At 33.3% G+C, this 121,896-nt stretch overlaps 4 protein-coding genes and 1 long non-coding RNA gene across 6 annotated transcripts; 3 read left to right on the top strand and 2 right to left on the bottom strand.

Moving 5' to 3' along the window:
- Nucleotides 1-11,947: 11,947 nt before the first annotated feature.
- LOC126886729 (cyclin-dependent kinase 9) lies at nucleotides 11,948-40,016 on the top strand. Its single transcript, XM_050653738.1, has 5 exons — nucleotides 11,948-12,275; nucleotides 12,866-12,950; nucleotides 14,604-14,980; nucleotides 15,339-15,609; nucleotides 34,040-40,016. The coding sequence occupies exons 1-5, from the start codon at nucleotides 12,100-12,102 to the stop codon at nucleotides 34,331-34,333; spliced, it is 1,203 nt and encodes a 400-aa protein (XP_050509695.1). The 5' UTR covers nucleotides 11,948-12,099; the 3' UTR covers nucleotides 34,334-40,016.
- Nucleotides 40,017-45,852: 5,836 nt separating this feature from the next.
- Nucleotides 45,853-52,735, top strand: LOC126886727 (DNA excision repair protein ERCC-1). The gene is made up of 4 exons (XM_050653737.1): nucleotides 45,853-46,012; nucleotides 46,073-46,347; nucleotides 48,414-48,599; nucleotides 52,485-52,735. Exons 1-4 carry the CDS (start codon nucleotides 45,943-45,945, stop codon nucleotides 52,668-52,670), a joined length of 717 nt encoding a protein of 238 aa, XP_050509694.1. The 5' UTR covers nucleotides 45,853-45,942; the 3' UTR covers nucleotides 52,671-52,735.
- A 2,888-nt stretch (nucleotides 52,736-55,623) lies between these two features.
- LOC126886724 (major facilitator superfamily domain-containing protein 9-like) lies at nucleotides 55,624-71,287 on the bottom strand. Its single transcript, XM_050653734.1, has 5 exons — nucleotides 70,859-71,287; nucleotides 70,667-70,798; nucleotides 63,875-64,004; nucleotides 57,969-58,178; nucleotides 55,624-56,337 (listed from the first exon to the last, which is right to left on the bottom strand). Exons 1-5 carry the CDS (start codon nucleotides 70,904-70,906, stop codon nucleotides 55,634-55,636), a joined length of 1,224 nt encoding a protein of 407 aa, XP_050509691.1. The 5' UTR covers nucleotides 70,907-71,287; the 3' UTR covers nucleotides 55,624-55,633.
- Nucleotides 71,288-80,450: 9,163 nt separating this feature from the next.
- Nucleotides 80,451-89,170, top strand: LOC126886725 (major facilitator superfamily domain-containing protein 9-like). Of its 2 annotated transcripts, none has more exons than XM_050653735.1 (5): nucleotides 80,451-80,891; nucleotides 81,669-81,800; nucleotides 86,640-86,769; nucleotides 87,340-87,543; nucleotides 88,397-89,170. In XM_050653735.1, the coding sequence occupies exons 1-5, from the start codon at nucleotides 80,844-80,846 to the stop codon at nucleotides 89,071-89,073; spliced, it is 1,191 nt and encodes a 396-aa protein (XP_050509692.1). In that variant the 5' UTR covers nucleotides 80,451-80,843; the 3' UTR covers nucleotides 89,074-89,170. The 2 variants fall into 2 exon arrangements, with proteins under 2 accessions (XP_050509692.1, XP_050509693.1); XM_050653736.1 differs by lacking the exon at nucleotides 80,451-80,891 and adding an exon at nucleotides 81,249-81,535.
- A 56-nt stretch (nucleotides 89,171-89,226) lies between these two features.
- Nucleotides 89,227-100,043, bottom strand: LOC126886726 (uncharacterized). The gene is made up of 3 exons (XR_007698757.1): nucleotides 99,928-100,043; nucleotides 99,712-99,868; nucleotides 89,227-89,354 (listed from the first exon to the last, which is right to left on the bottom strand). It is a non-coding gene; the product is annotated as an uncharacterized LOC126886726 (long non-coding RNA).
- Nucleotides 100,044-121,896: the final 21,853 nt, after the last annotated feature.

The raw sequence follows: 121,896 nt of genomic DNA, 5'->3' as shown, positions 1-121,896 counted from the left end.
TGGTAATATGTAGTTAACATCTACACTTGAACCTTTTTACCAGTAACATTTATCAACACCATGTACCTACCGATTCAAGTACATTTTTTTAATACAGTACAACCTCGTTAATCCGGACCTCGTTCATCCGGATGTCCGGATTATCCGGATCAATCCGGAATGAAAAAATAACGAAAATAATTTTGATAATTGTATGTATGTATGTAATGCGATCACGTTTACGTGATCGTGCCGCATTGAAACGTCACACAAAATTAAAACAAAGAAAGATCAATGACTTTTTTGTAAATAAAAACTAATGCTCGCGTAAATCATATAGGGTGTAAATATAGTAAGTTATCACTTCACATGTAATTTTATTAACCTTATTATATTTCCGGATTATCCGGATTTTCGATTTACCGGATCGCTTCCGGTCCCAGTTAGTCCGGTTAAACGAGGTTGTACTGTAATTGAAAAAAAGGAATGATATTTAGTAAGAGTAATAATATAATATACCCTTACATTTTTATCATTTTATAGTACTTTGTACACTAGACATGTTTTAGTTTAATGACTCCTAGAATTTATAAAACACAAACAACTTTGAAGCTGATTATCTCAGAACTATCAAAACTGCACTTAAACCCTTTTACGTCTGGTCCCCTCAATTATAATATATAGACCGTGACTCTAGGCAGAATATAGGTTGTTAAGTTTGGAAAGTCTTACGAGATATTTTTTGCTGAATTCCCTTATGGTTCGAAAATAATACAGAATATAAATTTCAATTGCACAAAAATTACTTTCTTATTAAAACACAATTGCCTTAAAAAGTTTTATTTCATTCTATGGAGGTGCCACAAACTCATTCTTTCTCCCCTTCCTTTTACCTTATCAGGGTGTCGGATTTGGGCTAGCTATTTTAACTTCCATTCACCCATATCTTTCATACTTTTCTATTTCCTGTCATTATTTTCAATTCCTTCAATGATTTTTGTTTAACGTTTCCCGTCTCTGCTACTTGCTGTGCATCCATTTTTTTCTTGGTCTGCCTCTTTTTCTTTTCACGATGTTCTTTGCTTCGTGGACTTTTCTTGTAATTTGTAATTCTGTTGGGTTGCATCCTCATCAAATGCCCATACCAGTTCATTTGTCTTTTTGCTATTTTATTCATTATTGGTTCTTGGTTGGCCATTCTCCTAATAGTGTCGTTGCTTAATCTATTCCATTTTGTCTTTCCAACTATCCTTCTTAGGCGTCTCGTCTCCATTGCATTTATCCTGCTCTTATGTTTTTCCACAATTGTCGAGTTTTCACTTACATAGAACACAGTCGATATGAATCTACAATAAAATAAGTAATCCCACTATTAAAAATTGAAAGATGGTTGAAATTTTGAAAGTTAGAAAAGTGTGGTTTTGATTACTTACTTGAATACTTGCTAAATAGCCCCAGAACCAAACAATGGTTGAATTTATAATTCGATTTACATTGGACACATTTTATTCAATCCATTGGGATTATTTAAATTTTAATAAATATACCATTTACACAGAAGTGGTTTTTACTTCATGTAAGAGTTTTTTAACTATATGGTCTACAGCTAGTGTTGCCCAAATGCAAGACCAAGACGAGACTTGGACAGTCTTGGTCTTGGTCTTGCACCAGTACACCTGGTCTTGGTTTTGGTATTGCACTCCCAGTCTTGGTCTTGGTCTTGGTCTTGCAGAAAGAGTCTTGCAAGTCTCGCAGTTACCCACTAGCATATTGCTATTTATTAACAAACAACTCACATTAGGTGGGTTTGAACCCACGATCTAAACTATCCCTGCCTATACTCTAACTAACTGGGCTATCTACCATGTCCCACGGGAGTCAGTATGTTTCTTAATAAACGTTTGCATTTAATAACTTGACATGTGCTAAAACATGGTGAAAACACAAAAAAACAAATAAATGACATAAACTTGACTGTATTTTAAAGAATATTATCTGTCTAGAAAGGGATTGATGGACTCTCACATTAGGTATATGAAATGAAATAGAATAAGAGAGTTCTACAATTTGCCATTTATTCAAATGAAAAATTAAAAAATACAAATTAAATTACAGCACCGTATGCAATAGCTTTGACACTATTATTAGTTGATAATTTTTGTTTGCTATTAGTTGAAAATTTTAAGACTGACTTTTTTTAACAAGAATTAATACAAAGTAATACACGCAGTTTAATTAAATAACATTTATACAGAGTGAGTTTTATGTATGGAACGCCTCAAATATCTCGGAAACGACTTGAACGCTTTTTATAGAATTTGGTGGGTAAAGGTCATCTAATGCGGCCGATATTATAGTGGTAATTACACATTGTTGTCAGATCTTGCGTTTTTTTGAAAATATAATGAACTTTCGTATTTCGAATAGAACACCCTGTATATTTTTGCATTTTGAACCATAATAACTACTGATTAATTTTCATGTAATATTTCCTATACAAATTATAAAAATCAATTGTTTCAGTCCTGACAGACTTATTTTAGGTTCTTTGAATCATATGGAACAAAAAAGGTCTGTTGTAGTTTTTGTCTAAAGTTATTCGTTTCCGAGTTATACACAATTTAAAACTGAAAAAAATCGAAAAATGACGATTTCAAGGCTCAAAAACACAAGTAAAAAATATTATTTTCGAAATCTCGAAGTACCTAAACTGAAGTTTAAACTTTATTTATCAGTTATCGATAAGTAAGTTGTTTATTTCATTTTAAAAAATATTGTTTTTTAGTTTTTAATACAGCCCGATCGCCCATCCTCTCATAAGTTCTTCATTAACAAAAAAAAAAACAATGCCAAAATCACACATCCGCCAATATCTCTTTTTATATAATAATATCTCCTTTTTTCGAAATTTGAAAGTTTTGTAACATTTTACCGTGCGTGAATGGACTATACAGGGTAGCCAGACATTATGTTATCTAGTGCTTTTTCAGCAAAAAATTTTGTTTGGCCGATTGATCTAATATCTAATTGCACACCCTGCAAACAGTCTATAAGTAGGACGTTTAGTCTTTACAATATGGATAAGGAAAAACAATTGAGTGGTTGTCCGTAACAGTGGATATGGTATTCGTATTATATTTTATCACCTTAGGCGACACACTTCTTTAAAAGTTTCAATGCGATTATTATACTGTCGTGTCGGCGTCACACAACACAAGAAGATTATTTTATGAAAGGATAGCTATTCTCTCAAAATCTAGACAATTGCTCAATTGTAATTAATTTCGGAGCGAAGGCGTTGTCTGATATTAGGAAAGAATGAAATATTTTATTTTTAGATTGTATAATAATTTATTATGACCTCTGAGTACGTATCCAATAAATAAGTGTTCATATTTTTAATTCGGTATGTATGTTTATCGTATTGTTCATAATGCGGATAAATCCAATTTTCCAAATTTTTGTTACATATTTTTTTGTATCTCATAGTCTCTAAGCATATACCCGAACTAATATACAGGGTGTAACAAAAATACAGGTCATAAATTAAATCACTTATTCTGGGACCAAAAATAGTTCGAATGAACCTAACTTACCTTAGTACAAATATGCACATAAAAAAAGTTACAGCCCTTTGAAGTTACAAAACGAAAATCGATTTTTTCCAATATATCGAAAACTATTAGGGATTTTTTATTGATAATGGACATGTGGCATTTTTATGGCAGGAATATCTTAAAGAAAAATTATAGTGAAATTTATGCACCCCATAAAAATGTTAAAAATGTTATGGGGGTTTTGTTCCCTTAAACCCACCCAAACTTTTGTGTACGTTCCAATTAAATTATTATTGTGATACTATTAGTTGTATTCAATATTTTTAAAACTTTTTTGGTTCTTAGTATTTTTTCTACAAGGCAGTTTTTATCGAGTTGCGGCTTCTTTTCTAATATGTTTACATAGAGATTTTATGGGGGTTTTGTTCCTTTAAACCTCCCAAATGGTTGTGTACGTTCTAATTAAACTATTACTGCGATACAATTAGTTAAACACAGTGTTTCTAAAACTTTTTTGCTTCTTTGTATTTTTTCGATAAGGCACATTTTATCGAGATGTGACTTCTTTTTTAATATGGTTCAAAATATACCTAAAAATGTAAATCATAAATAAATTTTCCTATTATTATTAAGTCTCCATAATCGTACTTAGCCATATACAAATATGTTGTGGATTTGACAAATAATATGCAAAATATCTCGACAAATACTGACTTTTCGAAAAAGTACTAAGAGGTAAAGAAGTTTTTAAAGCATTTTGTTTAACTAATGGTACTACAATAATAATCAAATTGGATCGTACACAAAAGTTTGGAGGGGTTTAAAGGAACAAAACCCTCATAAAATTTTTATGGGGTGTCTAAATTTCACTATAATTTTTTCTTAAGATACTACTGCCATAAGAATGCTACATGTTCATTTTTAATAAAAAATCTCCAATAGTTTTCGATATATTGGAAAAAATCGATTTTCATTTTGTAACTTCAAAGGGCTGTAACTTTTTTTATGTGCACATTTGTACTAAGGTAAGTTAGGTTCAATCGAACTATTTTTGGTCCCAGAATATATGATTAAATTTATGACCTGTATTTTTGTTACTCCCTGTATTATTACATAAAACGACACTCAAACTGCAAGACGCAAGAGTCTCGCAGGCTTAGTCTTGTTCTTGCTCAAGTCTTGCACGGTCAGTCTTGGTCTTGGTCTTGCTAAAATAAGGCGCTCTTGGTCTTGGTCTTGCTAAAACGCAAGAACAAGACCAAGACTGCAAGACCAAGACCGATTTTGGGCAACACTATCTACAGCCAACCTAGGGAACTTCCCTTACAGTCGATATGACTTTTGTGTTAGGTAGGTATATATTTTTATCCTTGTCTCTTGTCTCTTTTATAAGTTCTCTTTTCCCCAGTATTTGGGGCTAACGCGTAGTATAAATGGTTTGATTTCTTTGTTCTCTTTGAGATTTCTCAGTCTATTTTTCAGTCGTTAGTAATTATACTTCCCTGGTCTTCGTAACTTGTAACTATTTCCAGTTCTGAATTTTTACATTTTATCGTCATTTCTCTATCTTCCATTTATCTTAAGTGCTATGAATGATCCATATTGTTATACGTGGAGATGTGGACTTTGAAAATATCTTCCATTAATAAGTTGAATAAGAATAAGAATATTCCGCATACCATGGACATAGTGAGAAACAAGAAAGTCTTAAGAAGAGCAAATACTGAGAGGAAATTGCTTAACTTGATAAAAGTAGGAAAAATTGGGCCATATCCTGAGAGGTGAAAAATGGGCCATAAACTGAGAGGTGAAAAATATACAATCCGTCAACTAATCATCCAAGGAAAGTGTTGAATACCCAGTAAAAATAAGCAACGGCAAATCTAGGGGATTTTTGTTATTGTATGATGTAGTTGGAAACAATGTTATATAAGTGTCAGATGTCAACTGTAAGCAAAAATAAGTGAAAAAGAAAAAATAAATGTTGATTTTGATGTTTAAGTTATTTGTAGAATTATTGAGTTTTCTTTTAAAATAAAACTGACTAGAAGTACTTCGGTGTTTAATTAACATCCACGCAATTCTGCAAAACATCAGGTTATGGCCCAGATCACTTGTTTCGTGAGTATTTCGCCAGTAAAAAAGTCAGTGTTGAAGAGCCTGTGTCGGTAGTTTGCCGCGGCCAACGAAAATAAAAAAAAGAAAAGCTGAAAAAAAGGTGAAAAAGAAGCTCGAGTATATATACATAAAAAAAGAAAAACATAAATCCGAAAAATGGAAAATTCATCGGCTGCGTTGAAACTTAGTGGTGGTGACAACTGGGTAGCCTGGAAATTTCAAACAAGGGTAGTGCTAAAAAGCCGTGGTTATTATGACATAGTAATAGGAAAGTCTGTGAGACCGAGCACTACTGGAGATGACCAAAAGAAATGGGATGCTAGTGATTCAAAAGCACAAGAATTTATAGTAACCAGAATAGAGCAAGGCCCTATGACACACATTTTATCCTGTGAGACCTCGAAAGATATGTGGACAAAGTTGAAGTCTGTCTACGACAAAGAGTCAGAGGTGAGCATTCATTTAATGCAACAAAAGTTTTTTCTCTTGGAGTTTTCATCAGGTAAAAATGTTGCCTCATTCATATCACAGCTTGAAGAGATAAAAAATAAGCTAAAGCAAGCTGGTGAAGAGCTGTCCGATAAAATGATCATGACAAAAATACTTATGGCATTGCCAGAGGAATATAAGCATTTTCGATCCGCATGGGAATCCGTACCATCTGATAAACAAACCCTAGATGAACTTACATCAAGACTACTTATCGAAGAAGAAAGAAGTAAGTCAGCACAGGGCAGCACAGCATTGGCGATGAAAAGTGATACAAGCAGAGAATTTAAAGGGCAAAAGAAAACCAGATTAAAGTGCCATTTTTGTGGCAGAGGTGGCCATATTGCGAAAAATTGTTTTTTCAAGAAGAAAGAGAGAGATAATAATAGCCAGAAAGACATAAAAGTATGCAGTCAATGTAAAAGACGAGGACACAACTTACAAGAGTGTTGGTTTAATAAAAATAAAAATGAAAAACAACAGACAAGCAGAGAAGAAAATAAAATTGACAGTAATGCATTCATGGTATATACTGGGAGTAAGAAAAATAAAAATGAATGGTGCTTGGACACAGGAGCTAGCGAACATATGTGCTGGAATCAAGATCTGTTTGAAGAATTGATAGAGATAAGCTATAAAAAACAAGTAAAAGTCGGAAATGGAGAAAAATTACCAGTTAAAGGTATTGGAAAAATAACTCTATGGGCATTTAATGGTAAGAAATTTATAAAGTCAACCCTGTCAGATGTATTATTTGTGCCAGATTTACAATTTAATTTATTCTCAGCTGGATGTGCCTTAGATAAAGGTTATAAGATGTTTTCAAACAATGAAAAATGTGAATTTTATAATGACAAAGGAGAAATAAGAGCATTGGCAACACGGGATAACAAATTATACAAAATGTTATTCTCACAAGAACAAAACACTGAAACCTTTGCAAATATTTTAATTTCGGAACGCACCCCTAACGAAAACTTGTCTGACGGTCAAGTTCAAGAAAACAGCTGTTTAGTAGATGTATTTTTATCAGAGTGTAATTCTGCAAAAACAACAGAAAGTTTGAGAGTTTGGCACTGCAGACTAGCACATCAAAATACTACATATGTGAGAAACTTTTTAAGGCAAAATAACATTGATTTTATAGACGAAAAATTCGTGTGTGAACAGTGTTTAACAGGTAAACAACACAGAATACCATTCAAGTTAAGTGAATCAAGAGCAAGTGAGCCATTACAATTAGTGCATACAGACGTATGTGGCCCTATGGAAGAAGAGTCTTTAGGGGGAAATAGGTATTTCCTGTTGTTAAAGGATGACTATACAAATTATAGGTACGCGTATTTCATGAAAAATAAATCAGAAGTTAAGAAATACCTTAAAAATTTTATATCATTAGCCGAGAGAGAGACAGGCTGCAAGATGAAAAATTTACGATCAGATAACGGTTTAGAGTTTATGAACCAAGAAATAAAGGAGATGCTTGACTATCAAGGCATAAAACATCAGAGATCAGTAGTGTATACGCCTCAGCAGAACGGTAGGGCTGAGAGGGAAAATAGAACCCTAGTTGAATCAGCCCGAACTATGATACAAGGGCAAAAGTTGAATAAAAACTTGTGGGCAGAGGCCATACATACAGCAGTGTATGTTTTAAACCGAACAGGCCCTAGTAGCATAAAAAATGTGACACCTTATGAATTATGGTACAAAAAGAAAGTCAATAATATTTCTACACTCAAGAGTTTTGGTTCTAGAGTATCAGTGCATGTCCCAAAAGAGAAGAGATTAAAATGGGATGCAAAAAATATGTTTGGTTTCTTTATTGGCTACAGTGAGGATGTAAAAGGTTACAAAATATTTGTCCCAGACAAAAATAAAGTTGAAATTCATCGAGATGTCATATTTTTGCCCGAGAAAACCATAGAAATAAAAAATGGGGAGACAGACATGAATAAAAACATACAGATGATATGTGAGGAGATAAAGTCAGAAGAAGATGACAGTGAAGCAGAAGAACTTCAAAATAATAGAGAAGAAAGCAGTGAGAGTGACCTCGAAACTGATAGCAGTGTTGAAGATGTGAATGAAATAGAGCAGGAGCATGGATATGACCTGAGAAGACATATAAAAAGACCCTCAAGATATGATGATTATGTTCTGGATGATGACGAAATGAGTTTGTTGACTTTTAGTGATGATGAAGAACCCCAGACGTATGATGATGCAGTGGCCAGTAGTGAGTGTAAAAATTGGAAGAAAGCTATGCAATCAGAAATAAATGCGTTGCTAGAAAATGAAACATGGGAGTTTGTGCAAAGTAGTGATGGTCAAAAAGTCATTGAGTGCAAGTGGGTGTTCAAGAAAAAGAAAAATGAAAATGGTAAAGTAGTGAAATATAAAGCTCGTGTGGTAGCTAGAGGTTTTCAACAAATTGGTATGTTTTTTAATGATATTTATAGTCCAGTAGCAAAATTACCATCAATAAGGATTTTCTTAGCCATGTGTAATACTTTTGATATGAAAATTCATCAAGTAGATGTTTGTAGTGCATTTCTAAATGGGGATATTAAAGAAAATGTTTTTATTTCACTCCCAAAGGGATTTAAAGAAAAAGAGGGCACTATTTGCAAATTAAGAAAATCCTTATATGGTTTGAAAAGTTCACCTAAAAATTGGAATGACAAATTTCATAATTTGATGCAAAATTTGAGTTTTTCAAGATCTGAATATGAATATTGTCGTTATATTAAAGTAAATGAAAAAGGTAGGATATACATTTTGCTGTATGTTGATGATTTGCTGTTGGCAGGTACAAATGATCAAGAAGTTGAGAAAATAAAATACATTTTAAACAAAAACTTCAAAATGAACGACTTAGGTCAAATAAAACATTTTTTGGGTATGTGCATAACTCAAAATTTGTCTGAAGGCAAAATAAAAATTAATCAAACTGTTTACTTAAAAAATGTTTTGAAGAAATTTGACATGTCAAGCTGCAAACCATCAACAACACCAATGGATAATAATTTTCACCACGATTTTCTCAAACGAAAAAAATCTGAGAGCATAGAGATAGAAAAGAAATGTAGAGTTGCTATAGGATGTTTGATGTATGCAATGTTATGCTCAAGACCAGATTTGTGTATAGCTATAGGTATATTAAGCAGGTATCAAACATGTGCAAGTAACGATTTGTGGGTAGCAATAAAAAGAGTATTGAGATATATTCAAAGCACAGTTACTATGAGTTTGATATACTATAAACATAAATATAAACAGGAAAATTTGATAGTAGGGTACTCAGATTCAGATTGGGCAGGTGACCGTACTGATAGAAAATCTACATCAGGATATGTATTCAAAGTTTTTAATTGCACGGTGTCATGGGCATCACGGAAACAGTCTACAGTCAGTTGGTCCTCTACTGAAGCTGAATATGTTGCACTAAGTGTATGTGTCAGTGAAGCATGTTGGCTAAGATACTTAATGTATGATTTAAAAATAAAACCTGATTATGTAGCGGTTCTAATTCATGCAGACAATCAAAGCGCTATAAGGGTTAGTAGAAATCCGGAATTTCATAAGAGACTAAAACATGTTGATATTAGATTTCATTTTGTACGAGATAAAATTAAGGAAAATATTGTTGTATTAAAATATCTTAATACAAGTGACCAACAGGCTGACATATGTACAAAACCATTAGGTTTAACTCTGTTTAAAAAATTTAGAGAGTTGCTAGGTTTAGAATAAAAAATTAATTTAGATCTAGGAGATTTACCGTTGAGGGGGGGTGTTGAATACCCAGTAAAAATAAGCAACGGCAAATCTAGGGGATTTTTGTTATTGTATGATGTAGTTGGAAACAATGTTATATAAGTGTCAGATGTCAACTGTAAGCAAAAATAAGTGAAAAAGAAAAAATAAATGTTGATTTTGATGTTTAAGTTATTTGTAGAATTATTGAGTTTTCTTTTAAAATAAAACTGACTAGAAGTACTTCGGTGTTTAATTAACATCCACGCAATTCTGCAAAACATCAGAAAGATTGAGGACAAGAGGGGAGTAGGTCACAAACGAATGTAGTGGCTACGAAATATAAAGAACTGGCATAAATAACACTGGCGAGCTTTTACATGCCGCAAAAGACAGACGTTAAGGTAATTCGCAAAGGGTACCATAAGAAGAAGAACTATTTTCAGTTCTGACTTTTACATTTTATCTTTGTTTGTCCTTACTTCTTTGCCGCTGATTATCGTTTTCTTACTTTTTTCCTGGTTTATTTCCATTTTTAGTTCTTCTTTTTGTTATACCCATATATCCATTAGTTTCTGCATTTTATTCTCGGAATCTGCTATTATAAGTACTATGTTGTCCGCATACATTAAGGACTCCATTTTGGTACCCGTTGTAATCTATGGTATCCTATTATTGTCTGTAGTTGGTTGGTTCTTACTTTAGTATTTCTTATTAATTAGTTCATTACTATTATCGTTGATTGATAAATATACAGAGTGTATTTATCAATCAACGCTATTATGACTAGCAAAGGGCTGAGACTATCTCCTTGTTTAAATGCTACTGTCACAAACTCAATTGTGTTAAAAATATAGTCTTCAATCAATGTATACTCCCTGTCCTCATATTTGGCTCTCGGATATGGAGGTTTACAAAGGAAGATATGGAAAAAATAGTAAGGACAGAAAGATCCATGGAGACACAAATGCTGAACATTAAACTATCAGACAGGAATAGAAACGAATGGATCCGCAACAAAACTAAAGTGAAAGATGTCTTAACCCAAATAGCAAATCTTAAATGGAAGTCCGCTGGACCCACCCTAAGTCAGAAGGATGAAAGATGGACTAACGCCCGGTTTCATACTCAACTTAAAGTGAACATTAACTAGAGTTCACTTTAAAGTTGACATTTACCCATATGAATTGCATTGATAAAGTTACCAACTTAAAATTTAAGCTCCACTTTAACTGGTTATGAAACCGTTTATACACTGGAGACCGTGGAACCACAAACGAAAAAGGGGAAGGCCACAAACAATGCGATGGTTAGATGACCCGGAGAAACATGCCGGGTCAAAATGGATGCAAATTGCCCAAGATAGAGAGCCATGGAAGAAGGAAGAGGAGGCCTACATCAAGGATGGATGTTTAGGGCTGATTAGATCGATAGATATGGGCCGGATTACGTACACTCGATACGCATCGTATCCGCCATGTTTTACTGTAGCGCCTTATGGGAAAACATGGCGGATACGATGCGTATCGAGTGTACGTAATCCGGGCCATGCTGTTGAAGGCCTCATGGAAGTCGATGAACAATTGAGTGTAGTTCTCTGTCATGTTCCTAACTTTTTCGATAGTTTGCGTTAGTACTTGTATTGCGTCTATTATTGATCTCCCTTCTCTAAATCCCTGTTGATAGTATCATGTACAAAAACATTAAAAAATATTAATCAAAATCAAATCAAATATGCATAAAAGTAGAAACTAACATGTTCAATATATGCAACCACCAATACAAAAAATATGGTCAGCTCTAAAACAAACTATTCCACTTTTTAAACTTTCGAGAAATATATGTTTTAAATTTAAATAAAGGGAAAATCGGCTGAATTATTCTGTATTTATTTATATTAAAACAAAAATAATATGGTAAATAAAATAAAAATCAGCTTGAGAGATGTATAATCCATGGACTTATGTAAAAAAATTAATTTTGACATCGACTTTTGTCCATGTCTATGCGTCTGTGACCTTTGCCAAATGTCAAAGGATATGACATTTGACATTGGCATTTAGAATATTGGTTATGTTAAATGTTGTGAAAAAGTGAAATTTTTTTAGTTTTTCCAGGAACATGAGTATCTATAAACAATTCCATAGTTTTCAGTTATAGCAGCAATCTTAATTTGTAATAGTTAAAATATACAACCATGCAGAACAACAACAGAGACCGTGAGAGCAATCATTCTAGCTCTAGTAGTCACCCCCATTCTACGGTGATGAATATGCGTGATAAAGAAAGATATATCGAGGATTTTAACTTTCCCTATTGTGATTTGACGGGGAAATACGAAAAAGTTGCCAAAATAGGTCAGGGAACTTTTGGGTAAGTAGGTCTAGTTTCATAAGGAAACTTCCATGTTGTGCAATAACTGTTCTTTCTTTCTCCCCTTCCTTATACCCTTTCAGGTGTCGGATTTGGGTTTAGTTATGCTACATATTCACCCATCACTTACATTCTTCATTCTTCTCTGTCTTGTGGTAGTATTTTCATTTCTCCAAGTATTTTCTGTTTAATCTCTCCTGCATCCACTATTTGATGTAGGTATCCATTTTCCCTGGGTCAGCCTTTTTTCTTTTTTGTGATATTTCGTGTTTCGTGAATTTTTCTCATTAGTCTTGGGTTTCATTCTCATCAGGTCTCCATACCAGTTTAAATGTCTATTATTTTGTTCATTATTGGTTTCTGTTTGTTTATCTCTCTTATTGTCTCATTTCTTATTCTATCCCATTTGGTCTTTCCAACTAGATCTTGTAAATGTCTCTACCATCTCCATTGCATTTGTCATACTATTATGCTTTTTCTGTAAATTAAAAGCATAAGCAAACCATAGGCATAGTATGGGATTTTTTCATCTACAGTAGTTGATGTACTAAAGTAAAGTACAATACTAATATATATTTATTAAATTCTAGGGAAGTATTTAAAGCACGGGACAAGAGCAATCCTAAAAAGTTTGTAGCTATGAAAAAAGTTCTTATGGACAATGAAAAGGAAGGGGTGAGTAGAGTATTTATATATTTATTTATTTATTTACAGTTATACCATTTTTACAAATGTATACAGTCAAACTGTATAAAGCAGGGGTTTCCAACCTTCTAGCAACTGCGTACCACCTGAAATATTGTGAAGATTTTTGCATACCACCAAACATTGGTGGAGGGGGGGCATGAAACTTAAAGGAAGCCCCCCACTCCGATCCTAATTTTTTAGAAATATATCTACTAATTATTTCTAATTCTAGTAATTATTCTTCTCGATGTATGACACAATGTCTACTTAGGCATTCAGGAGCAATTTTCTTTATTTTTGCTGCTAACCCTGTCAATTTACCTGACATATGAGTTCCTATGTAGTGATTGATTCAAGTGGTTTGCAGAACTCAGAACAAAAACTCTTCTATAACTTCTTCATAAAAATCAAATCATACAAATACGAGTAGCTGTACTATATTTGTTATATCGGTGCTTTCAGCTACTTGAAGTGCAAAATATGTGCATTTTTGAAGTTTTAAACAAAGTTGTTCTTCAATATTGGAAGACATATCAGTAGTTAGCCTTTTCACTGTGTTGTTTGACAATGTTTTTTTTTAATTTCTTTGATTGTCTTTACTCCTAACACGGTTTGGGCCACTTCGACAGTGGCTGGTAGTAAAAGGGTCTCACCTACATATTGTCTGAGGCTTTCCATCCTTTGCAATTATACATCTAGCAAGGTAGGATGCCTTTATTAAGTTAGTATCATATTTACAAAACTAGTCATGCATTTACTTTCTTTCGTAAAAAGAATAGATTCTCTTCTAAAAAAATTTGATCAGCTTACCAACCACATCAGAGCGCTTTGTGTGTTGGTGACGTATTAGCATAGAAAACTTCATGCTTTGATTCGAAAGCATTTCGAAACAAGCAACATGTTAAAGAATAGGATTGTTACTATTTTCTGTGCCAGAATTCACTATAAAACCACACTGTAAGTAACACTATCCTTTGAAGTCCCAGAGGTCATCAAAACTGCTTTATAGTTTAATATGAAAGCACAACAACTGCACTGGCACTTTCACAGACAGGGGCCCATCGTAATCGCTTGTTTCGCCCACATGACGCATACTACTTGAAATCTTCCCACGTACCACCAGTGGTATGAGTACCGCCGGTTGGGAACCCCTGGTATAAAGTATAAGTTGCATTAAAAAGACAAAACAAAATTAGAATTAAGCTAAATTAGAAACTTTACTTATAAGGTAATCATACTCAAAACCTTAACTGCTGATGATAATAATAGCTGCTTAAATGATAATATCGTATGTCAATTTTGTCGAGGATATGCTTTTGGACAAGTTCTGGCACCATTTTCATTTTAAACCCTTTTTCAAGTAGGGACTTTCATCTTAAACCCTTTTTTGTCGATGCACACTAGTCCAAGGGGACCAACAGCTTAATGTGACCCTCGAAACACAGCTTGTATCATTTTTAGAAATGAAAATGTCATTATTGTTGGCAAGAACCAAACTTGTGTGTTGTGGCTAAGAATGCCAGAATCTTGCCAATGTGAGCTAAGGCAAGGATTTAATCATGAGGATAAGCAACAAGGTGCTCATATTTGACATTCTGCAGATCTTTTTATTCTAAAACTTTCAATTTATATTTGTTTCAGTTTCCAATTACTGCCCTTCGTGAAATAAGGATACTTCAACTTCTGAAACATGAAAACGTAGTGAATCTTATAGAAATATGTAGGACTCAAGCCTCACAACACAACAGATACCGGTCGACTTTTTATTTAGTTTTTGACTTTTGTGAACACGATTTGGCGGGTTTGCTATCGAACTCTAATGTTAAGTTTAGTTTGGGTGAAATTAAAAAAGTAGTGCAACAACTTCTGAACGGACTGTATTATATTCATAGCAACAAAATACTTCATAGGGATATGAAAGCAGCTAATGTGCTGATAACGAAGAATGGAGTATTGAAATTAGCTGATTTTGGATTGGCGAGAGCATTTAGTAGTACGAAAAACGGACTACCCAATAGGTAAGACAATCATTAATTTATAATACTCCAGGAAACGAAGTATTTAAAAATCAAAAATTACAGACCTTTAATTTTCAACGAATATATGACCAAAGTCAATAGAAAAACCATATCATCTCATGTTCTCCCCCATTGTCTTCTCCAGGCTTTGGTGATCCTGAAATGTTCCTGAACCAAGGAGGTGGCCTAACAATGGAGGATATCTATTGCTGCGATTTCTGGGCGAGATCAAGAAGTTATCAGATTGCATTACTAAATTACTATTCAGTGTCATTTTAAACATATTTGTCCTTACAATATTTACTTGGATATCATCTGAACGGTATCCATCACATACCTAACCATTTTGTATTTTTAGGTTCACAAATCGAGTGGTAACGCTCTGGTACCGACCACCAGAGTTATTACTGGGCGAGAGAAATTATGGCCCACCAGTAGATCTCTGGGGGGCAGGTTGTATAATGGCTGAGATGTGGACGAGGTCTCCCATTATGCAGGGCAATAGCGAGCAACAGCAACTTACGCTAATATCACAACTCTGCGGATCGATAACTCCTCAAGTGTGGCCTGGCGTTGAACACTTAGAACTTTTTAAGAAGATGGAACTGCCCCATAAACAAAAAAGGAAGGTATGTACAAGTATTTTATTAGAAATTTGTATAAAACGCTGGCGCTCATATAATTAAACAGTATGCAATATCTATAATTTTTGTAAAATAATATGGTCACCAAGTAAGATGGTCATTATTATTCAAGATGGCGCCGAACGATGCGCACGTGAAATTACTCCTCTCTGTAAATGATGAGAATTTTAAGGAAAAAGCATTCAAATGTTGCCAGAAAACTACTAACGTTATAGTGTGCATAAAATGTGGAAGTATTTTTCATTTATCTTGTTCATCAAGAAAAAAGCAGAAATGTATAAAGTTATGTGATACTAGAATTGTATGTGAGACATGTGAACAATCTGAAAATCCCAAAGGAAACTCAGTAAGTCATACTCAAGAGGTAAATGCACATATCCTACAGTTGGAAATTGATTTTCTAAAAACAATTTTAAGTGAAAAAGAGGAAAAATATAAAATTTTATTTGATAATAATCAATTGTTAAAAAGAACTAACGAGCTCCTTGAAGAAAAAGTAAAACAAAAAACTAAAGAACCTGAATTCAAGGTAATTAACGTTGACAAAAGAAAAAACTGGACTTCCCCTGGTAAAGATGATAAACAACTACAAAATGTTAATGACCTTACTAATAGTAAACAAACTGAATTAGTAGTGACTAAAATTCCTGCAGACGGAACGCTAGCGCGATCCTCAACATCGACAAACTTTGGAAATGAAGTGCCAAATGAAAAAAAATACATTACATCAAGACAAATGAGTGCCGCAATGCAAGAAGCCAAAACTCAAACTGTTTTACATAATCTGTTGAACACTGAAAATAATGCTCCGGTTCTTTCAGAGTCTTCAAGCAACGGTGCGTGGACACAGGTAGCTCATAGAAAAAAGAGGAAGTTCTTAGTTGGAAGTACCGAGTCACCTTGCAACATTGAGGCTGTTCCACAAATGATCAACCTACATGTGACTCGCCTAAAGCCTGACACAAAACCGGAGCAATTAGAAAAGTTCCTGGAAAATCATTTAGATGGCGTAAAATGCGAAATCCATCAGTCCAAAAAACCTGACATATATGCATCCATGAAAGTGACCATTAGACGAGACTTAATTAAGAATGCATGGAAGCGAGAAATCTGGCCCAGCGGAGCATTAGTCTCGTTTTTCAAGATGAGGAGGACGCTGTCGCATTAGGTGGGTCCTCAAGCAATACAACTATTTCACGTATAGTAAATGACTTTAAATTGAAGTTAATCTCGGTTAATGTACAATGTTTAACAAACAAACTTTTAAATCTTGAGCTTTTTTCTAATGCTGAAAAACCTGACATTCTATGTATTCAGGAGCACTGGTGTAATGAGGATAATATTAATCTTATTTATATCCCAGGGTACACTTTAGTAACCCATTTTACTAGAAAAAATAAAATACATGGTGGAACTCTTATTTTATCTAAATCTGGGACAGACAAGTATGCAGTCTCAGTCGTTGATTGCCGTAAATTCTCTGAGGAAGAAAGCTTTGAATGTTGTGCTGTGACTATTTTAATCAGTAACTGTAAATTTCTAGTCATTAATGTGTACAGAACGCCTAACAGCAATCTAGATTCTTTTATAAATAATTGTTTTAATATTTTAGGTCATTTTCACAACCGTGTTGATAAAATTTATCTCTGTGGAGACTTTAATATCAACTACTTAATTCAGAGCAATGAAAAACTTCGATTAGATGATCTTTTTCAATCGTTTGGTTTGTCTCTAAATATCCCAAATGTACCAACACGTATTTTCATGAATAACAATAAAGTAACAAAAACAAAAATTGACTACATTGCTACTAATAATATCACTATGAATCATACTTGTCAAGTCAATCAACCCAATATGGGTGACCATCTTGCCATTATTTTTGACATTGTTGTAGGTCGTAATCAGGATAGGATGGAATCTAATATAAAACAGCAGTGTTTTAGGTGTTTAAATGATAATAATTTAGACATCCTAAAACAAGACTTAATGAGGATTGGTTTTTGCGAGGTATACAATGAAAGTAATATTAATAACGCTTTTATCGAATTTATGGATACTTTAAACTTTGCTATTACTTCAAACTGTCCCCTTAAAAGTAAAATAGGTAAGGACGTGCATAAAAGTAAAGGTTGGGTTGATCATGACATATATGCTAGGAGTAAACAATTAAAAAACCTATTTAATGAAGCTAAAAACTCTAATAATAGTAACATCTGGAATGAGTATAAAGCTACCAAGAAGGAATACAATAATCTTATTGCTGAAAAGAAAAGGGAATTCAATTATCTTCAAATTATAAGTAGTAATAATAAACAAAAAACTATGTGGAGTATAGTAAATAAAACTATAGGGAGAAAGCAAAGTACTAATAAAATTAAACTCAAAATTGAAGACAAACTAATATCAGATGATAAAAATTTAGCTCAATATTTTGCATGCCATTTCAATGACAGAAATAATGCACTAAAAAATAGGCTTGACAATAACCCTCAAAACTGTACTTTATCACATAGGTGGACTATAGACAGTTTTGTTTATTTTCCAGTAACATCTGATGAAGTTCTTGATATTATTTGTGGTCTTAAAAATAAACATTCTTTTGGAAATGATGAATTAAACACAAGAATGATCAAACACATCAAGGATGTTATATCAGAACCGCTGGCATATTTAATTAACCTAGTATACAACACAGGTGAATTTCCTGAAAACCTAAAATTAAGTAAAATTGTTCCAGTATATAAAAAATCCGATCACACTTGTATTGATAATTATAGACCTATTTCTTTGTTAAATGTAATTTCAAAAATTTTTGAACGAGCTTACTACACTAGGATCATACAGTTTTTGGACAAAAATAATGCACTGTGTTCAGAACAGCATGGCTTTCGATCTGGAAGATCAACAGAGGGGGCTACTGAAGTATTTATGGAATCTGTCTATAGGCATCTTGATGATGGTCTTCTTGTAGTGGGTATCTTCTTTGATCTTTCCAGAGCATTCGACAGTCTTAAATTTGAATTTGTCCTTAACAAATTGTATGTCCACGGAATAAGAGGTAACATGTTAAATTTATTGAACTCATATCTTCTGGAGAGGAAATTCTATGTTGAATTAAACAAGGAAAGGTCAGACATCTTCAGTGTAGATGTAGGAGTGCCGCAGGGATCTGTGTTGGGACCACTGCTATTTCTTATTTTTGTCAATGACATACCCGATCATATTACTCATGACCACATTGTAATGTACGCAGATGACTCATCTGTGATTGTATCAGCACATACATACGTAGAGCTTCAAAATAGAGTGTCAAGGGTTATCAGATTATTCCAAACATGGTGTACACAAAACTTGCTACAACTGAATATTGATAAAACATCGTATATACATTTTAGATGCAAACGAAATATGCCAGTTGTGTCTATTCCTGAAATTGTAAATATTCCAAACATAAAATTTTTAGGTGTATTCTTGGACCAGTTTATGAGTTGGGATGTTCACGTTGAATATGTTAATAAGAAACTAAATTGTTCATTCTATGCTTTAGTACAGTTGAAGAGAACACTCAGTATTAAAACTCTCATTAATGTATATTATTCTTTGGTTTATTGTCACCTTACTTATAATGTTACGTTATGGGGTAATTCCACAAAATCAGACACAGTGTTTATTAAACAGAAGAGAATTATTAGACTTATCTTCAATATTCCTTTTGGGCATACTTGTAAGCAAGTTTTCATTAATAACAATATCTTACCGTTGCCTTCCATATATATCTTGAAATCCATATTGTATATTAAGCATAATTTACATTCATTCAAGAGAAATTCTGATTTACATGCATACTCAACTAGGAATGCCAATCAGTTTGTTACTGTTGGTCACAAACTATCCAAATTTGAGAAGTCCACAGATTATATGGGGGTCAGGCTATATAATCATCTTCCAAATGAAGTTAGATCTTTGCATCCGGTGAAATTCAAAAGAGTTGTGAAAAGTATACTATGTAAACATGCATTCTACAGTGTAGAAGAATACTTAGCAACTAGATTGCTGTTATGAGTTCTGTCTAATATTAATAATTTTCATATTTATCAATGTACATTATGTTAAATCTAAAATTTAAGTGTATGTATAGGTATTTGATTATGTGTCTGTGACTATATTGTGTTGTATATCTGACGTGTATATCCATCTTTATGATGGCAGCTGTAAAGCTATACCAATAAAGTATTCTATTCTATTCTATTCTATATACAGGGTGTCCCGAAAAGATTGGTCATAAATTATACCACACATTCTGGGGTCAAAAATAGTTCGATTGAACCTAACTTACCTTAGTACAAATGTGCTCATAAAAAAAGTTACAGCCCTTTGAAGATACAAAATGAAAATCGATTTTTTTCAATATATCGAAAACTATTGGAGATTTTTTATTGAAAATGGATATGTACGATTCTTATGGCAGGAACATCTTAAAACAAAATTATAGTGAAATTTGTCCACCCCATAAAACTTTTATGGAGGGTTTGTGCCCTGAAACCCCCCCAAACTTTTGTGTATGTTCCAATTAATTCATTATTGTGGTACCATTAGTTAAACACAACGTTTTTAAAGCTTTTTTGCCTCTTAGTATTTTTTCGATAAGCCATTTTTTATCGAAATGCAGCTTCTTTTTTAATATGTCTACATAAAAATTTTATTGGGGTTTTGTTCCTTTAAACCCCCCAAATGTTCGTGTCCATTCCAATTAAACTAGTATTGTGGTACCATTAGTTAAACACAGTGTTTTTAAAACTTTTTTGCCTCCTAGTCTTTTTTTGATAAGTCACCTTTAATCGAGATGTGGCTTCTTTTTCAAAATACATATACCTAAAAAAGTAAATTATAAATAAATTTTCAGATTATTAACAGGTCTCTATAATCGTACTTAACCATATACAAATATGTGGTGGATTCGACAAATACCGTAATTTCGGGTGACTTTGACTCACTTTCGAAGTTTAAATGTAGATTTCAGTTTTTTTAATACTTAACCCTTAAGTACTAACATCTTAAATCAATGGCGCAAACACTAACTAACCGCCTGACAGACGGGTTTCACATTTTACTGGTTATTTTTCTTTTGTTAAATATTATAATGCAAAAAAATATTTCGATGACTTACTGAAAGTATTACTTATCTAAAAAACACAGTAATTGATCTAGTTTTTCTGTATTTATTAAAATACAAAACATTATAACAAGAATGGAAGGATTGTCTGTGCGACTTTTTATTCCTGAAAAAAAGTGTGATAAAAATGAAACAAATTAAAGAATCTTGATAAAAATTTATAATCGAGTTAAACAAAGAGTAATAAACATGAAAATAAAAAAAACTGACAGGCACTAAAATTTGTACAGTGTAGCAATGGTAGTCAGTGGCAACATTTTCATCACAAATTGATCCCACTTCGCTTACGTCGTCTTCTACCTCATCAAGTCATTTCAAAAGAGTTTCCTCATAGTCTTTATCCCCTTATTTGAACTTTTTGACGAACTGGGGCACATTATGTTTAATGACGAACTGGGCACAAACACTAACACCCCGTCTATTAGACGGAAATCACACTTTGAGTCTAAATATCTTTCGAATAACAACCTGCAGCAAATTGCCGAATTCAATACTAGTAAATAACAACATAACTTGAAAAGTCATAAACGGATGACCTTCAAATTTTTCTAGGAATGGAAATATCCCACTTTCAACAAACGATGCCGTCTGAGAGACGGTGTGTTAGTACTTAAGGGTTAAAAGTATGTTTCTTTATTTATGTGTATTTGAGTCTATAGCTACTCTTTTAGAAAAATTACATGAAAACACAAAGAAGCGCTTCCTGTATTATAAAAAAAATAAAAATGTGGTGTGCCAAGTCACCCGCTAGTGTCGGGTGACTTTGTCTCAAGCTACATTTTATATTTATTCTCTGTGATTATTATTGTTTGGGCTAATGTGACCCTACCAGATGAATCAGAAATAAACATTTTGTTAGGTGAAAAAAATTTATTTAAATTTCAAACAAGGAAAAACTAAAACTAACATAAAACTTTACATAGGACCCTAGGTTAACAAAAAAGATCATTTCTTAACAAAAAATGAACAATAAAACGATTTACAAGCTTTTTTTTTAAATCTGGAAAGAAATATCGGTTATCTCCAAGTTCCAATGGCTCAGTAAAATCAACATTAGCCAAGTGGTAGGATTTTCTTACAGGGACTTCGGGCCATTGCCATATACTTCTTTCACCCAGTACCATTACTTGCACCCAACAGTAACAGTTATTACTACCTCTTACAAATCCATCGAATTTTCCTGGAAAGCTGTCAAAGTAGTCAGATACAATTACGAAGTCTCCAACTCCAATGGAAAGCTTATGTAGATCTTCATTATCCCTATAGCTCTCACTAGATGAAGAATTAGACGAAGTATCTGCAAGTTAATAAACCCTGCAGTTGTTACAAGGCTAAAAGCAAATTTAAAATCAGCATTTACTTACTTTAATTTAATATAGAAGCAACCAGTGACCAAAATCCAACAATCAACAAACTGGGACAAAGTCACCCGAAACCCGTTACATTTTGTAGCACCTTGCAAAATAATATCCGACCGTCTTACTGTCTATGTTTAGACTGAAATAACGATGCACGGAGGTTAAGAATTCACAGATTTTCAATATGCCAATATGCAATTAATCTTACTCTTGGAAGTATTATTGGTTTCCAACCAATTTTTCCAGTCAAAAAATCTTATGTGGAATGACCAAATTTTAGAAATTCGTTTTTTTCGTAACATAACAAGTATTAGCATAATTTATTAAAATTTTCAAACAGTTCATATGGTACTGATGGTGCGGTACAATGAAATTTACTTGATAATTTATTGCACAAATGCCCTAGTTACTAAAATATCTTTTTCCCAAAATGAGCCAAAGTCATCCTGGCGGGCCAAAGTCACCCGAAATTACGGTATTCAAAATATCTTGATAACCACTGGCTTATCGAAAAAGTACTAAGAGGATAAAAAGTTTTTAACTAATGGTGCCACAATAATCATTTAATTGGAGCATACACAAAAGTTTGGGGGGTTTAAGGGAACAAAACCCCCATAAAATTTTTAAGGGGTGCACAAATTTCACTTTAATTTTTTTTTAAGATGTTGCTGCCATAGGAATGCCACATATCCATTTTCAATAAAAAATCTCTAAGAGTTTTCGATATATGAAAAAAAAAATCAGTTTTCATTTTGTAACTTCAAAGGGCTGTAACTTTTTTTGTGTGCACTATTGTATATAGGTAAGTAAGGTTCAATCAACCTATTTTTGACCCCAGAATCTGTGATATAATTTATGACCAATCTTTTCGGCACACCCTGTATAATAGTATGACTTTAATCTATGACATAAAAATTAGTTTATTTATTTATTTTATTTATTTATTTATTTACGGGCCTTACCCATTATTACAATATAATTTAAAAGCTAAAATATACATTAAACCTCAAAATAAATTATAAAATATGTAAATATACTTAATTAAAATCACAAAATGGTAACATTACACAGACAATGATAGCATTATCACAGATAATAAATTGACAAATATTTGGGCACTTAATACTAAATCACCTAGCTACCTATAAATGTACTTATAAATTTATAAGCGTAATATCCCCAAGCGTTAAATCCTTAATAAAGCACATAAAGCGTCTTTGACTTAAACTGAAATCAATGTTCAGAGATAAGTTATTGGCTGTCCTTACAGACCTTGAACTAAAACTATTAAACTTTACATTAGTTCTACATAAAGGTTGTTGAAACATGAGGTGAAATCTAGTATTTCTTGATGGCACTGCCAAACCAATACAGTACAGTAGATCTGGGCAATCAGCAATACCATTAAAAATTTTGTAAAGATTTTGTAAGTCCCTACATTGCCTGCGAATCTGAAGAGAAAATCTCGTGTGAAGTGAACCGTAGTTGTAATGGTAGTTGTCAGGGGGATCCACACCAGCCTTAAAGGCCAAATACCGCAAAAATCTTCTTTGCACTTGTTCTAGTTTGTGTACATGGCATGTATAGAGGGGATTCCAGACTGAAGAAGCATACTCCAGTAGGGGTCTGACCAATGAACAATACAATAGGCGGATTGCTGAGAGATTTGTGAAATCTCTTGTACATCTCTTGACAAAGCCAACCATTTTAAGGGCTCTAGAAACAATCTCCGCGATATGAAATCTGAAGGATAGAGCATTGTCAAATAAGACTCCAAGATCCTTAGTAGCTGACATATTTATCAAGATGGTGTTAGAAATTGCATAGGAAAAAGTCAAGGGGATACGCCTCTTAGAGAAATACATAGTCAGGCATTTGTTTGGGTTTAAATCCATGCAATTTCTTTCACACCAGTCCACAAGTATGGACAAATCTGACTGCAAGTTGATACAATCAGTGGTATAAGAGACATCCTTGGAGCATTTTAGGTCATCAGCAAAATATAGAAATTCGGAATATTGAAAGCAACTCTGGATGTCATTTATAAAGATGTTAAATAACAAGGGTCCCAAATGAGACCCTTGAGGCACACCAGAAGGTACTTTTATCTTCTTAGATTTAAAGCCTTTGACCTTTACTATTTGAGATCTATCAGACAAACAGCTGCTGATCCAGCTCAACAAACACCATCCAAACCTGCTGACCTCAGTTTATCCAATAAAATTGTATGATTTACCCTGTCAAATGCCTTAGAAAAGTCAATGTATATACTGTGTACCTCACCACCACCATCCAAGACACCTGACAGAAACTCACTGTAAACTAGTAAATTAAGCTCAGTAGACCTTCCATTTAGAAATCCATACTGCTGGTGTATTATTGTTGATGATAACACTGAGGTAAGATATTTCGTTACTATTTTTTCAAATAGTTTTTGGAATTACATTTAAATTGCAAACTGGCCTATAATTGCACACATCAGCTTTATTCCCAGATTTGTATATGGGGGTCAAGAAGCTAGTTTTCCAAAACTCAGGAAAATAACCAGACTTTAAAGAAGAGTTAAATATTATATAGAGAGGACGAGAAAGTACGAAACTACATGATTTTAGAATAATGGGGGGTATTCCATCTGGCCCTGGACTCTTGTTGGTTTTTAAATTACAAATCTCTTCATAAATTGTGGAAATACTGATTTGAAGATCATTTATACTGATATCAAGAATAGGACGACTAAGATATGCAGGACATCTAGCAAGATCACATAATAACAACCCTCCTAGAAGAATCCTTATGTCACAACCTGTGGGAAGTAGAAATAGGGGTAGGCCAAAACTTAGATGGAAAGATGGTGTAGATGAGGATGGGAGAAAAATAGGCGCAGCAAACTGGCAACGGTTGGCAATGGATAGGACTGACTGGCGTAATAGACTTGCGAAGGTCAAGGCTCTTTCATAGGGCTGTAGCACCATTGATGATGATGATTATACTGATATCATTAAAGGATAAAGATTCAACCGCCTGACAAACTTTTGTTGAGTAAACAGTTTTAAAATAATCTGCAAATAGATTTGGAAGATCAGGCCCCAGTTGGCAACTCACCTCTTTGTAAACCATTGCAGATGGTAAATCATTAGATTTTCGTTGTGAGTTGACATAGGACCAGAATTTTTTCACATTACTCTCATTGACAATAGCATTTTCTGAGCTGGACACAAATTCATTGTAACAAGTTTTAGATAGGACTTTACATTGTGATCGTAATCTTGAAAAAGTAATATAATCATAAATGCTTTGTGTGCTTGCTTTTTTAAAATAATAATATTTTTTAATTCTTATTCCGGAAAGTATCCTTGAGACACTTTCTTTTGAGGTACTACTATGTTTATAACTGTGTAAAGAACATCGTAAAAGATATTAAGCGTATCATTGATAGAATGTTTTAATAATATCATGTCCCAATTAACCTCTCCAAGATAGCTATTTGACAAATTAAAGTCTGCTGACTTGAAGTCATAATAATATTCATCCTTGGTTGCATTAAGTACATTAGTATGACTACCTGATATTCCTGATATTTATAAACACACTAGACAGAATTTAATGCAGATAAACAGGACTACGACAAATTTGACTATTATGACTATAAAAAATACTTTGCACTAACATGACCACTTTGTTCCCCGGTTTACTAGAGGTTCAAAGGTTCTGGTCTTTGTAGTTTTTGTTCTCTTCTTCATTCCCCTATTTTTTAACCGTCCAACAGTTCTCTGCAATATTCCAGATTCCAACACTATTCCAGTTTTTGTTCTAAATTGCAGTTACTATTTCCTACTAATACTACATCATCAGCATACATTAAGGACGAGGGAATGTTACCCTGTAGTTTCGATGTTATCTGATCCAACACTAATGACATAAGGACTAAGCACCGAGCTTTGGTGCAATCCTACTTTCACATGAACTTGAATCAGTCTCTCCCACACCTGTCCTATTGCTAGTTGTTACTCCCTCATATTTGTCTTTCATAACATTTACATATTAACTGGGGATTCCTTTCTTTTTGACTGCCACCACATAATCTTTTGAGGAACTCTTATCTTATGATTCATTAATGTCTATGAATGCCATATTTATGAGAATTCATTTACCTGCTCACGGAGATTATACCTTGGCCTGCTCATGGAGAAGTCACCACTCCCGTCAATTCCTAGCAACTTCCATTCATCCTCTGAGCCTTAGAATCTTAAGGTCTTCTTCCGTATCATCAATCCATCTTCTACATGGTCATCCTTTACTTCGATCTTACTTCTATCGTGTTTTCTTAAGAGTCCATGTTTCAGCTGCATATGTAGTAATGGGAAAAATAAGGGTATTGCCCAACCTGAGATTAGTATTCCTTCTTATTGTTCCATGTTTCCATATTTTAATTAACTAAGCTGTTGCGGTTCGGGCCATATTCTACTCTTGATTTCTGAGGAGCAATCTCCAAGTAAACAAATCTGTCTACCACTTCGAAATTCGCCACTTGGTCTATGTGCCGTTGAATATTATTTATCCTATCTACGATCATTATTTTTGTTTTCCTGGTGTTGATATGAACTCCGAATTCTTTTCTTATCCAGCTTAGTCGTTCGGTGATGGTAATCATTTCGACTTCATTCGCTGCTAGTATAAGTGTGTCATCTGTGTATCATAGGTTACTGATTTTTCTGCCTCCTATAGTGATTATTCTATCCCATTCATCTAGTATTTTTCTCATTAGATATTCAGAATATACAGGGTGTCCAGAAACTCTACCGACAAACGAAGACAGGAGATTCCTCAGATAATTTTAAAACAATTTAATCAAATTCACCTAGTCCAAAAATGCTTCCTAAGGGAGCTAGAGCTCTTTGAAGATGGCATCTTGTAATTACTTTTTCTTAAATACCTCCAGAACACTTCTAGTTAGAAAAACGAAAATTGGTACACATATTTATCTTCCAGAGATAAATCGATTCATCCATTGTGAATTTCTAGTACCAGTCTAGACGTCCCTTTTGGATGGGGCAACGGTTATTTTATCTCTTGCCAAGATACCAAAAGGTACTCTTGCTTTAAGTCGGTAGAACACACCGTTTTCTAGAAAAATCGATTTGAAAATTTTTCGTTTCCTGAATTTGAAAAAAAAAATTGAAAAAATTAAAAAAAAAAAAACGGTGTATTTTACCAACTTAAGGCAAGAGTAACTTTTAGTACTAATACCTCATAATTTAATAATCTAGTGTCAAAAATTCTTAAAAATTAAAGACAAAAAAGTCATGCGATAAAATAACCGTTGTCCTACCCAAAACGGACGCATATGACCGGTAGTAGAAATTCGCAATTAATGAAATCGATTCATCTCCGGAATATAAATAAATGTTCCAGTTTTCGACTGTATCCTATCGACTTACAGTAAGAGTTCCTTTTAGTACTATAATAACTTACATTTTAATAATCCAGACTCAAAAATGCCTAAAAATTAAAAACAAAAAAGTTATGCGATAATATTATAACTGTTGCCCTACCCAAAACGAACGCCTATGACCGGTAGTTAAAATTTGCAATGGATGGAATCGATTTATCTCTGGAAGATAAATATGTGTACCAATTTTCGTTTTTCTAAATAGAAGCGTTCTGGAGATATTTAATAAAAACTAATTACCAGACGCCATCTTCAAATAGCTCTAGCTCCTTTAGGAAGCATTTTCGGACTAGATGAATTGGGTTAAATTGTCTTAAAATTATCTGAGGAATCTCTTGTCCTCATAGAGTTTCTGGACACCCTGTATATATTGTATAATAATGGTGATAATATGCAGCCTTGTCTAGGGGCTTACTTTGTTTTTGAACACATTTGAAGATATTATATTATTCCGTGAATTTTAACTTTGGCTGAGTTTGTATCATACAGATTTATTATTAGGTTAATTATACTAAATTTAACTTCAAGATGCAGTAGAAATAAACAAACCAAGACACGTTAAATGCTACTAGGAGCACTCCCGAATCATAATTTACAATGTATAAACTTTGGAAATCATGATTTGGGAATTACAATGTATATACATTGTAAATTATGATTCGGGAGTGCTCCTAGTAGCATTTAACGTGTCTTGGTTTGTTTATTTCTACTGCATCTTGAATTTAAATTTGATTAAATGGTTAGGTACTCCCATATTTTCCATTATACTCCATAGGGGGTCCCATTTTACTGAATTTTGGTGTTTGGAACCCTGGAATTTGTCTGATGTTCAATATCTGCTCACACTTTCCTTTTCCTGGTATGAATCCACATTGTTCTTCGGCTATCTCAGGGAGTACAAAGTTCTTTAGCGGTTCATTCATTATATGTAGCAGAATTTTGCTTGCGTGAGTAATAAGGGCAATGCTTCTGTAATTTCTGCATACAGCTAGTCATCTTTTTTTATGGATAGGGATAAAGGCTGATTGGCCCCACTTATCAGGTTATTCACCTGTGATCTATAACGTGCATAGAAATCGGCCCACTTAAAAATTTGGTCATTTTTGATGACTCGTATTTCCTAAACCTGTTGGCCGATTTAAGTGATTTCTTGAACATGTTGAAGCCTGATTCTTTAACAATACCACTGTAATAATATTGTTGCTAAACATGTAAATTTTCATTGTATACCGGGTGTACCAATCAAACTGTGTTTTTTTCTCAAAGTTTGCATCACCCTGTGGAATATTCTAGCATATATAAAATACTGAAATTAAAATCCAACTATAGCCTCAGGTTTTTTAACATTCTGTTTTTTGATTCATTCATTTATGTTGGATAACAAAAAAGTTAGGTACTTTAACAACTAGACATGAGACATGTTCTTCATCAATACACGGTGTTTCTAAATAAGCGCGACAAACTTTAAGGGATAATTCTCCATGAAAAAATAATGACAGTTGGCTTGATAGACGTTTGTCCGCAAATGTTTCGTTTACGAGATACGGGATGTTGAATTTTTCTTATAAACTGACGATTTATTTATTGCTTCAAAACTAGTTGAGATATGCAAATGAAATTTGGTAGGTTTTAAGAGATAGTTATTGCGGATTTTTTGACATAATATTAAGAATTTAATATTCACCATTAGCATGCATACGGGTAATATGACCGATCATATTACCCGTATGTACGCCAATGGTGAATATTAAATTCTTAATTTTATGTCAAAAAATCCGCAATAACTATCTCTTAAAAGCTACCAAACTTCATTTGCATATCTCAACTGATTTTGAAGCAATAAATAAATCGTCAGTTTGTAAGAAAAAAATCAACATCCCGTATCTCGGAAACGAATCATTTGCGGACATATGTTTATAAAGCCAACTGTCATTATTTTTTCATGCAGAATTACCCCTTCAAGTTTGTCGCACTTATTTAGAAACACCGTGTATTGATGAAGAACATGTCTAGTTGTTAAAGTACCTAACTTTTTTGTTATCCAACATAAATGAATGAATCAAAAAACAGAATGTTAAAAAACCTGAGGCTATATTTGGATTTTAACTTCAGTATTTTATATATGCTAGAATATTCCACAGGGTGATGCAAATTTTGAGAAAAAAACACAGTTTGATTGGTACACCCGGAGTACAATGAAAATTTACCTGTTTAGCAACAATATTATTACAGTGATATTGTTAAAGAATCAGGCTATAACACGTTCAAAAAATCACTTAAATCGGGCAACAAGAATGAAGTTGATACCACAAATATACTGACAGACAAGCAGGCCATTGCAATGTGCAAATCTAAAGATCCTTTCCGTTCTCATATTAATTTCATTAAGAAGGATACTTTAGAACCATCGATAAATCTGGATCCTTTGACCCCACCAAGAGTTAGATTGACCAATAACTCGAATAGTCGATATCTTTTAGCCAGATTAAGGGAACCGGATATCTTGAAGGCCATTAAAATTCATCTTGCTTTTCTACACGACCAACCTGCATCAGTATTTTATGATGGGTATACCAACACAAGTGTTAAACTCTTTCTGGCTTCCGAAGGACTTCCGACTAAGAATGAAGATCTAAGAAAAATTCTTCTAGAATTCAACGATGCTTATGGAATCGGTGCAGATGAAGTAGACGCTGATCTTGCTGCTTTTAGGTCTTTTCTCACTTCGGAAAGAATTATTCACCTGCAAAAATCAAGGGAATGTCACCGAAATTATTATTCCACTAGCTCTCCAAGACGAAATTTTTAAATAATACGACGTGTTCTGAGGAACTAGAAACCTCGAATAATTTTAGTGATGACAACTTTAGTATGGTTCTGATTAATATTCGTTCTATAAGAAATAAAACTGACGAATTGTTTTTGTTTCTAGAGGAATTAGGATTTCCCCAGATAGTTGCTGTTACAGAACACTGGCTTGCAGTCAACGAGCCTTTTTTTGTAGAGAATTATACCACAATTGCTAGGTATGATCGTCCAAACTCAGCTCATGGAGGCACCCTAATTCTTTCTGCAAACAATGATTTTTCTCTGATAACAAAATATGACTTTTTGTTGAATGAAGCCTTCTTTGAATTTTCCTTAGTTTTTAATAAAAATCTTAATCTTTACATTATTTGCATCTATAGATCACCTGACTCTTCCGTGGAACTATTTTTTCAGAACCTGCTAAATTTGTTAGATGACTTGCCTCACAAAAGCAGAAAAATTATATGCGGAGACTTCAACATAAATTATGCTGCTGCTTGTGCTACCCAAATGTTCTTGGTCAATATATTTGAATCATATGGTCTCTCCATGCACGTTAATTCTCCTACAAGGATTACAAAAACTACATCTACCATAATTGATTATATTGTCTCCGATTTCTCACCCCTTGATGTTTGCTCTACAGTTATTAATGCGGAACTATCGGATCATGAAGCAGTATATACGAAATTTAACATCTTCAGCAAACCCTCCTCGAAAACCCGACGTTTAGGTAGGATTTTTTCCGCTCGGAATTTTCATAAATTTCAAAATTTATGTTTAACTTCTGACTGGCATTTTCCTTCTACGGACGTGGACTATAATTTCAGTAATTTTTTGGAGAAGCTTGTCTGTATCTTCAATAAGGCATTTCCTTTAATTACGATTAAGCCAAAACGTCGCAAACCCTGGACTACCAAAGGTATCCGCATATCAGCAAAAAATATGCGTTCACTACTTTATATCAAGAAATTTACTACCAACGTCTCTGTCACTCAATATATCACCAATTACAGAGTCACATACTTAAAACTCATCAAATCAGCTAAAAAAGCCTACTATCAAAATCGTCTGGGAAGCTCCAAAAGTGTTGCAAAAGAAACTTGGTCCATAATAAACGATCTTCGAAACAAAACCCACGCAGCTCAAACATTTGCCCTTCCAAACCCTGAAAATCTAAACGAATACTTCATTAACGTGAGTAAAAATATAACATCCACTATTCAGTCTCAACAAGATCCCATTTCCTATCTCCCTAATTCAGAAATTGTCTCGAATTCATTCTTTATAAGACCAATCTATAAATCTGAATTGATCCAAACGATCAATAGTATCAAAAGCAAATCATCTTGTAGTACTGATGGACTATCTATAAAAATCTTCTCAAATCTCACAGATAATGTGTTAGAACTCCTCGTGTCACTAATTAATGATTCCTTTGAAAACGGTAAATTTCCAGAGTGCCTAAAGACAGCCATTATTATTCCTCTTCATAAAGGTGGCGAAAAATCTAATGCCTGCAACTATAGACCTATTGCCCTACTACCGGTACTCTCCAAAATTATTGAGAGGCTCATAAAAACCCGACTTATGTCCTTTCTCTTTGATAACAATATTTTATCACAAAATCAGTTCGGCTTCTTAACTAATAAATGTACAACTGATGCCATGTTTTCTGTACTTCACGAGGTTTACCAAGCACTAAACAATAATCTTTATACTGCCACTGTTTTCTGTGACTATTCCAAAGCTTTTGATTGTGTAAATCACAACATTTTGATTAAAAAACTTAATTACTATGGAATTCGAGGTATTTCTTTGAATTGGTTTAAATCTTACTTAGATAATAGGAAACAATTGGTTAGAGCAAATGATACTGACTCTAGTCTCAAAAACATTATATGTGGAGTACCACAAGGTTCAGTATTGGGTCCTCTACTTTTCCTGATCTTTATAAACGACATCACTAATTTAAAAATCGATGGAAAAATTTTTCTTTTTGCTGATGATACCAGTATCACTTGGAGCAACTCAACTATTGCAACTCTTCATGCAACTATAACTTCTGATCTTCTTACGATAAAAACCTGGTCTGACTCTAATTTACTCTCCTTTAACGTGGATAAAACAGTAGCATTATCATATAAAGGTGCTCTTCAACCCCTGCTTGTGAATAGCAGCCAGATCTCTACCGTTGATTCTGTAAAATTTCTTGGTATTCTTTTAGACAGCAACCTCAAATGGTCCCTTCATATCGATTTGTTAAGTAAGAAACTCGCCTCGGCCTGCTATGCCATAAGATCTGTTTCGAAGGAACTCAATTTAGCATCTTCTAAAATAACATATTTTTCTTTATTCGAGTCTCATCTTCGATATGGTCTTCCTTTTTGGGGGTCTAGTACAGCTGCCCAATTTGATGTTATTTTCAAATTACAAAAAAGAGCAATAAGATATCTGTTTGGCCTCAGAAGAACAACCCATTGCAGAAGTTACTTTAAAGATCACGAAATTTTAACCCTTCCATCTTTGTATATTTTAGAAACTGTTTGCTTAATTCGTAAACACATGCATGTCTTTCCAGCAAGGCCTCATCATGACTACTCCACCAGAAATTCAACTTTTGATGTCTATTTACCGATCCCGTCTTCTGAGTTAGTAAAGAAATCTATACTATATTCCGCAAAAAAACTATACAACCATCTCCCTTTACAACTTAAATCTGCAACATCCTTTCTCAAGTTCCGTAAAATGACAAAAGCTCATTTATCTAAAAGACCATATTATTCAGTAGAAGAGTTTCTTAATGACTAACTAAGAAATCACAGTAATGTACAAGTAACTAAAGTGTATTTATCTATATTTGGGTGTCACATACAGCAGCTTAAACTTATTAGTTCCTTTGTTTGTGTTTTATTATATTATGTTGTAGGTTCAATTTTGCAATTTATAGTAATTTTGCAATATATTGGTTTTTGTTTTTTTACTTCACTTTTTTTTAACTTGTTTATATATTTTTTTTATTGACGATTTATCTAATTTTATAAAATTGTATTTGTTATTGTTATTGTTATGTATATCTTTTTCGTGAATCTATGTTAAGCTTTGTCCATAAAATTGTATAATTTTCAGTGACAATAAAGCATATTTCTAACAGGTTTAGGAAATATGAGACATCAAAAATGACCAAATTTTTAAGTGGGCCGATTTCTATGCACGTAAGTTTAATCATGTTACAAATATCCAGTATTACATCTACACCAATCTCGCCCATTCCTTGTAGAGTCTCCGCTGGCATGCCATCGATGTGTGGGGTTTTTTGTTTCTTAGTTCTTTGAGAGCCTTCTCTACTACTCGTAAAATGAGCCTCTCTGGTTGCATATTCTGAGACTGATGCATCTTGTGAAGTGTCTTTGTATAATCCTCAGCAGTAATTTTTACAGGTTTCTGCATTGCTTTATATGTCGATTTTTACTTCTCCATTAGAACCTTGAATGGCTTGAATTCTAAGGCAATATATTCAACTTTTTTAAATAGTACATGATTTCATGACAGTTTGCATGATGCTTCAGTTCTTGACACATTCAATACATATAGTAAATATTTAATTGATGAATTTATTTTTAGGTCAAAGAACGCCTAACACCTTACCTCAAGGACCCCTACGCCTGCGACCTTTTAGACAAACTACTAGTCCTGGATCCATCGAAGAGAGCCGATTCCGACACGGCGCTGAACCACGATTTCTTCTGGACCGACCCGATGCCCTGCGATCTCGGAAAGATGTTGGCCAATCACACGCAGAGCATGTTCGAGTTTCTGGCACCTCCCAGAAGAGCTACGCAGATGCGCCATCACTCGATGCCTAGACCGGCGCCTTCAACCGTACAAGACAGCGGGTACCAAGATAGAGTGTTTTAAGGAGCATAGAAAAGATATACGGAGTTTTTTTATTCAAAATGTTTGATGACGAGTCTTGAAGACACGCTGTTGAAAAGTATATGCCATGAAGGAGAAATGTTTATGTCAAGGCGTTGGTTTCCTATGGTAATGGATGTCGAAATGATCATCCTTTACCAATTTTTGTTTATTAATTTCTTTTTCGTATAATGATTTATTTATTTTTGGACAATCCCCTTACTAACCTTCCTAATACCAAGTGAATTTTAAAACGCCTAGTACCAATTGGACCGAATTATTGCTCCAGTGTTTTTTTTGTATATTTAAACAAAATTATTATTGCAATGATATAAAAGCGGTAATATTTCCAGATGTTATAATTTTAAAGATAGTTTTATCAAAAACTATTCTTCTTCTTCTACGGCACTACAGCCCAAATTGAGCCTTGGCCTCCTTTATTTTTTGCTTCCACCCTTGTTTGTCTGTAACTGCTCTTCTCCATACACGGATTCCTAAAAGAGCTTTGCGTCACTACTTACTGTGTCTTCCCAGCGCTTTCTTGGCTTTCCAACCGGTCTCTTTCCCTGCATTTTAGCGTTCAGTGCCCTTTTTGGTAGCCTATCCTTTCCCATTCTTATCACTTGTCCGGCCCGTTGCACTCTTTGTGTTCTAATGAAGTCTGACAAGGGTGTTTCCTTATAAAGTTGATAAAGCTAGTTGTTGTATCGAATTCTGAAGATTCCGTTTTCCCTCAGTACTTTCCTTTCGAATGTGTAGAGTTTATTTTTGGATGTTTCTTTCAAGACCCATGCTTTACTGCTATAGCATGCTATTGGTCGAATTCGACCAATAACTATTAGTCGAAACAATTTAAACAACCAGAAATATAATTTTATTTAAAAATGTTTAAATTAACAAGTCAACATTTCGTCGGTGACCTGGCAATATCTCCTATGTGACTTCACCTAAACTTTTCAGGAGAGACAAAAAACTTTATAAGTATAACATTTTAATATCTTTCAATTGTTTGTTTGTGTTTTATGATCTGTGTTAAAGCGAGGTGTTTACTTATTATGAAAAAGTTAATATTTAATTGAGTTTAGTTTTGTTAGGCTAGATAGGAGTTATTGCTTTAAGTAGTGTTACTCATAGGACATATTGATTTTCATTTAATGTGAACTTAGGAGTTGTTGTTTATTAAAATTAAGCATAGCTGCCCTTTCATTCAAATAAAATTCAAAAATTCTTTGAAATTAAACATTAATTATATGAAACATTTTATTCATGCTAATATAAAATAGTAAAACACAATATTAAAACTTCGAAAAACAACAAATAAAAATTATTTCATAAGTATGTCAAATCGAACAAAATAAAAAGATTTATCCGTGTAAAAGGCCATCATGAAATAAATGCGTATCTTTCGGTAATGTCGATTTTAGATCTTGTAAATGTTGCCATTTCTCCGTTTTTATTTTAGGAGGCGATAGAAATAAAGGTGGATAGTCCAAAATTGTTGGTATAGTCTTTGGTCTGATAGGGATTTGTAGGTATTCTCCTTTATGATCAGTTTTTATTTCTATGGTCCCAGCTGGATTGTATTTGATACATTTTATATCATTAATGGTTGGGTCATAAGCTTTTCTTCCAGGTCGGATTGAGGAATATCGCATGTGGTTGGAGGATGAATAGTCTTTAAAAAACGTATGTTCTAATCTTTTTACTCTATATGGCTTAGTTCCTTTCCTTGCTTGAAGTGTAATAGTAGCGTAGTCACTGGGCAGATGGATTTCCTTATTTTTAAGACTTCTTTCTATCGTACTATGTACCGAGTCACATTCCATTTGAGAATGGCCCGGTTCAAGATATTTTTGGACACTAACACATTATGCTTGATGGTAAAGTTTAGTAAAGCGTTGGGCAGGACATTATTGCGATTTTGATAACCGCATCCATCAGAATAAATAACGACTGGCGTTTTGGAATCGGTAACACAGTTTTCCTCTAAATAATCTATGATACAAGAAACAAATGTGGATGCTTTGAGCTGGTTATTCTCGTTTTCTGAAAACCAATAGCACATAACATCCCGAGTTTTTAGGTTATAAACTGTGAAGTTATGGCAGGACAATTTCGTTTTAAAGTACATTTTGTTCGCTGGTACATATGGGCACAACTTTACGGCTTGTAGATCCATTGTTAGTGCTATTATTTCATCTCTTTCACTTGTGGCTTTATCCAAAGTTTTAGCTTCTCTGTCGTCTTCTTTTCTTTTTATATGAGCTCCGTATTCTTCTTCAGTCGTATTCTTGTATTTAAATGCAAAACAAATATTGCATTGGTCTCTTTTGGTGTATATAAAGCAAAATTATTCTCCTTAAATCGTTGTGAGAATACGTTTCGACCTAAAGGAGTTATATTCTTTTCTTGACAAAAACTATTCACATAAACACCATACAAATCTGACATACTGGTAAAAGAATATTCTAAATATAATTTTTGTGTTTCGTTACGGCAATAGTGTGAGGGAAGTTTAGGTAAACTCTCAAAAAATTGTTCCAAGTATTTATGACTTTCTGTATACCTATTCTGTACCATTTTCTTGGTAGAAACACATGATGATTCGTCAGTCATACCGCAAGAACTGTTGTCCACCCAATAGTGAATAGTTTTATAACCTATATCTAATGTGTTTGTGAACATGGTACGATATACTTGTAAGTTTTCATTTCCGTCATGTAAATAGAAGTGTACGTACCTTGTCTTCTTGAATTTTCTTTGGTTGATTTAAATGTTGGAGTTTTAAATACATGAGATGCTACAAAGACCTTACGCTGATCCCAAGTCATACCCCAAAATTTCTTAAAGATATGACTTCTGCACTGTTCCGTAAATTCTTTGCAATATCTTAGTTTGGAGTTTAGACATTTTTTTGAAGTACACGCCTCTTTTAAAGATTTTGCTTTTCTTGGCATGTTTTGCTTAATCTTCCCGGATTTTTTACTAAACCCCATGTATACTTCACCTTTCATTCGGAGTTTTTTGTTTTTATATCTCTTCCATTCATTTTTATTTTGACCCAGCTTCCTTTTGCTCTTCATGATAACTTCAACATCACTGTTTGTGTTCACCAGATTTCTTTCAATATTATTGTTCATACCAGTATTAGAACTTTCTTGAACATCACTGGTATTTGTAGCTTCATAAGTTTCGTCTTCGTCACTAGAACATTCATATGGCACAAGAGATACCACCCTTTCATTTTGTTCAATTGGCAACAGTACTTGTTTATTTGTTGAATTATTTAACGCGAGGTTTACAGAGTTATTGTCAGCAGAACTGTTGTTATCTAAAAAATGCATTTCGTTAGATAAACTATCACTTGGCATAATACAAATATCATTATCCGCCAAAGAGTCTATTTCGTTAAAGTCACTTATTTCGTTGATATATTTATTTCGTTGATAAACAACTCGCAGTCTAACAGCGTACAGCACCCTATGATTACACTATACAAACTGACAAGATAGGACATGTTGCATGTAGTTTACCGCGTGAATTTAGGTAAGAGAAATTGCAAGTGGCGTTTTTATATATTTAGAAATTTTTCTCGTTCATAGGACTTCTACAGTCAAATCGTTGAAATAAGAATATTCCGAATCATCAATAACCCATTTTCATAAAAAATGCAGATAGGAGAAATTGCCAGGTCACCGACGATTTACATTTATCACATATTTTAACTTTCTTGCTATGTGATCGACACACAATATTGTAATTAACTAGTTTTGATAGGAAATAATTAAATGCCACAATAAAATAGCTTCAGAACAACACAATATTGTAGCGGTTGTTACTGTAATAACTTATAATTACAAAGAAACTAGCGGTTCGTATTTATATACGATTTTATTTATATAACCGTCCAGACGAATTTATTTTACAGACTATTTTACTCTTAAAAATTGACATCCTTATATTGAATACAAAAATAATAACCATGTTCTTGAACGTTCCAGAAAAACGGAACCGCCCATCACTAGTTAATCCGTGGCCTTGACTGTCGATCATTCACGAAAAATCGTTTCCTCACTTGTACGGTGAGTCATTGTTCCAGATTCCAGATGTCTCCATACGCGAGTGGCTGTCGAGACGGAACCTGTTATTTGCGGTCGGTAATTCGTCACAATATTAATACATTTGCTAATTTTTCTTCCGTGGGGAAATATAGCACCTTTTCTTTCTGGTTGTGTGGTGAATTTAGTTCTTCCACAGGTTTTTGTATGGTGTAATGTAATGTGTAATCTTCAGAAATAAATAATTTAAACAACTTCGTCATACTTATAGATGTTGGTTGACTCTGGTGAACATCGACGGCAGTTCTGTAATAGAAAAACTGGTATTAGGAAGGTTAATTTTTTTAATTTGCATTTTCTTATATTAAGAATAAAATGAAATACAGCAGTGTGTTAAATACACAAACAACATTACATTTCAAATTAAAATAATTTCTATAATATATCACATTAGTGTGACGTCATATTGACAAATTTGCTATGAAGTTAGCTTTAACGTTTGGTTCTAAACAATGGGAATATGCTATGCTATTTTCAAAGCATTTTATTTCAATTTATATAGAATCATTTCAGTTTAGTCATTAGTTTACTATTTTCAAAACAATATACAGGGTGTTCCCGAAAATAGTGCGTTGCTTTAAGGTATGTATATAATACACAATGTAGAACAAAAAAGTCCTATAACATTTTTTCTAAAGTTTACCGTTTCCAAACAAAATTACATTTTTCGCCATATAAGCGAACTTTTTTCATAAAATTAACTAATTTGGCATCACTGTACAAGAACTGTTTGTGATTTAGTTTATTGACACCACAAATTGTAGGCCAGACAGGTACACTTGCAAAATAATTGTACCACCATGTTTGAAAATCCAACAAAACAAGGATTTGTTTGTTTGTTTAGGATGAAGACAGGGTTTAATGTAAATACTAAAGGCCCATGGGGCAACTATTTTTGAATTGTGATTGTCTATATTTAGATTTTTGCATACATAGTTGTCAGATCTCAATTTGCATACCAAAATGTATTTTGGTTTTTTAGCCAAACGGTTGCATTTAGAAAAAGTGTTATGACATTTTTGCTCTACATGGTGTCTTCTACCTATACCTTTAAGGAACGCACTATTTTCGTGGGCACCCTGTATTCTTTTGCTTTTAAAATGTTTCAATTTTCTTTCGTAAATTATTCACCTAAATTGCTCACATAAGCATTGAAGTTAACCGTGACATTTGAAGTTTGACATCTTTCACAATAGAGCTTTTCAACCATTTTTCAACACTTCTCATTTGTTTCGGGAACTTGTCATATAAATATGTTGTATAATCTGTGTATAATATTAATATACGACATATGACAAATGCCCGAAACAAAACAGAAGCGTTGAAAAGCCCTATTGATTCTACTAGACCACTTCATGAAAAATACATTTTTTAATATTTTGTGGAGAGTATCCTGTCTAAACGAATATTTTTTTTTAGAAAAATAGATAGATTTTTGTACATATTTTTTAAATGAGTAATTTAAATAACCATTAATGTATCACAAGACGCTTCAGTAGCTGTACTGATGAAGTTGATGTGATATTTGTTATAAAATTAATTCAGTTCTAATTAAAGTTTAGTTTATATGTTACTGCGTTTTATTATAACCCTTTAAATAGTCATTATAGCGGACCGAATAGCTCAGGCGGTAGGATGTTTGACTTTCACGCAGAAGGCCGGGGATCGAATCCCAGCGCCGCACCGGCGAGAACATCTAGACATTTTTAAAAATGTCTATAGGTTCCAGGTCGACTCAGCCTGAATCAAATGAGTACTTTGGGTAAAACCAGTGGCAAAGAATAGGCGGTTGAAGCGTAGCACTGGACCTGTTACCTTCCTTGTAATACCGTAGGTCCTAGAGATAGCAGACTACCCTGCTATAATCCCAAAACCGCGTCAGCGGTATAAAACCGGAGACTATTATTATTATTAAATAGTCATCATTATCACTATAGTATTTGTACTACAGCCCTATAGTAGAGGCTCGACCTTCCAAAGTTAAATTATTGATTAACTGATAATTACAATTTGCTGCAGCACCTATTTGCTGTAAACAATGAAGGAAAGGACATGGATGTGTATTTCGACATAATAGGGTTGTTTTTGGAGTCAACTGTAGTTTATATCATTTCTTCTGGTTGCTACTATAAGGTTTGTTCCAACTCAATTCTCAATACAAAACCGTTCTTGAATCGTTACGCGCATGCGCAATAACGAATAATTATGCGCAGTAACACATTTTTCGTTACTGCGCGGTTCACGAACCGTTCAAGAACGGTTTTATATCGAGTTGGAACAAACCTTTAGAATTAAATTTAACAAAGGCCCTGAAGAAACATAATGGTAACCCGTACTCTAAAAACAAAATTATCAACTTATGACTGGGTCCTATGTGGATAATTGTGTGAACAATATTGATGAAAATGAATTAAGTTTGTATCAGAAGCAACAGCCCTCATGGAGGAAGCTAAGTTGCACTTGAGAGGGTTGGAGACCCCTGCTAGTACAAAAACAGTTGGTTCTGTTCTTGGTCTTCTCTGAGACTTTGCAAGAGACACTCTTGAAACTTTTCAAGGAGTGGTCGGCAGTCCTTAAGAGAGCAAATGCTACCCGCGAGCTGCTTGATAACATCAAATATAGAAAGATGGCCTATTTTGGACACGTAGTAAGGGGAGACCGGTATAATATTCTTCAACTTATTATGATGGGTAAAATCGAAGGACGCAGAGGAATTGGTAGAAAGCAGGCCTCTTGGTTGAAGAATATCCGGGAGTGGACAGGAATAAAGAAAGCAGAACACCTATTTAGAATAGCTCGAGACAGAGACAGTTTCGCCATGTTAATCGTCAACGTCAAGGGGACTTGATAGGGCACGTTAAGAAGAAGAAGGTCGGAAAAGGACCGATAACTAAGGGACCGATGACGCTTTCTATAGATCAGAGTCTACTTGACCTTTCTGATTTTACCTGTCCAATATCTCTATTCCTTTAACTGTTGCTACAGAAACTTGGCATGCCTGACGAAATTTGGTAAAGGGTTATTCAACTTACCAAACTGTTCAATATTGAGGTTTAGCCTGAATCCTCGCTGGTTTCAGGATAAACCAATGGAAACAGCATTGTATCTTGCACACATTTTCATATGCAAGTAAGAAAGCTTATGCAGCCGTAGTATTTTTAAGAATTGCTCGGAATGATGATGCCTCAATTTTTCTTGTAGCAGCTAAGAGTCGTATCGTCCCTTTGAAGAAGATTTGTATGCCCAGATTGGAACTGTTGGCAATGGCAGTCACTATTTATGCTAGACTTTATCAGTCAGTCAAAAGACAATTGTTCTGTATGCTGAGTCCTATTTTTTGAATTGATTCTACTATTGTACTTTCATATCTTGGATTCAACGTAAGGATGACTGGTCTGTTTCCGTTTTTAACCGAGTTCAGGAGATTATAGAAATTTAGCCAATCCTGAGCGTTGGAAATATGTACCTACTTGGTTCTCTCAAACCGGCCTATCTTTTATCAGGCTGTGGTGTTCAGTAATTGTTAGAATCTCGATGGTGGGAGGGCCCGGAATGGTTGTACAAATACGAGAATGATTGGTCCCGACAAAAAGCAGTTGTAACATTGTAACCAAAGTAGAGTAGCCAAAGATTCAATCTGCGTATCCGATATCGGATGGTAAAATGTTATATCCAGTCTATTCTTCTTTATGGTGTTGAAGCATGGACAGTTAATGTTGATTTAATGAGATAGCTATAAGCTTTTAATATGTGAGTTTTTAGGAGAATTTTGAAAATACCATGGACCGATCATATTGCAAACGAAATGGTGTTGCACAGAATGGGAAGAGACAGAGAACTTTTGTCCACCATTAAAAGGGGAAAGACAAAATATTTGGGGCACATATACTTAGAAATGATAAGTACGAGTTGTTGCAGCTGATTATGAAGGGTAAAATCGAAGGAAGAAGGGGTCCTGGTAGACGACAAATATTCTGACTGAAAAACATTCGCGACTGGACCGGGTTAAACACACAGGCGCGTTTAAGAAAAGCATAAGATAGAGAGGAATTTGGAATGTTCATAGCCAACCTTCATAGTGGAGACGGCATTAGAAGAAGAAGAAGAAAAGTAATTGGAGTGTGTACCATCAAATGATAAAGAAATAAACCACTATGTATTTTAATACGAAAGTAATTTTTGTGTACATAAAATGTATCTTCTATCTGTGTACGGAAGGTAACTGCGACACTTCACACAGCACATACCTCTTGTGGTAGACGTTATTGGGACACCATGTATTGGGACCGTGCAAGTTCGGAAAAGCGACACCTGGTTTCATAGCTCGGCAACTTTTTTCGCACTTTTAATTATATTAGCCAATCATTGGTACTGGTTGCTGGATAATTGTCAAGGCCGTAGCACAAAAAAAATTATAAGAAGAAAAGGTAAGATTTAGGTTATGTTATTAAAAGGTAAACAATTCTATGTAGTAAATAAAATTAATTATTAAAATGCAGTACTGCAAGCAAAATACAATTAATTAAATATACTTTTATATAATAATTGCATATCATATCAATATTGTGAGCAACATATTGGCGAGGAACCGCAAAGTGGGCGACGCCTGGTGGCGAATTTGAAAAGCATCAACTCAAGGAAAACATTGACTTTGCCATTAATTTGTGTACATATTTGCGGTCAGTTTATGTTGTAATTAACAATAATTTCGACTTAAAAAACCTATTGCAGTGTTCCTCAGTATTCGCATTCCTATTATACTCTACGTAATGACCTAAATTAACCAATGAAAAATCACACATTTTGTTAATTTAACGTTTGTATTAAACGTAGTATTTTTTTAATGTTTAAGCGACTGCAAAATTAAATAAATCAATAAAATGTAGTATATATTATGTACATAGATTGTACATTGTTATGCAAAATATCCCGACTACCTCGTAATTTCCAGAACACAATTATTATAAAATAAATTCACCTACTTAGTTTCCAGTTTTATTTAATTAAAAATTGTTATCTGTTGGTGTAAAATAAACTGTAGTGCACCTATTAATTAAATTAAAAACAAAATTAGAAATCCTAAGATAGATTAATAATTTTTAGAACGCTGTGTGATTATCGGGGGCCAGATTTTTTATGAAAAAAGGTAAAAACAAATCAGTAGTTAGCATCAAATTTTAATGAATGCATACAGATTAAACATAATTTTGAGTCGTCTTTAACTTTAACGGCCGGCTTCACAAGGTAAAGTTAACTTGTGGTTAAGAGATAATCAGAAGTTACGTCAAAATATGCGTTTTAGTTTCAGGTCAACGGCGAAGTATGGTTAACTCACAGAATTTTTAACCAGAGGTTGGAGTTGCACCCTTATGGGTATACCCAGAAGGGTAACAATTATGAAACTGAAACGCATATTTTGGGGTAATTTTGAGGTTATCTCTTAACCACAAGTTAACTTTACCTTGTGAAACCGGCCGTTAGATATCTTAGTTGCAAAACTTAGTGGTTACTTTGTCAAAACACTCCTAATGATTTTCATTTAACGTTTTAGAACTGTGAATTCAAATGACAAAATGAATTGTTTTCCTAGAGTTGTCGTCCATCTTTGAAATTTTGAGCGCCCTCTGTTGGAATTTAATTTTGCGAATAACTTTTCTTCTTCAATGACAGTAGGTATCATGATACTATAAATAAAGAAATAGACTTTCCCGTAGCTCAAATACGTCCGAGTTCGCACATTGATTACGTAACTGGAGACCGGAAGTTGAATTTGAATTCTTGTTAAAGTTAAATGGGATTTGTATGCATTATGTGATGAAATTATTCAATTAGCAAAATAACATTAAACTTCAATGTATTCGAAAAGAATTTAGTGTCGAGATTCCAGTCAAAATAACTGTCAAAGATAAAATATAAAATACAACCGCGAACAATTCAAAGTAATCGGACATTACGAATGATTACGAACTTGCCGGTCTCCAGTTACGTCACGACTTCCGGATGTGCAATATATTATCTTGTTATTTATAGTATCATGGTAGGTATGAAATAGACGTCAAGAAAACTAATACGTATTTTTGAAAAATTTAAACGCAGAATGAAAGATTACGTTAGGACCGAGGGCCGAAAGTCCCTGAAAACTTCTATGTTTATTTTAATAAGTTACAGGGGTGGAAAATTAAGAAAATTTAATGTGATTTTTAGTTTCAAATGTCATTAAAAAAAAACATTTTATTCATTCTAAGGGACTTTCTGCCCTCGGCAATAAAGTAATCTTTCATTCTGCGTTTAAATTTTTCAAAAATACTTATTAGTTATCTCAGGATTCGAAAAAAATGATTACATTTAAAATACAGGCGTCAAAATTTTACATTTTGTTCCTTTCCACTTAAAGTTTGTCGCACTTATTTAGAAACACCCTGAATTGATAAAGAACAAATCTAGTTGTTAAACATAAGCGAATTAATCAAAAAAACAGAATGTTAAGAAAACCGGAGTCTATTAGTTGGGTTTTAATTTCAGTATTTTATAAATGCCCGGCACGCCATAAAAATTTAACTGGTTAGCAACAATATTATTACAGCGGTATTGTAAAAGAATTGGGCTATAACATATGAAAAAATCACTTAAATCTGCCAACAGATTTAGGAAATATAAGACATTAAAAATGACAAAATTTTTAAGTGGACGGATTTCTATATGCACGCAAGTTTATATAAAAATATATTATATTGGACTAAAATCATCTTAATAACATACCTTTAAATGTTCTTTATAATTTAGAGCACGAAATATTGTAAAATATTTCAGTTTCTCTGTAAATACAGTGAAAATTATTTAAAAACAAATGAGAATTAACTGTCAGAATTAATCATGGCTTGTTAAGTAAAGGTGGCTATGACACCGCGAATATACAGTGGAACCCCGATAAGTCGGCCTCCGATAACCCGGAAGTCCGGCTAACCCGGATCGATTTTCATCAGATAAAATAAAAATGTTTTCACTTTGACTGAGTTTTTTTACCAAGAAATGAACAATAATGTATACAACTGTACGTAATTTAGATGTACTGGACATAAGTATTTCATTTTTTTGGCTATTATTAAGTTTATCTGTAAGAGTACCGTATTTTATTAATTTTTACCATATTGTCCGGCTAACCCGGATTTTCGATAACCCGGATCGGCCGCGGTCCCGATTAATCCGATTTATCGAGGTTCCACTGTACTTGTAATAATCGTTATTATAATGGTAAATATAATGTAGGTGCTGTACTTTTAATAAGCTCTTTTTTCATTGTTTTTCTTGTGCATTTTGGAGAGTTATTGCCTTTCTAGATTTTAATTTTTTTAAAAGATTTAAAATATTTTTAAACTTTTGATGTTCTATGTCTTACATTTATGACACAGAACAATTATAAACATTAACCTCAAATTAAAAATTCAAACATTATTTGCCCTTGCAACTTGCAACAAAATATTATTTATTAAAGTTATGGACGATTCATTACAAAATATTGCAAGTGAATTTGAGACTGATTTTTTTGGCGACGAACAAATTGCAAGTGAAGTATCTTAATTTAAAATTATGAATGTTTATGGTTTTCTAATGAAATTGCTTTTAGGTACTTCAACTGAAGCATCTAGTACAGATAAAAGCAAAGGATCTAGTAAAACGCATTGTATTTTAGTAAACCCAAAACAGAGAGGAAACCCTCTACTCAAAGCTATCCATAATGTTCCCTGGGAGTATGGGGACATTATTCCTGACTATGAGATGGGTTCTACTACCTGTGCTTTGTTTTTATCGATTCGTTACCATAATCTGAATCCGGATTATATTCACGATAGACTTAAAAAATTAGGACAAGCTTACCAGCTAAGGGTATTACTAGTACAGGTAATTTGAAATAACTTCTTGTAGAATGTGAATATAGATATTTTAGAAATCAGCCTGGTCCAAATCAGAAAAGATTCAAGTTTATGATCCAACTGCGGACAAACCACAGAGCAATATTGAAACTTTCTAAGAAGACATAGACAATATTTTAAAATCCATTAAAATGTAGGATGTTGCAATTATAATGAGAAATTTTAATGCAAAGGTTGAAAAAGAAAAAGTGGAATAATGTACAGACAGGAGGATATAGCAAGGAATGCGTTTTTAAAAATGAAAACAATTCTCTGCAATAAAGACCTTAGATTCATACTGAGAGTAAGAGTTCTCAGATGTTATGTGTTTTTTCGATCCTACAATATGGGTTACGTTATGAGAAATGAGCACAGTTACTTCCTGCTGCAGTCCATATTGCAAGGTAAAGTCAAAGGTAAGCGAGAACCTGGTAGAAGGAGAATATCATGGCTGTGGAATTTGAGAACATGGTTTAAGAAAACCTCAGTGGAACTGTTTTGAGCCGCAGCGAGCAAGGTTATGATTGCCAATATGATTTCCAACATCCGAAACAGATAGGAACCAGAAGAAGAAGACAATATGGGCACTGAAACAAGAACACATTAATAAGCTAGTCATTTGAAATGTTATGTTACAGAAGGATGCTTATAATAGCATGGAGACAGAACAAAATGAACACTGAAGTATTGCGAGAAATTGGCAAAGAAAACAAAATAATAAACACAATAAAAATAAGAAAGTTACAATATCTGGGACACGTAATGAAGGGACAGCGGTATGAGATGCAATACAGGAAAATATAGGAGGAAGGAGTATATGAAGAAAGAGAGTGTCATGATTGAAAAATTTAAGGGACTGGTCTAAATGAAGTTCAATAGAACTCTTCACAGCACAGGTAGATAGAGTAAACCTAGTGATGATGATATCCAACCTCCAATTGGGAGAAAACACTTACAGGATAAGAAGAATCTGAATAAAAATTAGCATTTTTAAAAGCATTATGTAGTACTATACAGTAACCGCCACGCAAGTAGACACACAGGTACATTGAGCTAATACAGTCCTGGACCCTTCACTTGTTGCACTATTTACTTTTATGCCAAGAAGTAAACAGATTTATCTTACATAGAAAAAGTCCTTTGAAGAAGAAGTAATAAGTTGAATAATACTTGAAATGCCATTGAATAATCTAGAAATGTCTAGAGTGTCAAAAAATGTATATAAACAGAAAGTTGACAGTTTATAGAACAGTTGTATTTGAAGTTTATAGTTTTCATTGTTGTTGTTTTCATGTGGTAAGGTTTTTTTTATTTAATTTAATTAAAATTTGATGGCTTTGGTGTGTGGCAAAGTTGTAAGAGTTATATAATACTTGACATGACAGACATAAAAGTCACATATGAGAACAGGCCGGATTAGCCCATATACGCTGTGAGCTTGTACGTAAAGGGGATATTTATAAATTCGCGAGCGCCAGTAGTGACAAGTCTATAAACGTTTACCGGAAATTTGACATAAATGTCAAAGTGATTAATTTAAAATTAAAATTAAAAACATTAATTATAAAAAATATTAGTTGATCAAAGCTGTGGTATATATTTTTGCTTTAAATATACTTACGTTTTAAATACTGAATTTACGTTTTTTTAATGCTCCGTAATATGTAATTATAAATTAATCTATTAATCATAGCGCCATCTACACGATAATTGTGAAAGTATTCGAAGTAAGATATTAATATTTCATCAGTAGAACGTCAAAATGATTAGCAAAATCTTAAAAAAATCTATTACAATTTAATTACTTTTTAGCGTTGTAAATATTAAGCGATAACAAATAATAAATTTAAAAATTAGCGGTGAAAGTTGAATTAGTAATCCGCTAGGAGCAACACCAGCGAAGCTCTGAGCATATACCTAGCAATTACATAAGTACCTGTGTGTCTACTAACGTGACACTTACTGTATAATATACTATATCAAATCTATTGACTTTGTAATATTTATTAAATTAGCCCTACATACCTACATAGTTTTTAGACACCTTTGTTTCAGATAGATGTTAAAGATCCCCATCATGTTCTAAAAAATTTAACAAGAATATGTATATTAGCTGATTTAACTCTAATTTTGGCATGGAGTTCAGAGGAAGCCGGAAAGATAATTGAAACATATAAAATTTATGAGAACAAACCAGCAGATTATATAAAAGAAAAAGGGGAGTCATCGCCATATTTAAGAGTAAGATTTTTTTTTATTTAGTTGTTAGCATATTTGAGAATTTTTTTGATTAACATTTCCAAAAGTTGAATATAAATAATAATTAGCACGCCAAGGCTAGTAGGCCCATGGCTTAATTGACCATTCTCCCCCATCAATTCCGATCCACTACTTTCAGCCTTCATCTAATTTGTGACATTAGTCTTTTTAGATCATTTTCTACATCCATTCTCCACCTTGTTCTGAGTAGACCTTTTTACTGCCTTCTATTATACTTGACAGTAGCATTTTCGGTGTCTACCCTCTGTATGTGTCTTAGCTACCTAATTTATTGGGATTTTATCAACTCCTAGTACACTGGGCTCTCCATAATATCACTCTCTCAGATCTTCATTTGTCGTTTTGATCCAAATACTGTTCTCCGTTTTTCCTCCAAATATTTTTTTTAGTTCTTTTTGTTCCGAAATCCTCACCATTTCTTGTTGTTTTTATTCAATGTCCATGTCTCTAATGCATAAGATACTATAGGCCTAATAATCGTTCTGTATATACATAATTTGGCACCTTTAGATATGTATTTATTTCTTAGTAACCTATTTAAAGCATAAACACACCTGTTCGCTTTCATTCGTCTTACCTACCTGCCTCTTGGCAGTTTGAATATTTAATTTAAGCAAAAAGCAATGTTCATTTCCCAAATAATGTTTTATTTCTGTTGTCTGACAGCAGCAAAATGTATTTTGTATTAAATAATTTACTCACATTCTTCTTTTTGTATCCATTAAGTTAATTAAAATTTTTTTTGGACACCCTGTATAAATAATGATGTTAATGTTATACAGGGTGTCCCAGAGGTAGCGGAACAGTCGATTATTTCACGAAATAAACAACGTATCAAAAAACTGAAAAATATGTGTTCAATACTTTTCAAAAATCTATCCAATGACACCAAACGAGATCCCCCACCCCACCCCCTGGAGGTGGGGTGAAGTATTACTTTAAAATCTTAAATGGAAACCTCCAATTTTTATCACAGATATGGATTCCTGACGTAAAAGTAAGCAACTTTTATTCAAAACATTTTTTCGAATTGTGGATAGATGGCGCTATAATCGGATAAAAACGAGTTATCGTGATACCATAGGTAAATTATATAACGTTACTATTATTTTTCAGAAATCTATCGACTAACACCAAACATGACCCTCCACCCCACCCCCTGGAAATGGGGTGGAGGTAACGTTAAAATCTTAAATAGGAACCTCCATTTTATATTGTATATGTATTTGGATTCATCATGAAAAATTAGGCAACATTTTTTAGAATTGTTGATATTCTCCTTTTCATGACCATTTTTCAGTGAGTCACAAATTATAGAAAAAAAGTTAAGTCCGTGATAATACACATTTATGACATTTATTCTAACATGACATTTTAGTTAAATCTGACAGTTGTCACATTTTATTTTCAATTTGGAATAAAAACAAATCAATTGTGTCTATTGATTTTCTTTGATTTGTTTAGTCTTATAAATTGTACAGATTATATAGGGCTTTTCATCGATTGTCATTTGTTTCGAGCTTCTGTCATGTGTCACATAATATTAATATATCTACGGCATACGTCTTTGGTTTCTATCATTGGTATGTGCCAATAACGTATGACGTAGCTATATTAATATTATGTGACACATGACAGAAGCTCGAAACAAATGACTGTGAATGAAAAGCCCTATTGATAATATTATTTTATTTAATAAATAATTCTTTTTTGATTATGGCGCCATCTATCGACAACTAGAATAAATGTTATAAATGTCTGTAATCAGCGACGTGCGTTTTTTCTGTCACATACAATTTAATGCGTTAGAGAGAACTCCAAAAACTGTTACGCACTGAAAAATGGTCATGAAAAGGACTATAGATGGCGCTATAATTGGAAAAATATGATTTATTAGCACCATCTATCAACAATTCTAAAAAATGTTTCGAATAAATATTACTTATTCTTTCATGACGAATCCAAAACTACAATAAAAGACGGGGGTTCCTATTTAAGATTTTAGGTTAGCCTCCACCCCACCTCCAGGGTGTGGAGTGGAGAATCGTGTTTGGTGTCATTCGATAGGTTTTTGAAAACATTAAACAGGTGTTATTTGGTTTTTCATTTGGAAGTGTATTTCTCGAGATATTAGACCATTTCTATAATTTACCTTGTAACGATATGATACCACGGCAAGCTATGAGCTGGTCTACCAGAGACGACCGTAGGAGTGTCCGTGTTGGCGCATTCCTTCTTCATAAAACCGCTGGGGGAAACTGAAGGAGAAGTGGCATCGAGAGCATATTTAAGACGAGCCAGGAGAATGAGAAAATCAGATGTTGCTAACGTGTTGAATTAGCAATAGCTCGATTGGCAGAGATGCACCGTATTTGAGGTGGAACTGTGCCTAGGCGGACGCCACCGTAGTGACGTGGCGTCCACCGTAACCGTTACCGCAGTAGGCGGTAGTAGCTAGGAACGAGTGGAGTGACTGCGTGTCGCTGTTCACTGTTCAACCGTGCCGCATTGAAGTGAAATGCGGTGTCTCCGTGTCGGGATATATGACTATGTTGATTTAACGTAGCGAGATTGTTATTGTATATATTATATTGTTTATCGTATCATTTTACTATTACTATTAGGTTCGGATGGCAGTAAGAAGTATATTATTGCTTTTCATTTGCAGTAGAAATATATTTTAGTTTATTCATTTTAAACTGTGTTTTACTGAGTCTGTCGTCTTGAAAGAGCTACCCGTTACAACCTATGGTATCAGGATAGTTTTTTCCGATATAGCGCCATCTATCTACAGTTCGAAAAAATGTCTCAAATAAAAGTTGCTAACTTTTACGTAAGCAATCCAAATCTGCAATAAAAACTGGAGGTTTCTATTTAAGATTTTAAAGTGACCCCTCACCCCACCTCTAGGGGGTGGAGTGCGGAGTCGTGTTTAGCGTCATTCGATAGATTTTTAAAAATAATTGAACACGTATTTTTCAGTTTTTTCGATCCGATGTTTATTTCGAGAAATATTCGACCGTTCCGCTATTTTTGGGACACCCTATATTACTGAATAATAGAGAATTGAATTACCTTTTCAATGGCTAGCACACGACCCCTATTCTCATTAAAAAATCATCAATTACGTCATTACATCTAGAAGGACGTCACTAGTATAATACATAATATGCCAAAATATCATAATTTAAAAATAAAAATCGACCTGTTTCGGGATTTATTTCCAAAATCGCTCAGTCACGAAATAATGAATTTATTTCATTTGGCTTTGCCACACAGTATGTTTTGGCTCTCTATAATTATTTTTAACTTCTTCCCTAGTGGGAGACATCTCGTTGATATGATTTGGATTTGACTATTCACTTGGACTTCCTCCTCGTTATCTAAGTTTACTTCCAGATTTTCTTGTCCATTTCTTCTTAACTTCTTTTAATATCTGTGAAGTGAATATCTATTTAGCGTCATTCGAAAAAGCGAGACGCAAGCGGTAACCTTGCGGTATACAGTAATATACAGCTCGCGGAGCGAACGATGGCCGATGAGAGAAATCCTCTCTGCATAGAGTTTAGGTGGGTGTACCGACGACAGCGTTTCTCATCGGCCACCGTTCACTCCGGGAGCTGCACATCACACACACTATAATTTTATATATCTTTCTTTATAACAACTTGAGAATGACTGAATCGATTTGGCTAATTTTGATTTTAAAATATTTGTATCAATTAAATAATATCAAAAATTATATAAAATAAATAAAATTAAAAAAAAAAAACTACAAAATTAAATAAAATTAATTACAATATACGTGTAACAATACACAAACTATATTTGATAATCATTTTTTAGCTAATACAGGTGTTAACTACTATAAGAACAGTAAATAAATCGGACGCAATGGCGCTCATAGATAAATTTAAAACCTTGGATGGTATTTTACAAGCTTCTGAATTACAACTGGCAGAAATACCTGGTTTTGGATTAAGAAAAGCTAGCAAATTATATACAACATTACATAGTAAGTTTTGTAGGTAATTTTTGTAGTTTGATTTTTTATGAAAATTATAATTTATTATTAAATTAAATATATTTATACTCTTCTTCTTTTTATTTTATTAAAGTGTGTTTCAAAATGCAGCATTGCGTATTTGTTTCTTCTTCTAGTTCCATGACTGTTATCAATCATTGGTTATCATGTTGTCCTACCATATTTGCTATCGTGACAATACTGACAGCAGCTCTGAATAACGATGTAGTCGATTTTCCAAAAGCCTTAGATTTTCAGCCATGATGTTCTTCTTTACCAGGACCACTTTTACCTTTGATCTTTCCCTGAATGATCAGAATTGACACATTTTAATTCTCTACATGTGGAAGCTTTAGAAAATATCTTGAACTATAGAAGAGAATACCTCAGCCAAAAGTTTGTTATTAAGATATGATATCGTAACTCTACTCTTTAATTAAATAGCAACAAACTGAATGAAGATTTAACTAATCGATATTGGAGACTCAAAAATTTACTTCGGCATTGTGAGGCTTTTACACGCCTGTTAAATGTTGATTATGACTTGGAGGATAATCTAAATGTCGAACTTTATTCATGTTTGTAACCCATTACTGTAACAACACAATACAATACTGTAACCCATTACTGTAACTTGTGTTGTTTGTAACAACACAATACAGTTTTATACAACCGATTATTCCAGAAAAACCTTGGTATAAGAATTTCACCCTCCCTCGCAAATACATATCCACCATCAGCAGAATTAGATTTGGACATGCATGTTATCCTGCACATTTATTTAAAATAAACATATTAGATTCGAATATTTCTCAAGAATGTGAGGTTAAAAGTGACTTGAACCACATATTTTTTGAATGCAAAAAGCATAAACACCTAACCAATCACCTAATTAAAAGAATTATAGACCAGAACATCCCACTCCCTGTAAATATTCTCTTTATTCTGTCACTGAATAAAAAGAAAATTTTTGACTGTTTGGTATCTTTCTTGTCGGATAGTAAAATATTATTGTAATTAGTTATAAGTATTTATAAAATATGTTTAAAAAAATATAAAAAAAATAAAAAGAAAAAAAAAATTAAAAAAAAATTAAAAAAAAAAATAAATAAAAACATGAAACAAAAAAAAATAAATAAAAAAATTAATAATTAAAAAAAAATATTAAAGAAAAAATCACTAAGAGGATTTAAACCTCCGCGGGGATGAACCGGGTTGACATCTTATCGTAGTGACAAAAAAAAAACAAAACAAAAAACAAAAAAAAACTAAAATAAAATACAAAAAAGAATGCATTTATTTTAATATTAAGATTAATATTTTTATTTGTAAAATGTATACACTATGTGTTCTTGATAAACATTAAGTAATATAATAAATTTATATTTATTAACATAGTATGTACATTAGCTGTAATGAGTAGGTAAATAAGAAGTAAAAAATTGTAATAATATTATAATAACCAAGTTTCACTAATTGGCAATATCTTTAATACATTTACTTTTGATTGAGACTGGCTGAATGACCATAGTCCAAGCCAAAAAAGAAAAAAAAAAAGTAACCCATTACTGTGATAGAACCAAAGTATCATATAAATTCTTCTATTAGTTCTAATCTAAGTCTGTCAGACTCTTTAGTTATTAATACTCATGCTTCAAAGTCTACTGTTGGTACTGTATATTAGGACTAAATCCTAATTTTCCAATCTTTAGTGCTGAATATATAGCAGCATATGAAACGTTAAGATACTTTGAAAAATCTCAGAATATATCTGTTACAATAGTATACAGCCTTCAATCTCAAGTGCTTATCGATTTACAAACTATCCTGTTCCACGGTACATGATACCTTACAAACTATATAATTTATCAAAAATGAATAACCATTTTCAATTTCGTTGCAACACGAAACTACAGCCGCTTTATATTCTAGTTCACTAGTTCAATCAGAGACTGCAGCAAGAACCTCTACCGGTTTTCGAAACTTATTAGTCTCTCATCAGGAGGCACATATGCTGCTCTCTCTGACCCTTCCAGGACAAACCCTTGCGTGTAGTTACGAGTTACGGATTGCAACGAACGAAATGGCAGGGATGCCCTAGCGGTAACTGCTAGCAAAAGAAGTTTTCAATCTAATAGCACATAAAATAACATTAAAAATATTACTCTACATCCCACCATATTGAAAACAATGGGAACCTTCTCTGGTTACACCTCCGAGGCTTCTAAAATTTGCAAGCCATAACGGATGCTGAGACTGAAGAAGATGAGGGAATTTTACAATTTATAATTCACGTCCCATATGCTCAGCGCGGTTCTCGTTGGAACTTTACCGCGCTGAGCAGATGGGACGTGAATTATAAATTGTAAAAAACTTTTTTATTATTATTTTAATTTCCTGGAAGTAACCATTCCGTTCCGTTTACGAGATGATTCTCGTTATTTCAAAAAAAATTTGTCTTCTTGACGTTCATTGTTAGACCGTACTCTTGTCTAGACTCCGCTATTCTGGTCACCAGTCTCGGAAGATCTTCAATAGTTTTTGCTAAGATGACAGTGTCATCCGCATATCTAATGTTGTTAATGGGAACTCCACTTACGTTTATTCTAGTTGTTTCACACTCAAGAAGGAGAATCGCTTATGAGTAGACTTTAATTGGCGACAATACGCATCCCGGTCTCGCCCCACGTCTAATTTCAATTTCCTCCGACAGCTGTTCATTGATACATACTTTTGCTCGCTGCTGATAGTATGAATTCGATATGACTCTGAAGTCATTGATTTTGGGACATTCAATAATTGTTCGTATCATACTTTTGACATAATACAATTTAAATATTGTTATGGAAAATTATTTGGGTGTGCACGTTTACATATGCTCTTATTCAGGAATAGTCAGTGCCCGAACAAAGAACATTAATCATTAAATTATTTTGTAAGGGTATGAAATTATACCAGAAATAACAAAATACTATGTATTTTTAACAGTGCTATCATATTTTCTCTTTGTATATAAACTAACAAACACTCCTATGCTAGCAGGAACAACTGCTATCAACATCACAGATTTCTCACTAAAAATGTCACTAGAGATCCCAGTAAACAAGGGAGTCATAAACCTCGCAACTGACATAACACTGTTCGAAGCACCAGACAGTGAACCTCGATGCAAGGCCTCCGTCTTCTTGAACATCAATTCCATGCTGGCAACTCTCATGGCCGTGGCTGCCAGGGAGAGTGGTGCCAGGAAAAACATAAATACTATAAAGTTCGGCGACAGGTACATCGCTATGAAACAGAGGGCTAAAACTCCGAACCATACACCCATCTTTGTGTAGACGTCCACGTTTTTTAAGAAACTATCCACTTTTTTCAGGCACAAACCAGATATCATTCCTATCGTACTGAACAAAGAGATCATGTATCCGACGTGTTTCTGGGACATCTGGAATGTTTCTCGTAGATATATGGCTTGATTTGAAAAGTACACCGTTATGGTCAAACCTAAGAGAAATTTTAGGAGAAAGGTATCCCAGTGAACTTTCCAATCAATGGATACTATTTCGTTTACAGATTTTTTGAATTCGGATGTCACGGTTTGCCATCCGATGGGGTTGTTGGTTGAATTTGGCGGTGTACTCCCTTTGGTATTTTCTGGCAGATAACAGGCACAGACTGTAACAAAAAATTACTTGCATTAGGTACAGCCGGTTCCTAAAAAAACTGATACGACTCTTAGCAAGATTTCATCATGTTGAGCAGTGTATTTGATTGATCTGACATTATATTTATTATGACAGACAAATAATAAAATAAACAAACAACAAACAACTGATTCATGAAAAAACTAATAAGTATTTTAGAAAAATTTAAACGCAGGATGAAAGATTACATTATTACCGAGGGCGGAAAGCCCCTTAGAATAAACAAGCAGTTTCTATTGAATGAAATATTTGAAATTAAATATCACACTTTTTTTATTTTCAGCCCTGTAACTTATTAAAATAAATATTATAGAAGTTTTCAGGGACTTTCAGCCCTCGGTAATAATGTAGTCTTTCATTCTGAGTTTAAATTTTTCAAAAATATTTATTAGCTTTCTCAGGATTCGAAAAAAAATGAATACAATTAAAATACATTGAGAATTTTGACATGCGTCACAATTTTGCATTAACTCAATGTAAAATTCTAAACTGTTGAATTCCAGCTTCCCTAATTGTTTGACATCAAAAGACATTAGAAACTATTTGTAGATGATTCAAATCTGTATTGAAAACAACTGTTAAAATTGGTCTACGTAATTAAACATATTCCAAAATTTTGTAAAAATGTAATACATTTCAGTTTTCAGCCCTAACTTAGGCCACACACAATGCAATAATGTTCACATTTTTGAACTGTCAATATTTTTATTTTATCATCTATTGTAAAACAATACAGTTGATAAGATACCCTCAGTTGCGGAGAAAGTATTAATAATAAAGATTAATAATAAAGTCTAATAACCGTGGAACAGAATAAGCTATCTGACAAATTTTAAGATTTGGCAGTGACATTGACAGTATGTAAATATTAAGTATTTATCCTTCAAAATACACTGCTCAATTTTCGACAAAATACGCGTCAAGAGTCGTATCAGTTTTTTTTGGAACCAGGTGTACATAGTTGCTTCCAAATTGTGATAAAAATGTTGCAGGAGAATTCAGTTAGTGCATAATGTGCCCTTAATTTTCCAAAATATTGGAAAGCGAATAGATAAAGTCTTTTAAAGTCAATTAGACTTTACACAAAATATCTTACAGGTTGTAGATTCAATCTATTCGAACATAAAACTACTTTAAAAAAATTTTAATACAGTAATAAATGTTTATTCATAAAGACTCTAAAAAATGATACTGTCTTACTAGATACTGTATACAAAATCTCGGCAAGAATATTGAGAAATAAACTAAATTTTTATAGGGAAAGAATCTTGCAAGAGTAGCAGGCTAGTTTTAGAAAGGATAAAACTACTATAGATAAAATCTTCCCCTTAAAGGAGATACAGAGAACTTGTTACGAAAGCATGTGATAGAGTCAAAATGTAGTGAGCAATGGAACACTTGGATATAACAAAAAAATTGATCAGACTAGTAAAAATGACACTAAATAACTCTCCCTGTGAAATTGCTTGGCACGGTTACATTTCAGATCAAGCTTACGGTTGCAAAAGGCTTGAGTCACAGGAAGATCCTTTATCCATTTCATTCAACTTAGTTCAAGTGCAATTGACCCCTTTGAAATATACAATAGAATTAAATACTTACCATAGTTAATAATAAACAGTAGTCCAGTAAGCATGCACACATAAGTGAATCCATGGTTTAACTCTGATAGATTTCCTCCAACAAATGGTCCAACAATGAATCCTAATGAAGCAACTGAAGCGGATTTTCCGAAAATGTCGTTTTGCTCTTCTGGAGAAACCAAATCAGTTATTACAGCTTTACAGATACTTTGAGTATGTTTGACGACACCTATAATTAAAGAAAATAAAATATAACACCTAAAAGCATTAATATATAATTATTCGCGGTGTGCAAGTACTTGGAAGGGATACGCGAAACGATCGTGCGCGAATAGCGGATAAATATTGCAACTTTCTTAAATAATTCATGTCAATTGAAATTGTCAAATTGACGTACATTTCATAACTACTGTCATTGAAGGACAAAAATTATATATTGCTCCACAATATTGATATGATATGCAATTATTATATAAAGGTAAATTTAATTAATTGTATTTTGCTTGGAGTACTGCATTTTAATAACTGATTTTATTTACTACATACAATTGTTTACGTTTTAATAGCATAACCTAAATCTTATTTTTTTTTTGGGCTATAGCCGTGACAATTATCCAGTAACCAGGACCATATGATTGGCCAAAATAATTAAAAGTGGGAATAGAAGTGCAGAGCGTAAAAACCAGGTGTCGCTTTTCCGAACTTGCACGGTCCCAATACCTATTGTATAGTACATAAGTACAATTATTTTGTAAGTCACAGTACTAACTTATAGATGGTACGACTAATAATGAATCCACATACTTATAAAAAAGGGACCTTTAAATTTTACCTATCAAAACCTGAGCTTAGTGGGTCCATTACTTTACACCTTTCAATTATTCAAGTGAGACTGCTTTTACAATTTTCTAATTGGCCTTAGTATACTCAAGCGGGGTGTAGTTGCACCACAGACATCAATTATTTTTGGCGATACTTTCAAAAATAACCTTTTTCATTTGAATTTTCTTTCAGGTATGTACCGGGTGTCCCAATAAGAATGGCTCTCGGCCATATATCAGGAACCGTTTGTAGTAGAGCTTTGAAATAAAAAATTTTATAACAAAAGTTGCCTCAGGAAAAGCCTGGAAATTATTTTTATAATTGTGGGACCACCGCTAGAGGGCGTAATTGAATATCAAAAATTAAAAAATCTAAATTTTACAAAATTTTCCTAATGAAGGGGCACTGGAAATCCGATCGTCGTATTCTTCATAAAATTCTACGCATATTTGATTAGACAAGTTTACGTCTACCTTTGGAAATAAGAGGTGGGGGTGAGTGGGAACCTTGTTATGAAAAACTGGCTGTGAGTCCGGTTCTGCTTAATCAAATTTTGCAAACTTGGTCTTGTTGAAGACAGATCTTTTTCGTCAGTGTAAAAGTTATGATTTCGAACCAACTTACTGAGTAATATGCCAGCTAGAACGCGTTATTTAATTTTTTTCAGAAATCTAGTGTTCCTTGGAAAATATTAAATACAAACATGCATTTTTAATACCATATTACAAAATTAGACAAAATTAGCAACAGAATAGCGAAAACCGCATGTTAATACCTTTTTTCTATCTCGAGATATCTTACAAAACGTGTAAATTTAAAAACATAACTGTTACTGTCACCGGTAAACGAAATTCATTAAAAGTAGTGTGCCATGGAAACAACAAAGAAACATTTTCCAGCTGTCAACGTATATTAGGTCTTTTCAACGCTTCTCATTTGTTTCGAGCTTCGTTCATATCTCGTATATTAATATTATACACGGATTATACGGCATATGACAGAGGCTCGAAACAAATGAGAAGCGTTGAAAAGCCCTATTACAAAGAAATAAAAACAACTATTTAGTGATGACATAAACGTTCAAATTTTTGCCCATCATTTTCGTTGCAAACATTTACTCTTTCAAGAGTAGATTGAACAGCAGTCTCAATTTCTGCTCTCGATATGCTTTGAATGGCGTTTAGTATTCTCTGGATAATGTATTCTAGAGTAGTGTATGATGGGCAACAATTTGAATATTTAGGTCGTCACTAAGTAGTTCTTTTTGTTCTGTGTTATATTTAATTTTAATAGTATTGTTTCTCTTTATATTGTTGTTTTAATTAATTATATTTTTATACGTTGACATCTGGAAAATGTTATTTTGTTTTTTTCCACAGCACACTACTTTTCATTAACTTAGTTTACCGGTGATATTAACAGTTATGTATAAAATTTACACGTTTCTCGAGATATCTTGAGATAGAAAAAAGGTATCGACATGCGGTTTTCGCTATTCTATTGCTAATTTAATCTAATTTTATAAAGTAGGATTAAAAATGCATACTTGTATTTAATATTTTCCAAAGAAAACTAGATTTCTGAAAAAAATTAAATAACGCCTCCCAGCTGGCTTATTACTTATTAGGATGGTTCAAAATTATCACGCTTACATTGAAGAAAAAGATCTGTCTTCAACAAGACCCAGTTTTCAAAATTTGATTTAGCAGAACCGGACTTACAGCCATTTTTTCGTAACAAGGTTCCCACTCACCCCCACCTCTTATTTGCAAAGGTAGAGTTAAACTTGTTAAATCAAATATGCGCAGAATTTGATGAAGAATACAATAATCGGATTTCCAGTGTCCCTTCATTAGGAAAATTCTGTAAAATTTGGATTTTTTTATTTTTGATATTCAATTACGCCCTCTAGCGGTGGACCCACAATTATGAAAATAATTTCCAGGCTTTTTCTGAGGCAACTTTTGTTATAAAATTTTTTATTTCAAAGCTCTACTATAAACGGTTCCTGAGATATGGCCGAGAGCCATTCTTATTGGGACACCCGGTACATACCTGGTTGTAAATACATTTATAATTTAGCATAAGAAAGTTTTGACACATTGCTAGCTGTTTATTGCAACAAGTTATAATCAGTTTTGTTCCTTGGGGTTCAGCCACACTCTGCTTGGTAAGTAACGACGAGTATATTTTTTGCATACGTTGAAAATTAGGCGGGGTACAAATAAACTCCAAATTGTTCAAGCGACTGTGGTTCCACGTATTTCGACTTAAGCACTCTCGGGGATTCACAATTTATTTCATAGATGTCACGAAGACGTAGTTATCTCGGTACAGTTTTGGTCCTAGTGTGTTTAGTTGTGTTTGTAGTAATTGTCGATGACATGCTTTATAAAAATAAGTGAAACACCAAAGTTTCGGAATCCAAAAAAAGTGACTGAAAAAGAACTATTGGCGATATATACCAGACTCTTACGATAGTTATTTTAGTGATTTGCTACCATTAGAAGATAGTTTAAGTGGTATCTAAGGGACTGATATTAGACCGGGCAGTATCGTCGCCCCCCGCTAGCGAAATTATTCGGATTCGATTTTTTTGCACAAACTTACTCAAAAAGAGGTCCTTATAACATATCCTCAGGGTGCCGGGCGGTGCCGTGGTGGAAAAATTATTTAAACAATTTTTTTTAAACAAATTCACAAAAATAATTTTTTCATTTCGAACAATTTTTTTTTAGATAAATTGGGACATTCTGAGCAAAAAAGGTCTGTTGTCATTTTTTTCTAAAATTGATTATTGTCGAGTCAGATGCGATTAAAAATTTGAAAAATGCGAAAATGGCCATTTTCAAGGCTTAATAACTCGAGTAAACATTATTATTATGAAATTCAAAAAGTGACCAAATCAAGTTTCAAACCCCTTCTTCAAGGTCCTGAAGAGATCTTTGTCATTATTTTATTACAAAGCTGATATTTTTAATTATTAACAATTAGCGCTATAGACCAGGATGTATCCGTCGCCCCCGTTAGTGAAATTATTCCGATTCCATTTTTTTGCAGAAACTTACTCAAAACGATGTCCTTATAACATATTCACAGGGTGCCGGGCGGTGCCGTGGTCGAAAAATTGTTTAAACAATTTTTTTTAAACAAATTCACAAAAATATTTTTTTATTGCGAACGATTTTTTTTAGATAATTTGGCTTATTCTGAGCAAAAAAGGTCTCTAGTGATTTTTCTCTAAAATTGATTGTTGTCGAGTTATATGGCCATTTTCGCATTTTTCAAATTATAAATCACGTATAATTCGACAACAATCAATTTTAGAAAAAAATCACAAGAGACATTTTTTGCTCAGAATGTCCCAAATTATCTAAAAAAAATTTGTTCGAAGTGAAAAAATTATTTTTGTGAATTTGTTTAAAAAAATTGTTTAAACAATTTTTCGACCACGTCACCGCCCGGCACCCTGTGGATATGTTATAAGGACCTCGTTTTGAGTAAGTTTCTGCAAAAAAATGGAATCGGAATAATTTCACTAACGGGGGCGACGATAAATCCTGGACTATAGCGCTAATTGTTAATAATTAAAAATAACAGCTTTCTAATAAAATAATGACAAAAATCCTTTCCTGACCTTGAAGAAGGGATTTGAAACTTGATTTGGTGACTTTTTGAATTTCATAATAATGGTAGGCGAGCCCAAGCGGGGATTTTTGCAGTTACTCGAGCGCGTCAGATTATCATATGGGGAGAAACGTGGTACCCTGCAGATGTACCTCTGCCATATATTGGCTCTTAACACAGGGGAGTTCGTTTAGGGGGGCCTGAAAATAAAAATCTATCCTTAAAAATACTAGAAATTGTCAGATTAAGATAAGGTAAGTTAAGTACATGCAAAACAGTGTATATTTAAAAAATCTGACGATTTGAGCGGGGCGTAAGGAAATTTCAGGTGAGTCACAAAGTTTCACAAGAAAAAAGCGAATATTTCGCAAAATGAACGTCAGATCGAAAAACCAAAAACTGCACTTCAATATTTTTCAAAAATCTATCGAAAGATACCAAACATGACCCCTCACAGAGAGGGGTGGGAGGTAAATTTAAAATTTTAAATACAAATCCCGCGATATTTAGCAAAATAAACATCAGATCGAAAAACTGCAAAATACACTTATTTAATATTTTTGAAAAATATATCGAATGGTACCAAACGCGACCCTTCACGGAGGTGGGGTGGGGGGTTACTTTAAAATCTTAAATGGGAACCTCCATTTTTTATTGCAGATTTGGATTATCTGCATAAAAATAAGCAACTTTTATTCGAAACCTTTTTTCGAATTATGGATAGATGGCGCTATAATCGGAAAAAACAATTAATGGAAATGGAAAATTAAATTAAAAAATGGCAAGCGCCCGCTAAAATGGAAAATTTTGCTTAACTTTTTTTGGTTTTAGGACCTAATAATCATAACCCAATAGGTCCCCAAAGCGCTCGAGTGACTGCACATTTAGCATACTTTGCTCCCCTACCATAATGTTTAATCGAGTTATTAAGCCTTGAAAATGGCTATTTTCGCATTTTTCAAATTTTTTATCGCATATAACTCGACAACAATCAATTTTAGAAAAAATGACAAGAGACCTTTTTTCCTCAGAATAAGCCAATTTATCTAAAAAAAATTTGTTCGAAATGAAAAAATTATTTTTGTGAATTTGTTTAAAAAAAATTGTTTAAACAATTTTTCGACCACGGCACCGCCCGGCACCCTGTGGATATGTTATAAGAACCTCTTTTTGAGTAAGTTTGTGCAAAAAAATCGAATCGGAATAATTTCGCTAGCGGAGGCGACGATACTGCCCGGTCTATATAGTGACTAACAGAAATTGATGGGTAGATGAAGTGTTGTAAGCTAGTGATGGTGAGATCAGTAATCATTCAGTAAATTATATGGAAAATCCAACTTGTACGTCTACGTATGGTAGCATGTGGGCAAAAGATAGAGGGAGAGAGATAAAAATTTGTCTATTTAAATTGTTTGATCTTAATAAGAGTAAAATATTTAGAAAATTTTAAAGTATCATTGTCTTTTTTCAACTCACCTAAGACGAACCTCAATAATAGTATAAAAACAATTGAATTTGTTGTTCCTAAAAGACCATAACATGCTGCACACATTAAAAGAGTCCATTTTAAAACAGTTCTTCTATCTCTAATATCACTCCAACTGCCCTGAAATAAAAATCGTTTAAATAATAGAAAGGTTGGTGGTCACATATCATGAATTGGTTATCTTGGATTATACCAATATCAGTCCCCTTTATACCAAAATATTTAAATACCAAATTATTTCTCTTGAAAATGAGGATGGAATCACCATCACCAACTGGAGGGACAAGGAATATTTATATTCTTTCCACTAAATATAGAAATTACATGCAAAAGGTGTCAAGTAATCCGCAAACTAAAATGAAGCCAAAAGTAGTATTGTACCATTGAAATTGCAAGACAAGTATTTATAAAAATGAAAGAACTGTTTGTTAATCGAGACCTTCCTCTGGAGCTGAGGATAAGAGCCTTGAGATGCCACATATTCTTGTTGTATGGAATAGCAAGCCGGGTACAAAAATGTTTTGATATAAAGAAGTTGGAAGCATTTTAGATGTGGTGCTATAGAAGGATTTTGAAAATATGGATCCAACAAGTTACAATGCAGAAGTTTTAAGAAGGCTACAAAAGGATTACGAGATCATAAAGAACATCACAACAAGACAGCTTGAATATTTAGGCCACCTTACCAGAGGTGCGAAATATGAGATATTAAGGCTCATACTGCAAGGTAGAATTAAGGGTAAAAGATCCGTAGGAAGAGGAAGAATTTCCTGGCTGAGAAACCTAAGAGACTGGTATTCGCGGTGTGCAAGTACTTGGAGGGGATACGAGAAACGATCGTGCGCGAATAGCGGAGAAATATTGCAACATTCTTAAATAATTCATATTGTCAATTGAAAATGTCAAATTGACGTACAGCTGGTTCCTAAAAAAACTGATACGATTCTTAGTAAGATTTGATCATTTTGAGCAGTGTATTAAATACCGACCAATCAAATATTGACTGGTCTGACAGTATATTATATTTATTATGATAGACAAATATTAAAATAAACAAACAAACAACAAACAGCTGATTACATGTTAATTCATAAATATTGTAATAATTATTATTAAGGTCTAAATTTTGACATTATTTTGAATTCCTGCATTTTATAAAGAGCATATAAATGATAGTTTTTAGATAAAATAGGGTTGTTGTTATTATTTTTAATATCATTAAGGAATAAAACAAACGACTTAACAATATATTAAAGTAAAAATTGTTTTAAAACTGTTGTTCTGCTTACGTCTTACGTTAAAATGGTTCGCTATGGCAGATAGTGAACAAACATCTTCTAATTTCGTTACAATTCTTGCTTTTAGTTCTTTTGCTAGCATATGGAGCCATTTTTTGAGGTTGAATAGAATAAGTAATCTGACGAATTTTAAGATTTGGCAGTGACAGTGACAGTGACAGTAGGTAAATAACAAATTTTTTCCTTCAAAATACACTGCTCAATTTTCTACAAAATACGCTTTCTTCTTCTTCTTTTTTGTTTTTGGTTTCGCTGCAAGGCGATTACCAGCACGATTTATAAGCGATCTTGACGTAGTCTGGCTCTAAGCCATACCAAAATCGCTGACTATGTTCTTGTAAGGAAGCTTTTGATGAGGTGTGATGATTATAATTAAATGAGATTAATTGGGTCAGGTTAAGTATGATTAAAAATTAAAACATAAATTAAATGACAAATAGCAACATAATATAACACGGATACATATAAACAGTTGAGCCTTGCAATTTGTAAGCTTATTTTGTTAATTGCTAGAAAACGCATTGCAGTTTATAAGCTTATTTGGTTAATTGCAAGAAAACGCATAATTACATTGACTGATTCTTCCGTTAAGGAACTTAGAATATTGTATATAGAGAGCGGTGTTTTGAAGTTCATGGAAATAAATTTTGTGTATATATCAAAATTAGGAATCACATTAATCGGGCATTCAAAAAAGATGTGGTTTAGATCCTCGAGACGACCACATTCACAAAAAGGATTATCTTTTATATTCATTTTATACAGATGTTGTTTTGTTAAACAATGGCCTGTGCGCATTCTAATGATGGTGGTAGTGTGTCTTCTATTTCTATATGGAAAATTTGAATACCAAGGTTTTGTAGGAAAGAAGTCTTGAATTGTTTTGTATTGCGAAGTCTTCTTATGGACTAAAGATTTCCATTTTTCTTGGTACTCTTTTGTAATTTTTCCTCTGATGACTGATAGGGCATCCTGGGAATTCAGTTGTACTTCCATGGGTACATTCAGGTCTCTTCCTATTTTTGCCAGTATGTCAGCCTGGGTGTTACCAAATATATTAGAGTGTCCAGGTATCCAGGAAAGGAGAATTTTGGTACCATTCTCATTGGCTGAAGATATAAGTTTCTTTGTTTTTAGGGCCCTTATATCTGCTGAAGCAGATATGTTACATGTTTTAATATTGGTTATTGCATTGAGCGAATCAGAAAATATTATAGCTTTCTTTAGATGTTTTGTAGTTGCGACTTCCACCGCTTGATGTATTGCTATACTCTCTGCTTTGCTTATGCTTAGAGCTCCAGGAAGTCTTGAGGAGAAATTATATTCAATACTCGGGATGCATATCCAAAAACCTACCCTTTCTTTGTTTTTTGAGGCATCAGTATATATAAAGGTATGGTCTTTCCCATATTGTTCAGTAGTCATAAGGAATTTTTCTTTAATCATCGGGTCATATTTTTTGATATTACAATTTAGAATTGGAAGTGGATTCATTAGTGTATCATAGTCTAATTCATAGCATGGAAAATTTGGGCTTTTGTATATTTTTTTAAAATATGGAAAAAAATATTCTAATGCCGAAACCAAGTATGGTACATTATTCCTTGTATAAAAATTAGGTTTGTTTATAAGTCTTTTACGTATTTCAATTAGGAGTAATATTATGGGATGATTCTCAATAATGATGATTTTACTTAAAAATTTAGAGGCTAACAATAATCTTCTATGTTCTAGGTCCATTTGGGCAGACTCTGCCAAGATTGCCAAATTTGGTGTAGACTTCATGCACCCCAAACATATCTTAAGTCCCTCAAAAAATACTGCATTGAGTTTGTTGTTGCATTTTTGTGATATTGGGTTGAATAGGAAGGAACCATAATCGAGGTGAGATCTGATCAAGGCATTAAAAACCATTAGGAGTGTTCGTGGGTCAGCTCCCCACCAGACTCTACATATTGCACGTAGGATGTTAATATTTTTCTTTGCCTTGAGTATAATATTGTCAACATGTAAGTCCCATGATAGATGCTTATGAAAAATTATGCCTAGAAATTTCACTTCATTTTTTAGAGGAATGGCTGTGTTGTTGATTTTGATTTCTGTTTGATTTCTACAAAATACGCTTTAAGAGTCGTATCAGTTTTTTTAGGAACCAGCTGTACATTTCATACCTATTGTCATTTAAGAAGAAAAATTATATATTGCTTCACAATATTCATATGATATAAAGGTAAATTTAATTAATTGTATTTAGCTTGCTGTACTGCATTTTAATAACTAATTTTATTTACTACATACAATTGTTTACGTTTTAAAAACAACCTAAATCTTATTTTTTCTTCTCATTATTTTTTTTTGACTATGGCCTTGACAATTATCCAGTAACCAGGACCATACGATTGGCCAATATAATTAAAAGTGCGAATAAAAGTGCAGAGCGAAGAAACCAGGTATCGCTTTTCCGAACTTGCACGGTCCCAATAGTTGCAGCTCAGTATATCTTTGCAGAGCAGCCACCAATAAGGTACCGACAGCTGTGATGATAGCCAATCTCTGATAGGAGAATGAACTACAAGGAGAAGAAAGGCAATGAAAGGAATGAAATGGTATAGGAAGGTGCTCCTCGAACTTTTATTAATGACATATATGCTAAATTCTTATACAGTGGAACCTCGATTATCCGTCTCTCCATTAACCGTCAGGGTACATACAGAAGTTGTATTGACTACATAAGCAAAAATTTTAATGCAAAAAAATAAAAAAAAAAAAGTTAATTTGATTTGTGATGAGGCCACAAATGGCTATCCATTGCTGGCAGATAAAGAAATCGTTGAAATGGCAACAAAGGTGGACCAAACAGATTCAGAAGCTGACACAGACTTGGAATTTGACTGTGGCTATGTTGATGAACCTATTGTAACTGACAATTTGCGTAAACAATCTAGAGAAACTGCATCGCACATGCAATAATTCATCGAGTGGTATTCTCAACAAGAAGAAGCCAATAAAGTAGATTGCATGATCTTATGCCGATTAAGAAATTCAGTTGTCACAAAATGTGAAGTAACAGCAAAACAAACAAAGATTTCAGAATATTTTAAATTTATTCCATTGTATGAACACAAATCCCCCTTATATTGTCAAACAAACCATACAAATGAAATTTGAGAGTCGTACTATGAATTTTTAATTTTTTTTTAATGTTCTGTTAACCGCCTTTTCGATTATCCGTCATACCCTTGGTCCGATGCCCTGACGAATAATCGAGGTTCTACTGTATTTTATACAGGGTGTCTGCGTAACTTGGAACCATATGGGAAACTTTTTTAATATCAATTTTACAAAAAAAAGTCATTCTTTATAAAGTGCTCTGCATAGTCTAAAACCTAAGATGCAATCATCAGATATCAAATTTTGTCAACAGTATACGAGGTATGTCAAAAAATATGAATTTCGCTCAAGAGCAAACTACCTTTATATTTCAAAATATTAAAAAAATTTTATTATGAAAAGTTATTTGTAATTAAAAACCATATTCAAATATGCAATAACAGCCTTCTACTTGAAAAAAAATCTATTCCGAACATCATTTTTATTTATTAGACATGTAATAACTCTTTTATTATTAATTTTAGGAAAAAAAGTTATTCTTCATAAAAATCTGTGCATTAAACTTCAAGATGCAACCATCAGTTATCCAAGTTTGTTAATTTTATACGAGGTGTGTCAAATAATATGAATTTAGAAAGAATTCTATCTAAATTTATATTATTTGACACACCTCGTATAAAATTAACAAACTTGGATAACTGATGGTTGCATCTTGAGGTTTAGACCATGCACAGATTTTTATGAAGAATAACTTTTTTCCTAAAATTATTAATAAAAGAGTTATTACATGTCTAATAAATAAAAATGATGTTCCGAATCGGTAATTTAAGAAAATTTCAGAATTTTTTTTTTCAAGTAGAAGGCTGTTATTGCATATTTGAATATGGTTTTTAATTACAAATAACTTTTCATAATAAACTTTTTTGATATTTTGAAATATAAAGGTAGTTTGCTCTTGAGCGAAATTAATATTTTTTGACATACCTCGTATACTGTTGACAAAATTTGATATCTGATGATTGCATCTTAGGTTTTAGACTATGCAGAGCACTTTATAAAGAATAACTTTTTTTCGTAAAATTGATATTAAAGAAGTTTCCCATATGGTTCCAAGTTACGCAGACACCCTGTACAATCTTGTAACTGGAGAAAAAATGTTAGTCAGCGATTTTAAAAAGCAGATGTGAAGCATCTAATGACAAACAATGAAGATAACAATTCACATAAACAAGTACCTACACCAGTATTGTTCATCACGTTATTGAAGGGAAAACAGATGGAAGTAAGCATCAATGAAGAAAGATGTGCAAAAACTGTTATAAGAACAGTAAAAACCATGATCGCCAATATGCAATAAACAAAACTAAAAAGGTAGATATCTTTTGTAAAAGTTGTGCAAACGATACTTGTTTTATCACCTTGCTTGCATTTAGAGATATTTATAAACTTATTTTGAGTGCGTTACAAGGCATATATCACGAAAGTCAAAAATAGGCGAAAATGGTTTTATTGCTTTAAGTCATATATGTAGTTCTCCATGCTCTTTTATACAGTAAAACTCACTAAGTCAGAATTGTTTATTTTCATTGGTAAATTTCCATTGATAAACAGCATTAAGTCAGTTTTGTTACTATTTGTACAACCAAGCATCAAGAGGACTTAATTATTTTTGACATTTCATGTGACTTAGTGCCTTTTGGTTGTAAGACCACGATATTATGTCTTGTATACCCCATTTGCCACTGTGGGCTGTGAGAAAGTTGAACAACGGTTGAGCCAACCGTTAATCTAGTACAATGTCTATTATTCTTGTAACGCAACCAAGGTGTTTACGAACTTCATAAAAATGAAATAAGATGCTTATTTCCATTTTTTATACAAGTGATTAATGTTCATTTATTATTTTATTCAAACAAACATGTTTATTTGTTAATTAAAGTTTATTTTAAAGCCAGAACCCTCCTTGTATGTTCTTATAGGGATCATGTTCAAATAGGGACCACATTGCTCATTACGAACAAATCTAAGAAATTGCATGTGAGTCATATAGATTTTAGGCCATGTTGGTCCATTTTTACAATCCTACACAGTAAAATATGCTCCAACGGGCCAGCAGCTATTAGAAAATGTGTTGATCCTATGCAAACCAACATAGCCTGGTAAGACAAAATATATGTTGGCCCCATCGGATCGGACCAATGTGGCAGTCAGCAGGATCAGTTTATGTATCTGTATATTGTAATGTGCTTAGGTTAGGATGTAGGGCCAACCATTTTTTAGAATTACCTAAATATATAAGAATTTAGAGACAGACAATTTAAACACAGAATGAATGGTTGGTTCAGTTTATAGAAAACATAAAACACTACTTACTATGAGAGGTCCTGATAAAACTTGAATTGCAGAGTATGCTGAAGAAATTAATCCTACAGTGGTATGTGACGCCCCCAGATCTCTTAAGTAATTACCAAACAGAGGAAATGTTAATCCAACAGCAAATAAATCCTTAAAAATATTTATAAACGTGTCATAAATGTTGAAAAAATAATTTTTTTATATGCCTACCAGAAAAGAAATCATGTAAATTAAATTGATGGTCTTGGTGGTCCCCATGGTAGCTATTCTTCAAAAGAGGGCTCATTTAAATTATTTAATCATGTAACTGCAACACTATTTAAAGTAGATACTGATCAAACGTAGAAACGATAAGATAAATAGTTAATAATTATTGTCCTTCACATTTTTGAATCGTTTTAAATGACGTGTTATAATAAATTAAGTTTAATGTTGCAAATACATGAACCAATGTCAAAATACGTGATCATCTAAGGCATTTTGTGGTTATGATGTGATAATTATTGTAAACAATTCTATCCACATTGTTTTGTTTATAAATAAATATTCCGTTCAGTTATCTACTAGGTAAAGGACCCCCCTTATCTATGGGACCTGGGACCCATTCTATATAAATATATATGGGATAATTCATAAATTCTAAAAAATTATTTGAAGTTTTAAAAAATAAATATCAGCTGACATCTGACATATTATAGTCTGGGGACCAGTGCTGTAATTTTGAACCGCTGAATTTCAAACTGTTCTCTTGCGAGTCCTGTCGCCAGGGGGGTATGTACAACGGTCTTCTTTTATTCAGATGGACTTACCCAAGTTTTTTTTATGTATTTTACCCGTAGAACACGAATTTTTTGGGTAACAGTTGATCCGGATGTCGATAAGATTGTTATAAACAAAGAACTTGAGGAATTACATAACAGCGATTTCTCGAAAAACAAAACATTTTTTTGTATTTTTTGGGTCATTCTAAGCAAAAAATGTTCCTACAAGTTTTTTCGTAGGATGCATAGTTTTCGAGATAAACGCAGTTATACTTTCAAAAAAATCGAAAAATTGCAAATTTTGAACCCGAATAACTTTTGATTAAAAAATAAAATAGCAATTCTGCTTACCGAATTTAAAAGTATAAGTCAAGTTATATCGGTTTTGATTATTTGCATTGCTAAAAATTTATTTTTTTTATTGTTAAACAAAGCTATAAACACATAGTGTTTCCCGTGCCAAATACATGCGTTTTAACGCATGCTACGTAGAATTGCTTCGCTTGCACTTTTGTACCTACTCTACGTACTCGTTCGATCATGGCCGCGTTTAGGTCAATTGCCGCCCTAGGCAATTCTCTAGTAGCCGCCCTTCAAAAATGTACCATTTTTGCGAAAAAAAAATGCAAGCAGAATTTTTTATTTAGGAAGCGTTCAAGTATTACGTAACGCGATTTTTTAAGATTTTTGACCCCCCCAACCTGCGTTACGTATAATACTTGAACGGTCCCTTAAATAAGAAATGTATTGTTTGGAAATGTATTAAAAATATTCTTTATTTTACATCAAGCGTAATGTTACATATTACTATTATAAAAAGACGCCATGCATTTTTTTTTGACAATATTACTATAAGTGATACTTTAACAATAAGGGTAAATAAATTTATTTCATAGGGGAGTCAATGCAGATCGAAAACTTGCATTATTTCGGAAAAAATCAAACAAGCTTATATTTTTCTAAAATGTAAGCTTGTTTGATTACCCTATATTTTATTTTATATTCAAAATCTTCTTAACTTCCCCATCACAAAAATATAAAGGTTTGTTTTGTTATACAAGGTATTTACAAAGTTATAACCAATGTTCTATGAAAATCGTAATAAGTTCAGCTCCCTGTATAAATAAAAATAAACACAACAGCAATGGCTTATTGGTGCCATATTTTTTGTTGATTGTCAAAATTTATAAAAATGGTTGATATTGCTAATTTTCTTCATATCGAACACAGGGTGATTCCAAAACGCAAGTACATTATTTTTGCATTAATTTTAAATCGAACATCCTAATTAATATCTTGGGCTAAAAAATGAAAATATCTCGAATATATAAAATATAGGGTGTTCCATTTAAAATTTCTGGGAAAAGAATGTACTTGCGTTTTAACTCACGCTGTATTCGATATAAAGAAAATTAGCAATATCAACAATTCTTAAAAAATTTCACAACCAACAAAAAAATATATGGCACCAATAAACCATTGCTGTTGTGCTTATTTTTATTTACACAGCGAGCTGAACTTGTTACGATTTTCATAGAAAATTGGTTATACCTTTGTAAAAGCCCTATATTTATAACATAACAAACCTTTATATTTTTGTGATGGATAAGTTACGAGGATTTCGAATATAAAATAAAATATAGGGTCTTCCATTTTAAAAAAAAAACATAAGTTTGGTCTGCCACTATGTTGTCGAACACCCTGTAACATTCTAACTAATTTCGTAATATGAAGATCAAAGTTGGCTACAATTTTTGTTAATAACTTTTATTGCTATCTATTACTATAGCGGATCTACTGAGCATTATCACACTAATCAATCAACTTGTATATTGATTTTAAAATTATTTTAAGGCGAAAAATTTTTTTGTCATTATTTTTTAAACCACAGAAATGTCTGGCAATTATAATTCATAATTCTAATAATGTTTAAAAAGTAATGACAAAAAAATTTTTCGCCCAAATAGTTATTTATGATATAAGTGTTAAAAGTACAATTTTAAGACACGCATGTGAAAGTTTGCAGAATGAGCGAAGCGAATTCTGCAATTCACATGAGTACCTTAAAAATGTACTTTTGAACACGTATATCATACAATATTTTTTCTACAAACGTTGTAAATTTATAAAATACAATATTTTTGTTAATTGCTGAAACCATAAAACCTATAACCCGTAAAAGGTAGAACTGGTTGTCTACACTACATTAATGATATTTAATGAAATATAAATATTTTGACGTTTCACAATTTGACAATTCACTTTTAACTGCAACTGCAGTGCCTTAAAAATTTTAAAGCACTAGTGCCAAATACATTAGACGGTATACATAATACCATCTAATGTATTTGCTAGTGCTTTAAAGTAGCATTTTTAACGCTCCAATGGAATGCTAAAAATTGCATTTTTAACACGGTTGTAGAATAATACCAAATACCATCTAATGTATTTGCTAGTGCTTTAAAGTAGCATTTTTAACGCTCCAATGGAATGCTAAAAATTGCATTTTTAACACGGTTGTAGAAAAAATAATTTTAAATTCGATATATTTACCTGTACAGGTGTGCTGCGCAGTAATGAACGCAACCTGTATCAGTAGCCAGATGGCCGGTACGGTGTTCGAGGAAGCATAGGGAATAATATTATATTAAAGAACCAGTTGTCAAAATATTTTTTTTTCCGACGTTGCTAGCTCTTGGTCCAATAGTTATAATAAATATAGGTAAATATAATACATACAGTAGGAAAAATGAAAGAATACCCATGAACGAACATATAAAACACGCTGTATTTTCCGGTCACCGTGTCACACAAAAAATTGGCCAGCGCAAGTACATGTAATAATTATTGTTTCATGTACTTGTACTGGACAATTTTCTTTGTGACACGGTGACAGGAAAATACAGCGTGTTTTATATGTTCGTTCATGGGTATTCGGTCATAGAGTTAAATATTAGCATAGAGAGAGTGTCATTCAGAGCGAAGTGACGACACCATCTTTTTTATTTGGATTAGTGCTGTTTCACTCTTACGCATAGTAAAGCTGCTACAGTTGTCCTCCTCTTCCGTGCCTATATTCACACTGAATGTGATTATAGATTCTCGATACAATAGGTTTGTTCCAACACGACCGAGAACCGTCACGAAACGGTAATGCTTCTGCGCAGTAAACAAAATCCGTTCCAACAAAAATATGATCGTCATCGGATCGTCCTTCCCACTGTTCCAACAAGAATTGTGATCTTTCGGTGACGGTTTCGTGATGATCATTTCAGTAATCGGGCAAATGAATAATGTGCTGGTTGGACTGACTTGCGCACTAGGATTTAATTCTTTAAAGTTTTTGAGCCTTTGATCGACTAAAAGCACACAAGCTGTCACCAACAAAAATGACAAATATATGATTACCGTCATGGGACGATAACTGGGCGATACAATTACGAACATGCGCACAACAAACGGTACAAGTAGTTTCGTGACGGTTTCTGGACCGTCCAAAAGTTCATGTTGGAACAAACCTTAGTGTTAGAAGGAGATGCAGCAAACCAGTCCCTGAGATCTTGTCGTCAGGAAGCGCGGAAGGTAGGCTCCCTCTATGTTAATATATACCTCTATGGTATTCGGTATGCTTTCATTTTTCCGACTGAAAATCTGAATATTTCTTACTTACCGAGCCGAGAGTGGAACGTAGAATTTATAAAAAATAATATTTTACACAAGTGAGAAGAACAAAAATCACAGTATGGTATGAATTCACTTTTGACCGGTGAAAACAAACACTAGGGCCGGTTGTTCGAACGCTAATCAACAATGATCACTATCAAATATTTAATTACTGTCACAACTGTCAATTGGGTTGCTGAAAACATAATTGATTATAATTGTGAGATTAGTTAATCAATTAACACAACAATTATTAACATAATTGATTAACTAATTTCATAATTGTAATCAATAATTATGTTTTCAGCAACCCAATCAAAGACATTGACAGTTGTGACAGTAATTAAGTATTTGATAATGATCATTTCTGATTAGCGTTCGAACAATCGGCCCATAATGTTTCACATAATAATGAAAAATTATGATTATGTACAATTTGCAATTTGCACTAGTATAAGATAGGAATGTGTTGCGATAGCAGTAGCCGTTATTTTTTAACTGTTATTTCACTGAAGCTGTTTCACACTGTTACATCATTTTCATAATAACTGAAATATTCAGGTAGCTGACTACTTTTTTAGTTATTGTAGACCTATAGGAAGAAAACCTACCCGTGTCCTGTCTGGAGTTCACCTCCGTTTTTTTTAATTATTAACAATTTAATTTGTATGTAATTTCTACATACATTACATGCAATTTTATTATAAATGTATTAATTAATAAAGGGTCTACTTTGTTTAAACATTCCTTGAAAAAATTATTTTTTTCCCAATATCTATTTTCTTAATCATACCATTAATGATCATAGAAAGTTAAAGTATATTTTAATAAATAAATTATTTTTATTAAATAATAATTTATTGAACATAATTTATTCATTAAAATATACCTTAACTTTTTCTATGATTAATAATGATAGTATCATTACAAAAAATGGATTTTTGAGAAAAGATTATTTTTTCAAAAATTGTTTAAAAAAATTAGACTGTTTATTAATTAATAAATGTCTAGACAAATTGCATATTTGTAATGTACACAAAAGTACATACAAATTGAAAGAAGAAATATCAAAATCCATTGAGTAGATCCCAAGATATAGAAAATGGTAGTAGTTTTAAGTTGCTTTTTTAGTTTTTGAACTCGTGCATTTTTCGGCTCCCGCCAGGTAGCTGACAACTGTTTTAATTGTTGACCTGTAGGATGAAATTTAGTGCAATCAACGCAGAAGCTCCCCTTCACTTGCTATGACCAGTCATCATTTGAACTACATTTTTAAAAATTAGAGTAAAATATCATCTTTCCGAATACCTATGTAAGAAGATGTTTTCTACGGACAAAATTTTTAAAGTTATTGTAAATGTTTATAAACTAATATTTTTTACTATATTAGATAATTTTTTATCTTTTCTTAATACATTTTGATACTATCACTTTTCTACTTTCATTTGGCATACGCAGAATTGTCCTATCTTCATTATTTTCTGTCATTTGTTATTGCAAAACAAAGGTATCTGGGATAAACAAATCGAATACCTAACTTTTAAACTAATTAATGGATCGGTCTCAAATTTTGGGAGTTTGTTATGTACCCCAATACCCAACTTTAAGTAAAGTGTAACACTACAGTTCTAAGTTAGTTTTAGTAAAAGTTATTAATAAATAACGATTTTCAGTTATTTTGCAGTTTACGAAGCAACAAATTAACTTTTTGACTTTCAAAAATCGTCATTTTGAAGGTTTTTCAATGTTCTAAAAAAATAAATTTTGTTATTTTATGTCAACTATTTAGCTTTTTAATTGAGTGCAAAAAATGGAAAAAATCGCGTTGATTGCACTAAATTGTTAATAACTAAAAAACACTAACTCTAGGCAGGAAACATGTAGGTTTTAATCCTATAGGTAAAGTCAACAATAACTAAAGAAGTCAGCTACCTTGATATTTCATTGTCCCAAACATGGTCTATTTCTTGCCTATTTCCCTGGCTGGAGTATTATAGTGCGACGACACGAATGTTATCTACTTGTAATAATACAGTTTGAAAATCCCAACTCTAACTCGATTTCCTACTGTAATCTTTAGTTTCTGCAATATGTGCAATATTGATGTGTTCAGTCACCAATAATCACTAAATTTATGACTTCCGTTCTTTTTGGATGAATAGTGTTAGGTTTAAGATAACAGAATGCTATGTTTGTTCTATTTTTGATATGAATGCAATTTCTTTTATTTAGAAACGAATGCCCACTTCTATTTCATTGATGGATAAATGATGAATATACATATTTGTTATTCGATTTTAATTTTTAAATACAAATATTTTTTGTACAGTATTTTTGCCGCCCCAGGGGCGTCATTTATTAGGGTTAGGGGAGGCAGTTGCCCCCCTGAAACTGAAAATGACTGAAATTTACAAAAAATGCTTTCAGTTTTCATCATTACATCATATATAATGTATTGTATATTATATAATGCTTGCCCCCCCCCAATCAAAATTTCAAATGATGTCCCTGTGCCGCCCTCTCACAATTTGCCGCCCTAGGCAGCTGCCTATATTGCCTAATGGATAAAGCAGCCCTGCGTTCGATTTTAAATGAGAAATCATTGAAAACATCACTCAAGCACTAGGTGTTTTTTAGCAATGCAAATAATCAAAACCGATATACCTAATTTGACTTGAGTTGTCAAATGCGGTAAACAGAATTGCTATTTTATTTTTTAATCAAAAGATGACAAAGATGTCTCTTTTTATTTCTCTATGAATTATGCCTATGATTAAAATAAAGGATCCAATCTGCTCGGAAACTCCGTGGACAATCGGCCACGAAACAGCTCTGGCGCCTAGACTATTACGTCAGCTGGGGCCTGATTCTAATTCATTTCGACAGTCGCAATTTCATTTCGACACCGCGCGATTCTTGGGGATATTAACCTTATTATGTTGAGACTGCTCAGAATTTGGGTTGGCGCTTCGGTTTCTTGGATTTTGTTGATAGTCTGGGAAAATTATCGAAAAAATACCATTTTTGGGAAAAATTATTTACCAGCTATTTTATTGCTAAAATCGAATCTTAAGATTGCATATATTAGTAATATGGGGTATGACAAGTCCGCAGAAAGTGTGTTATTTTATTTATAAACAAATTAGCACTCCTAAATCTTCTTTTTTTTTTTCAATTAGTGGTCTGTAACTCCTATATTTTTTCCTTTGAGCCAAAAACACTCAAATAAAAATTCACCGTAATTTAGTTCTGCACAAAGTTATTTTTTTTCCGATTTCCTTCAACAAAAATTTTACTCAGAAAATCCGAGTTTTCCCAAAAAATCTGCCATTTTCAATTAAAATTTTAGGGAAGTACCTAATTATTTATCAATAATTAAATAATTGAAGACATGAAAGATTTATTATAGTAGATTATACAGAGGGGCTAAATTATGGAATAAATTCATTTCTTTAAAACGGACGATTTTGGAGCAAAATCCCGAAAGAGGTCGATTTTTATTTTTAAATTACAATTTTTTGGCATATATTTCATACTAGTGACGTCATCCATCTGAGCGTGATGACGTAATCGATAATTTTGTTAATGGGAATAGGGGTCGTGTGGTAGGTCATTTGAAAGGGCGTTTAATTCTCTATTCAGTAATATAAACATTAATATCATTAGGTATTTATACATGGTTGCCAAAAAAAAATTTTGAATTAAATTAATTGGCGCAAAAAGAAGAATGTATGTAATTTATTTAACTCAAAATACATTGTACTGCTGTCAGAAAATAGAAAAAAAGGTTTATTTCACAAATAAACATTTCTTTTCGCTTAAATTAAATCACAAACAGACTCCCTCCTACCTATTGGCAGTTTGAACTTTTAATTTAAGCTAAAAGCAATGTTTATTTGCAAATAAAACATTTTTTTCTATTTTCTGACAGCAATACAATGTATTTTGAGTTAAATAAATTACATGCATTCTTCTTCTTGCGTCAATTAATTTAATTCAAAATTTTTCTTGGCCTCCCTGTATAAATAATGAAACTAATGTTTATAATACTGAATAGAGAATTGAACGCCTTTGTAAATGAGCTACAACACGAACCCATATTCCTATTTAAAAAAATAATTACGTCATCACGCTCGGATGGATGACGTCACTAGTTTGAAATATATGCCAAGAAATTTAATTTAAAAATAAAAATCGACCTGTTTCGGGATTTTTCTCTAAAATCGTCCATTTTAGAGAAAATGAATTTATTCCATAATTTAGCCCCTCTCTGTATATCAGGAGACCGGCGACAATCTAACCAATAGTTTAGCAATAATTAAAATGTTAATTAAAAAATTTCGGTCGAAATAATAACCAGAAAGATTATGATACACCAGAATAACTATGATTTTCATATAAAAAAGCACTATACCTATTCAACGTACCTTACAGGATTGAAATTGGACCATTTGAGCGGTCTCGGGAATGTTATAAAGAAACAATTTTTTGGCTTATAAACAAATAGAACCCCTCAGAAAATATTAGATTAAATTAAATTAAGTTAACGCTGTTGAAAAGAGCACGGCTTCTGTGTCCTTTTCGAAGAAAAACAAATTGAATTGCGAGGAGTGATTCCAGGTATAACCGGTCAAATTTGACCGGCATTTGCGACAGAGTTATAAACAACAGGATTTTAATCTTTGAACCATTAGATACCTTTTAATTCCGGTCTTCTTTGTACATACAAATTTTCATATCTTCAAGACACTCATAACAAAAAAGATTTATGTCACTGTCACCAAATTATTTAATTATTGATAAATAATTACTTCCCTCAAATTTTAGTTGAAAATTAAAGATTTTGTTTGGAAAACCCGAATTTTCCGAAGAAAATTTCCGTCGAAGGAAATTGGAATAAATTATTAATGTGCAGAATTAAATTACTGTCAATTTTTATGTGAGTGTTTTGGTTTAAAGTTAAAATTTTCGGAGTTTTAGAGCAATAATAAAAAAAAAGATTTCGGAGCGCTAATTTGTTTATAAACAAAATAGCACACTTTCTGTGGACTTTGCACAGCTATATTACTAATATAGGAAATCTTGAAGATTTTATTTCAGCATGTCCAGCAATAAAATAGCTGGTAATTAATTTTCCTTGTTTTTTACTAATTTTCCCAGATTATTACCTCACATCTTTCATTGAGTTGATGATTCATGTTGTGGACATTCTCAATTATTATATTTCTAATTTAATACTATTCTATCTAATTCCTCAAAACAAGCAAATTTCAATTAAACCCAGCTATATTATAATACCTTTTGATTTAGTTTTCCTTGCAAGAAATAAACAAAACACATCTAAACTAAACCTAACCTCGCTTTTGGCCATTCATTCATCTCCGTGTCAAATAATTTCGACAGTCGCCATCGCCATATTGAAAGCGACTTGTTTAGTGTCGAAATTTGATTTAGAATCAGGGCCCTGGTCGTTAATGACATAATTGACATCTACATGTCAGTGTTTTGAAATTTCAAAATTCTAGTAATTTTGTCAACTCCAACAATGTTTTTTAGTTTTAGATAATGATGTAAATAAAAACAATTAAATAGTTTACTGTAACTGATTATTATTACTACTAAGAACGATTTACTGATGCGTAAAACCACAAAGATAAAAAAGCCTTGACAAATTAAGAGGCATATCTACTTGTTTTTTCACCAGTCACTGAAGAGATCATTAGTGAATTAAAGAAAAAAATGTTTATTTGTTGAAACATAACACTACAAGAATGGAATCTAGTGATGATATTTTCAAACTTCAACTCATAACTCTTTTTGTAAGTACTATTTTGTTGTACAAGCCTCATTGCCTATATATTTAGTGCCTTATAATTCTAATTTTAGAAACAATACAGTTATTATAATTTGTATTGCCAATAAAATACCTGGAAATGTGGGGCGAAACTATCGGAGGTTGGATATCATCATCACTAACTTTATTCTAACTACTGGTGCTCTGATGAGTTCTATTGAACTGCATTTAAAACAGTCCCTTAAATTTTTTAGCCATGACACTCTTTCTTCCTTCCTCCTCTTCTCAAAACGCCAATATCTTCTTCTTCTTCTATAAGTGCTGTGTTTTTTCCTGAAATCTTCTTGGAGTCTGTCAGTTTGAAGCCAAGATGAAGACTCCATTATAGTCTCATTACATTGTATTCTTATAACATCGACTTATTGTCGCCATCGATGTAACCAAAATGGCTTAATTTTTATACTGGTAAGGTCATTCGACCTACCTATGTAGCTAGTTCCAACTACTTTGGATCTGAAGTTTTTAACCTGATGAGGGACTGATTAGTCCAAAAACGTTTGTTTTGTACTAGTGATGTACCCACTTTAAGTCCAACTTGGATCTTTTTAGAAAATTTTAAGTAATTATATACCATCTACCTACAAAAGAAGATTTTTACTTCCTTAGTAGGTAATTCCACTTAGTGTTTTTAGCATGTCCCTGTAGGGTGTCCAAGATACCAGTTGACGATACATACCAAATACCATTCACATTTTTATTAATTAATGACCTTTATAATAAGTTTGTTATCTCTTTGTTTAAGGACTCATTGAGTTTTGGTCTTATATATGCATTCCTGCCACCATATATGATAGTTCTAGGAGGGGATAATGTGACTTGTGGAATTTTGGCTGTAACAACTTTACTAGCACAACTACTGTCTGCTGATATTGTAGTAAGCATATTTTTAATATTAATTCTAATAATACCTACAATTGAGGGGTTTGGTATAACAACTGGTCAAAGACGACTTTTGTCGTAATTGAATTTATGACATTTTATGCCTCCAAAAATACCTCTGCACAGTTTCAAAAAAACTGTAGACATACATAGCATAGTCCTTAGGATTGATATATGCACATATTTTCCTCAAAACTATGCAGTGTGCACTTGGACGGTTATTGCACCAAGCTCTTCAATTTAACTATACTTTTGTATCTTTCTACAAGATGTAAGTGATTTTCAAAAGGTTCTCAAACTGTTTTCTTGCGGTATTTCTAAGTTAAATATTGTGTTTATATGGAATTAAACCACAATTGATTGAAATTAACATTATCAGTATGATTAAATAAAATTACAATAAACATAAACCAAAATGTAATTGGTACAGGTTGGAACAAATTTTTGTTTACAAAGACTTAGTACATTCTTTCACGGTTTTTGCTGTAAATTTTAAAGAACCGATTGGATTGACATGAAATTTGGTGTATGCATAGCTAACATGTCAAAGAAAAAAAGTGATATGGTGCCGATGTGTGCCTTTGCCCTGGGGGGGGGGGATTTTCACCCCATCTCGGAGGTGAAAAAATATATGTCCAAGATAAGTCCGGAAATGGATAAACTGACTAATTTTAAGAAACTTTTGTTCTAAATAGTTTTTTCACCAAATTAATACTTTTTGAGTTTTTGCAAGTGAATCTGTTCATTTTTGAACAAAATAACCACGTTTTTAGACGGTTTTTCGTAAATAACTCAAAACGTAAGCATTTTGTCGAAAAAAATATTCTTAGCAAAACTATAGCCTATAAAAAGTGAAAAAACGGTGTATATATTAGGTCTCTATATAAGTTTTTATAAAAATATAATCTCTATATAAGTGTATCTATATAGTCTATCTCTATATAGTCTCTATATAAGTGCTATAAGTGTTTAAAAAAGCTTTATTTCTGTTTTTATAAAAAAAATTTCAAGCAGCAAATGTAAGCAAGTTACGCTCAAAATAACGTTGGTCCCTTTTGTTTTGGCAAAAAAAAAATCACGAAGATCACCCCCCAATTAGCAACTTAAATGAAATTAATCGTTACCGCTTCACAAGTTACTTTACTTATGTTGTGTTTAAAAGATCTGTAAGTTTCATCGATTCAGAGTGCTTATTTTTTAATAAATTTGGTTTTAAAGTAAAATTTCTAAAAACTTTAATTTTGAGAAAAATGCTTTTTTTCAAAATAATTTAAAAATTGTTAGAGATATAGTCGGTTCGCTAAACTCAGACGCATCTGGCTAGATATTTTAGTCGATATTTTTTTTGTTTTTTGCCAATTTTGCAAAAATTGGCAAAATTACTAAATATTTAGTGATTATTAACTATTTAAAAATTATTTTTTGCCAATTTTGCTAAAATTCGCAAAATTACCGACTAAAATATCTAGAAAGTTGCGTCTGAGTTTAGCGAACAGACTATACCAAAAATCTTAAACAATAAAAAAAGTCGGCTTTACTTTTCTGAATATTTTGTATTCTTTTGTTTTTATGTATGACAAAAATTGGTTAAGATTCGGTTTTTCTAAATTTGCATACACTCGTGATAAGTGAGTCGTTCAAGCCCTTTTAACTACAGCTCTTTCAAAAATAAGCAGTTTGAATAGATGAAAGTTACAGATCATATGATCAATACATACGCGAGTAAAAACTTGTGAAGCGGTAACAATTAAGTTCATTTGAAATGCCAATTAGGGGGTGATTTTCCCGATTTCTTACCAAAAAAAAGGGACCAACTTTATTTTGAGCGTAACTTGTTTACTTTTGATGCTAAAAAATTAAAAAAAAAAAAAACAAAAATAAGCATTTTTTAAACACTTTAAGAAAGTTAAAATGAGTTTTCCCCAAATAAGTGTTTCGTTTTTTGATTATGGCACGTTAAAATATTCGATTTGGAATTTGACGAATATGAACCTATTTTTCATTAGCTATAACTCTGCTTCTATTAGGTATAGTGACATAGTCCACCATGTTTTTCACTTTTTTATGTGCTATATTTTTGATACGAATTTTTTTTTCGACCAAATACTTACTTTTTGAGTTATTTACGAAAAACCGTCTGAAAACGTGGTTATTTTGTAGAAAAATTAACATTTGCTCGCAATTAACTCGCAAATAACTCGAAAAGTATTAACTTGGTGAAAAAACTTTATAGAACAAAAGTTGCTTAGAATTAGTCATTTTATCTATTTTTGGACGCATTTCGAACATATATTTTTCACCTCCAAAAGGGGGCGAAACTCACCCCTAGGGCAAAAGCACACATTGGCACAATATCACTTTTTTCTTTGACTTGTTAACTATGTGTATGCCAAATTTTATGTCACTCCAATCGGTTCTTTAAAATTTAGAGGTTTTGCAATATTTTACCTTTAACACTAGAAAGCCGGAGGGGCCAATTTGGCCCCTGTTGCGATTTAAAGTTATTGTAGTTTTTTAATTTGAGGCAATAATATTTTCATATTTTATGACTTTTAATATTTTGATACAAAGCCTTATTTAAAACAAAAGAATATTGTTAACTAAATTTATTTAATGGTTTTTTTTAACAAATCTACCATAGAAGTCTAAAGGGGAGAAATTGGCCCCGTGTAAGTTATTATCGTTTTCTGGTAAATTCGACGATCCTTTCTTTCAAATTCCTGTCGAATGGGTAAAATTATATTTATGGATGTTTATTGTAAATGGTTACCCTTATACTGGTACTGATCATCTACGTAATAAAGATACAATAATTGTTGGCGAACACAAAGATGCAATTGTTGGTGTAGAGTGTAGAGGACCAAATGACGTGTCTTTATACTACAAAAGCAACTTCAAGGCGATGCATGGCCTATGGTACGTGTTTTACCATACTCTTGACTTGGAAGCAATAAATGCATGGATTATTTATAAAGAAATAACTGGAAGTAGACTCAGTTTCCGTAAGTTTATTCTTCGGCTGTGTGAAGAATTATGGGCCCCATTCCTTGTCTCCCGAAATCTGGAACTACGTCTAGCAACACCAGGTCTACCAACAACTATCACTGTTACTATCCAAAAACGAAAAAAATATCAGTTGAAAATATTTTATAAAGGAAATCATACTTCAAATCATTGCCACGGTTGTAACAAGGCAATGTGTGGCAAATGTCAAAAACTGCAAATTGTATGGTGTTCCGAATGTTTTTGATGGGCAGCGAATGTGTTAAACAATAAAAGTAAAAAATAAAATTAGATTCTACCGTCTAGAGTTGATTTAATTTCTTTAAACTGAGTTTTAATTGATTAAAGAACGTGGGGCCAAAATGATCCCTTCCGGCTTTCTAGGTAGGTATGCTAAGCAAGACATTCTAGTGTTAAAGAATGTACTAATTAGGTGAAAACTGAAAGATATTTTCAGGAAAGTATAAATATGATTTATATAACAGGATCATTGTTTATATCATGAAACATGGGTCATTTTTGGAAATCAAATATCGTACCTACTGTAGAAAATGTATCTACCTGTTTTACACCTGCTTATAAAATTACATGTAAAATATATTATATATTATTGTACAAGAAAAAAGTTTTTGTTTGTTTAACAAATTTTTAATGTTGATTCAGTATTACTTTGTTAATTTTTTAATATGAAAATTTGCATAGATATATTTTAACATATAGACAAAGTGTCATGTTCAGCGAAGTGACGACACCATCTTTTTTTTGCTCAGTGCTGAGTGCTGTTTCACCCTTATGCATAGTAAAGCTGCGACAGTAGTCCTCCCCTTCCGTGCCTATACCCCCACTTAGTTTCTGGATACAATGTGCTAGAAAGAGATACCGCAAATCTGTCCAAGAAATCTTATGGTCAGGAATCGCGGAGAGTAGGCTCAGTCTATGTTAATATATACATTTATGAAAATATGTTTCAATACTGTTTCGCGGTCATCTTTAGTACCAATTTTTATTTATCACAATATTAGAGAAAAAACATTGTTTATAACAAATTAATGAATATTTCTTGCAAAAGGGCTCATGCAGATGTTATTATTTTTATATGCTACCCCAGGGACTGTAAACAATTCCTCAAGGAATTGCTGGCGGAACGCAACAAAGTAACTTTGATGTGGGTGCCTTGTAACAAGGGATTTTATTTTATTTGATCAGGCTGTTTATTTTTGAATAATGTTTGATATTTCTATTTCCACTCAGGAAATCCGTTTTTTACTGTACTCTTTGCTATATTAAAGTTTGTTTGTACTCCTTGCTATTCGCTGTGAGCCGATGAGTAGAGGGGATAAATAGTATTCGTCAGCGCTGTTAGTGGCAGTTTTGTGCATTTAACTTGAAAATTTTTACAAGAAAAGTAAAAGTTTCAAACCGCGAAGGAGCGCTACCGGCTAAACTCACAGCCAATAAAAACAGAGGTAACCTTTAAATTTCACATGAACTCCTTTTTCTCAATGGTCTCTTATGTAAGCAGTTATCCAGCCGCACGAACTTATATATTAAATATTATAATAATTATAATGAATAAAATAAAAAAAGCATTATTACTTTTACTATTAATTATGTGTATTCGTTCAGTCATCAGTTTACAATAATATTTCAGTTCATCATATGTGTTTGTCTAGATAAATATCTATTTTTTTCGTTTTGTAATATTTAGTATACACCAATTTTACAAGAAAAGTACAAGTTTCAAACCTCGAGAAAGCTCTACCGGCGAAACTCACAGCGAATATTAAGGTTTGTTTTTAACGAAAGCATTAATATTGATATAACATTTTAGAGAGATTTAGTAAACTTCCAAGGACGAAAAGCCGCTCTGTACTCTATTTTAAATGTCGCTGGTGTATGCCATGCTTTATTGTTTGTAACCAACAGTATTTGGTTTACTATATTTGCAAGATGCATCTTTGGTAAGTAGTTATTTAGTTATCATGGTAAAAACCGTTGCCTGTTTAAAGTAAACTAATAAAAAGTAAAAAATAGGGGACACTGATATTTGAACCGGGGACCTCTCGATCTGCAGTCGAATGCTCTACCATTGAGCTATATGCCCTGTTGACTAATGTACTTTACAACGGGATCTAAATGTCATAGCATTTAAAATAACTTAAAATTCAAAATAAAACTCAATGCATCCATGTAAAAGCCGTTGAATATTGCCTTGTCATTGAGTTCTGAGCTATTCAGAAAATTTTAGATCTCTAGCTAGTCGGGAAGTATGTTTAAAATACATTACAAGAATTTTTCCGGATAAAGTGATAACGAGACCGACAAAAAATAGGCGAAGTATTTAAAAACGTGGTAAAATCACTTTGTACTACCTTTCTTTGTTAATCTTTTGTAAATTAAAAGCTAATTTGACTTACGCTGCGCAGTTTAATTTGTCAGGATAGGGAATCATATATTTGTCTAATTGATTTGTTTTTATGTGTAAAATAATTTTCCAAGGTATTTCATAAATAATATTTTCATGTTTTCAGCTGCTACAAATCAAACTAGCAGTATTCTAAAGACTATGATATTGAAGAGAACGCCAGCAGATGATATTCAATTCCAATTGATGACATTCCATATTATAACCAGCGCTGGCTATTTGATAGGACCGATCGTTGCTGGCTGTCTATTTGACGTTAGTTTCGCCATTTCTTGCTTCTTGGCAGCTTTCCTAACCATTGTGAGCATCGGTATGTATTGAAATATTATTTTACCCTAGTTGGCTATGACAACGATTAGAATATACAATAAGCCAAAGTGTTCATATCTGAATTAACCTTATACTTCGCAGTACATTTTTCGCTGCCGTTAATTATAATAAATGGTGTTTTAAAAATAAATAGTAATTTACAGTAAACATTTTTATGATGTTTATCAATTCTCGCTCTTTGTGCATGGTCTCTAGCATACGTTCGTTAGATATGTGTGCTGTCCACGAGATTCTGAGCATGCGACGGTAACACCACAACTCGAACGCTAACTTGTTAAGATTTTTATTTTTGTTGTCCAGGTTTCACATCCATAGAACACAGATGTAGTACTTTAATACTCTTAGACGTGTGGCCAATGACAGACTTCTACTGCACACTACAGAACGCCAGCTAATAAAGCGTTTTCGTGCAAGTTCTATTCTGGTCGAAACCTCATCACTTTCAACCCTGCAGTCAATTCAGCTACCCAGATATCGAAAGTGTTCCACCCTTTCCAGAATTTTAGTCCTGAGTCTTCGATATTAAATTTTCCGACCACTATACATTTTGTTTTCTTTGCGTTGATTGTTAAGCCCTTTGCAATGCATTCGTTGTTTACAGCGTTCAACAGGGTTTGAAGGTCTTCCAGACTCTCTGCCATTACGGCGGTGTCATCTGCGTATCTGATGTTATTAATAATTTTACCACCGATTTTAACACCTTCGCGACGATTATTTAACGCTCTCTCAAAAATTGGTTCGGTGTAGGCATTGAATAATATCGGTGACACACATCCCTGTCTGACACCTCGCTTAATATGCTGATGTTGCTCTAACGAACCTTCATGTTTCAGGTATTTTAACTTTCGTCAAAGACATCGACGACGGTCCAGTAGAAGGCAGCGACCTAGCAGTATTCCAGAGGGCAGCACAAACTGTCAAAAGCAGCGTCGCCGAATTCAACAATTCCAGCTACGAGACTAACTGGGACGTGATGACCATCAAGTACTGTTTCAGTGCCAGCACGTCGATCTTCTTCTCGAAGTTTACTCAAATATTGAAGCACAATTACGAGTCAGATTCAGTAGCTATCGGGTACACAACGTCATACATGAACGCCTTGATGTTCATAGGAATTTACTGTAGTGAAAGATTGAAGAAAAAGCTCACAAACATTCCGCCCAATTTACTATTAAACTACTCATTTGCCGTTCTCTTGATATCTTCCTTGCTGGCGTGTTATTCTCCAGCGTATGTACTTTACGCTTTACTCTGCATTCCCGTGGTACTATCGCGTACCTTAATATTCGATCTATGGGAGGACATCTTGACAGAACGAAATAATAATGATCTGAAGAAAACAAATGAATCTATAAGCGTTGGTGCCGGATTGACAGTGCCTATCATGTTTGGCGTCGTGTGCAATCAGATCGGCCACCACGCCGTCGTCCTATTCTCAGTATTACCCTTAGTGGCGTCTCTGGTGATTATTAACCGCCAGATGTCTTCCAAAGTTACTAAAACCGAGTGATATTTTGTGATTAAATTATTTTTGAGCAAGTTATTTACATGAAGTATGTTTTTGAAATAAGTACCGTTTAGAAATAAAACCAAACAATTAGGACTTTCTTAGCAATTTTATTTTATATTGAAAGTCAGTTTAATTTACATTTTTACATAATTTTCACCAACATTGAGGCATCTATTGTGTCTTACTTGCGGTTCCGAATAAACTAAGAAGTATTGTGTCTTACTTCCGAAGGTTTTACTTCCGCTTCCGACAAAACTAGGAAGAAATCCGTAGACAAGTCTCTAAAATGGAAAAAAATGTGTCTAACTAACCTACACACAACCAAATTTATATTGATTGAATCATCTGATATTTCTTATAGTGTAGTAGTAGGAAACGGTTGAACCTCGCAAAATGGACACAAGTCCGGTTTTATTTTTTTTCTGGTATATCAAGGGGTGCTTATTATAAGACTAACTTTTTCTTAAAAGATTTCGCCCCGAACCCCCTTTTCACCCCTTTAAAGGGGGTAATTTGTGGTTTTTGCGAAACGTAGCCCTTCCTGTACGTTTCGCAAAAAATTTATTTAATAGTAAAATGAAGAGGACTATATTTCCTACTATTTATTTTCCGACAGCATATGTCTATCACCCACCGTTTAGCGGTGGTGGCGCCCCAAAGTTGACAAGTTTTTAAAAAAGATGTTTTTTAAAAAAATAATTTTTTCCTAACTGTAATGAAAATGAAGAAAAAACCCAGGGGAAATTAATCACAACTAAGTGGCTAAGTTTTTGGTATATATTTTATTTAAGGGCAATTGCCCCTTTTCTAATTACAGGGTGTTGCATTTTAAAAAACCCCTTTTTATACCATCTGAACCGCCTATGCTAGAGTAAAAAAACTTTCAGCAATTATTCATGTACTGGTGTTATTTACAAATTTCTATAATGCACTCCCATTTATTTTTCCGGAACCACCCAAAAAAAGGAGAATTAATAAAGAAAATGATTTTCTTGGAATCCTTCACACACCATGCCTTTTATAAAATGCTTCATATATCATTTTGTGCACGTTTTTATTACTTATGCATGGACATCAAAAGTGATTTCTTAATTCAACCCCTGTAGCAAAAAAAAAATAAATAAAGGGGGGGTTGAAATTTTTTTTTGAAGTTATACTTTTTTAGGCGCGATTGGGAGTGAATTTTTATTATTCTGCGCGCATGCGCACACAGTCAGTATGACGTTAGTTGCTAAATCTTTCAAGTTATGTATAAATATATCAGTGCAAAAAAGGTGTGAAAAGAATATATTAGTGTTTTTAGTAAACATATTTATTATAATTTTGTGTCTTTGTTTGTCTTCCTCGGGGTAAGATAAATATTATTAAAACATTTATATTTTTATTATACTTCACTTCGTCTGTTTGTTACCGTGAACTGTCATTATGTCCGAGACTATGTACACAGAGACCTCGTAGCCTTATTGGTATAACATGATATATAACAAATATATAACAAATTGGTAAGCATTAAAATTGGTTTAATATTTAAATAAAATAAAAATAAACTGTTTAAAGTATCAAAAATGAATAACCATTTTCAATTTCGTTGCAACACGAAACTACAGCGGCATCATATTCTAATCCAATCAGAGAGTGCAGCAAGCACCTCTACCGGTTTCGAAACTTATTAGTCTCTCATCAGGAGGCACATATGCTGCTCTCTGCAGCATATATGCCTCCTGATTGAGTCCTGATGATATACTAATAAGTTTCGAAACCGGTAGAGGTGCTTGCTGCGCTCTCTGATTGGACTAGAATATGATGCGGCTGTAGTTTCGTGTTGCAACGAAATTGAAAATGGTTATTCATTTTTGATTTACATGTTTACTCTGATTGGAGTACGAAGGGTACCATTCTCGTTGGAACTTTACCGCGCTGAGCAGATGGGACGTGAATTATAAATTGTAAAATTCCCTCATCTTCTTTAGTCTCAGCATCCGTTATGGTTTGCAAATTTTAGAAGCCTCGGAGGTGTAACTAGAGAAGGTTCCCATTGTTTTCAATCTGGTGGGATGTAGAGTAATATTTTTAGTATTGTATTATGTGCTATTAGATTGAAAACTGTCTTCTGTTTAAAGTATATTTATTTCGTTGAAATCATATAATAGAAGTATAACTTCTTACGTGCGTACAAAGTACACACACATTCTTTTTTTTTTTTGCTTTTTGACCCATATGGACATATGCTCTATCAATAGGATTTTTCATAAATATATATGATTATTGCAACATCCCTGCGGAAACTACCCCTATCTTTGAAAATAAACTGCAGAAACTACCCCTATCCCTTGGGGAGCATGTTTTGACGATTTTCTCATTACCTATGCATTTTTTTAAAACAAAACTTATACAGAATTAAAGACCACTATTTTCTCTACAAATAAGGTCGTATAGTATTTTTACTACAAAAGCGATATTACGTAGGTCAAAACTTTTGACGTAAGAGAACTGTCAAAACATTAGAATGTGACTCTTTTTTATTGCCATGTTTATTATAAACATGGCAATAATGAAAAGTCACATTCTAATGTTTTGACAGTTCTCTTACGTCAAAAATTTTGACCTACGTAATAACGCTTTTGTAGTAAAAATACTATATGCATTTTTTTCGTATAAGCAGCCGTTACGCACAGTGGCGCCGTGAACCTCAGAAATGCTTTGGCGGGCTCCAGTTTTTGTTTTTCTTTTCGTCACCTATTCATTTTATGGATAATTTACTTATGGAAAATAAAAGAACACACTGTCTGCTACACCTTATGACCTATGCATATTTTATTTTCTTTTCACCCTAAAGCCACAGTGGTTGCCCAAAATCAATTTTTGATTATTTTCTTTATTAATTCTCCTTTTTTTGGGTGGTTCCGGAAAAAAAATGGGAGTGCATTATAGAAATTTGTAAATAACACCAGTACGTGGATAATTGCTGAAAGCTTTTTTACTCTAGCATAGGTGGTTCAGATGGCATAAAAAGGGGTTTTTAAAATGTAACATCCTGTAATTAAAAAATTTAAAATTGCCCTTAAATTAAACCTATACCAAAAAATCAGCAACTTACTTGTGATTAATTGCCGCAGGGTTTCTTCTTAATTTTCATTACAGTTAGGGAAAAATAATTTTTTTAAACATCTTTTTTGACAATTTGTTAATTTTGGGGCGCCACCCCAAATAAACGGTGGGTGATAAACATATGCTGTCGGGAAATAAATAGTAGGAAATATAGCCCTCTTCATTTTACTATTAAGTAAATTTTTTGCAAAACGTACAGGAAGGACTACGTTTCGCAAAAATCACAAATTAACTCCTTTAAAGGGATGAAAAGGGGGTTCCGGGGCGAAATTTTTTAAGAAAAAGTTAGTCTCATAAGAAGCACCCCTTGATATACCAGAAAAAATAAATAAAACCGGACTTGTGTCCATTTTGCGAGCTTCAACCTCTGTTTAAACAATAACAAGTTTTTTCAAAAGAAATAAATATTAGTTTGAAATACACGGTGATTCCATATAAGTTTGGTTTTGTATATTTACTAACACAAATTAGTATGTGGAGCAGTCTACAGAATTAAGAGTTTGATGAATTTTGTTTGACGACTCACAAATTGATTAGACTTTTACTGGAACTTTGTCAAATGCTTGACTGAAATCTATAAAAAAACAAATTTATTGTTTTTGTCAAATTCTCTAAACTTCTCCATTAACTGATAATAATTTGGTCTATTCTGAACTTGTTTTTTTTAACTATTGTTTTTCCTTCGTTATGATAATATATTGGTTTTCTTCTATATTATTTATCAATCACAATTTAGTACAGTAGGTACTTTCTAGAAGTACTTTATGAGGCACATGCTATTAAAAGTATTAACAACGCTATCTGGATGGTGCTATTCAAAAAGAATTAACTCACACAAGTCTGATCTTGAGATAAATAGCTTCAAAGTTTATAATATGCTGAAAATCAAATGTTTTATTGTAGTATACCTACGATATATCCTTATATCAGTCAAAGGGCCTAGCCGGGTAAGATGATGAAAAGTGCCCCCAACTCGATTCGAATTCCATATAAGTCACCGTTTAGCATATATAGTGAAACTAACTTTCTGAAATTTTTAGCCCCCTAGGTGGTCATGTGACTTACCTAGAGCCTAATTAGGGTTTTATGTTTTTATTTTTTATCTCAGCCGCATCGAGAACTAGCGAAAAACTTTAAATAAAAAAGTTGTAAGCTTTAAAAAGTTCTGTCCGAATTTTTTTTTTTTAATTTTTGGCGGGAAATTTAAATTTTAGAACGATTTTAAAATTTTAAATGAGTATAAAAAAATAACTAAGACATTCGTTTTCACGAAAAAAATATATACCGTGTATTTTTGAATAATATTTCACCCTGAATTTTTTCAAATTTTTAAAATTGGTGAAACGCACCTTTAAAAATAAAAAATCGCATTTTTTCGGTTTTTTTTTTCGTTTTTTGATACAATTTTATACATATTTTTCAAAAAAGGTAACACCATCACTAGAATAGGTAAAAAACTAAAAAATAATTGGGGTTTGCTTAATAAAAAATTTTTGTAATGCCATCCATTTTCAAGATACAGAGCGTCGAAGAAAACAAAATTTTACACATTTTTTACAATTTTGCCGAAACTACTGGCAACATTGTAATAAAATTTGGCGAGTTTTAAGAGGTAGTTGTGCATTTTTGACATACAGTTAAGAATTTTATATTTATCATTGGCGCGCATAGGGGTAATGGTCTGAGCTTTTTAAAGAAAAAAGATAGTACGCCACTGACATATTTCAAATTAACAATCTTTTTTGAATTCCTCGTTCAATTTGTGACAAAAAATCTATCTTCCTATTTTTTCATACGACGCGCCATTTTTATTCAAAAAATAAAACATCTTAACCCTTACAAATTATTCGAACTTCTATGAAATAAAATACTACTATTATAGGTCTGGATCCCGCGTATGAAAAAAAAGTTGATTAATAGCAAGCTGAAAATTTGTTAATAGTTTAAGGGTGTCTAGTCGGATAAACTTTGATATATGGGAACACTGTAACAGGGGCAGTTTTAATTGTGGAACAGGTTAAAAATTTGGAACGGTCAGACCACAAAAACGGCACATTTATTTTGTCCAACAGAACAGACTTAAACTCTCTGAACAGAGATTAAACTCTCATGCAAAAATCAGACTGCTATTTATAACCTGTCATAATTCCTGTCATTTGACATATTCTACATGTTCCACTCATTAAAACGCCCATTTGGTGATAAATAGCAGCCTGATTTTTGCATGAGAGTTTAATCTCTGTTCGGAGAGTTTAAGTCTGTTTTGTCGGACAAAATACATGTGCCGTTTTCGTGGTCTGACCGTTCCAAATTTTTAACCTGTTCCACAATTAAAACTTCCCCTGTTCCAGTGTTCCCATATATCAAAGTTTATCCAACTAGACACCCTTAAGCTATTAACAAATTTTCAGCTTGCTATTAATCAACTTTTTTTTCATACGCGGGATCCAGACCTATTAGTAGTTTCTACATCTACATAAACTCGTACATCCATTATAAAAACTAATTTGAATACTTTGGAAGCGTAAGATATTTTATTTTTTTTTCAGCAAAACGGCGCCTCGAATGAAAAATGAGAAGATAGTTTTTTATCGCAAATTGAACGGGGAATTCAAAAATGATTGTTAATTTGAAATATGTCAGTGGCGTACTATCTTTTTTTCTTTGAAAAGTTCAGACCATTAACCCTAAGCGCGCCAATGATGAATATCAAATCCTTAATTGTATGTCAAAACATGCACAATAACTACCTCTTAACCCTTTCAGGACCAAAGACGAGCGTACTCGCAAAAAATTTTCGAGCCGGTCGGACCGGAGACGTACAAACTCGGATTGATGGAGGCGTATGCAGGAACCGAAATCTAACGGATTTATTGACTTTCCTCTATTGGTTAGATTATATTAACCACGCCCCAATGAAAAAAATATGGAATCGACAATTACTTACCCAGTTTTGGCGCGCTTCAAGCGGAGATACAGAGAATATGACAGTGAAGCACGCGTTTCTAATAGGGATGAGTACTATTCATTGAATTACATTCCGAGTTTTGGCGCGATTCAAGCGGATACACAGAGAACATGACAGTGAAACAGGCGGATCTAATATGGATGAGTAGTATTCATTGAATTTTGAGAATCGATTATGACGTGATCTTTGTTATCAGTTTTAGGTAGGAGTTTTAACTTGTTTGTGCAGGAATTTAGTATACTGTGGTTATCGTTGAATTAACAATGGCTCGCAAATATTTGACGGAACAAGAACTGTATGATTTATTAAATCAAAGTGATGATGAAGATTTTACGCGTCTAGAAGATCAGTTTGACGGTTGGGACAATGAAGATGGTGAAAGTGATTGTGAAATTGCAGAAAATAATTTGGTACTAGCCGAAGCTGAGGTACCCTGTGATGAGAATAGTTCAGATGCTGAGAATACTCAACCTAATCAGGAAGATAATCCACCACTCAGTAAAAAAAAGAAAACTGATAATCTGACAAACAAGTTTATTTGGAGCAAAGTTGACCTCAAACCTTCTTTAGAGAATTTCGATGCGAACTATTCTGGGTGTCAACTTGAAAACCTGCCTGAAATTCCAACGATTTTGGAGGTTTTTGAAAATTTTATTACTGAAGAATTCGTCGAAGAAATAGCGGTACAGACAAGCATGTATTACCATTATATTGTGAGTGAAGATCCATCACGAAGAATTCACAAATATACATCACCAACTACGGATGAAATCTACCTGTTTTTGGGTCTTTGCCTACTCATGCCTCAAGTGAAAAAGCAAAGAGTAAAGGATTATTGGTCCCAAGATTTCATAATTCAGACTCCTGCATTTGGTCAAATAATGTCCCGTGCGAGATTTTTAGAAATTTTACGATTTCTGCATTTTTCAGATAACTCCAACGTTATCAAAGAAGATAAACTATTTAAGATGAGGTTCGTTGTCGACCATTACAGACAAGTATTTAAAAAATGTATGTACCCTTTTCAAAACCTCGTGATTGACGAAAGCCTTATGCTTTTCAAAGGAAGAATATCGTTTCGTCAGTATATTCCTTCCAAGAGGCATCGATTTGGGATCAAATTTTTTATTATTGTGGATTGTGAAACGGGCTATATACTTGATCTACTGATATACACAGGTACTACAACAGAAATGAAGAAGTTCGACGAAAATCTAGGAACTTCAGGCAACATAGTGATGACTTTGATGGAGCCTTATTTCGACAAAGCACATCATCTATACACAGATAATTGGTATACCAGTCCCATTCTGTATCAGAGTCTTTTAGAAAGAAAAGTTTATTGCTGTGGAACAGTGAGACCAAATAGAATGTTCATGCCGAAGTTTGAAAAAATTGAAAAAGGTTCGATTGATTATTTTTCAAGCCAAACTTTACTGGCTTTGAAGTGGAAAGATAAAAGAGACGTCCATATGTTATCTGCAATCCACAGTAATAAAATAAAAACTGCAACAAATAAAAGAGGTGAAGAAATTCAGAAACCAGAGGCGATTTTTGAATATAATCAAAATATGGGAGGAGTGGACAAAACGGATATGCTTCTGAGTACCATAGAAAGTGTGAGAAAAACAGTGAAGTGGTATAAGAAAGTGTTTTTTCATCTACTAGATTTAGCGTTGTTGAATTCCCATGTGATATATAAAATGAAAACAGGAAATAATATTCCATTATTGGACTTCCAGAGGACTTTAGTTAAATCTATAATAGAAAAATACAAAAAGGTGACACCTAGAAGTTGTACAAGCAGCAGACCAGAAAATTCTCACAATCCTTTACGCCTTATTGAAAGACATTTTCCTTCAATTTTTCCCAAAAAGCCTGATAATAAATCTGTTGTCAAGCGGTGTGTTGTTTGTGCAAAGCAGAATAAGAGAAGAGAAACAGCCTATAATTGTGGACCATGTAACGTAGCGCTATGTGTTATTGGATGTTTTGAGCGATACCATACGGTACTAAAATTTTAATTTTTTTGTGCAATTTTTTTTCTTGTTAATAAAATGTATTTTGATTCGCTTCTCAAAAATTATTTATTTTCATAAATGTAGTTAAGAGCATAATAGGAGCAAAAATTTGCGCCAATGCTTTTTAAACGCATTTATTTTTTTCGAAGTTTGAGAAAACTAATAAGTATTTTTGAAAAATTTAAACGCAGAATAAAATATTACATTATTACCGAGGGCCAAAAGTCGCTGAAAACTTCTATAATATTTATTTTAATAAGTGGCAGGGGTGAAAAAGAAGAAAAAATTTATTGTGATTTTTAATTTCAAATATCTTATTCAAAAGACACTTTTTGGTTATTCTAAGGGACTGTAGGCCCTCGGTAATAATGTAATCTTTCATTCTGCGTTTAAAATTTTCAAAAATGTTTATTAGTTTTCTTACTGCCTTCGAAATTTTGCGCCTACGCTCTTGAAATAATACTAAAAAATATAACACCTGAAACCGCGTTTGTGGACCAGAGCCGAATAAACTCGCAAGCACGTCGGCTACGGTCCAGCGAGCACAGCCGCCTGAAATCGGCACGGTCCTGAAAAGGTTAAAACCCGCCAATGTTTTATTACAATGTTGCCAATAGTTTCGGCAAAATCGTAAAAAATGTGTAAAATTTTGTTTTCTTCAACGCCCTGTATCTTGAAAATGGATGGCGTTACAAACAATTTTTATTAAGCAAACCCCAATTATTTTTCAGTTTTTTACCTACTTCAGTAACGGTGTTACCTTTGTTGAAAAATATGTATAAAATTGTATCAAAAAACGAAAAGAAAACCGAAAAAATGCGGTTTTTTATTTTTAAAGGTGCGTTTCACCGATTTTAAAAATTTGAAAAAATTCAGGGTGAAACCTTATGCAAAAATACACGTTATATATTTTTTTCGTGAAAACGAATGTCTTAGTTATTTTTTTATACTCATTTAAAATTTTAAAATCGTTCTAAAATTTAAATTTCCCGCCAAAAATAAAAAAAAATTTCGGAAAGAACTTTTTAAAGCTTACAACTTTTTTATTTAAAGTTTTTCGCTAGTTCTGAATGCGGCTGAGATAAAGAATAAAAACATAAAAACCCTAATTAGGCTCTAGGTGGGTCACATGACCACCTAGGGGGTTAAAAATTTCAGAAAGTTAGTTCCACTATATATGCTAAACGGTGACCTATATGGAATTCGAATCGAGTTGGGGACACTTTTCATCATCTTACCCGGCTAGGCCCTTTGACAACTTTTTAACACAAATAAAAATACCAATTACTTCTGTGTAAAAAAAATAAAATGATGGCTAAATTTTTTTATACACGACGATTCTCCATCTCCTGTTTAGCTGTCATGGCGTCAATGTGGGTTGATACAGGATGTTGAGTGTTTATTACAAAATAAACTTGAAATAGCTGACTGTGCGTTGAGTGGTTTTTGCAATTGAATCGCAAGTTGAATACCTATTCACAGATTGTGGGTTAAAGTCTCAACTGTATCAGTCTTTTAAATACTGATGTGGCTTAAATCATTTTTGCATAATTTAAATAACAATATAATCTGCCATATGATGAGGACAACTTTTTTTTAGTGTTTTGTGATTTAACTACTTTTTGCATAACACCATCCATCTATTGTTAAGAATTGCTAATAAAACCATTGCATAAAACCATGTTGTTGCAGCTTTACAATATTAAATTATATAACTTTTTATGAGATTTTATAAATTTATGTAGTATAGTCGCTCAAAATTTGTGATAAATATGAAAATGGAAGATCTGGCACATTAACTGCACATATGAAAAATACTCATCAACTTTTTTTTTATTATCCTTATGTATTACCAATCGTTTAAGGGGGGGTATAGTTAATTCTGCGTTTTTTTTTGCATAATTTTAAAACGTTTTCCCTTGAAAGTGGTGGGGTTAAGTTAAATGGGTAAAAGGCTATCTTAGAGAACAACACTTGAAGATTATTCAGTTAAATTTTTATTGAAAAATATTTAAAAATGAAGTGGTGGCGTCATTTATATGTAGACGATCCAAAAAAAGATAATTTGCGGTGTACACTATATCTTCGGACAGAATCATCCAAAACATACAAACCAAAAAGATTATTTTAGTTTAAGAGTTTCTTGAGGTAGTGACGTCGAGTTTTTATGATTATATTGACTTTTAAATTCATGGTTTAACTTTAAAGTGAAAAAATCCAAAAAAGAAAAAAAAGTGAAGTGTGTTCGGTAAAGAGAAAAATGGTAATATAAAAAAAAAATAGTTAAAATAAGCAAAAACTCGACGTCACTACCTAGTAAAATATCTAAAAAAGAAGTGTGCAAAGTTTCAGAAAGATCGGTGCATTACTTTTTGAGTTATGATGTAGACCGCCTCAAAAAAACATGTTTTTCAGAAAACGCCTTAAAAAAAATGTAGTTTTGTCAATAATACCAAGAAAATTTTTGTATATATCCACATCTCCGTCAATTTTGCTCGGATTAACTTGAAATTTTAATGGTATACTCTTGAAAATACTTACAATCGAATAAGCCAATAAAAAAATCGTTGAAAGACTGATAAGTTTGTACACACTTGAATGAATAGAGGAAATAAAAAATGTAGTATATCAAAGTGTGTAAATAATTTATTTCTTTAGCTGAGCGCTTTCGACATAAATGTCATCATCGGAGCTAATGCTAAAATAAAAAAAGAGGTCTTGTGAGAAAAAGAAGTACAAAACTCTTTTTTTACTTACGTCAATTGTTAAAAAAGTACCGCTACAAAATTGAGGTGTTAACATTTGCATCTTGTGAAAATAACTTTTGGTTGGATATCCTCCGTACAACCCCAAACAGCAAAAACAGAAAAACGGCCACATTACACGTTACACAAACACAAAAAGAATTTTTTCATGGTATAGGTATCACCCATCCATTGTTGGCCTAGTAGAAACAGCTGACTGACAAAGTCGGATATTTAAATCTGCTTTTATCTGTTCTGCGTTGACGTATGACATCTGACATTAAATTCTGAATAATTTTAACATTTTTGAAAGAAAAATTAAAAATTTTTAAAAATTTTTTAAGGAAATGTACCTTAGATGTTTGTACTAATCAACTAATAAATTAATTGATAACATGATTGATTTTAAGACTAATTGGCCCAACATACATACACACCTTGTCAGATAAAAAATAAAAACAGGAAGTAATGAGGAAGATCAGTTTTTAATGGTGAATTCTCAAATTCAATATTCTAGGAGATATTAGATCATTGAAATTATAGATTGAGATAATATTAGATTGTTGTTGTTATTCATCTTTTGTAAATTATGTAAGTCATTGAAATGACCTTGACAGAGTGTATGGATATTTTACTAAGTTGAATCGTTAATGTTTATAGTAGAAATATTAAATTATTTAAATGCTTAGATGTTAAAATGAGTATATTCAGTTTCTACTGTTGTAAGACATTGATAACAAACCAATAGAATAGTGTTCAGTGGAATTCAATTCTTAACAAAATAGTTTCAAACACTCTTGTTGTTAAGTGTTTTATGAATTTGTTGGAGGACCTGGAGATTTCTAGAGAGATGAAGTCTAATCCTGATTTTTGTGTCAATACTCAGATCAATTTGAATTGTAATTATAAACCTTTATTCAAGTATCTATGGGAGACAGTGGAGTAGTGACCTCATACAATCTTTAATATATATAAAAACTAGTGTATTTATATTTAACATTTAATTTTATAACTTAAAATACAAATAAGGAAAACTTGTGTCTATTGGCCGGATTTATATATACATTGTTGTATTACAGATATTTACATAACATACTTATATCATCAAGTAATGAGAACTTTAGAAATAAAACACTTAACAACAAGAGTGTTTGAAACTATTTTGTTAAGAATTGAATTCCACTGAACACTATTCTATTGGTTTGTTATCAATGTCTTACAACAGTAGAAACTGAATATACTCATTTTAACATCTAAGCATTTAAATAATTTAATATTTCTACTATAAACATTAACGATTCAACTTAGTAAAATATCCATACACTCTGTCAAGGTCATTTCAATGACTTACATAATTTACAAAAGATGAATAACAACAACAATCTAATATTATCTCAATGTATAATTTCAATGATCTAATATCTCCTAGAATATTGAATTTGAGAATTCACCATTAAAAACTGATCTTCCTCATTACTTCCTGTTTTTATTTTTTATCTGACAAGGTGTGTATGTATGTTGGGCCAATTAGTCTTAAAATCAATCATGTTATCAATTAATTTATTAGTTGATTAGTACAAACATCTAAGGTACATTTCCTTAAAAATTTTTTAAAATTTTTTAATTTTTCTTTCAAAAATGTTAAAATTATTCAGAATTTAATGTCAGATGTCATACGTCAACGCAGAACAGATAAAAGCAGATTTAAATATCCGACTTTGTCAGTCAGCTGTTTCTACTAGGCCAACAATGGATGGGTGATACCTATACCATGAAAAAATTCTTTTTGTGTTTGTGTAACGTGTAATGTGGCCGTTTTTCTGTTTTTGCTGCTTGGGGTTGTACGGAGGATATCCAACCAAAAGTTATTTTCACAAGATGCAAATGTTAACACCTCAATTTTGTAGCGGTACTTTTTTAACAATTGACGTAAGTAAAAAAAGAGTTTTGTACTTCTTTTTCTTACAAGACCTCTTTTTTTATTTTAGCATTAGCTCCGATGATGACATTTATGTCGAAAGCGCTCAGCTAAAGAAATAAATTATTTACACACTTTGATATACTACATTTTTTATTTCCTCTAATAAAAAAATCGAAAAAATAATCAAAGATACTATACCCCCCCTTAAGATACCAGGCAGATTAGAAGGCTAAAATGATTGAAGAATGCTTTATGATATACGAACATGAATTTTGTTTATGATTATTGTTTTATTTTTAAATTAAACAATTTTTTTCTAAGTTCGCATGTATAGCCCGTTTTCTAGGGCGCCTAAGTTAACGTCTCAAAAAGATATCCGATGACACTAATTCTCAGGATTGGCACATCCGAAACAAAAAAATCCAACGGGATTATTTAAATAAAGCGCCCTTACGAGACAATTAACCACTTTTAATCGTAAATTTAAAAAAAAAAACAACAAAATGGCTGATATTTGAAGAAAAAAACTCGATTTTTTACCAATTTTTGCATGGCAGAATTAATTTTTCGACTATTTTTCTAAAAGTGGCTAATTGTCTTGAATAGGTAATAGTCTTATAAATAAAACAAAATAAGAATTATGGAAATCTGTCACAAATGGAATTTTCATAACTTCAAATTTCATAAATGAAATTGATATACTTAATTTCGTTAAAATATTTCAGATCATTCTTAGAGGAGTAAGGAACTCGAAACAAAGAAAATCGATTTTTTTTTCTAATCTGTTCTAGTACCAAATCTACTGCCAAAACACCCTTATATAAATCCACAAGGAAGAACTTCCTGTAGTTGGCTGTATACCATTAATTACAAGTGAAATTTAATAAAAAATTTTCTTCTTGGTAAAAGGTATATTAGTTTAAAAAGCCCTAAAGGGCTACAAACATATAAACAAAACGTTTTCGCTCTGTAACAAGAGCATCATCAGTGTTACAAGAACATGGTGAGCCAACCAAAAAAAAAAATACAAAGGTCAAAGCCTTTCAAAAAACAGACAAAAGTCTTATATAAATGAACACATCGAAAAATCCAAAGGATGTATAAAATTCCTAAGGATACGGCCCTAGGGCAACATATGACTCCCACACGTGGTAAGTGGGTCAAAAGGTAACTAGGTCATTATGTTATAAGAGGTGGTAGGCAACTCTACCTCCAACTCTACCTTCAGTTGCCTACCACCTCTTATAACATAATGACCTAGTTACCTTTTGACCCACTTACCACGTGTGGGAGTCATATGTTCCCCTAGGGCCGTATCCTTAGGAATTTTATACATCCTTTGGATTTTTCGATGTGTTCATTTATATAAGACTTTTGTCTGTTTTTTGAAAGGCTTTGACCTTTGTATTTTTTTTGGTTGGCTCACCATGTTCTTGCAACACTGATGATGCTCTTGTTACAGAGCGAAAACGTTTTGTTTATATGTTTGTAGCCCTTTGGGGCTTTTTAAACTAATATACCTTTTACCAAGAAGAAATTTTTTTTATTAAATTTCACTCTTATATACTTTAAGCTGCTTCTTAGTCTTTACTAGAAGTTTGCCGAATAGATTGCATTGTATACTATTGCTTAAAATTTTCAAATACTACCAAATTGACCTACTTAAACATGAACAATAAGTTACGGTACCAGAAGAGTGTTGTTATTCGTATTTACTGAACTGACTGGTGACTAGGATATGCAACATAATTAAAATATTTCCTTGCTTCTTCTCTGTCTCATTGTGTCACTTTCTATACCCATTTCTGTCCCTTCTTTAGCCTATTTATCTTTTTCTTCCCCCCTTCCTGTGTCTTTCTAATCTCCGCGTTTTTATAATTTCTCTGTGGATATATTTGTCTCTGTCTCTCTGCATTTCTTTTACTATTTGAGCTTCTTCCCAATTTTTGTCACTTTCTTATTTTTCATGGTCTTTATGTTTCGTCACATATCTCTAGTCCAGCGATACTCAACCTTTTTCTTTCCTGGGTCACATACATAGTAGCTATTGTCACAGCTTGCGAGCCGCAATCAAGATGAAGTTGTATACACGTTGGGAAACGGAAATACTTGAATGGTGAATAGAGGTAAATGAGGCGGTTCTAGACATACTAAATTTATTGCTCCACCGACTTTATAACCGAGTTACAGGGTGTTTTATCGATTTTGCCCATTTCTTTCTGGACCCATAACTTTAGAACCACCTTGTATATTTTTTTGATATTTGGTACAGATATGTCACATTTAGAACCCAAACCACCCAACTACTAATCACAAGAAAAATCCAGGTCCGGATTAAATAAAATTATAAATCCATTGTGACCTTGAAACAACATCCTGTATATTGAAATTTTCAAAACCCGTTTGCACATTTGAAAAGAGCTTTAATGGAGCTTCCATTTTTTGCGCAGACAATCCAATAAAAAATGAATAACCTCATCTTCCTTACTCTCAGCATCCGTATGGCTTGCAAATTGTAGATGCCTCGGAGGTGTAACCAGAGGAGGTTCCCATTGTTTTCATTCTGATGGGATGTAGAATAGCATTATGTTGTTTTATATGCCATTAGAGTGAAAACTTAGTCTTTTTGCTAGCAGTGCTCTATTCGAAACCGGTAGACGTGCTTGCTGCACTCTCTGATTGGACTAGAATATGGTTCGGCTGTATTTTCGTTTTGCAACGAAATTGAAAACGGTTATTCATTTTTGATTTACATTTACTCCGATTGGAGTATGAAGGGAACCATTCTCGTTGGAACTTTACCGCGCTGAGCAGATGGGACGTGAATTGTAAATTCTAGAATTCCCTCATCTTCCTTAGTTTCAGCATCCGTATGGCTTGCAAATTGTAGAAGCCTTGGAGGTGTAACCAGAGAAGGTTCCCATTGTTTTCATTCTGGTGGGATGTAGAATAGCATTATGTTGTTTTATATGCCATTAGAGTGAAAACTTAGTCTTTTTACAATTCAATGACTTTAATTTTGAAATTATTTAGAAATTTTTAGGAACTCATATTTTCAAAACAAAAATTTCGATATAATTATTTCAAAATTAATGTCGTTAAATTGTCTGCGCAAACAATTGAATCGAGTAATTAAATTTAGTTTTTATGCTCTTTTTAAATGTGCAGACGTATTTTGAAAATGTTAATAAGGGTGTTGTTTCAATGTCACAATTATTTTATTTTTTTTTGTTAATCCGGACCTGAATTTTTCTTGTGATTACTAAATGGGTCGTTGCAATGTAGTAAATAAGTATTGATTATTTGTAAAATGAGTATTGTTCATTAACTTTAATAATTTATTATTAAAAGTTAATAATACCTTGCTTTTTAATCGGAGTTCTTAAAAATTTCAATATAATATTTAAAATTAAAGTCATTAAATTGTCTGCCTCACTCCCAAACACGCCTCAAACACATCGGCACACTATCAAATAATTAGAAAAAACACGTGAAATTTGACAAATAATTTGGTCACAGGGCCCTTTAGTTAGCATTCGGGCCGCATAAAAAACGCTAGAGGGCCGCAGGTTGAGTATCACTAGTCGATCTGTTTTTCTGCTTTTTCTCAGACTCTTTTTATATCTTTCTATATTCTTCTTTGTTTCTGTTCCGTTTCTCTGTGTCTTTATATACTTCTAGATAGATTAGGTTTTTTACATACCTACTACATACTGTATAAATTTGCTGATGTAAATCAAAACTTATTATTGCACGCCTTATTTTTGATACTGTCAACAAATCAACACTAAATGTTTATGTGACTGTGAATAAATATTTTATACTTTGTCCGGTGGCTTGTTGTTCATCACATATACATTCATGTTATATTATAATAAAGAAATTCGTCGTTATTTGTTTTTTTATTGTTTTTATTTACCGTCTTATCTACTAAACATCTATCAGATCAGACTGGACCAAAGACTTAATACAGCATATGTATGTAAATCACGACACAAATGTGCTTTATGCCCACATAGTACAATCGCTAAAAGGAGCTGCATAATATCCAGGCAACCAAACGACGTTTTTATAACGTAGATAATACGTCATAAACATGACCAATCGACGTGTTTTTATGACGTAGTACCGACGTTGAAAATCACGTGTATTTGTCTCATCGATTTGACGTCAAAAAGGTGACGACTTTTATACGTCGGTAAAATCACGTCTTTAATACTTTCAAAAAGTGACCTCTTTCTAATGTGTCAAAATAGGTAGTATAAAAAATAGGTAACATGAAACCCGTTCTAAGTCCCATGTGTCGAAGATATTATACTACAATTTGTTTAAGATCGCTTGTGCATTAGAAGCAATCTGACATTGATTCTGCATGATTGTACCAACCCTCGCATTATAGAATTTTCACTACATATTTATATAAGTATACCTACCTACTTACTGTGTCAAAACTGAAACAACATATATAAACTAATAAATAATTTATTAACAAATTATCCAGCATACTTAATGCCTTAATTTAACTCTGTCCATTAAATCAAAAAGAATCATGAACAACTCATTTTGGAATACCTGTATACAGTAGTACATGAGCGTCATTTTTCGTTGCCATCTCATAGCTAAATCTTGTAGACTGCTGAAGCAATCTTAGAAGGCTAAACATTAATTTAATTAAACTCGATAACACATAATTAGTTCATTAACAGAAAATAAACATAACCTCAAACAGTTGTCAAGAAGCATATTGTATTAAACTAACTCACTGGGCAAAAACGAATACAAATCTCTTAATTAACACGTTTCTTCAACTAAATATCTAAATGAAAAGTCTTATTTTATTACACAAGACACAAACCACGTACACAATAAATGAGAAATTTCTAATGAACATTATTTAACGAAATTGTTTGGAGTGATACAAAAAAGCTCCTCCCAATTTTGTGACGTCAGACTTAAACTGTCTGAAATGAAAACGTTTTTTAAACGTATTTTAAACGTCATTATTCTTACGTATTTAAAATCACTTACAAAAGACGTCTATATGACGTAATTTTTAAACACGTGTATATATTCAACCAAAACTGACGTTTCCTCGACGTTATATGACGTCAATTGGTTGCCTGGCATCGCAGTTAACATCCATGGCTCTCTGTGTTAGAACTTGCAAACTGTAAAGTGCTTCCCTCGTTCCGAGTTTTGCATCACTCCATGATATTCTCTCATTTGTTCGTCGGTAGGTACGCTCTTTTTTCCTAAAAGCTTCATAATATGAAGTACCGACGAACAAATGAGAGAATATCATGGAGTGATGCAAAACTCGGAACGAGGGAAGCACTTTACAGTTTGCAAGTTCTAACACAGAGAGCCATGGATGTTAACTGCGATGTGTATGCATGTTTAATTGATTTTGAGAAGGCGTTTAATAAAGTCCCACATGGGAAACTAATCGATATCCTACAAACATCAGGACTCGATGGTATGGATGTAAGACTGGACTCAAACATATCTCCAACAAAAAGTAACAGTTCGATTCGAAAATGAACTGTCCGAAATCTTCACAGTCGAAAAAGAAGTTAGACAGGGTTGCATACTGTCACCAGCATTATTTAACATTGTATGTACTCTGAAAACATCTTTAGAGAGGCCTTGGACGAATCAGAAGATGGTATTTCAGTAAATTGACAACTTTTTAGTAAACTGCAGTAAACAATATTAGATATGCAGACTATACAATATTGCTGGCAGATAGTGCGCAGGGGCTCCAAAGGATCATGGATAATGTTGTAGAAACATGTAACAAATACGGCCTAAAACTAAATTGTAAGAAGACAAGAATAATGATCGTTAATAAGAACACCAACATAAACGACCAAATTACAATAAATAATACACCGTTAGCAAGAGTACAGAAAATATGCTTACTTGGGCTGCATTAAGGATACTTGGGATATAGCTACGAAATAAAAACTCGTACTAAAAAGCCAGAAGCTCTTTTATCAGTCTTAGGAAGATTCTCTACAACTTATCTTTAAGTATCAATATACGCATACGAATTCTTAGATGTTACCTCTTTAGTGTTCTTCTCTACGGAGTAGATAGCTCGAGTCTTATAGAAGATGCCATAAAACGATTAGAGGCGTTTGAAATGTGCTAGCGACGTATGTTGAGGGTCTCATGTACAGGGTGTTTGGTAAAGAATGGGCCATAGCTTAACCATAGATTCCTGAACTTAAAATAGGTCGAATTAAGATAACTTACCTTAGCACGAAAGTTGATAATAACCGAAGTACAGGGTGTCAAAGTTAAACTTTTATTTTATTTATTCTTGAATATTTCTTAACAGGTATGGGATAATAACACGAAATTTGGTAAGCGGGGTTTTTTTGGGACAGGAAATCTAACTTCGCCACCAAAAATGATGCGTTATCCAGAGGGCGCCACATACGCCTTTCAGCGCTCATTTAATAGGTTCAATTTTTTTTATTACTCACTCTATATACTTTTTGAATAAAAACTTTTATTCTCTTAATATTTTTACTTAAAAAGGTATACTGGATTCATCTCAATAAACTCAACCGTTTTCGAGATAAACGCATTTTAAGTCTGCGAAGCATCATAATTTTTTGCATATCATTGTAGTTACACCCGAAAAATAACTTAAAACCATAAAAATTTCCAAAAATGTATCGCAAATTTCTTTGAATGGAATTTGCGATGCAATGACATAAATATGAGAACTGGCACAATTATTATGGTTTTAAGTTATTTTTCGGGTCTAACTACAAAATGATATATTATGCAAAAAATTATGTTGCTTCGCAGACTTAAAATGCGTTTATCTCGAAAACGGTTAAGTTTAGTGAGATGAATCTAGTATACATTTTTTAAGTAAAAATATTAAGAGAATAAAAGTTTTTATTTAAAAAGTATATAGAGTGAGTAATAAAAAAATTGAACCTATTAAATGAGCGCTGAAAGGCGTAATAAGGCTCCCTCTGGGTAATACATCATTTTTGGTGGCGAATTTAGATTTCTTGTCTCAAAAAATTCCCTATTACCAAATTTCGTGTTGTTATCCGATGCCTGTCAGGAAATATTCAAGAATAAATGAAATAAAAGTTTAACTTTGACACCCTACCCTGTATTTCTTTTATTATCAACTTTCGCACTAAGGTAAGTTAGCTTAAATCGACCTGTTCTAAGCTCAGGAATCTAAGGTTAAGCTATGGCCCATTCTTTACCAAACACCCTCTGTATACACCACACAATAAACATAACTGTTCTCCAGAGGCTAAGAAAACACAAAGAAATTATTAACACCGTAAAAAACAGAATGTTAGTTTACTTCGGTCACATTTTGAGTAATAATAAATACCGAATTCTACAGGGCAAGAGAGGCACTGGACATAAACGTATATCCTGGCTGGGCAATCTTAAGAAGTGGACTGGTCTAACTTCAACTGATTTCGAGCTGCTGTGAATAGAATAAGATGGGCCATTGTCGTCGCCAACATCTCTAAGAGATAGATACCTTTAGAAGAAGATGCAAGAGAGCATATTATCACAAATGGTTTACCTCCCAAGAAAAAGACGACAAAAACCAATACCACAATCAACAAAGAATAACAAAAAATGGTTATAAGACATAAAAACCAAACATAGGAACTAAAATGCGAGTAAGTGGAATCATGTCTAGGTGGAAGCAAGGCTTCGTAGACTTGGAGCTTAATACGACATCTAAGGAGGGAGAACATAAATATATCAAACCTACAAACCAGAGTAAACTAAACTGTTCAAAAGTCCAGACCTGAATATCTCCAATAAACATCCAGAATATATCAGATCCATAGACCAGCCGAGCAGCCAAAAAAGCTAGGAACCAGAAGGAATTCCTGGTGAAATTTTGAGAAATCCAACACTAACGCTTGTTAGTATGCTGACGGAACTTATCTGGCCACCACGATGACCCGACCTAGCACTTCTAGATTTCTTCTTATGGGGACACCTAAAGTCAATTGTCTATAAAACACAGCCTCGAAATTTGGGAGATTTAAAGGGAAGAATAACAACTGCGTGTAGGCGTGTAGGGAACATCAGGCTGAAGTTTTTCAAAATGTTGAGTTTGAAAGCAGGCTTTATCACTATTTACAAAATAACGGACAGTGTTTCGAACATCTAATAAAATAAGTTACTTTTCATTGAATTTTGTTTTATTGCAAAACATTTTATACTTAAATATCTTTACGGTTTTACTTGATTTTTCCAAAAGTACTGAAAAAAAATATAATTTATATGGTATTTTTGAAAAGGTAGTTGAACGATCTCTAAAATGAAGTATCACTCAACCCCCATCTTTATTAAAGATTTGGGGGGTTGTACCCGTCCCCGCTGGAGGGTTGATATAATTTAATTGAAAACTGGTCTATAAAATGTCCCCCTCAGAAATAAATTTGACGTGTTTTTTAATATTTTTAGATTTTCTATAGGGAAGGGACCGAATTATAGATGTTACGTTTTCAAATTGGCATATACTATATTATAATAATTTGCCCTAAAATGTCACAACTACAAAGAATTAAATATGAAATATATTTTCATCTGCGTGGGTGTAGCATTGATGGTCGTTGAAGAGAGTGTCACGAATGGACATTGAAAAGGACGGGAACTGACTCTGAGAAACATTCGTAGCCTCAGGCACAAGCCAGCGTGTCTCTTTAGATGCGAAAATCTTAATTGCAAATGTTTACCAGTATTATTATTATTGAATGTTGAAGATTATAGGTCGTTAAGTCAGGATTAGAGATAGCAGCAATAACAAATGATGTTTGACAGACTTTATTATAAAAATAATTATTTAATTTGTTTTGTAGTACCTAATATGACCCCCGCAGCATATCGTTAGATTGTAAAAACACTTCAAGATAAAAAAAAATTAAAAATTGAGATTATAAGCACCTAGAATAACATAAGATACTAGTCTATTGATTTTGTAGTTTAGAAAGGAACTACAACGTTAATGGGTGTTTTTATTTCATATGGTCAATGGCCAAGACTAACACGATATCAGATCATACAGGGAAGAAACGTTGATTCAAACAGATCTAATAGTAATAGCAAAATTAAAAATTTAAATAATAAAAACTCAAGCTTAACGAAATAAGAAAAAAATTTTCACAAGCTAAAAACAAAAGAAGTAAACAATAAATACGCGGAAGATATACCAAAGAAACTACAGATGGTTGAAACTGAAGATATAGAAACTGACTGATACAACAAAAAAAAAAACAAGAGTAAAAGAGGCAGCAGAGGAAACAATGGAACAAAAACAAAAGACTGAATCAAAAGAGTGGTTTGATGAAGAATACAAAATCAAAAACAAAGAAGAAAAAAACATGGATGACATGGATAAAAATCGGAACAGATGAAAAACTAAATGAATACAAATGTAAAATATACAGGGTGTCCCGAAAAGATTGGTCATAAATTATACCACAGATTCTGGGGTCAAAAATAGGTTGATTGAACCTCTCTTACCTATATACAATAGTGCACACAAAAAAAGTTACAGCCCTTTGAAGTTACAAAATGAAAATCAATTTTTTTTTCATATATCGAAAACTCATAAAGATTTTTCATTGAAAATAAACATGTGGCATTCTTATGGCAGCAGCATCTTAAATAAAAATTAAAGTGAAATTTGTGTACCACATAAAAAATTTATGGGGGTTTTGTTCCCTTAAACCCCCCCAAACTTTTGTGTACGTTCCAATTTAATTATTAGTGTGGCACCATTAGTTAAACACACTATTTTTAAAACATTTTTGCCTCTTAGGACTTTTTCGATAAGCCAGTGTTTATCGAGATATTTTGAATATTTTTCGAATCCACCATATATTTGTATATGGTTAAGTACGATTATAGAGACCTGTTAATTATTATCTGAAAATGTATTTATAATTTACATTTTTAGGTATATTTTGAAAAAGAAGCCACATCTCGATAAAAGGTGACTTATCATATAAGAGGCAAAAAAGTTTTAAAAACACTGTGTTTAACTAATGGTACCACAATAATAGTTTAATTGGAAGGTACACAAACATTTGGGGCGTTTAAAGGAACAAAACTCCCATAAAATTTTTATGTAAATATATTAAAAAAAAAGAAGCCGCATCTCGATAAAAACTCGCTTATCGAAAAAAATACTAAGAGGCAAAAAAGTTTTAAAAACGTTGTGTTTAACTAATGGTAGGTACAACAATAATGAATTCATTGGAACGTACACAATAGTTTGGGGGGGTTTAAGGGATCAAACCCCCTATAAAATTATTATGGGGTGGACAAATTTCACTATTTGTTTTAAGATGATCCTGCCATAAGAATGATACATGTCCATTTTCAATTAAAAATCTTTAATAGTTTTCGATATATTGAAAAAAATCGATTTTCAGTATGTAACTTCAAAGGGCTGTAACTTTTTTTATGAGCACATTTGTACTAAGGTACCTAAGTTAGGTTAAATCTAACTATTTTTGACTCCAGAATGTGTGGTATAATTTATGACAAATTTTTTCGGGACACCTTGTATATTTAAAAAAATAGTATGGCTATAAAAACAAAAAATCAGAATGAATTAAAGAGCAAATCGAAGTAATAAAAACAAATAATAAAGACAACAAAAATCTGTATATGTACTAATATGTAGGTACTTGTTAAAAAACAATGTAACAACAATAAAACAATAGTACCTAAGACCTAAAATTCATAAAGAAACTGGAGAAAGCATTTCTCTAACTTGTACAAAATAAAATAATGTCACATTGAGGATGTAGAGATAAATGATGAAAGAGACGAAGAAGAAAATGCTCCCATATAGGTACAAGGAAATTATTGAAACAATGAAAAGATTGAAATGAGCAATACCGGATGAAATTAATAATGAATTAAAAAATGGATGAGAAGAACTGATGCATCGGGTTCATAAACTATTAAAAAATATATGAAACTCAGAAAATATGCCAATGTATTGTAGGTGGAGAAAGCAGTAACTACTGAATATCACATACAAATTGTCAAACTAATGATAAGCATTTTGAGAAACAGAATAGATAAATACATCGAAAGTACAATAGGATAATACCAACAAGGCTTTAGAAAAGGAAAATATATAGACGCCATTCATCTACTGATCATCTTCAACTGCTTGAAAAGTGCTACGAACATGACATAAATTTACAAATAATATTTATACACTTCCAGCAAGCTTTTTACTCTGTAAATAGACACTAACTCTTACTAGAAAAGCAAAAGATTAATATACCAGCAAAACTGATTAGATTAGCGAAAATACTGTAACGAAAGAGTTTCGAATCGGCGCAATAAACAGTCCCCGGCTTGGGAGAATTCCAACCGTCGGAATAACAGTAGCCGTGACGTCACAGAAGCGACGGCGCTGTGAGTGAAGATCTCCAGAATATTCATTAGGCCGAGGGATATGTAGACATTTCGAGAACAGGACCTATTGGCTATTTAAGCGGAGCGCGCTGTTATTAGAGTTTAGTCTTAAGCTAAAGTTTGTAAAGTAAACTTGTATAAATAAAAAATAAAGTCGTATATAAATTACGAACCGCTGGTTTTATTGTAATTAGAAGTAATTACACTAATCACGCTACAGTTGGTGTCGGTGTTCGGTTAACTTGTGCGATATAAATAAGTGAATTACAGAGAGACTTTAAAAGACTTTTGAACTTTATTCGTCGGGAATAACCGGAGTGCGTTAATTGTTCGGTATTCGGAAAGACTTTAAAATACTTTTGGACTTTATTCGTCGGGAATAGTTAAAGTGCGTTGATTGTTCGGTATTCGGAAAGACTGTTAAAAGACATTTTGGAAAGTACGTGTGTGCCGACCAAAGATGTTGCTACAAGAACTTACAGTAAAACAGCTCCGTGAACAGCTCGAGGAACGGGATCTGGACAGCAGTGGGCTCAAGATAGTCCTACAAGCACGACTCGAGGATGTCCTCACGAAGAACGGAGAAGACCCAAAGACGTTCCACTTCCAGTCAGCAGAACAAGTAATCTTATCGAAATTAAAAACTGTTTCTGAAACGATCGATGAAACTTCTAGAAGAAGCGACGAGAAACTTGAAGAAGTTAGTAGAAGAAGCGACGAGAAACTTGAAGAAGTTAGTAGAAAAAGCGACGAGAAACTTGAAGAAGTTAGTAGAAGAAGCGACGAGAAACTTGAAGAAGTTAGTAGAAAAAGCGACGAGAAATTCGAAAATGTTGCTAAAAGATTCGATGAGACTTCTCAAATAATTAAAGAGGTCTGTAGGCAAAACAACGAAAAACTAGAAGAAGTTTGTAAACAGAACAATGAGAAATTTGAAGAAGTTTCTAGAACATTCGATAAGATGCAGAAAAGTGTAGAGACCGTAGAAGAAAAGATCAAACAGCTAGAGAGCAGGATAACCGATACAAAAGTACAACCATCAGTTAATGCAGCAACGTTAGATCCTTTAGTGAAAGATGAACTACCGAGAGACGAAACGTCGCATAATATGAGATTCAAATTACCACCATTTGATGGAAAGTCCTCTTGGTCCATATATCTTAGACAGTTTGAAGCTATTGCGACCGCCAATCATTGGACCGAACAAGAAAAGGCTGTTTCCTTGACTGCTGCTTTACGAGGTGATGCTGCAGATATATTAAGGTCAATTCCCAAGGGTCAAGAAAATTGTTACCAGACCTTGTTCACTCGTCTAGAAAAACGCTATGGAGATGCCCATCTACAACAAGTATACAAAGCACAACTGCGAAGTAGAAGTCAACGAGCAAGTGAGAATCTGCAAGAATTTGAAGCAGATGTGGCTCGTGTGGTGCGGTTGGCTTATCCAGAGGTGCCAGACAGCGTTTTAGAAGAAATTGCAGTAGATACCTTCGTCAATGGGCTGAAAGATAATGAACTACAGAAAGCTTTACGACTAGCAAGACCGAAAGTTTTAGATGAAGCACTTGCTATTGCATTGGAACACGAAACGGCTAGTCAAACTTCACGAGGCCATAGAGTAAGAACCATTGAAGAAAGTGACGAACACAACGATGAACGTCTGGAGGAAATGATACGGAGAGTATTAAGTAATCAGATGCCAAAGAGACGCGAGCCTAGATGTTGGAATTGTGGAGACGTAGGCCACATTCGTCGTAATTGTAAGAAGATCGTACAGCCGTCGGAAAACTAGAGCGGGTCGACACCAAGGGGCAACTGCCGACCTCGAGAACTAGAGCCCCCATAGTAACTGTCAACCTTACGTCCTCCGGTGGAATCCACAACTTATACATCGAAGGTCGTATCAGTAATAGATGTAGATCATTTTTGGTGGATACAGGTGCAACGAGAACTATCGCACGTCCAGATGTAGTACGAGACCATAATAAATTATCACCTGCAACAGTAAAGCTTAGAACAGCGACTGGTGAGCTAATTAATACATATGGCGAGGCTAATATGTCGATATCCATTGGCCAGACCACAGTTGAACATCAAGTATTAATTGCCGAGATCTCCGACGAGTTCATATTGGGGATGGACGTACTAAGAAAAGTGGGGGCAATATTGGATGTTCAAAATGGAGTTCTCAGGATCAATGGTGAAGAGTTGCCCTTTCACGACGACAAAGAAGATGCCATTCGCCTACTAACTAGATGCGACGTAACCATACCCGGTAATAGTGAGAAAATTCTGATGACCATGCTTGATGGACACTGCCGAGAGGGAAGTTTAAGGATGGTCGAAGATGTGGAAAATGTCGAGTTCCTAACGGCGAAAACTTTGATAAGAGTTCGAGATGTCATCCCTGTAAGAGTTATGAACTTAAGAGAAACGGCTATTAAGTTGAGTAGAGGAGCTTTGATCGGACAGTGTGTCCCCGTGGCTTCAATTTGCTCTATGAATACCAATGAGAAATCATCGAAGTCAAAGTATCCAAAAGACCTTGTCGAGATGATCATTGAAAGATGCCAAGATCTTGATCATGAACGAACGAAAAAAATGCTGATAGAGTATCAAGATGTTTTTGCTATTGATAAGAAGGATAAGGGCAAAACAAGCATAGTAACGCATAAAATAAATACCGGAGACGCTCAGCCAATCAGACAACGGCCTAGACGACTTCCATTTGCGAAAAGAGATGAAGCCGAAGAGATTATCAAGGATATGGACAAACAAGGGGTAATTGAACCATCGAACAGTCCATGGACATCACCAGTAGTTCTGGTAAAGAAGAAAGATGGTTCGACGCGTTTTTGTATCGACTACCGCCAGCTTAATGCGGTAACAAAAAAAGATAGTTATCCTTTGCCCCGAATAGACGATACATTGGATACTCTCTCCGGTTCTCGTTGGTTTTCCACACTCGATTTAAAAAGTGGATATTGGCAAGTAGACATGGAGCCAGCCGATCGGGAGAAAACCGCATTTTCGATAGGATCAGGGCTTTGGCAGTTTACGGCTATGCCGTTTGGTTTATGTAATGCCCCTGCCACATTTGAAAGATTAATGGAGGCAGTTTTAAGAGGTCTAACATGGAAAACATGCCTGGTTTACTTGGATGATGTAATTGTGGTTGGAAGGTCCTTTGATGAACATGCCAAGAATCTAATAGACGTCTTTCAACGATTGAGGGCAGCGAACTTGAAGTTAAGTCCGAAGAAATGTCACATGTTTCGACGAGAAGTTAAGTACTTAGGACATATTGTATCGAGTAATGGTGTAACAGCTGATCCTGAAAAGATTGATGCAATTAAAGATTGGCCAGTACCAAAAGATAAACATGAAATTAGAAGTTTCCTTGGCCTATGTACATATTACCGACGATTTGTCAAAGGATTTGCCAATATCTCCAAGCCCCTAACAAAGTTGACGGAGGAGGGCAAAGAATATACATGGAGTGAGGAGTGTCAAAAAGCTTTCGAACAACTACAAAGGGCTCTGATCAGTGCACCGATATTAAGCTACCCGGGACAGGCAGGAAAATTTGTTTTGGATAACGATGCTAGCAACAGTGCCATAGGAGCTGTTCTCTCACAAATCCAGGATGGACAGGAAAAAGTCATCGCTTATTTCAGCAAAGTCCTGTCGAAACCAGAAAGAAACTATTGCGTTACCAGAAGAGAACTGCTGGGTGTAGTGAAGGCTTGCGAACATTTCCATAAATACTTGTACGGCAGAAAGTTCCTTCTTCGAACAGATCACGCTGCTCTAAAATGGCTCATACAATTCCGTAATCCAGAGGGCCAGATGGCAAGATGGTTGGAACGACTTCAAGAATATGATTATGAGATAGAACACAGGGCCGGAAGAGTTCATTCAAATGCTGATGCCCTTTCGAGACGACCATGCAGTGCAAATTGTAATCACTGTGCCAAATTAGAGGAACGATTTTGCCCCGTGAGACGAACCACCGTCGTTAATGAGCAATGGCAGCCACAACAGTTACAAGAAGCCCAAGAAGACGATCCATGTATAAAAAGAGTATTGGATTGGATGCGTCGAGGTGAGAGACCTAGTTGGCAAAACATTAGTGCATGTAGTCCGGAAGTCAAGGCCTACTGGAGCCAATGGAATTGCCTGATACTAAAAGATGATCTTCTGTACAGAACCTTTGAGAACGATGATGGTACAGAATCTAAGCTTCAGTTGATTGTACCTAAAAGTAAAGTGTCAGAAGTATTGCGTCAGTTGCATGACGGTACATCAGGTGGACACTTTGGTATTACGAAGACTCTGCAAAAGGTTCGAGAACGGTTCTATTGGGTGAACTGTAAAGATGATGTAAGAAGATGGTGCCGGAAATGTGAACTGTGTGCATCCGGTAATGGTCCAGTTGGTAAAAAGAGAGCACCCATGAGACAGTATAATGTTGGCAGTCCTATGGAAAGAGTAGCAATCGACATTGCAGGTCCATTTCCAGAAACTGATGCTGGAAATAAATACATCCTGGTAGCCATGGATTATTTTACGAAATGGACCGAGGCCTATGCATTACCAAATCAAGAAGCTGTTACCGTTGCAGAGGTACTTGTTAAAGAATTCTTCAGCCGATTTGGTGTTCCCTTGGAGATCCACTCCGACCAAGGGCGAAACTTTGAGTCAGCTCTTTTCCAAAACGTTTGTAAATTGATTGGTGCCAATAAGACCAGAACAACACCCCTGCATCCTCAATCAGATGGGATGGTTGAGAGGATGAACCGAACGATGGGTAAACACTTGTCCAAAGTTGTATCTGAACATCAGCGAGATTGGGACCAACACATTCATTTATTCCTGATGGCCTACCGCTCGGCCGTAAATGAAACTACAGGTCAAACACCAACCTGCCTGATGTTGGGTCGTGAAGTTCGTTTGCCCTGCGACCTAGAGTTTGGCCGCAGACCTTCTGAGGAACATGTTGCAGGCGAAGAATACGTCGACCGCCTGAAGTTACGAATGAACAACATTCATGAACTTGCCCGACAACACATCCAGATAGCCAGTGACAGAATGAAAGATCAATATGATTCTCGATGCAAGAATGAAAGCTTCGAAGTAGGTGATCTTGTCTGGCTTTATAATCCACAACGTCGTCGCGGCTTGTGTCCTAAACTGCAAAGACAATGGGAAGGTCCGTATGAAGTTAAGAAGAAAATAAATGACGTAATATACAGAATTAAGAAGTTGCCAAACGGTAAACCAAAAGTTATTCACATAAATCGTCTTGCACCATATGCTGGCTCAAATGAAACAGAAGAAGCCCGAGTCCTCCAACAGGAGATGAAAGACGCCGCACAGCCAAGTTTTAATCAATTTATGTCAAATTACGCAGCGAGAAAGAGTGCTAGATTCGGCGTGACCACAGAAGTTCAGCAAGATCTGTTTGGTGTTCCAGAAAACGTCTCTCTAGCCCACTGTGTTGCCCAAGACCTCGAGATGACCAAAGGAATCTCGTCCGTATTCAATAGAAAGTTCGGCCGCCTGGACGAGTTAAGAAATCAACAACCTAAAATTGGAAGAGTACTGCGATTGGAAGATGGTCCTCGATCTTTGCTGTATATGGTGACCAGGAAGTCTTATACGGACACGCCAAGCTACGAGAACATATGGCGTGCTCTAACTAATTTGAAGAAAATCGTGTGTAATTATGACATCAAAGATTTGGCTTTACCAAAAATAGGCCATGCAGTAGAAAATCTGGATTGGAAGATTGTGAGAAGCATGCTTGAGGTGGTCTTCAGAGAAACTGGCGTACGAATTACTGTGTGTTGCATGAACCCGAAGATGTCGGATCCTTCAAAGACAGTAGACTGTTATTTCTTCTTGAAGGGTGTATGCAAAGCTGGAGAGTCGTGTAGATTCCGCCATCCTGAGCCTTCATCTAGAGTTGCTGATCGGGACGCTCAGATCTTAAGAGGGGAGCAGTGTAACGAAAGAGTTTCGAATCGGCGCAATAAACAGTCCCCGGCTTGGGAGAATTCCAACCGTCGGAATAACAGTAGCCGTGACGTCACAGAAGCGACGGCGCTGTGAGTGAAGATCTCCAGAATATTCATTAGGCCGAGGGATATGTAGACATTTCGAGAACAGGACCTATTGGCTATTTAAGCGGAGCGCGCTGTTATTAGAGTTTAGTCTTAAGCTAAAGTTTGTAAAGTAAACTTGTATAAATAAAAAATAAAGTCGTATATAAATTACGAACCGCTGGTTTTATTGTAATTAGAAGTAATTACACTAATCACGCTACAATACAATGGACAACTCTATAGCAAAAGCAACGGTCATAGCCTGTGTATCTACAACACTTTTTAACATAGCACTGGATGGAGCGATTAAAAAAACTGGAATCAACAAGATGATGATACACATTATATGATACGCTGATGACATGGTAATAGCCACAAGAGATAAAAAAGCTTATAATACTCACTGATGACTCTGATATAAGAAGCGAAATCTCAAGATAAAGATGAAACAATCTTTATTCCAAAAAGTAAAGATATTAAGTAGGTATCAAGGTGTAACAATAGACAGTAACCAAAATGAAAATATATAAAACAGCAAACCTGTCATAACCTACGCAGCAGAGACAATGTGCCTGACTAATAAAGACGAAGAGAAAGATAAATGGAGAAGATATAGTCAGATATAAAAAGACTCAGAGGTTACAATGGCTTGGACATGTACTGACACGAGAAGAAGATACATTAATAAAGAAAACATTGAAAGGAAAATAAGTAGAAACCTACAAATACAAGACGTAGAAGGAGAACAAAACGGAGATGGAAAGATCTTCCAATGAAGGTGTTCTTAAAACGATAAATTCAGCATGTCTGCTCATCAACATCATAGAGAGTAGAAAAATAGAATACTTCGTCCATATAATTAGAGGACCTAAATACCATCTACTTCGCCTTATAATACAAGGAAAAATTTTAAGGAAAGAGATGGATTGGTCGAAAGAAACTTTCATGGTTGCGTTTTATTAAGGGTGTGATTCCACACTAGAACATGATAACGTCCAACATCTGAATACGAACACGACTCCTAAATAGGGCTTTTCATCGATTGTCATTTGTTTCGAGCTTCTGTCATGTGTCACATAATATTAATATATCTACGTCATACGTCTTCGGTTTCTATCATTAGTAATACCAATAACGTACGACGTAGATATATTAATATTATGTGACACATGACAGAAGCTCGAAACAAATGACTGTGAATGAAAAGCCCTATAAGAAGAATATTCCCTACGACACTATCATTATCCCCCTGTACTTTTAATCGTTTCGCCGATCTTCTTTTTAACGCAATCGTAGAATCATTCCAATTTTCTACTTAGCTGTATTAAAATAAAATTCTCATAAAGTGTATATCTCACCTGTCTTCACGAGTTATTCGCTGCATGTTGATATGACTACAGAGCAAGATTCGCTAATCAGTCATGTCAAATCATCGTCAAAAGTTCCACGCGTATTATAATCGTATCTTGTGGTACTGTTAAAAATATCACTGTATAAAAATCTGCAGTATTCATCGTGTCTTGTCACTCAAATTCCTGAAGCGAAAAAAGAATAGTATGAATGTACTTTGTCATTTATATATGACATATATACGAGGAAAGATTGTGAATTCATAATGCAATTAAAAAAAGTAAATGAATGATTCCTCGAATACGCCTTTAAAATGCTAAAGTGGGAAAATAGAGCAATAAGAATACAGTGGGAAATGCTCAATCATCTGCGTTTTTCAGACGATATAGTACCTACTTATTGACGAAGATCTGGGTGAAGCACAACAAATGCTACAAGAATCAGAAAACGTATCTTCAACAATAGATCTAAAAATAAACATCAGTAAGACCAAATTTATGACAAATTTAGTTCCCAGCGAACACCTAACTATCCAAAATCAAGTGGTAGAATTGACAGAAAAGTACAAATTGTATCTCGGTCATGAAATTGGAAGCCTTTGAAATCTGGGTATACCGAAGAATCCTACGAATAAGTTGGGATAGAGTTCGTAACGAAGTTGTTTTGCACCGGATGGGTAAAGTCACGGAAGTCGTCAGAACAGTTAAAAATCGAAAACTTGAATATTTTTACCATGTTATGCAACACCCAGAGAGATATAATATACTCCATTTAATAATACAAGACAAAGTAGACGGAAGAAGAGGGCCAAGTCGAAGAAGAACGTCATGGCTTAAAAACCTGAGAGAATGGTATAACAGATCTTTTAAGATCAACATCCCGATCAACAACCCTGATCAACATCAGTGAGTATTCTATGAAACGGACGACATTTGACCAATATAGCCTAATAAAATAAAAAAAAGTCAAAATGTAAATTCGTACAGGTTAAAATAAATTTTAAATGAAAATTTAGGTAGGTACAAAAGATATTTTCAAGAAAGTATCCAAATCATACAAGGGGATCATTGTTTAAATAATTAAAAAGGGGTCATTTTTGCAAGAAAATACTTTTTTAACTGCTGGGGTCTACTGCTGAGGTCACTTATTAATG

The sequence above is a fragment of the Diabrotica virgifera genome, chromosome 6 (genome assembly GCF_917563875.1).
Source record: "Diabrotica virgifera virgifera chromosome 6, PGI_DIABVI_V3a".
Lineage (NCBI taxonomy): Eukaryota > Metazoa > Arthropoda > Insecta > Coleoptera > Chrysomelidae > Diabrotica > Diabrotica virgifera.
Note: the sequence above shows the minus strand (reverse complement) of the source record. Positions and strands in the feature narration are given on the sequence as shown.

Excerpts from the sequence above, each read along its gene's own strand:
- LOC126886729 (XM_050653738.1), top strand. The coding sequence starts at position 12,100 with ATGCAGAACAACAACAGAGACCGTGAGAGCAATCATTCTAGCTCTAGT. Across the intron at positions 12,951-14,603 it reads TGGACAATGAAAAGGAAGGG|TTTCCAATTACTGCCCTTCG; the intron begins GTGAGTAGAGTA and ends TATTTGTTTCAG. Across the intron at positions 14,981-15,338 it reads AAAAACGGACTACCCAATAG|GTTCACAAATCGAGTGGTAA; the intron begins GTAAGACAATCA and ends TTGTATTTTTAG.
- LOC126886725 (XM_050653735.1), top strand. The coding sequence starts at position 80,844 with ATGGAATCTAGTGATGATATTTTCAAACTTCAACTCATAACTCTTTTT. Across the intron at positions 86,770-87,339 it reads ATTTGCAAGATGCATCTTTG|CTGCTACAAATCAAACTAGC; the intron begins GTAAGTAGTTAT and ends TCATGTTTTCAG. Across the intron at positions 87,544-88,396 it reads CCTAACCATTGTGAGCATCG|GTATTTTAACTTTCGTCAAA; the intron begins GTATGTATTGAA and ends TTCATGTTTCAG.
- LOC126886724 (XM_050653734.1), bottom strand. The coding sequence starts at position 70,906 with ATGGGGACCACCAAGACCATCAATTTAATTTACATGATTTCTTTTCTG. Across the intron at positions 70,799-70,858 it reads TTTACATGATTTCTTTTCTG|GATTTATTTGCTGTTGGATT; the intron begins GTAGGCATATAA and ends AATATTTTTAAG. Across the intron at positions 58,179-63,874 it reads ATTATTGAGGTTCGTCTTAG|GTGTCGTCAAACATACTCAA; the intron begins GTGAGTTGAAAA and ends CTTTAATTATAG.
- LOC126886727 (XM_050653737.1), top strand. The coding sequence starts at position 45,943 with ATGGACGATTCATTACAAAATATTGCAAGTGAATTTGAGACTGATTTT. Across the intron at positions 46,348-48,413 it reads TAAGGGTATTACTAGTACAG|ATAGATGTTAAAGATCCCCA; the intron begins GTAATTTGAAAT and ends CCTTTGTTTCAG. Across the intron at positions 48,600-52,484 it reads AGTCATCGCCATATTTAAGA|CTAATACAGGTGTTAACTAC; the intron begins GTAAGATTTTTT and ends ATCATTTTTTAG.